The sequence below is a fragment of the Podarcis raffonei genome, chromosome 8, assembly GCF_027172205.1.
Source record: "Podarcis raffonei isolate rPodRaf1 chromosome 8, rPodRaf1.pri, whole genome shotgun sequence".
In the NCBI taxonomy this organism is placed as follows: domain Eukaryota; kingdom Metazoa; phylum Chordata; class Lepidosauria; order Squamata; family Lacertidae; genus Podarcis; species Podarcis raffonei.
This window is the reverse complement of record NC_070609.1, coordinates 70,926,578-71,041,563: the sequence shown is the minus strand read 5'-3', so window position 1 is coordinate 71,041,563 and position 114,986 is coordinate 70,926,578. Positions and strand designations below refer to the sequence as shown.

The 114,986-nt window shown below is 46.4% G+C and overlaps 3 protein-coding genes across 9 annotated transcripts; 1 reads left to right on the top strand and 2 right to left on the bottom strand.

The window, feature by feature from the left end:
* Positions 1-2,706: 2,706 nt before the first annotated feature.
* Positions 2,707-28,290, bottom strand: SLC35E2B (solute carrier family 35 member E2B). Of its 3 annotated transcripts, none has more exons than XM_053400717.1 (9): positions 28,192-28,290; positions 16,674-17,192; positions 14,969-15,104; positions 13,960-14,087; positions 13,201-13,321; positions 11,827-11,880; positions 9,732-9,804; positions 8,712-8,857; positions 2,707-4,969 (listed from the first exon to the last, which is right to left on the bottom strand). In XM_053400717.1, exons 2-9 carry the CDS (start codon positions 17,011-17,013, stop codon positions 4,723-4,725), a joined length of 1,245 nt encoding a protein of 414 aa, XP_053256692.1. In that variant the 5' UTR covers positions 17,014-17,192; positions 28,192-28,290; the 3' UTR covers positions 2,707-4,722. The 3 variants fall into 3 exon arrangements, with proteins under 3 accessions (XP_053256692.1, XP_053256691.1, XP_053256693.1); XM_053400716.1 differs by lacking the exon at positions 28,192-28,290 and adding an exon at positions 25,979-26,081; XM_053400718.1 differs by lacking the exon at positions 28,192-28,290 and adding an exon at positions 19,236-19,258.
* On the top strand, positions 28,196-50,498 carry LOC128419707 (uncharacterized). The gene is made up of 9 exons (XM_053400719.1): positions 28,196-28,297; positions 29,390-29,510; positions 31,041-31,194; positions 37,295-37,440; positions 38,561-38,737; positions 39,369-39,485; positions 41,162-41,248; positions 45,859-46,006; positions 47,883-50,498. The coding sequence occupies exons 1-9, from the start codon at positions 28,278-28,280 to the stop codon at positions 47,912-47,914; spliced, it is 1,002 nt and encodes a 333-aa protein (XP_053256694.1). The 5' UTR covers positions 28,196-28,277; the 3' UTR covers positions 47,915-50,498.
* Positions 50,499-56,992: 6,494 nt separating this feature from the next.
* NADK (NAD kinase) lies at positions 56,993-105,323 on the bottom strand. Of its 5 annotated transcripts, none has more exons than XM_053400712.1 (12): positions 105,024-105,323; positions 96,536-96,735; positions 82,759-82,842; positions 71,549-71,678; positions 69,825-69,933; positions 68,637-68,722; positions 63,777-63,879; positions 62,422-62,576; positions 60,373-60,472; positions 59,571-59,728; positions 58,841-58,923; positions 56,993-57,529 (listed from the first exon to the last, which is right to left on the bottom strand). In XM_053400712.1, exons 2-12 carry the CDS (start codon positions 96,715-96,717, stop codon positions 57,379-57,381), a joined length of 1,341 nt encoding a protein of 446 aa, XP_053256687.1. In that variant the 5' UTR covers positions 96,718-96,735; positions 105,024-105,323; the 3' UTR covers positions 56,993-57,378. The 5 variants fall into 5 exon arrangements, with proteins under 5 accessions (XP_053256687.1, XP_053256686.1, XP_053256685.1 ...); XM_053400711.1 differs by lacking the exon at positions 105,024-105,323 and adding an exon at positions 104,891-104,935; XM_053400710.1 differs by lacking the exon at positions 105,024-105,323 and adding an exon at positions 104,775-104,826.
* Between the last annotated feature and the right edge of the window lie 9,663 nt (positions 105,324-114,986).

Here is a 114,986-nt window from a genome sequence, read left to right as displayed (position 1 = left end):
AATTATGGCTGGGAAGAAAAAAGGCCTGCAGGTATTTCAAATTCAGGTTCTCTCTGTGCGTACATGTGGCTTGTTCCTATTTTTAAGTTGGATGCCATCCTATGCTTATTGGCAGCTCAACAGTTTGTTTTGCCCTCTCGTTCAATTCTCCCAGAGACGGATTTCACAAAAGAATGCTTCAGAGGGAGGTTCCTTTCTGAATTGTAGGGAGATAATTTTACTTGCTAATGGATAGGGATAACTATACTACCTTAATATGGTTTCATAGGAACATACAAAGCTGCCTTATATGGAGACCATTGATCCATATAGCTCAGCATTGTCTACACTGACAGGCAGCAGCTCGCCAGGATTTCAGACATGTCTCTCTCCCAGCCTTACCTGAAGATGCTGGGGGAACTGAACCTGGGCTAAGGTTGACACCTTTGGTTTGGGCAAATTTGAGACATATCAGGGGGGTGAGGATTGAGTGGCGCCCACCAAATCCTCCCACCCCCTTTGTGGAGGGAGGGTTCCCCACATTTGGCCTCCCGCCTCCCTCACCACCCCAGCCCTGCTCTTTCCCTCAACTCACATAGACGGGATAATTAAACAGAGAGCAAAACATGGTTTTGTTTTTATTTACCAAAGGAGAATTCTTAGAAGATACAGTGAACAAAAACAGGATTATGTACAGTTACAGGTTTCTTTCCTTTAAAAACAACAACATTGCAGCTTGTATTTTTGCCTCTTACGCAGGTAGCAAAAGCTCATCCACAGGATCGGTCCATTTGGAGACTTTAAGCGGATGTCACAGTTACATTAAATTGGTTGTGCTTGAAAGCAGGTTTATAAAGCGGGTGGACGTTCCACATTAAGTCAATACTGGAAAGAGTGAACATACTCAATTATGTATTGCATACACTTTTATTTTCATATTGGTATCCCAATATACTTAAAGTTTGGCCCCGTCGCAACAAAAAAAAAAGCACCCGTGAGAGATTGTGTGTTCAAGTTTCCGCAGGAAAAAAAAACATCTTGTCATTTTCTGGATAACAAATGTGAACTGTTTATCTAAATTGCAGGCATTTCCCAGAAACATCATCTTTGATTAAAACACCGTCAAACACTGACTACCTTAGGGGTCCCCAGATCCTGCTGGACTACAACTCCCATCATTCCTGGCCAACTGTGGCAGCAGTCAGGGACAGTGGGAATTGCAGTCCACCATCAACTAGGAGCTTAGTGGAAAAGCACTGTTCCACACCACAGACGTAAATTGGATTGATGGCCATGAGGGGCTTAACTGTCACTGTTTCCCTGGTAGACTTGGAAATTGTAGCTTGACAAGAGGGCCGAGAATTATGTCGATTCTCTTAGAAATTTGTTTCTTGGAACTACCTTTCCCATGATTGCTACGGGAGGTATCTGTGGCTAAACCAGTTTTGTCTATAGCTAGGCTGTGCCTCTTTCTGGGCAGCCCAGAGGCTGAGGCAGGGCTCGTGGGATGAGGTATAGATTAGTACAACCATCATGAACCTGACCATTTGAGGCCATTCTTATTGCAAAGCCCATGCAATGCTGAAACACAGACATGCTGTTTATAAGGATTCGTGCTGGAATGCTTAGTGATTAAACTGCCAGTTGCTAACGTGACACCCGCAGGGATCATGGGGCTCTTGAGGTCTTCTGGCGCCCCAAAAGCCTCTGAGCCCCTTGCCCTATCCACTCACTGTCCCCTCTGTCACAAGCTGGTGAGGTTTGTTACGTTCCCTCCCCCCAGTTTGAAATATACATAGAGCTGAAGGAGGATGCTGATAGAGAGGCACTCTTTCCCACTTCCTCTTTCAACTCTTTTCAAGGCTTTACTACTGGATCTGACTTTTACATAGAGCCCTCAGGAAAAAAAACAAAGTATGCAAATACACACATTTCTGACCCTTGAGGGCAGGGCTGAACTGGGGAGTGGGGAGAAGTGGCACAAACAGGCCTGGAAACGTTGGCAACTCCTCCACCAAACATTCAGTTGTTAAATGTTTAGTATCAGTTAATTGATTTCCTTACCGACGAAAAGCTTTCTGATAAGTTTTTTTTAAAAAAGTTCTCCCGTTCATCACGTGGCTAATTAAAAACACCCACAACTACAGCATGAAATACTGATAACACACAAAAATATGTCAGCTTGAAAGAGGTACTCCTATTTCTCTTACACATGGGAGTGAGCACCCCCTAAAGTGACACCTACTGTGATACGCAGGTCTAACATCTGTAACGGACAAAATGCTTATCTTCACGGCTATGGTTGCGTTTCACTTTGGCAGCAATCCTATACACACATACCTGGGAGTAAGCCCTGAATAACTCAGCGAGGCTTATTTCTTAGTATGCGTGCATAGGATGGCGATGTTAAACTAGCTGGTGTTTGGCAGACTTGGGTAAAAATTTACCAGCCGGCAGTCCTACCAGTAGTGTCTGATAGGGCGGAAAGCAGGGAGCCCAACAGTAGGTGGCGCCGGAGCTAATGGCAGCCAGAGCCAGCCAATTCTAATTTTGTCTCCAGAGGAAACACTGAGAATGACAACCACTACCACCTCCTGGTCTTGCTGTAAGTAAGAAGGCAGGCAGGAGGCAGCCAGCTGAGGTTGGTGGGGCAACACTCCCAGACAGACCAGCCTCCGTTGAGCTGTAGCAACGTGGCTGGTGTTCTTGTGGCTCATGACACACAGCTTTTCTTTTTGCTTTTTTTGCAAAAGGGCAGGTGTCCCTGCTGAAATGTAACACAATACTAAACAGTATTGGGCAGCGCAACCCTAAAGTTAAGCCTGTTTACCATTTGCAACCACATCTCTGTGGGCCAGGGAGGTCCTAGCTTATGGGCTCTCTCCCTCTTTCCCGTTCTATCCAGCACAAAACATAGATAGCAAAGACCTATTTTAATTCATTCTTACAGGCTGCTGTCCTATACCGTGCCTACCTGGGAAGAAGCCCCACTGAATTAAGGAAGGCTTACTTCTGAGTAGACATCATTAGGATGGCACCATATATAACTTATAAAATGCCTTTTAGGGTGCAATTGTCCTTGCAAGGCGGTGTACAAAATTTCATGCAAACCTACTCAAAATCATGCCAAATCTTAGACCACTGTCTATGCTGGCTTGCTGCTGTCTACTTGTGAGTTCGCAGGCAGAGAGTCTGTCCTGTCACCTTCTACCTGGAAGGATGCAGCTCAGGTGTTACAGCATCTGTTTTGCATGCCGAAGGTTCAACCCCTGGAATCTCCAGGTAAGGCTGGGAACAGTCCTGTCTGAAACACTGGAATTGCTGCCGGTCAGTGCAGACAACACTGAGCCGACACAGTATGAATCAGCTTCCTTTGCTCCTATGGGCTGCATCCAACTTTAGCTCTACTCAGAGAAGACTCAGTGAAATAAGCGAGTCCTGCTTATTAACTTTGGTGGGTCTCCTCTAAGTAGGGCAAGCAGGGGCTACAACCCACCAGCCTCTGCTTCCTTCTCAATGCTAATTTCTGGCTGTGCTAGTTGTGGACTACAGCCATTGACCCAGAACAGAACTGGAAAACCCCAGTGTCCCACCCCCCCACCCCGCTGTTACAACCTTGTGAACTAACCTGAAACCTCATGAGAAGGTAGGAACACCTCTGCCATTTTCCCCTTATTTTTCTTTCTTCCGTTTAAAACAAAAGGGACCCTGCTTCTCCTTCCTTTGGTTCCCAGTTCATAATTCTCAGAAGCAAGCTTTGCTATGTGTATCAAGCTGGTATCCCCACATTTTCCAAGAGTCTGTTATTTATTGCCTACCTACACAGTCTCAAAACTGAAGGTGGGGTGAGATAAGACGTTCAAAGCTGCCCACTTACCTGACCTCTAGTGCAAAATATTTCCCAGCCATGCTTTTAATAACGTACATTTCACTTCGGAAGGCACCTAGAAATTAAACTTGGGGTGTGTGTGTGTGTGTGTGTAAAAGAAGATGGCTACCAAAATTGTGTGTGTGTGTGTGTGTGTGTGTGGGTGTGGGTGTGGAGGATTGCTATCAGAACTGATGATATCATCTCTTTGATGGCTGAAAGGTCTCTGGAGGGTTTTGCCAATAAGAGAAAGTGAGATAGTGGTATCCCCCCTTTTCAGTCCATTGTGTGTTTGGGGCTCGGGGATGATGGGGTGCACATCTGTCACGCAACATGCTAGTGGTTAAGAATCCCCACAGCCCCAAACCGGTCCACCTTTTGCTGGTTTTGAATCTCCAGAAAACAACGCTCTTGACCGTCCTGGGCTTTTGGGCTGAAGTGGTGGCTGACCTTCCCCTATCCCAACTGACCGTTGCTTCATAGTCTTTTCGAAACACAGATATTTCAGCTCAAGTCTCTGCAGCGGATGAGATGGGTCGGCGGCGCTGTGCCGACGATGGGGAAACTTGCTGTATTTCACATTGCTTTGGTGGAGGCTGGGCCCCGAGCAACCGCCTGACATTTGCACGCTCTTTAGACAGAGTCCAAAGTCCATACGTTTCCATTCTATACATCCACTTCCCAAAGAGCTCTCTCTCTCTCTGTGTATGTTGACGTGCAATTCATTTTTCTCAACCGCAGAAAAAGGGCCTTGCCCCCAGCAAGTGCCCACAGCCCCGTTAATCGCTGGGATTGTATACTTGACACCCCACCCCCAATAAAAACACCCCATGCTTCTCTGCAGCAAAGTTGTGGCAGAGGGACAGAGGGTGGCCTCATTCGTAGGGCTTCAAGTCCTTGGGAATCAGTGGTTCGGTGTCTTCGTTCAAGCTCTGGGAAGCCTGGGGAGAAGCTGCTGCCAGGCTCTGAATGGTCTCTTGCTGGTGCTGCTTGGCCTTGTTATAGAGCAGAACCCCAATCGTCACCAGGACAGTCCCGATGGCTGAGAGGCTGGTGATCTTGTTGCCAAACACAATGATGCTCAGCCAGATGGACAGGGCGTGCTTCACTGTGCTGGCAACGCTGGAAACGGAGAGGAAGATGGAGTGAGAAACAAGGTCAGAAAAACAGAGCTAGGCTCCCAGAGCACGTCAACGGACTGGGTGAGACAGAGAACTGTAGGGCTGCATCCATCACATTGCTTTCAACAGTCAGGCCTTTCCCCACCAAATAATCCCGGGAACTGTAGCTTGTTAAGGGTGCCAAGAGCTGTTAATAGATCCCCCCTTCCCCTTGAGGGGAGACCCCAGGGGCCCCAAAAATTCATAGCCTATCGCTTGAAGAAAATGATGATGTAATGGGAAATGTATGACTGGAAGAATTTGGAATCCTTTGTGTAAGAAACTTATAAATGGCCCCCCAGGACAGCATTCAGATTTCTGTGGGTTACCTGCTGAACCTATTGCTTGTAAAGTAATAAATCATGGGACTCTTATCTCCTCCTGGCTCCTGAGTTTTATCGGCCAGACCCAGCAGTTTACAGCCGTTTATGGCTTTCTTCGCCCTCACAAAGGTGCACGACCCAAAGTGGTTTATCAATCAATCAATCAATCAATCCTCCTTCCCAGGATACTCTGCGAAGTGTAGCTCTGTGAGGAGAATAGGGCTCTCCTAACAACTTGCAGAATAAGGGACGCGGGTGGCGCTGTGGGTTAAACTACAGAGCCTAGGACTTGCCGATCAGAAGGTCGGTGGTTCAAATCCCCATGATGGCGTGAGCTCCCGTTGCTCAGTCCCTGCTGCTCCCAACCTAGCAGTTCGAAAGCACGTCAAAGTGCAAGTAGATAAATAGGTACCGCTCTGGCGGGAAGGTAAACGGCATTTCCGTGCTCTGCTCTGGTTCACCAGAAGCGGCTTAGTCATGCTGGCCACATGACCCAGAAGCTGTACGCCGGCTCCCTTGGCCAGTAAAGCGAGATGAGCACCGCAAACCCAGAGTTGGCCACAACTGGACCTAATGGTCGGGGTCCCTTTACCTTTTAACAACTTGCAGCACCCTTTGCAAACTACAGCTCCCAGGATCCCTTGGGGGAAGCCGTGACCATTTAAAGTGGTATAGCGGTGCTTGAAACGTATGGGGCCTACATTATGCTCCGGGGAGACTCATGGGGTTGTATGAAATGCTAGACCTACCTGGAGATGCAATGGTGAATTGAACAGACGACCTTCTGCTTCCAAAGCAGATGCTCTACCACTGAGCTATGCCCCCTCCAGTCCCCCACAAGTGCCAAATTAAATGTTTGCATTCAGGAGTTTTAGCCCTGGCTCTTCTGCTCCATGACCATTGTTAAGCTTCAGCTTCCAATATAGGGAAGGGCTAATCAGGTTGATTGTGCCCACTATGCTGTCTTTCTCACTCGTTAAAACAGCAAGTAAATAAGGAGACCTTTGCCCATGTACTGCAAATTATCCAGCAACCTATTATTATTCGCTGTTGGTATTAACAACATTCACCAGTCACTTTATGCTGAAGACAAAACGCCAGAGAAACTTGACAAGATAAACTACAACAAAATTAAAGCAAATTAGAACCAGAAAACTTTTAAAACTTTCAAAACCCATAAAACACTCATCCAGTTGCAAAGTCCTACCCACTTTATGAAAATACGAACACCACCATGGGAGACCATGTTAATTAACCAAAGGCCTTAGTCTGGCATCTGCAGATGGACAAGGATGGCTCCAGGCGGGTCTCCCTGGGGCAAGCATTCCACAGATGGGGAGCCACCACTGAAAAGGCCACCCTCCACACCCTTAGGGTTGACCTACCAGGCAGTAATCGCAACCTACTGCCAGTGGTCACCTGGTGTAAGTCTCCATAAGAGACCAATCTCTGGTCAAAAAGGCAAGGAAATCCATTGTTTAAATATATGCACACAAAGAGTGTGAAAGAGGCAATAAAAAGAATGGAAGAGTTTGGGAAGGTATCAGGGTTTAAACTCAACAAAAACAAGACGAAAATGCTAGCAAAAATTTTGAAGAAAGAAGAGATGGAAGAATTACAAGCAGACTCAGGGATCGTGATAGCTAAAAAAATAAAATATTTAGGAATTTGGATGACAACAAAAAATATAAACCTGTACAAGGACAACTATGAGGTGGTATGGAAAGAAATTAAGAAAGATATGGATATATGGAGCAGACTAAAATTGTCATTATTAGGCAGAATCTCTGTGATAAAAATGAATATACTACCTAGATTGTTATTTCTATTTCAAGCAATACCAGTGGTAAAAGGGATAGGACAATTTAAGGATTGGCAAAAAAAATCAGCGAAATTTGTCTGGCCAAGGATAAAAATGAAGATACTAGTAGATAAGAAAGAGAGAGGAGGTTTTGATTTACCGGACTTGACTTTATATTATGAAGCTTCGTGCTTGGTATGGTTAAAAGATTGGCTGACTTTAGAAAACACTGACCTATTAGATCTAGAGGGCCACAACAATAGATATGGTTGGCATTCGTACCTATGGTATAACAAAGTAAAGGTACATAAAGGTTTTTTAAACCATGTGATTAGGAAATCTTTATATGAATTATGGGATCGGAATAAAAACCTCCTGGAAAGAAAGACACCATGGTGGATATCACCAATTGAGGTGCTGACAACAAAAAAAGCAAACATGGAAGGGGAAAGAGTAACATATGAGGATATTACTAGGAGAACAGACCAAGGGATAAAACTTAAACCATATGACCAAATCGAAAAGATGTTAACAGGGTGGCTGCAATACCACCAGATTAGTGACTTATTAAAGGAAGATAAAAAGAGAAATGGGTTCGAAGATAAAAAATCGAAATTCCAAATCGAGTTAATAGACTGTAAAGATAAAATTTTATCAAGAATGTATAGTTTATTGCTAGAATGGTATACAAAGGACGAAGAAGTAAAGGAATCAATGATAAAATGGGCAATCGATATTGGGCATAACATTGAATTGGATGCGTGGAAAAGATTATGGAAGGAGGGTTCGAGATTTACAGGATGCATGGTTTTAAAGGAAAACTTGCTAAAAATGATGTATAGATGGCATTTGACGCCAGTAAAATTAGCCAAAGTGTATAGGAAAAAAGAAAGAAAATGTTGGAAATGTAAAAAGGCAGATGGAGACTATTTTCATATGTGGTGGACCTGTGATAAGGTAAAAAAAAAAAAAGGGAATCAATTTATAATGAACTCAAAAATATATTTAGATATACTTTCCCCAAAAGACTGGAAGCGTGTCTATTAGGCTTAATAGGAACAGAAATTAAAATGGGAGATCAAAATTTGTTCATGTATGCTACAGCTGCCGTGAGAACCCTTCTGGCCCAAAGATGGAAAGTACAAGATATACCAACTATCCAGGAGTGGCAGGTGAAGTTGACAGAATATGCAGAATTTGCCAAACTGTCAGGGAGGATCTGGGACCAGGGAGATCAAAGATACCAAAATAACTGGAGTAAATGTATTGAATATTTAAAGAAGAACTGTAAAGAGGTTAAGACACTAGCAGGATTGACATAATACCTCCAATGTATAATAGTACTAATATGAGAACGATGTGCGCGATGGAAAGGGGTTAAATATACCAGTTGTGGGGAGGGAGGGGGGTCGCGACTCGGCAGAGTCAAAGGGAGTGTATGGTGTTATTACAATTTGTTGGAAAAGAATATGTAAGGAAAACAATAAAAACTTACTTGAAAAACACACACACACACACACACACACACACAAATCTTTTTTTCAAAAAACCCAAGACAAAACGCAAGGGGGATTCTTAACCTGAAAGTCACAGGGGAAATCTTCCCCATCAAGGCATAGGCCGTAACACTTTGGAGATGAAACAGCACTCCGTCTATCAGAAGCAGCACGACGACGTCCTGGTTGTACTGGAAGCTCTTCCCGCTTCTCCCAATTACTGGCACGTCCTAAGAAGAAAGGAAAGAAAAAGAAAGAGGAAGATAGATGAGAGGCAGTGAAGGCTTCATTAAAATGCACAGAAAAGGGATCGCTGAAAAGTAAGGAAACACAGGAAGCTGCTTGTACTGAGTAAGACCATTGATCACCTAAGCTCAGTATTATTGACTCTGGTTGGCAGCAGCTCTCCAGGTTTTCAGATTCTGGACACTCACGTGCGTTTTTCTTACATTATTCAGATTTAGATGTTTTCCATTATGTGAAGTTGCTTCCTGTATAATTCTCCTAGGGACAGATTTCTCAAAGGGATGTTTCAAAGACAGTTTCCTTTTTGAACGGCAGGGAGAAAAATTGTGGCCTGCTGATGGATGCAGACAAAATACACCGCCTATAAGGTTTCATATGAACACACAAAGCTGCCTTGTATGGAGTCAGACCATTGGTCCATCTAGCTCAGTGCTGTCTACACTGACTGGCAGCAGCTCTCCAGGATTTCAGACATGGATCTCACCCAGCCCTACCTGGAGAGGCCTGGGATTGAACCTGGCACCTTCTGAATGCCAAGCCAATGCTCTGTCACTAACCTCTGGCCCTTCATTGCTAGAAGTCAGAGTCCACAGGTTCCCTCCCCATCCTTGCTTTATGGCGATCAGAGCCCTTCATGTACAGCATGTCAGTATAATCCCCACAACAGCCTGATACAAGCTGGCATTCTTCTTCCCATACTGCTGATTTGGAGGAGGAAAGTAGAGGCCGAGGGACCCTAGCTTGTTTACGGCTGCTTAGCAACAGAGGCAAGATTTGAATTTGGGTGCTTTGAAAATGGAGCAGGACTCTTAAGTTTATAGCGGGGTTGGAGGGGGAAGAATGCACAAAAAAACTCACCATGAAAAAGATCCAAGCTGGAATCAGCATGATCACTGCGGCTGCACTGGTGTAGAACTGAAGCTCAGGAGCGCTATGGAAGTGGTGTTGGTTGGGGAGAATTAATCAAGTGAAATTAGCATTTTGCATGGGCTGCAATGGAAATAACAGTCAGAAGGATGAAATGGGAGACACCCAAATTCAATACACTGCTGAAACTGGATATGATCTTTAAAAGCACAACAAAACCAGCTGTGACAGAGCGATGAAGGGTTACCCACAGCCGTGGTCCATACGTACGGTTTCTTACCCATCATACTTTTAAAGCGTGAAGTGTGGTTAGTTAAAGGTGCTGGGAATTGTAGTTCCGTATGAATAAACTACAGTTCCCAGGATACTTTTTGAGGGGGTGGGGAATGTGCTTTAAATGCATGGAAGGTGCATGGCTTATGCTGGGCGTCAACACATACAAAACGCTCCAGCTGCACTATACATTTACAGTAGCATCATGCCAATTTAACAGTCATGGCTTTCCCCAAAGAATCCAGGGAGCTGTAATTTTTTATGGGAGCAGAGAGTTGTTAGGAGACTCCTATTCCCCCCATTTCCAGAGTGGCAATACCCAGGGAATTCTGGGAACTGTAGCTCTGGGAGGGATACAGGGTCCTCCTAACAACTTTCAGCACCCCTTAACAAACCACAGTTCCCAGGATTCTTCAGGGAAAGCCATCACTGTTAAAAGTGGTACAGTTCCCAGAGTTCCCTGGAGACACTCTGGGAATTTCAGCTCTATGAGAGGAAATAGATTATTGATCACTCTGAAAACGGGATGCCTTTGGAGCCTGCTTTCAGAGGGGATTGAATGAGTGACCAAGCTCCCCACATGGAAAGCAGTTGTGCAGCCAATCCAGATTTATCTCTCCCTGCCCCATATATGATGTCAGGTGGACACGCTTAGGGGAAATAGCCTTGGGTGCCAAACTTGGACCCTTACTAGGCCCCGTTTAGGTCATGGGCTAGAAATTCCACACCCCGGGCTTAGAGACCTGCTTAATTCTTTTAGATACAAATCCTGCTAAATGAAACAAAATTCAACACAGGAACAAGCAAGCTTCTTTCAGAGGACAGCTAAAGCCTGCTTTGCATGCTTATCTGATCCCGTCCAGTAAATCAGAGGTCAGGGGAAGCTTGAATGGCCCTGGGCGGAGAACCAAAAGGCCCTTTGTCCTGTAACAGCTAGCTCAGTCCAGAGAAAACATGGGTGTTGGTCAAAAGCATGAGAGATAAAGAGGGGGGAAGAAGCTGCTGTGTCAGGCCAAGTGGCCCATCTGGTCCAGCATTCTGTTATCACAGTGGCCAACCAGATGCCTCTGAGGAAACCCAATGGCAGAAACTGAGCACAAGAGCAACTCTCGCCACTACTGATTCCCAGCCAATTCAGAGGCATTCAAAAGTGAAAGTAGAACAGAGTCATTGTTGATCTGGTGGAACGCTCTGCCACAAGAGACTAGGGCCCTGCGGGATTTGACATCTTTCCGCAGGGCCTGCAAGACAGAGCTGTTCCACCAGGCCTTTGGCCAAGGCACAGCCTGACCCCCTCCTTTGGCAATCCTCACAGAACTCTAGCCCAATGGTTGCCATTAATCTGATTTGAATTGATTTTAGAATGAATTGATTTTAGAATGCTGTGTTACTTTTATTGTTGTTAGCAGCTCTGAGCCCAGCTTCGGCTGGGGAGGGCGGGATATAAATAAAATTTTATTTTTATTATTGTTATTAGCAGCCACGGATAGCCTTCTCCTCCCTGATTTTGTCTAATCCTCAATAATCCGTGCTGTCTTGGGCTGATGCGAGTTGGAGTCCAACGACACTTGCAGGGCATCACATGGAAAACCCTCGCAGTAACCCAAACAATGAGAAGAGTCCCAGCCCTCTCACATGCTAGGAGCCAAGGAACTCGCCAAGACCTCTGTGAAGAAAGAGATGGATTTAGGACGGCTCTGAGAGCCCTCCTAAACTGGCTGCTGTCCTCTGAGGGAGCTGGCAAAACAAGGACTCGCCAATGGTTCATCAACGCGGAGGGGTTTTGGGTTTCTGAAATACAACAGGTACTTACGAGAAGCGATACTTGTCTCCGCTGAGCAGTTTTTTGGAGAAAACGTTCTGCAAGCTGCAAGGGGGGAGGAAACCACACGTTTGTTTATGAGAAGGAACATGGTTTGTGTGTGCGTGCAGACGTATATGTGTGTGTGCGTGGAATGATTATTATCATTTATTAGACTTGCTGCTACACAAAGGTCTCCGACCAAGTTGCACAACTCAGGGTGGCCTGAGGCCTGCCGCTAATTCTCAGCCTAACCTACCTCATAGGGCTGTTGCAAGGAAAACTATGTAAGCCACATTGAGCCCCTTTTGTGGGAAGGTAGGATATAAATGCAGTAAGCAGATAAATAAATTTAGGAACAGAAACAGAAATACATTACAGGTGCACTCCCCTCCACTTATGCATACCCCACTCACGCATGACTATTTCACGTGCCGTGAAATAAATAACTAAATGAATAAATGGGCCTTCCCTCGCTCAGGGCTGCTGCCCGGAAGTCACTCGGGGCTGCTGCTGGAGGGAGGGAGGGCAGCCTTTGATCAACCAGCGGCACTGGCGGGGGGCACCTTTTCTCTGCCTCTGCCATGCAGGTGCATCCTGGCACCAGTTTTGCTGGGCACCTTTCCTGGCCCTCCCCCTCCGTGGCCAGCCACAGCTGCTGTATGCGCTGGCTGCCTTCAGGGAGGCAGGCAGGTTCGCTACAGGCCGGGCAGCAGCCACAAGCAATTTCCAGGGTGGGTCTCTCTCTTTCCTCCCCACGTACCCTCCCTATTCAAGTGGGGTGCTCCCCACTTTACACGATTCCACTTTCCAGGCACGCAGGGGCCTGGAACGTAACCCCGTTGTGTAAGCGGGGGGGATGCCTGCATACCATGAAGAGAATTAATGGAATTATAGAACTGTTGAGAGTTGAAAGGGACCTAAAAGGTCCTATGGTGCAGCCCCTATAACTCATAGAAAACACCTGTGATTCATATCTATATCTACTACACGCACATGGACATATGCACATTAACAGCCACAGGAAACACTGTTTCTCTGTCTGTCTGTCTGTCTGTCTGTCTGTCTGTCTGTCTGTCTGCCTGTCTCTCTCTCTCTCTCTCTCTTTCTTGTATACACACACACTCATCCCACACACTTCTGTCTGCAGTCTCCAATATACCATATTTTCTCATGTATAAGACTCTATTTTTTCCTTAGAAATAATAGGCCAAAATTATGAGTAGTCTTCTACACGAATAGCAGAGGGGGGACGGGCGATTGGTGACAGCAGCCAGCAGAATTTGGGCAATCCCCCCCCCAATTTATTTATTTATTGCGGTCCTAAAAAATAGGGGTCGTCTTATACACGGGGGCGTGTTATATACGGAAAAATACAGTACTTACCAGTCCATGATGTTTGTAGACAAAGCTGCCGAGAAGCCTAGGACGTTGAAGCTCAGCTCCGTCGCAGTGCACAAAGCGAGCCCTCCCATGACGGGGAGAAGAGACAGGTTTACGAGCAATCCTTTGTAGGGGGAAGGGGTTGATCGGAGAGGGAGAGGGAAGGAGGCAAAGAGGGGAAAAACAGATCCAAACAAAAACAGGTTAAAAAAAATACACACTGCATTTTTAAAGGCAATAAATCGGGAAATGGCCATATTTCCAAAGCTGCTTAGCATTTGGTTATGTAAGCTCAGGGACCAGAGATTGGGCTGACCTGTTGAGGTTTAGGATGGACAGATCAGGACAAAGAGAAGGGAGCCCTTCTTCACACATAGGATTTGCTGCCCCAACAGCCTGGCTTGCAAGTGGATTTGGCTGGTGGCCTGGAGCCTTATCTCCCCTTGTCCCCTTCTGGTTCCAGCTGGGCAAAGTTTGACAGGTGGGCATATCCCAAAGACAGCAGGTGAGCCTTTCTCACCTAGCACCATGCAAGGGGCATCACAAGAGATACCATTTCCAGAGTGGTTTTACAGACAACTCCTTGCTCCCAGGGAACTCCGGGAGCTGTAGCTGTATGAGGGGAATGGGGGCTCTTAACACCTCTCAGCACCCTTAACAGAGTTCCCAGGATGCTTTGGAGGAAGCCATTACTGTTTAAAGTGACGTGATACAGCTTTAAATGGATAGTGTAGATGTGGCCTAAGTTTCAGCAAGACTTACCTGTGTACTCTCCTAAAATCATGCGGGACATGATGACGGTAAAAATGGGGGCGGAGCTTTTCACTGTCTCAGCAAAGGAGACAGCTACGTTTTTCAGACTGACTAGGCCCAAGACCACAGTTGCAAACCTGAAAAGAGAAGAGGGGTAACAAAGTTTTAAATAACACAGTTTTGTTTTGTTTTTTGTGTGTATAAAAGCAAAACACCCATTCTCAGCTGCTTACAACATGTTTAGATATGCACACTTTCAGGGGGAAATGTATCTTTAGAAAGGCATATTTTTGAGAAAATATATTCAGAATGACATATTTAAATAGGGACTGAAGTATGGATTCTCATGCAATTTTTAAAAGAAATTCACAGACTGACAAATGAACACATGCAAAAGTGAAGCAGACTCGAATCTGTTCATCCCAATGCGAGAGATAAAGTAGCCACATTATTGCATATATATATATATATATATTTATGAAAAAATAAATAAATGACAAGCACACCTCTCCTTAGGGGTCAGCAACCTCAGTCTTGCAGGCCAAATGTGGCCCTCCAGTGCTCGCTATCTGGCCCTCAGAACTCTCTTCAAGCATTTTTGCCCGGCCAGATTATGTCTTTGAATTCATAGTGTGTGTGTGTGTGTGTGTGTGTGTGTGTGTAAGCTAGCTTAGCGGGGAAAGGTAAAAATTTACATGTGTTGCCCTGGCCACTTTATTTTTTTAAAACTTCTGGCCGCATCCACCCCTAGCATGGGGCCCTCAGAATGTTGCCCATAAGTGAATATGGCCTTTAGGATTAAAAATCCCCATTCTTGCTGCTCAGGTGGACATTCTCCTTTGCGTTGAAACAGAGGTCCAGAGACAAGATCCGAGGTGAAAGAGTGTGTGTGACCTTTAGATTACTTTACTGCATTTTTTTATTACTGATGAAAGATACCACCTCCTTTTTAGACATTGGGAAAAGGAACGGTGTTTTCCCCATCCTTGCCATAGAAAGATTTCTAGCCGCTTCTTACCTCATCAGCCCGACAAACAACATAATCATGAGGAAGTTGGGAGGGTATGAGACGCGGGTCTTGTGTTGGTAGAGGCAGCAAGGGACAAACATTTTGACACAGCCGATGAAAGTGGTAGACAGCATCTGAACGGCGCCTGGGAGGATCAGAGCCAGAATGAGACAGATCCTTACCTCCCCTGTTGCTCTCCCTCCCACTCAAAAAACCTGCATGGAAGGCTTGGTTATGCTCTATGGTAAATTTGGGGCTTGAACATTCAAACACCCCATAGACCCTGTGTTATGTACTGAGTTGAATAGGATCCAAACTGCAGCAGTCTGATTGGTCCTAGAACAATAGGATTCAGAATGGAGCAGTCTGATTGGTCCTAGAACAATGCAGCAGTATGATTGGTTGGCAGGAACCACCCAATCATGCTCCATAAGTGAATCCACAACCTGATTGGCTTACAGTAGAATTCCAGAATGAGCCAATCATGTGCAGCCCATTGTGTAAATAATGTATATAAAGCAGATACTTTGAGGGGACATTCATTCATTCCTCCTCACCACTATGAGCTGAATAAAGAGCATGAAATCACTTTGCGACTCTGAGTATATTTCACCCTGGGTCTCATCTTACCATATTGGTGGGGAGGGCTCAGTGGCATGGCATCTACTTCTCATGCAAAAGGCCCAGGCATCTCCATGTAGGGCTGGGGGAGACTTACATAGCTTCAGTTCCTAGAGCGGTTTAATCATCAAGGCTTCTTCCCAGGGAATTCTGGGAACTCTAGCCCTGTGAGGGGAACTGGGGCCTCTTCAACATCTCTCAGCACCCTTAACAAACTACTGCTCCCAGGATTCTCTGGGGGAGGCCTGGAATGTTTAAATGCTGCTTTAAATATATAGTGCAGATGGGCTGTTGTCTGGATACAACACAAGATATATATCCCACTGTTACTCAAACACACACAAATAAACCATGTATACTGGTTGCAACCATCAGCTTGCCACTTAAAAGAACAACAACACACACAAATACATGTATAAAGGTTTGCTCCAAACTATGTTAGTCAGGTTGTAGTAGTACCATGGACATCAAGTGAGCAGGCCTGCTCTAACTCCAGCCCTGTTAGTTTCAAAGGGACTAAAAACTTAGTCTAGATCCAAACCATTTTGTACACCAGGGATGGGGAACTGGTGTCCCCACAGATGCTGAAGGAGTCCCCTCAGCCCCATTCTGCATGGCCAACAGTCAGGGATGATGGGAGTTGTAGTGTGGCAAGATTTGGAGCCTCCCCACCCTGACCAAAACAAGGTGTGGGGAATCTTTTGCCTTCCAGATGCTGCTGAACTGCAACCCTCAGGATGATGGGAGCTGTAGCTTGTCAACATCTGGAAGGCCAAAGGTTCCCCAGATCATTTTCACAGAGCCATAGGATCGTAGAAGAGGTAGCTCACAACTTACGTGCATTTAATTTGGGTGCATTCAGCTGGACAAATATTAAAATAAAAAGGGGGGGAGACAGGGTGGGCATCTGAGAAAAAAAGAGTTTAGCAATCCCGCCTGCCATGGGACCTAAAGTGTTTTGACTATATGTGGTTGTGGCTTCGTGCCCTATCCCTGGAATGTAACCCCTGAGTAAGTTGAGAGACGCCTGCATTGTAGATCAGGAAGGAACCCAAAAGGTTCTCTGGTTTGACCCCCTGAAAGAAGTATTTACCCAGCATGCTCGGCTCCCCTTCCAGCAGTGAAAGGATGTACTTGTTAAGAAAAAGTGTGCAAAAGCTGAAGAAAAACCACAAGGTGAGGTAGATGAGTGCATGGGAGTTCCAGATGCCCAGGTCCGACTCAATGACAGTGGTTTCGGTGATGGTGATCTTCAAAACGTTCTCCTCCGGGACGCTTTCGCTCCTGGTGATGACGTACTTCTCGTTCCGGGAATGGAAGAAGGAGCCGAGCTTGAAAAACCCTTTGCTTTTGGGCTTCTCCTCCAGGAGAGAAGCAGAAGCGGCGACACCGTCAGCATTCTCCAAATTCTGGACACTTGCGAGGGAGGCCATCTTGAGGCCCCAAAACAACAGCTGGTTGTCTGGGCCCAGAGAACATCGGCCAAATGCGAAGCTCTGCTTAAGTGGGGAGAAAGGTTCAGCGCCTCCAGCAGTCCACACAGGCTATCCTCCAAAGTTGTTCTTGCTCACAGGGAACTTCAAGTGCTCTTTCCAGAGTACACTTCCATTCCCTGCATTAAAGAAATAAATATATATTTTTAAAAATCAATTTTCCAAAAATGAAGGGGAAATCTGTGTGCGTCCTATGGGGCGAATACAGGCTTTCACTGAAGCTTTGGAGAGTGAGAGGGGTCGGTGCGCACCGACCCCTCTCGCTCTCCAGGCTTCAGGAAGCTATCAGCAAGCCTGGGGAGCCCGCGGGAGTTCCTGCAGGGCTCCCTAGGCTGCGGATAGCAGCCTGCTGCCCGGCGCTAGGCGCGCTGAAGCAGAGTGCCCCACGCTTCGGGCAGACATCGGCCAGCCCCACAAGCTCGGGGGACAGCGGGGAGGCGCAGCGCCACCATCCCGCTGTTCCCTGACCTGGTTTGGAGGCTGGCGCTGGGGAAATTTTCCTTTATTCCCCCCCCCAAAAAAACTAGGTGCGTCCTATGGGATGGAGCATCCTATGGGACGAAAAATACGGTAATATGCAATTCACATAAGTGACCTATTGTTAATATCACATTTTTAGCAGAAACTGTTAATACATGTATATTTTGGTCTTTACGGTAAAAATACTGGTACCATACTTCAGTTTTCAAAACACTCTACTCTTTTTTGTTAAATTCCTTAACATATTCAAGATTCAGATAGGTAGCCGTGGTGGTCTGACGCAGTTGAAATTAAAAAAAAATTTTTGAATTGTCTAGTAGCACCTTATAGACCAGCTAAGTTTTTTCTGGTATAAGCTTTCGTGTGCATGCACACTTCTTCAGATACAAACTTAGTTGGTCTATAAGGTGCTACTAGATATTTTTTTTTTTTTATTCCTTAACATATTGTCTATCTTTAACATATACTTCGAGGCTTCAAAGCACATCTGTTTCAGTAATCCTTGAGTGTCAGCCGGGCGCAAAAAAATGCCACCCAGACTTTTTGAGGAGAATCTTTAGGTGCAAAATGCGCCTGGCGCCCTGCTATTTTCGAACACTGCTCACTGGGTGCCCTTGGGCCAGTCAGGGCCTTTTGGCTTAACCTACCTCAAAAGTTTGTTGTGAGGATTAAACACAGAGGAAAGAGAACCATGTATGCCACCATGTAAGGTGAGATATAAATGCATTAAATAATATAGATTCTCTTAAAATTCTCTGCTAAATCTGTGTTGATTTTCAGTCCCCCCCCCTAAAAAACACACACATTAAAATGCACACAATGGAAGTATTTGCTGCTGAGTTGTCATTCTTAGAAATGTTTACAAAAATTCCAAGTAACGCTTCACAGCTGTTTGAACAGACTGGGCTAAAGCTCTATAAGTTTTACTCAAGAGTAGACCCACTGAAATTAATGGTCCTAAGGTGATCATACTCAAATTGGGCAGTGTGTTTAAATCACAGTATCACCATGACACTGTGCAAATATACTTTAAAAGGACAATGGGGCTTCAGTTAAACATGTATAGAATTACAGCCTAAGATTTATTTCTTCAGCTGCTTAAGGTAAAGGTAAAGGTACCCCTGCCCGTACGGGCCAGTCGTGTCCGACTCTGAGGTTGCACGCCCATCTCGCTTAAGAGGCTGGGGGCCAGCGCTGTCCGAAGACCCTTCCGGGTCACGTGGCCAGCGTGACAAGCTGCATCTGGCGAGCCAGCGCAGCACACGGAAACGCCGTTTACCTTCCCGCTAGTAAGCGGTCCCTATTTATCTACTTGCACCCGGGGGTGCTTTCGAACTGCTAGGTTGGCAGGCGCTGGGACCGAGCAGCGGGAGCGCACCCCGCCGCGGGGATTCGAACCGCCGACCTGACGATCGGCAAGTCCTAGGTGCTGAGGTTTTACCCACAGCGCTTACACACACCCAAATAAAATATTTCGGTTCAAATCCTGAAGGTAGTTGGCAGGGGAGCGTATTTTTGGGATGCAGGGCCCCTTGGGGATTCAAAGCCTCTTGGAGAAACCTACAACAACATTTTAAAGCCGTTGCACAGATCTCGTTCCAAGCACCAGCTCAACAAAACCACGGCGGGTTGACTAAAACTGGCTTCCAGACAAATAAATCAAGAGGTAATGAAATATTTACCCTCTAACCTCCTCAGCAATTTTCCAAGAAGCTGGAAAATGGAACAGGGAAGACGGCTGCCATAAGAACTTTAACCAGTTGGCTGAGCTATTAAGTTGGCATCGAGACAGATGCGGGGGAAGGAAAGAACACAGAACAAGCCAGTGATTATATGCCACGTATTTTGGAAATTCTTTCTCAGCCCCCAATCTCACTCTCTGCCAGAATGTATGTCTGCATTTTCAAAAACAACGAGGTCGAAAACAATACTTTGTGGTCACTACAGCGGCAAAAAGACACTCATAACATTTCGAACTATTTGCCCTGGAATAGAGATGGAGGAGGGTCAGAGAGAACCACACACACAGAAAAATATTTGAAAGTTCTGTTAAAGGGCTCTCCACCCCACAAAGTGAGTGTGATGTGATCCTGCTGTGCATTGGGCAGTGTGGCACAGTGGTTAGGGCGGTGGACTGGGAAGACCTGAGTTCAAATCCACCCCCACCCCTGCTGGGCTGTGATGTTAATGGCGTGACCTCAGGTGACAAGCCACCAAATCTGAGCCAAACCTACCTCACAAGGTCGTTGTGAGTATAAAAGGGGGGAGAGGACCATGCTTGCCTCTTTGAGCTCCTTGGAGAAATGGTGGAGTATAAAATGTAATAAAGTAGTAAGAAATAAATGAAATGTGGGGGATAGCAATTGATTAAATTGTAAATTGCTTCAGGGTGTCCCATGGGAAGCAATTCATACATTAAATGCGCAATAGCATATTTTTGGAAGCTTATATTGTTGGAAGCAGTGTTTAAGGGGGCTTGACCCTAAAAAGGAACCAAGTAATAGTAGACTGGCCATATCTGTACAGTGGTACCTCGGGTTAAGTACTTAATTCGTTCCGGAGGTCTGTACTTAACCTGAAACTGCTCTTAACCTGAAGCACCACTTTAGCTAATGGGGCCTCCTGCTGCCGCCGCGCCGCCAGAGCACGATTTCTGTTCTCATCCTGAAGCAAAGTTCTCAACCTGAGGTAATATTTCTGGGTTAGCAGAGGCTGTAACCTGAAGCGTATGTAACCCGAGGTTCCACTGTATATACTTTCCATACACCCACCTGCATTAGCCATTTAAAACAGTACAATATCACTTTAACAGTCATGGCTTCCCCCTGGGAACTGTAGTTCATAAAGGGTGCTGAGAGTTGTTAGGAGACTCCCGTTCCCTCACAGAGCTACGATTCTCGGAGTTGTTCTGGGAAGAGGGATTAACCCACTTCTGGCGAGCATAGTACAGTGGTACCTCCGGTTACGAACTTAATCCGTTCCGGAGGTCCGTGTGTAACCCCAAACCGCTCATAACATTAAGTGCGCTTTCACTAATGGCGCTTTCGCTGCTGGCGCGTGACTTCGGTTTACATCCCGGGGCAAAGTTCGCAAGAAGGGGCATCTACTTCCGGGTTAGCGGAGCTTGTAAGCCGCAGCGTTCACAAGGAGGACGGTACGTAACGCGAGATTCCACTATGGGAAATAGATGTCCTGCCAACCGAGCAGTTCGAAAGCACATCAAAGCGCAAGTAGATAAATAGGTACCACTTTGGCGGGAAGGTAAACGGCGTTTCCGTGCACTGCTCTGGTTTGCCAGAAGTGGCTTAGTCATGCTGGCCACATGACCCGGAAGCTGTACGCCGGCTCCCTCGGCCAATAAAGCGAGATGAGCGCCACAACCCCAGAGTCGGCCACGACTGGACCTAATGGTCAGGGGTCCCTTTACCTTTTTAACAACTCTCAGAACCAGAAAAGATACAAAGTATTTTTGCCAAGAAGCAGCATAGCTGTTCAGAATAGGTGCATTTGCTATGTACTTGCGAGGCTTTCCCGTTTTGGGTGCAACAGAATCCAGCTTTTTATATGGCTCAGGTGAATGGAAAAGGGTCGGCTGGTGGCAAGGTCCTTCAGAGGGCAGTCTATCCCAAACCATCGCTCAGACCATCCTATCCCAAACCATCGTTTCAGATCAATGAGGACTCAGGATTCTAGTTATAGGCCCGTGAGGGTTCAGAATTCCAGGGAGAAACTTGTGATTGGTCAGAGGGTTCTGGCTGGAGTATACTGTATATAAATCCTGGCAGAGAACTGTCTGTGGAGTCAGTCATTTGACAGGGGGCGAAGAGCATGCAAAACCTAGGGGGAAGCCAAGGGAATCTCCAGAGGGACTACTCCAAGATAGCTGCTGTTGGTCTAGCCAGAAGCTGACCATTAGCCTCAGGAAGCTGGGAGACTTCAGGTGAAGCAACCATGACATCTTTGATTGTGGCCAATTTTAACCAGACGGAAGACTTCACCAAAAAGCTGAAGCAAATCTATGTGTAGTAGGCATGACAGCTGAAAAGACTCTGCTTTACTACTACTACTACTACTACTACTACTACTACTACTACTACTAATAATAATAATAATAATAATAATAATAATAATTTATTATTTATACTCCCGCCCATCTGGCTGGGTTTCCCCAGCCACTCTGGGCAGCTCCCAGCCGAATATTAAAAACACAAAACAGCATTAAACATTAAAAACTTCCCTAAACAGGGCTGCCTTCAGATGTCTTTTATCCTTTCTGTAGTCCCGTGACCAGAGGTAACTAGGGCAGGAGACCAGCAAAACTAGCTAGTAGCTTTGCTTGGCCTTCAAAGAACGGGGGCAACTCTATAGCCACCTCTTTTGAAGCAGCAATGATAAAATTTAAAATATCAATGTTCAAGCAACTGTATACTTTGAGCGACAGTGACCTATTTAAGCAAGAATCAAAGCCAAGAGCTGTTTACTTTGAAAGTAAATCTTACATTTAATTTTTTTTCTAAAGCATTTGGTACAATTCTGTGGGTCTGTTCATCTCCTCTATCCCACTACTGTATGTAGTAGAAGGTTAGAGGAACAAGCTGTGACGGTATCCACAGTAAAGTTATAGGTTAGGCAAAGCAGGTATATTTTCTTTAAACTGTATGAGGCAGGGAGCCTACGGGAGTTCATAAGAAATTGGTAGGATAGTGAACCCTGGCTGGGCCCAGCAGGTAAGATCCTGCACAAGCTCCTATTGTTGCTGTTTTCTCTTTTTCTTTTATAAGACACCTCATTGCTTTCCAGATTTATATTTAACTGTAAGTGATCCCGAGAGCTAGATGAAAAGTGTTCTTAATAAAATAAAAAGTATTTCTTTTGGTGCTCTGCTCTTAACTTTTTGTGCTGGTAGCTCTTGCTGGTTTGCGTGATTTCTCGGGGGGGGGGGGAGTGTGCTTTCTACTTCACCTAATTTTGCGGGATATGTTTTATCGTCTACCATTTCAATGTGCAAGGAGCCTCCTCGAGTTTAACAAAGAATAGGGTTGGGTCCAGAGTGACTAAGGTAGTTGAACTTAGTGTTTAGTGAAATCAGTTGAAGTAAGTCATGAATCATTTGTCCCACTGATTTCAATGGTGCCCCTAGTTCAAATAACTTAGAAGATTTGACAAATTTGCAGAGGCTAGGTCTATCCTAGTTCTGAATGAAGAACTGTGAGGCAGGTGCTGGGGTTTTGTGGATGAGGCGGGAAGAAGAAGAAGAGTGCTTCAGAGAAGAGTTTTCTTTTTATCAAGAACAAGACGGCCAGAATTGCCACTGATATCAACTGTAATGCTAAGATATGTAACTTTTAAGATGTTCCATTTCCCACTCATTTCCCCCTTGTGCTTCAAATCTCTTTATATTGTAACCTGGGGGCAGAGACAGTCATTTTTGAAAGCCACTTTGAGAGACCCTTTGGATACAGGATGGGACACACATGCTATAAATCAATAAATAGCATTTAGCAACGGTTAGCTAAGTAGAACCTCCATGTACATGCATAGAACTACAAGGGAGCTACGTAGCTCTCATGCCCTGTTTCAACAGGCCTCTGTTGGAAACGGGACACTTGGCTAGATGGGACTTTAACCTAATCCAACAGGGTACTTACTAAGTAATGAGGAAGATTAGATAAAGTCATGATGGTAAAGGTAAGTCTATCAACATTCAGTTAGTCACGATTTCTAAACAGACCTGCCATATGCAAAGGCTATTTTGCCTTTTTTTTCTTTCCTAATGGGACAGTTTCAACTTACACAATTCTCAGAGTCAGGGCATAGCTCCAGACACACAATTTTTGAGGGGGCATGAACCAGGCACCCCCGTGCAGGTGACCCCAGCATAGCCCGGCATGCTGCTCCTTTCTACCCGCCAAGGGCCACGTTGGCCAGCCGGGCTCCCCACCCCACCCCGTGTAGGCAGGCAGGAGGCACAGAGTGGCCCTGCTTTCCTCTGTCCAGTTCTCACCGTGGCATCACTGGCGAGGACTGGGCCAGTGTCCTCCCCCCCCCTGCCCTGTGCCCCTGCACACACACACACAGCCCGGACACTGCCAACCAATAATAATAATAATATATAATAATTTATTATTTATACCCCGCCCATCTGGCTGAGTTTCCCTAGCCACTCTGGGCGACTCCCAATCAAGTGTTAAAAACAGTATAGCATTAAATATTAAAAACTTCCCTGAACAGGGCTGCCTTCAGATGTCTTTTAAAGATAGGATAGCTGCTTATTTCCTTCACATCTGAAGGGAAGGTGTTCCACAGGGTGGGTGCCACTACCGAGAAGGCCCTCTGTCTGGTTCCCTGTAACCTCACTTCTTGCAATGAGGGAACCGCCAGAAGGCTCTCGGCGCTGGATCTCAGTGTCTGGGCTGAACGATGGGGGTGGAGACACTCCTTCAGGTATACAGGACCGAGGCCGTTTAGGGCTTTAAAGGTCAGCACCAAGACTTTGAATTGTGCTTGGAAACGTACTGGGAGCCAATGCAGATCTCTCAGAACCGGTATTATGTGGTCCCGGCGATAGCAGTAATTTAAATACCCCTAAGTACAGAGAATGATTATTGTAAAGCTGCGATAGGGAAACTTTCTTAGCCTGAGGGCCACCTTCTCTACTGGGCAATCTTCCAAGGGCCACATGCCAGTGCTGGGCAGGGCCAGAGACAAAATAGGTGGAGCAGCAAAAAAAATTATACCTTTTGTAGAAGACTAGTTTGTGCACGCACACACGCACACCTCCCGCTCCAGCCTCCAATCAGAAAAGCAAGAGGCACGGTCAGAGTTCCAGCCAGGCTGAAACACTTGGGTCACTGATGGTTGTGGCTGGAGCGTCCCATTTGAGCTCAAGGCCTGAGTCCCCCCCAATCAATGGAGTCAAATTAAAACAGTGGAGCCAAATGAGCATGGGACAAAAGAGGCCAAGCACCTGATAATTCTTTGCCAAGCTTAACTGACCGGTTGGCAGTTGCAGTTTCTGATGTTCCTGGATTTCTCTTTATCAATCTGATATGTCTACTGTTAACAATGCCTGCCTCCCCAGGACAAACGGGTCTGTCTCTATGCAAAAGAATAAGCAGCCACAGCTCTGACACCAGAAGCCTATTTGACAACACAGGAACTGCAAAAGGAGACTCCAGGGTGAAATGACAATGGATCAAGATGTTTGATTCTATTAGCTGAGGCTTGAATGGAGACACTGGTTTCCTGTCCCACTCGAAAGGCAAAGCTAGGGTGGCAGTCACAAATTATTGCTGTCCTGGAATGGTCACTGTGCTTTCTCCTCATCCATTTCAGCTTCAGCTGAATGGTCAGGGGCTTGTTGTTTGTGCTTCTTTCCTGCTGAAACCCGCCATTCACATTTTTCTACACATCCATCTGTGCATCTATATTACTGCATTTATATCCCACCTTTGCCCCCAATGAACTCAAGGTGGAGTCCATGGTTTCCCCCTCCTCACTTAATGCCCACAATAACCCTGTGAGGCAGGTCAGGCTAGGAGGCAGCAGCTGGCCCAAGCTCACCCAGTGATCCTCATGGCTAAGTGGGGGAGATTTGAACCCTGGTTACCTAGATCCTAGTCTGACACACTAACCACTACACCACATCAGTGTGCTATTACATACACACAAACACACAGTGTGGATACAGGTACAGAGACACCTCTACATGATCTGGTGAAGTGCCAAAGAGTTCACGGCACAATTAATATTTTAGGCTGCATACCCACCTAACTTTTTAAAGCACACTCTGCAAGATTCCTGGGGAGTGTAGTTTACCCCTCACAGAGCTCTTAACAACTTATAGTTCCCGGGATTCTTTGGGAGAGGAAAAATTGTGTGTTAACCCTATTCTGTGTGCATGCAGCCTTACTTTAAGGTGCTAATTTCTGATTCAGTTCCAGGGTTAATTCAAAGACCACCACTACAATACCACCACTGCCAGCCTTTATTTCAACTGTATCTACCCCCCCCTTTACCCTTGGAAGGGGGTGCGTGAGCGGGTTGGTGATCCCTGGTTCAGCCGATGAGAAATACACCCACCCGTACCCACTTCGATAGTTTGACGACTACATTCAGAGCTCCTGAGCCCTGGCAATAATTCAAAAACCATCCAGGCATCTCCCCGCCCCAAAATTAACAATTGCAAGACGCCGCGGCAGAACTAACCATTCAAAGAGAGACACACAAACACACACCGCGTTGCTGTGCTGAACGCACAAAACAAAATATTGCAATCCCTGCAGCGCAGCCCTTGCGGGGGGGGATGTGGCGGCGCTAAGCTTTGCAAATGTCTCCAGCAACTTCCCAAATTTTGGGGGGTGGGGAGGGAATTACCCCCGCCATTGCAATGCAATCGCACAATGCTTGCCCCCGACACACCCACCTGCCTGGGGTCCCGGACAAGTCTTGCCTTCCCCTTCCGCAGCCATGATCACGGCCGCCTCCGCGGATGGAGAAGCCCCGCCTGGTCTGCAAAGGGCTCCTCCTCTGATCGGGCGGAGCAAGGTGTTGTGGGGAGTGAGAAAGAGATCTCAAGGTCCGGGTTCGAGCCCCACGTCGGGCAAAAGATTTCTGGATTGCAGTGGGTTGGACTGGATGACCCTCGCGATCCCTTAACAACTCTGCGAGTCTATGAATGCGATGAATACTTTAATTCTCAAGGTGACGGAGAGCGACTGGCACTTAGGACCAGGCTCCTTTGCCCGGCCCCAAACCTGACATCGCAAGGTGACTGTGCCTCAAGACACGTGCAGAGCGCGACGAATTTCCCGGCATCTCTTTTCCGGGTTGCTGTCGTGAGAGATTTTGCAGCCAAAGATAACTAGCAAGCGTTAGTTAATACAAGAAGGGGCTAGCGATATAACAGAGTTGTAAGTTTCTAGAGACGACTCAGGTCAAACACCCTCACCTTCGGGGAGGGAGGAAATAATGTTTTTTTCTCCTTCTTTCTTTCTTTCGCCGCCATGAAGCTGAAATATTTCCAATAAGCAAGCAAACAAAATATGAGAAAATCCAAGTTTCTAGTCCACTTGAGGAAATCCCCCACTTTCTTTACTCCAACCCAGGAATCAGGAATGAGGGGGAAGATGTGTGAATGTTGTGGCATACACAATATATTTAAAGGACCCCCATCCATAGCCGTCAACTTCCCTTTTTTTGTGGGAAATCCCCTTATTTCAGCGCCGTTTCCCGCTGCTTCCCACTGCTATCCTGGATTGTTAGATATCCCGTAGACTGTCCCCAGGACAGGTGAGGCTGCTGATCCCTTATTTTTGAGGCTGCTGATCCCTTATTTTCAAATCTGAAAGTTAACAGCCATGCCCCCATCCCACAAGAATGCTAGGAATTGTAGTTCATCCCTCACAGAGCAGCCTAAACAAATTACAGTTTCCGGGAGGAAGGTGTAATTTAAATGCATGAGTGTCTGCACAGACAACCCCCCCGCCCCTACCGCTCAGTTCCTATGGGCACTTCAAGCCTAAAGTTGTTGTTTTTTCTGCAAACCAGCGCTGAGGAAACTGGCTCGCCTCTCAGAATGGTTCAGCTCTAGACAACATGGTCAATGGTCAGGATAGGAGTTGTGGAACAATGACATTTGGAGGGCTACAGGCAAAGGAAGTAAGGGTTGAACGGGGCTGATGTCCATTTATTCCAATGGGTCTGGAATAAAACAAAATGAGCCTTCTATTATTCTACTCTGAGTAGGGTTAACACTGGCTGTAACCCAGCGTACATCACTGTAAACTTTCTATCTCTGTAAATCCACTTTTTGTTAAAGCTATGGTTTTCCCAGTAGTGATGTATGGAAGTGAGAGCTGGACCATAAAGAAGGCTGATCGCCGAAGAACTGATGCTTTTGAATTATGGTGCTGGAGGAGACTCTTGAGAGTCCCACGGACTGCAAGAAGATCAAACCTATCCATTCTGAAGGAAATCAGCCCTGAATGCTCACTGGAAGGACAGATCGTGAAGCTGAGGCTCCAATACTTTGGCCACCTCATGAGAAGAGAAGACTCCCTGGAAAAGACCCTGATGTTGGGAAAGATGGAGGGCACAAGGAGAAGGGGACGGCAGAGGACGAGATGGTTGGATAGTGTTTTCGAGGTTACCAGCATGAGTTTGACCAAACTGCGGGAGGCAGTGGAAGACAGAAGTGCCTGGCATGCTCTGGTCCATGTGGTCACGAAGAGTCGGACACGACTAAACGACTAAACAACAACAAATCCACTTTCCAGTCAAAAGTGGAGGGTTTGCATCACACCAGGCACCTCTTCATCCATACGAAGCGATGACCAAAACGGCAACTTTTTTTTTTTTTAATCCCACCACAATAAAACTTTTAAAACGTGAAAAGGGGCTTTTAATTTTTTTAAAAAAACCAAGTCTCTGCTTTTTTTTTCATAAGTCCAAGTTGTACTTTCGTTATGCGTCACTCTAAAATTTTATATCTCTACGGGCTCTACTCCTTTGAACTCCCAACACGAAGTCTCTACATAAGAAGTGACAGCGAAGAGCGACGGAAGGGGAGCATACACCTCCTGTTTTTGCCGGAAGTTTCGCCGGTCTAGGACTTCGGCCCGTGTCTCTATGGCTTACCCGCTCCCGAAAAGGCGCCTGAGGCCTGGAAGCGGAGCTGGCGCCCGCTCGCTTCCCCGTCGGGCCATGTAACTGACTCTGTCGCCATGGAGCCTCCCGACACGAGGTACTTGCCGCCGCCTGCGCCTCGCGGGGACCCGTAGCGAGCGCGAGGGGGGCGGGGGAGGCTGGGCGGCGGTTGGGTGCGAGGGTGGAGTTACCAGTCTGGACCTGAGAGTTCTCCTTCTGGTCCGCATTAAAGTGGTTGAAGTGTTGCAAGCACTGTGACGTCGGGGCCGCATCACGTCGCGACCTCACCGCGACTGTTGACGTCACATTTCACCACCACCACCAAACTTTGAATTCTGAGGTGCTTTTTCTAAGAAAAAAAGAAAATAAAAAAGCCCTTCAAATATTCTGAATTTGTTTTGAAAACGTATTTATTTTTTATTAAATTTATACCGATGCATTTAGTTACTTTAGTGTTTTTTTTTAAAAGTGACCAATTGTATAAATAAATAAATAAATGCAATAAAAGTAATAATTATATTTATTATTAGAAGGCGCTCATGGAGGCATGCATGCTTCCCTCCATTTTATCTTCACAACAACCCAGTGAGATAGTTTAGGCAAGAGAGATTGTCAACGGTCCAAAGTCATATATTGTGGCTTCGCTTTCAACCCTGCTATCCCAGGTCCTAATCCAATACTAACCATTACACCACACTACAACATTTGGAAGGTTCCACCCTGGTTGCTTCTACTTGAGCAGCAAAAGAAGCTTAGCTTTCAGTTGAAATTTAGAAGTGCGGACAGGATGGGGGAAGAGATTGTGACATCCTTGAGCATGTCACTGTGGTCCAGATTTCCATGCAGCGGAAAAGCATGCGTGTTCTTGCAGTCCTGACTCACGAAAGGGGCTGCCTCTGTTCTCGCACAACAGCCTGTGGCGTCCACAAGTATGCTTGTTATGCTAGCTAACAACAGCAAGGGCATATTGGTGGGCATTCCCCCGCCCCCCATGCCCAGGAGGTCTCCAATTCAAAAAGTTGGATCAGGAAATTCAAACTGAAATCAGCTCAGTAAAAGACTGGCTGGGCAGGAGCCATGGTTTTTCAGAGGCTACCCAGTGAACCCAAAAACCTTCTCACATCTATATGCAACACTTCCACTTAGCTTCACCTCCAGACATCCTTTCGTTGTTGTTCTCTCCCTCCAGGGTCCTCCTTTTCCCTTCGGAGGAGACGCAAGATCCTCCCCTGCCAAATGAAGTTTTAACCTCTGTGGTGCCAAATCTAACCCCAAGACATCAAGACCTCATCCCTACCCCATGTGGCCCTGTAAGTATCTGAACCAATTGATTTCCTGTTAGTTTCAGTTGCATTTATCATGCTTAGAGCTACACTTGGTCTTCTGCGTTTGTTGCAGTAATGACATATCCCTCTTTGGTTTTATCTCCTGCTTCTACCCCACCTCCTTTCTCTGTTTTCCATGTGGCTATTTTTTAAAAAGTCACTGGGTGGTGGGGACCTCTCAAACCTCTTCTCTAAAAAAAGCTTAATTTAGATAATAAATGCATAGGTGGGAAACCTGACATACCTAAATGTACCGTATTTTTCGCTCTATAAGACGCACCAGACCACAAGACGCACCTAGGTTTTGCAGGAGGAAAACAAGGGAAAAAAATATTCTGAATCTCAGAAGCCAGAACAGCAAGAGGGATCGCTGCTTACTTTTTAGGAGGGAAAAAGTGAGTCTTGTAGAGCAAAAAATACGGTACACCATTCAGGAAACGTTGATTATTTTGAAAGCCTGAAAACAGAGCCTACTGGTGAAAAGCACTATGAAGTTTGCTTGATGGGTTTGCTGCCCTGAGCTCCTTCAGAAGGAAGGGCATGATATAGATCAGGGGTCGGCAAGGCTTACCTTGCCTAGGCCAGTTCACTGCTGCTGAGCCCCTTCCGTGAGCCAGATTGCGGGTGCGTATGAGCGCCTGCACCCATGATTTCTGGTGTCTGTGTCTGTGCAGACGCGATTTCCGGTGTCTGCACATGCGCAGATGCAATTTCCGGCACCACGGAAGCGACTCCCCATGCCGCGCTGCGCCAGTTTAGCGCAGCGCATGGGGACTCGCTGAACGGGCGGCTTGTGGACCGGTAAAACGATCCCCGGGGGCTGCTTGTGGCCCATGGGCCTTAGGTTGCCGACTCCTGATATAGATAGATAGATTGAATGAATGAATGAATGAATGAATAAAAAGGGGTGGACCACTTTGTTATTAACTACCATCTCTCAGTCTCACCTATTCCCCAACTCCAACTTTTATTTATTTAACAAAAATTATATACCACATACAGTCATACCTCGGGTTACAGACGCTTCAGGTCGCGCGTTTTCAGGTTGCACACTGCACCGAACCCGGAAGTACCAGAACGGGTTACTTCCGGGTTTCAGCGCTCGCGCATGCACAAAAGCACTAAATGGCGCATGGATCACATTCACAACCCGAGCGCCCACTGGAATTGGCAGTTGACACAATAGATTCATTTAAAAATATTGCTAAAAGCAACCCTTAAAAACCAGTTGACATAACGTTTAACAAGTTTTAAAGAAAACAGTTTGAAAATAGATATACGTGTTAAAATTACCTGCCTGAGTAGCCTTGCCTAAACAAATAAGTTTTACTCAGGCACAGGAAACAATACAGGGAAGGTCCCTGCCTGCTATGTATGAGCAGGGAGTTAGTTCCAAAGAACACACCCTGCCAAAACAACACTGGATTATTTTGCAGAGCTGCTATGAAACCATGTGGTTTTGTTACCTAGTTGCAAAGCTGCTTAGAGAACATTTGCATGCTTTTTTGATTGCAGATCAAACCTTGGTCGGAGCTGTCCTCTCCGGTCAAGATCTATTTCTGCGTCACCATCCTCTCCCTGTTGAGCGTCATCGGATTAACCATAGAGAACCTCGTTCAGCAGAAGGACGAAGACTTCACTGTCTCTCTCATTCAGCTGATCGGTGTCGGTAAGGAAGAGGGGACTCTGCAGCAAAATGCCCGTTTTATGTTTTTGATGGGTGGGAAGAAGGGCTATATTTTGCAGAGGCCTCAGGTGAGGGGTAGGGGAGGAAATGTGTCTGTACATGGAAGCACACAAGCACATACACAAACATGATTCTTCTTAATGGAGGTTGTGCCGGCCTGACATTTTGCAGCCTCTGCAATCTAACCATACAACAAATGGCAGCATGTTTATAAGTCAAGAGTAGTGGAGGTCTGGTCCATTGGGCTGAGTGGAGCTGCCTTCAGCCAGTCCCCATTTGCCTGTCTTCTTAGAACCACTCCAGCTGGTGGCATGGGCTGTCAGCTTCCTCCTCCTAAGTCTTGGTATTAACCTTGTAGAACTGGGCAGGGAGGTGGATTCAGGCCAATTAGAATTAACCAGCTCTGCCTGTCATTGGCTTTGGCGCCATCTACTGTTGGCCTCCCTGCCTTTCACCCTACCAGTCCCAACAAGCACAAGCCACCATTGGTCAAGAGGTGCATTCGGCAGAATCTTAGTGTGGGGGGGGCTAAGCCCACTCAGTTCTGACCCCTAGACAAGTGGGAGGGAGGGAGGCTTTGCCCCACTCACAACAAATGGAGGCTGGTTGCTTTGTCCTATATAAGGCATGGGAACCAATAACTTATATAGGAATATATACAAAAAATATAATCTATTAAAAAAGAGAGCTGCTGGATCAGAGCAAAGACCCCTCTAGAGGAAAATCCAATAGCTAACCAGATACATACCGGAAGCTGGCAAACAAGGCAGAAGGGAAGTAGCTCCCTCCTGCTGTTGCCTGAGCCACCAACTGAGAGTGTTGGAATGTGACCTGGGAGAACAGGGTTCGACTCCCTGCTCAATGCCTCTCAGCCTAACCTACCTCACAGGGTTGTTGTGAGGATAAAATGGGGAGAACCATGTGCACCACCTTGAGCTCCTTGGAGGGTAAGGTGGCATCTAAATCTAATAAATAAATAACTTCCTGACTCCTTCAGCTGTGGAGATAATTTCTTCAACAAATGGCATTATAGAGCAAAGCAGACTTCAGGTGTGCATGGAGCTGAATGGGACAAGTTACTTTATTCTCTCCCAGACACTATTAATCCTTCTTATTTACGGTTAATCCCACAGGTAAGAGCTGTAGAACACCTGCTTTGCATGCAGAAGGTCCCAGGTTCAATCTCTGGTAACTCCCTGCCAGAAACCCTGGAGAGTTGCTGCCAGTCAGTGTAGACAATACTGAGCTAAATGCACCAAGGGTCTGATTCAGCATAAGACAGCTCTCTATGCTCCTTTTGCATTCCTGCAATTGTTATATCGTTTCCTGTTCACATCAGTGCCATGGGAGAGATCATTCCCTTTCTGCAGGTGAAAAACTAAGGCCTAAGAAAATAACCATTGGTGCCCTTTGAGTCTCCACCCAAGCCCAATCTCCCAGGACTTTGGACCTTTTCTGTTTTCTGACCTCCTGGAACTGTGGGCAATACTACACATGGACTGTAGGTGGCGCCTCTAGCCCAACCATTTCCCTGATAGGAATCTGGTTAGGATTCCCCCCTCCCGCTTGCTACCTCCAAATCCAGCTGTCGAACTTCAAAACCCTAGTAGATAACCATTCCATTTTGAGTTTGGACATGGTTGTGCATGCTTGCACGTAGAAAGCCAAAACCACACAAACCATACATATCAGCAGGCTCAGGATAACTTGGTGGTATGCAGGACTACTTTAAAAAAAAATTTTTTAAATGCCCCAAGGCACAGAAACCCCCCCAGAATTGTCCAGTGAGTACTGAACGGCTACAGAATGCTGACCGACAGAGAAGAGAAAAACCGACAACCAAGCGGGATGGGGCACAGAATGGAGCGGCTGCAAAAGGAGACGCATAGACATAAAAAGGCTAGAGAGAACCAGCTCGGCACCTGAAAAGGTTGTTTCCTGGTTCACACCGTGAAGCTCTTTTAAATGCCCCCCACCCACCCCAGACAGAGGTGAAACCTGCCCATAGAAATCAAAAGGTGACATTCAGAACCCTAAACAACCCACTGTGGATTTTGCATGCTCAGTGGGCAGAGGGAAAAAGAAAACTGGGAGGGGGAATGGAACCCTGGGGCAGAAGCACAGCACACTGCAACATTTTATCGCAGGCCCCCAGTTGGTGGAACCCATGGGAGGTATTACAGTGGTACCTCGGGTTAAGTACTGAATTCGTTTCGAAGGTCCGTTCTTAACCTGAAACTGTTCTTAACCTGAAGCACCACTTTAGCTAATGGGGGCCTCCTGCTGCTGCTGCGCCGCCGGAGCACGATTTCTGTTCTCATCCTGAAGCAAAGTTCTTAACCTGAAGCACTATTTCTGGGTTAGCGGCGTCTGTAACCTGAAGCGTATGTAACCTGAGGTACCACTGTATAGGGGACTTCATACTCTTACTAATTTTGTGTTATGCCACCTCCCCACCCCTCATGGCAGCCATTTTATGACTGGCATCCCTCTCTCAAAATCCAAAATGTGCCCCTTATTCCAAAAAGTTTGGCAACCGCTGATCTAGGGCCCTTTCCTGTCTCTGTACCAGATGTGAGGAACCTTTGGCCCTCCAGATGTTTCTGAACAACAACTCCCACCATCTCTGCTTGTTGGCCACGCTAGTTGGGGGCTGAAGGGAGCTGTTGCTCAGCAACATGAGGAGAGCCCAAAGCTGCCCACCCTTGCTTTGTACCACTGCGCCGCATGGGCCCCTTTGAGCCAAGAACCACCTTGTGATGCAAGCAGGGAGCTGCGCAACACTACTGACACTCCCCCGACACTCCCCCTTTCCCCTGCCAACAGGTCTGCCACCTCCCTTTCCCCTCTCCTCCCTCGTGAACATCATGCTACCTGCCTCATGTTCTCTAATCAAACCATGAATCTGCCACGGGGCCCTTGACAAGGTTCATATTTCACAGGTGCTGCCCTCCTGAGATGTTGGAATATGAATGCCGACAGGTTCTGAGGTTCTGATTGGTCAAAAACATCAGGTGCTGTTGAGTATTGGCAGAGATTTTAGCAGGGCAGATAAGAACGAGCCTGGCAGGGCCCATTAATAATAATAATTATTATTATTACAAATTTAGATGGTTATATTTGTATCCTCCAATAGCTCATGGTGGAATTCCCCATTTCCCCATATAAACATGTCCGTTAGATATAATATTGAGCGCCCAGCCTAGGACCCTGCTCCCCCTGTTTTGTTTTGTTTTTTAAAGAGACAGTGGCACAGGGTTAGAACACTTCTTCCAGCCCAAGGTCCACATTCCCTTATGGGGAGCCTCCCGGGGGCCAGATGCCAGTGGCAGGTGGGGCCAGAGCAAAAAGTGGGCAGAGCATTGGGCATGACTTGGGGCAGTGGGCTACACACACATCTCCAGGCATGCAGGGTACCTTATCACAGTTCACTTTCCAGTGGGGCAAAAGCACACAGGCAGGGTGCATAGCAGGTTGGTTAGGGGGGTGGCCTGGGGACAGTTCTAAGGGTCAGGCAGAGAGTCCTCGGGGGCCACATTTGGCTGCCAGGCCCTGAGGTTCCTCACACCTCTGTTGCAACACGAAAGTGGAATACCTTCTTTGAATGCAAAAGGTGTTGGGTTCAGTCCAGTTGCAACCATCGGGCAGTAGGTAATGAAGAGGACCCTGAGAACTTGGAGAAAGGAAGATACAAACATAAGGCACGACCGGCGGCTGAGGCCATTTGTGCTCCAACAACAAATCTCCATGTTCTCTGCTAAGAAAGGCTGGCTTCCCGAACCGAGAACAGTGAAGCCAGCAAAGAAACATCTGCACAGTTTCCCACCCATTTTGTACAGTTTCCATGGCATGTTACCTTGCACAGTGTATTTTTGACTGACAAAAATAAGGATAAAATTTAATTTCTGGTTTAGCTGATCCTGAGGATCAGGAAAGCAACGTGGTTCAGTAGCAGTTTTGGAGCACACCTCTGCAATCATGAGAATCAGAAATGTACTCCTAAAGAGAGAGAAAACCTATTAAAAACCCAAGACATTGAAATTCTCAGTAAACTTAAGTTCAGTGATGACCTTTTTGAGCTTTTTCTAAGACCCCGTGTATTTGCTGTGCGTCTAGAAGTCTGACTGGGACAGTAGATAGCGTAGATCACCTAAAAAAATAAAATACTAACAATATGGGCGGAGTATAGCTGCACCCTAAGAGCAGGCAATTGCCGTCATGGGTACTGTAAAATCATAAATAACCATAATGTTGGCTCTTGATGCTACCCAGGCTGAATATTAATTACATTTCAAGAGATTTGTTATAAGCAATAATTAGATTAGGACTGATTTAATTTTGGCTGTGGCCATAGAAGGTAAACATTGCTTGTTCTTATCAACCGACAAGGTCTCATTCTCCACCCCCCCTTATTGAGCAATTATCTCCAAACATGAAGAGATAAGAGCTTGATATATAGAGAGGGTATCTCCAGTTATAAAGAACAAGAAATCTTTCATTAGTGCTCTTCTCATTTTCCCGAATGGGCCTCAAAAATCTCTTGCAGGTTTTCTGCACATACTGTAAACAGAATAAGACCAAGATGATGATTTTTTGCAAACACAGTCCTAGGTATAAATGATGTTTAGATCACCAAGCTATAGAACAAACCCTCTTATTTAGATACCTAGATTTACTCTTTAGTGAAACCCTCTCTTGGAAGTGTCATATGGAGGCATTGAAAGTCAAAGCACAAGAAACCGCTAGGGCATTGATGAAGTTCTGTTACAATAAGGGAGGGCTGCCGATATTTGGATATTTAGTTACTCAAATGCTCTATGAGTCTAGGGCTCTGATTCAAACTTCATTAAAGTTATGGAAACTGCAAAATATTCACCCCCTCCGAAAGCTATGCTCTCTACCATCAGAAATATCAGCAACTCTTCTTCGCACAGAATCCGGGTGGCCAACAATTAAAGCGAGAGAGGACTGCACTCAGTTAATGTATATTAAAAGAATTGCTACTAAGCCAATCAAGCATTTCCCTGCGCTGTGCTATATGGAATTGGGTGATAACCAACTTGGTCCATCTATCTCAGTATTGCCCACACTGGCTGGCAGTGGATCTTCAGGGTCTCAGGCAGGGAGTCTACCCATCCCTACAGAACCTGGGCTCTGAACCTAAGGTCCCCCACTGAGCTGGTCCTTTCCCAGTTTGCCAAATCAGATATGTTTGTCTCCTACTCTGCCACCCTCAAAATCCCTTGCCTCCTAGCAAGCTCGACTGCTTCTTACTCATTGTGGAAAAGAAAAAAAGAGACCGATAAGTCAGCCAATCCCCCTCCCTCCACCTTTAGCATTTGGAGAGCCCAGGGCTAGCCTTGCTCAGAAATATTCCTGCACAAAAAAATCTCGCTTTCCTCCCTCTGTGTTTGCAACTGCCGGACAGATGCGTCTCGACAGAATCCCAATTGATAGGATCCCATTTGTCATCAGATTTGGACACAGAAATGTCTCGACTTGAATGGCACGATCCAGAACCATTACTGTTGTCTCCTGTTCGTTCCTGCCCACTCCCCACCTAGAAAAACCACACCTTTAATTTTTCTAGGGTTCTCCAGAGATATTTGGGGTTGCAGCAGCCAATGGCTCCTAAGGAAACTTCTACCCTGGAAAGAGGAAGACAGAGAGGGTCTGCTGCCAGTATAACTTAGTTGAATACAACCCAGTGCCTCTTTCAAGATAGTGCTAGCTTTTAAAAACGCATTAAAAAGTTGTAAATCACTCATGAGGACTGCAGGGTTTTGAAATGACCTCCCTGTTGCTCAGCCTCCACTCCCTGCCTTCAGAGCCAGGGAACAGCTCCCTGCTTCACAAGATGGTTGTTGGGAGGACAGGTGAGCCAATTAATGGATGTTTCCTCTACGCTGGAGATAAAAAAGCCTCATCAATCTAACCTAACTCTAAATATATATATTTTTTAAAAATGAAGAAATGCCTTCTAGGTTGATGTCAACCTTCAGCTTCCCATTTCATCTTGGAAGGCACCTTTTTCTCCCCTGCGCAGACGGCTGATGGCGGGATTTGTCTCTTTCCCCAACAGTCTTCTGCATCTACTACGTGAGCCGGGGCATCTTGCAAGAGAACCGCCAGGAGCTCATCGTCTTCGTCCTCTCCGTCGCGCTGGTCATGCTGCGCTCAGTCGTCAACTTCAGCGTCCTGCCTGCCGAGCAGAAGCCCAAACTGCTCGTGAGTGGTCAGCGGTTGGGTCTTTGCCTTGAACCAAGGGCTTGGCGGCAGCTTCCTAGATCGTGCAAGATCACTCTGGGGCCTGTTGTCAGCGTAGTTCAGCCCAGGGTTGTGTGTGTTGTGATGTTCCTGCATCACCTTCTAACAAATCTCTCTCTTTGCTGCACCCTGGTTTTCAGAAGATGGCTGCCCCCCTTTTAGAAAGATGCATAACTGATTTGGAACCGAGAAGGGAGAAAGCAGAAATGTAAGCTGCCCGAAACCGATACACTTTAGGCCCTTGCAGGTCACCTTGGATGGAGGGATAAACTTGCTCCCAAAGGGCTTGGGCATGGTGCATGCTAGGAGAGGCAGCAGAGTACTTTATGATTCGGGAGAGGGGCAGGTCTGGACTTCCCCTCTGTTCAGAGCAGGCTCCAATCTTTCGTCCACATGGAATTTGAATTCCTGCGTCTGTGCTGCTCACATTGCATTGCTTACGCCCCATCTGCACGGTACCTTTAAAGCAGCATCACAGCCCTTTGAACAGCTGTGGCTTCCGTCAAAAGACTCCTGGGAGCTGTTTGGAGAGACCCTGGTCCCCTCGCAGAACTACAGTTCCCGGGTGGGGGGGCGTTTAACAGCCAGTCCCTCTTCCCAGAGAACTCTGGGAATTGTAGGTCTTTGAGGGGGAACAGAGAGATCTCCTAATAATGCACAGCGCCCATAACAAATGACACTTCCCGTAAGTCTTTGGGGGAAGCCACGACTGTTTAAAGAGGCATGGTGTTGCTTTTTAGTGTATCTTTCATCTTTGTTGGAAGCCGCCCAGAGTGGCTGGGGAAACCCAGCCAGATGGGCGGGGTACAAATAATAAATTATTATTATTATTATTATTATTATTATTATTATTATTATTATTATTTATATGTGCGGTGCATGTGAGACCTTACATGTGGAGCACCCTAGTGAATTCTGCCAGCTTGCCTCCTTCCTCTTCAACCTCTTGCCAAGCCATCAGCAGTATTCACACTTCTCTCCGTTTTCTTAGTCAAACACGTTGAATCTGGTGGAGGTTCTTCTGCTGCCGCAGGGGCGTGTGGTCCATTCTGACGGTCTTGCTTCCATTTTCCCTCTTAAGGCCCGCTTTGTCCTGATCCTTTTAGTCGGTGCCTTCGATGTGATCTGCGCCGTTGTCCTAATTCAGACCGAAAGCATGATGGCCTTCCGGGTGGGCGGGGCCTTGGAGAGCCTCCAGGCCCAATACTTCATGCTCAACCTCTGCTTTTCCATGCTGACCTTTGACCTCCAGGCTCAGGTAGGCCCAGGCCTCAGTCCAAACCACAGCCTGAATCCCTTGGCCCATCTGTTTCCCAACTATGCCTCCTGCGTTTCTCTCAACTGCTTTTCTGCAAGGTACACGCAAGGCAACTCATATAAAATTAAAAAGCCGAGGAAATTGAGAGTTTTGTTAAACGTGTTTTTACAAAAAAGCATGTAGCATGGGTGTTGCATCTTGCATTTAACTCTGAGTAGGCCCACTGAAATCAGTGGACCTCAGGCACCAGTTTTCTTAAAATTGCAGAGCAGTTCTGAATGGTCGTTTGGAGGGGCTGAACCCTGAATAGCTGCATTTTTGTTAAGTGTTCCTTCTAGCCTGGATAGCTCTGTTGGCTAGAGCGTGGTGCTGATAAGGCCAAGGTTGCAGGTTCGATCCCCTTATGGGACAACTGCATATTCCTGCACTGCGGAGGATTGGGCTAGATGAAACTCAGGGTCCCTTGCAATTCTATGAAAGACCCCAGTGCAGGTCATGAAATGGCCTGCCTTTCTGGAAAGTGAGCAAGTTAACCAGCACAACAGACCACGAGCTGCAAATGGTTAAGGGGCACAGGAAAGGGATGTCTGCAGCTGCTGCAACCTCTTAGACTTCTCTTTTTGCCTTCCAGCTTTGCTTGTGCGTTCTGCTGCTCACCTCGATTCGGGAGATCTCAGTTCTGCACAGCATCTTCCTGGCGGTTGGGATTCTCTGGGCTGGGCTGAAAGTTGTCTGTGGCATCATTGCTGTGAGTGCGCCTCCCCTCCCCACCCCCTTGATCAAATGGGCATTTCCTGGGGGTAAACCAGAGACATTTCCTCTAAGAAATGCTGGGCCCTGATTTATTTATTTTTTAGAAAGAGCAGCATTCTGTGCCAAAGCACTAACATAAATTGCAAAGTTCTGCAACTTGGCGTGAGCTATATGAATTATGCGTCTGGCCCTTCAGATTCTAGCACATTCTTCGCAACCACGAGGGCTAGAAAGAAAAGATAGTGACAGTTCTGTGACGCTGGACTCTGCATCCTGAATCGGGTCCTGTTCTGTTTCTGAGGGAGCCACAGAGCCCTGGATACTGTCTTGCCAGATGCCAAAATCTGTTGTTACAGCTATATGGGGAAAGGGGCTGTCTGTCCCATCCCCTTTTGTGCTAGTTGGGCTCCAAGCAGGCTACGCTTGTGGTGCCTCTTCAAGTAGACACAGATGTGGCTCGTCTGCATTTAGGCAAGGCCAAGGCCAGGTGGACGCGGGTGGCACTGTGGGTAAAACCTCAGCGCCTAGGACTTGCCGATCGCATGGTCGGCGGTTCGAATCCCCACAGCGGGGTGAGCTCCCGTCGTTCGGTCCCAGCTCCTGCCCACCTAGCAGTTCAAAAGCACCCTTAAGTGCAAGTAGATAAATAGGTACCGCTTTATAGCGGGAAGGTAAACGGCGTTTCCGTGAGCTGCTCTGGTGCCGGTTCTCCAGAGCAGCTTCGTCACGCTGGCCACGTGACCCGGAAGTGTCTGCGGACAGCGCTGGCTCCCGGCCTCTAGAGTGAGATGAGCGCACAACCCTGGAGTCTGTCAAGACTGGCCCGTACGGGCAGGGGTACCTTTACCTTTACTTTTTTTTAAGGCCAGGTGAAATTCCCTGAACTAAGCACTGGCTGAAAGGGAGCTTTTGCTTCAGTGACCTGCAAAAGCTTTCTGCATGGTGGCCAGCCTAGTCTTGCAGCTTCTCCCTCCTGCTCCGAGGAGCCACCTTTCCCCTTTTGAAGCAGGGACGGGGAACATTTTTCAGCCCGAGGGCCGCAATCCCTTCTGGGCAGCCTTCCGGGGGCCTCATGCCAATGGTGGGCAGGACCAGAGGCAAAAGGGGGGGGGGCAACAGAGTTAAACTACCTTTGTGGAGTAGCTCAGGTCCCAAAAAGCCCGTACCCCCTTTCTCTGCTCCATATAGACAAGAAAGAGGCATGATCAGAGTTCAGGGACACATTTCAGGCAGGCAACACCACTCGGGGTCAGGGGAGAGTTGTGAGGGCCAGGTTGAGAGGGCTGGGGGCCACATTTGACTCCTAGACCGGAGGTCTCGTCCCCACTGCCTGAAAGTGCCATTGCCTTGTTCAGCTGCTGGGGGTTTCTCCAGCATGGGGGTGAGGGTTGGCTGGCTCTGAAGTGTCTGGGAAAGCCCACCTCTTGGCCTGGGGAGGAGGAGAAAGGCTCCTTGCTCAGACTGCCTCCTAGTTTTGCCACTGTTTTACCAGTAGGGGGAAGCAGGGTGGGGGGCTGCCCTAGCTCTGCCCCACAGCTTTCGATGGGATGCTTATGATAACTCTTGAGACTACTTTGAGAGAAAGCTAGATGTACGTATAGCTAAAGCAGACCCAACCAATGAATGTGCAGCTAACTCAGTTCATTCCCCCCTCCCCAACCTGTTTCCCAGATCTTAAAAGAGTTAAAACCTCTAGCCTGGATTTTTCTGAGTCAGAATTTGCCCGAGGTTGCTTATCTCGCCTACCTGATCTACACGGTAAGTCGGTGCCAAGGGTTTTGTTGATTTAATGAGAAGGAAGGGCAGGGGGAATTCTTCCAGTCCTCAAGATGCTGATTGCTAGTGCAAGCAAGTTAAGCCCCTGGTTGGCTGCCTTCGTGTGGGCCCTTTTTCTGTAGGGGCTGCTCTGAAGGAAGGGCTGCATGTTCCCAGAGTGCAGGCAACTGGCCGTCTCACCATGGAAAGTTGGGTTGTTTTAATTCTTTATTTTTAAGAAGAAAGGTTGCTAGCCCCTATGGTTTCAGGTCTAGGCTGTGTGGACAAATGGGCAAAATTGAAGCAGCCGGTACCGACTATCAACGTGATCCTAACTACTCTGGGACAAACCTGACATTTCAGATCCTGTATCCAGCCAAGTCCTCCTCAGAGGAGACCCATTGAACTGAATAGGCCTAGGTTAGGCATGATCGTTAAGTGCAGACGGCCTACCCTGAGTAAGGCGGGCATTGGACCCAACTCCTGGTTTCTTCGTTAACATTTCCTATGTACCAGGAAACTGTGTTTTGTCCCTTATCTTTATGAGAAAGGGAGAGGAGAGTGTACTAGCCATTGGCTAATTCCCAGGCATTTAAGCCACAGTAGGTCCCACAGGGTGGGGAGAAGTTGTGGGCTGCATCTGACCCTTACAGGGCCCCCACTCTGGGTTGCCTGGTGACTGCTGCTTGGAGCACGATTTACCTGAGGGAAGTAAACCCACAATAATGGCTCTCCCTATGTACCTTCCTTCTCCTCAGCCTCTGGGGGCGGGCAATGTAGTCAACAGCACCAATCACAGCTGGGGGATGGGACGGGGAGAAGCGGGAGAGGCAGAGCTGACTAGTACACCAATCCTGTTGCTTCTTGGCTGTGCCCAGAGCCAATCAGCTGGCAGGGGGCACAGGGAGGATGCTGAGAGCTCAATGTACCATCAGGGCAAGTTTAGACCTCACAACTCTTTGTACAGAAGTTGCAGTGGGGCTGGGAGAAGAGTGAATGTGTGGCTCTTATTCCACCACAACATGCATACTTTAGGACTCAAAAAGGCCACCCACTACAGGTTTAACATGATCATCTGTCTTGGTCCAATAGACCCAACAAGATAAACACCCAAAACTGTGGGGCTAATAAATTATTGTGCCCCCACTAACTGGGGTGTATGTGTGGCTTATTTAATCCAAAAGCCGTTGAGAAAAATGCACTACAGATGCCCATCCAATCCTGCTCCCACATTTCAAATGACTTTTGCTCGCCCTTGGAAGCAGTTAACTCAAGCCGGGCTCAGAACATTCCAGGATTGCGGCCAAACGCTCCCACGTCCCGCCATCGCCAGGCATCCGAGGGTTAGCGTCAGGGTGCTCAAAAGGTTTCTGAAATCCTTCTGTGTCAGAGTGCCCTGGGATTTTGCTTCCAGTCAAGGCAAAGCAGGGAAAATTCAGACACAGCAACAACCCTCTCTCTTTTTAAAAAATGGATCACAGATATAGTCCTCAGGCAGCCAGCTCTGAACATGTATCAGCAGGAATAAACAAGGGATTAGAGGGGAAGAGCCCCAGAAGTTTCACCCACAGATAATTTCTCCGAAAGGCACAGAAGCCAGGAGGTCCGGGAGATTGTGTATTTAAAGTGTTACCCCGCTTTTCAGCCGAAGGGACGGTCCCTGCCTTTGGCACGGTAGCATTAAGGTTTTGTGCTTGAGCTTGCTTTTCTCTCTTCCCTCCCCTTCCCTTTTTCCTTGCATGCTTTATGAGATTGTGAACTGGGGTGGGGGGCAAGGCAGGGCCATCTTTGAGCTCGTTTTGGAAGCTGCTCAGAGAATCTTTTTGGCTGAAGCGGGGCAGGTTGGGCCGGGTGACCCCTCCCCTCCTTGCTACACCATCTTTACCTCTAGCCAAGGAGAGGTGCAGTTGCAGTGCTAGATTAACCAATAGTCTGTTTCATAAGGCAGATTCTTCTTTGGGTAACCCAGTGCTAGGGCATCTGTCTTGCAAGTGGAAGGTCCCAGGTTCAGTCCCTGGCACCTCCAGGTATGGCTGGGGGAGGTCTCCTGTCTAAAACCAGGGTTTCCGAAACTTGGGTCGCCAGTTATTATTGGACTACAATTCCCACCATCCCTGACTACTGGTCCTGCTACCTAGGGATGATGGGAGTTGTAGTCCAAAAACAGCTGAAGACCCAAGTTTGGGAAACCCTGATGTAGACAATACTGAGCTAGGCAGACCAGTTATTTGACTCTGAGTTCGGCAGCTCCCTTTGTTCTTGTGCCAGCCAACAGAAACTTAGCCCAGTCATGAGACTCCCGTGATCCTTTGGGAACAGAGTTGGCATCTCATCCCTCCCCTAGGGAGCCATCATCTTGGCATTTAACACAACGGAAATGAAACCTGCTGTTTCAGAATGAATTGTTCACACACCAGCGGCTCGGATTGGTTGCTGCACTGAAACTGGAAAGCTTTTCGCTTTCTTCGGAGACAGAGGGGTGGCTGGTTTCTTGATGTTATTGCAGCAGCACAGGCATCTCAAGGACTGCAATGCTTTTCAAAAACCTGCCGCCTGACAGCTTCTTCTCTCGCCACAGCTGTGTGGAAAGCAGCAGGGCTTTATGGGAAAGGTCAAGCTGGCCTGGCTGGTTGGGAGGAAGGAGTGGGTGTGGGAGACAAGAAGGTCAGCAGAGGTGAAGGGATTGGGATTGCAAGTCCAAGGTGGAAGTGAGAGAGACAACACAAGAGATTTTAGGGCATGGTGCTCTTCTTAGACTGCTGTCCCACATTGCGCTTTTCACTGCCATTCAAAACAAACAAAAAACTAGAACAATTTTTTCTGGGGGGGGGGTGTGTCATTAGTTTTCATAAATATGGTGAGCCTGCTGGTCAAGCCAACGGCCCATCTAGTCCAGCATCCTGTTCTCACAGTGGCTAACCAGATGCCCATTCTGGGAAACCTTCAATCAGGATCCGAGCCCAAGAGCCCTCTCCCTCTTCTGTGGCTTCCAGCAACTGTTCAGAAGCATTACAAGCACAGCCATCATGGCTAGTATCTTGCGATAGCCCTTTCCTCCGTGAATTTATCTAATCCTCTTTTAAAGCCATCCAACTTGGTGGACGTCTCCTGGGGGAGTGAGCTCCATAGTTTAACACTGTGTTGCATGAAGATGGACTTTCTTTAATTTATCCTGAATCTTTCATTATTCAGCTTCATGGATGTTTTGAGAGAGGGAGAAAAACTTTCCACTTTCCCCACGACATGCATAATGTTATAAACTTCTATTTCGTCGCTTCTTACTTGCATTTTCTCTAAGCTAAAAAGTATGAAATGCTGCAGTCTTTCCTTGTAGGAGAGTTGCCCCATCCTTTTCTGAATCTTTCTCTGACTCAACAATATCTTTTTCTGAATTGAGGCAACCAGAGCTATACACACTTTCCTCTCCTTTCCCTGTCTGCTCTCAGTTACTGTCAGTAACACGATTTAAATTCTTCCCAGGAATTTCCATGTTTTCCCCTGAGCCTTACTTACTTGCTTGCTTGTTTATTTACTTATGACATTCAGACTCCGCCCTTTAGCCTGAAAACCCTCCGAGTGGCTTACAAAGTCCTGAAACTGCACTCAGGCTCGCAATATTTTTTTAAAAAGACAAAAGACATGGCACATGAGGAAAAAGGAAGAGGAGGAAGGAGGAGATATCAAGCTCAAGCCTGAGTTCTTAGAAGTTACAGCCAATTTCAGTGGCAGTTCTGGCTGTCTGGCTGCCTGCCCCCTCGAAACATGCTTCCATCTCAGATCAGGTCCAGGAGCAGAGTCAGTGACAATGTCCAGGCTAGGAAGAGGGGACAGCTCCTGCCATTCCTGCTGTATCCATACATGCTGGCTGTAGCTCTGGAAGGGGCCAGAGCTCAGTGGTGGAGCAGCTGCTTATCCCCTGCATTTCTGGGCAGGGCTGCAAAGGATCCCTGTCTCAAAACCATGGAGATCTGCCACTAGTCGCTGAGCCACCTGGACCCAGTAGTCCGACTTGGTGGAAGGCAGCTTCCTATGTTAAGGAAAAGCCCTAGCTCAGTCATAGAGCATCCACTTTGCATGCAGAAGGTCCAGTTCTCAGTGGTATCTCCAGCTAAGGCTGGGGGCAGGGGAAGACCCCTGCCTGAAAGCCACTGCCAGTCACTGCAGACAGTCCTGAGCTAGGCAGCCCAATGGCCTGACTGAGGACCAGCTGGCTTCCATGTTATTCATTACATACGTATTCTGTCCCTCTTCCAAGGAGAAATCTATTTTGTCCTCATGACAATCCTGTGAGATAGGTTAGACCGAGGAAGAGTGCTGAGTGGAGATTTGAACCTCTCTCTCCTGAGCAACACTCTTAACCACAGTGCCCCACTAGCAAAATGTTTCTGTCTCCTCTGGCATTGCAAATTGCCCCAGAGCCTGTCTTCTAGATTGTTTTATACTCACTTGTTGTGGGGCCTCCATTGCCTCTCCTCTTCCTTCCCAAGCATCACTTCTCCTGCAGGTGCATCATTTCACCCCCGGCTGCAACATTGGGTAGATGGGACAATTGTCCATCCTGCCCATTTCACTCCTTTTGTTATTTCTTTACGTGGAATGTGCTTTCTTTCCAGGTGATCGAAGAGTGGGGACAAGGGAGTTCCTATGCGCTGGAAGCGGCTGTCATCACCTGTTCCTGCATCTCTGTGATGATCAAAAGTGTCCTGTTCTGGGCGTTGTTCCATGTCTACCACAGCTTTGGGCAAGGGCTGAGAGAAAGGAGTGAGTATTGGAGGAGATTAATCCAGGGGGAGGAAAAACAAACGGACACGTACATAGAAAAGCCCAGAGAATTCAGGGATTGAAGGCAATGGGAGCAGGATGGACCAATCATGTCCAGCTCATGGGTTTCACTGGAGCATCTGGCTGGGCAGAGTGAAAAGAACTTTATCTCCCCCTGTCCAAATTCATATTAAGCAGCTGGCATGTATTTATTTGAAGCATTTTACCCTGCTCTGCAGCTAGGGTGGATGGGTGGGAGGAGAAGGCTCCCAGAGCAGTTTCCAAAACTCAGTAGTAAGATAAGTCTTGCCCTCAGGCTTACAATCTAAAAGGCACGACAGAAAAGGAAAAGGGATTGGGATTGGAAGGCAAATTCAGGCTGGAGGTCTTACAGAGGTTTTAGTAGTGATTAGCTGGAATGGACATGGGTGGCGCTGTGGTTAAACCAGAGAGCCTAGGGTTTGCCGATCAGAAGGTCGGTGGTTCGAATCCCCGTGACGGGGTGAGCTCCCGTTGCTCGGTCCCTGCTCCTGCCAACCTAGCAGTTCGAAAGCACGTCAAAGTGCAAGTAGATAAATAGGTACCGCTCTGGTGGGAAGGTAAACGGCATTTTCGTGTGCTGCTCTGGTTCGCCAGAAGCGGCTTAGTCATGCTGGCCACATGACCCGGAAGTTGTACGCCGGCTCCCTCGGCCAATAAAGCAAGATGAGCGCCGCAACCCCAGAGTCGTCCGCGACTAGACCTAATGGTCAGGGGCCCTTTACCCTTTTTAGCTGGAATGGAAGAGAGTTCAAGGAGAAGTGGAGGAGTGAAACTTACTACTATTTATTAAATTTCTATACCACCCTTCATCTGAAGATCACAGGACAGTTTACAAAAGCGATACCTTAATAACAGAAACAATAACCCCCTGTACAAAGGTTAAAAGGCCACAGATTGTTTAATTTGCCAACGCCTGGGAGAAGAGGAATGTTTTTGCCTGGCGCCTAAAGATATGCAATGAAGGTGCCAGGCAAGCCTCCTTGGGGAATGCATTCCACAAGTGGGGAGCCACCACAGAAGAGGCTCGTTCTCGTGTTTCTGCCCTCCAGACCTCTCGTGGCGGAGGCACATTAAGAAAGGCCTCAGATGATGAGTGCAGGGTCTGAGTTGGCCCATATGGAGAGAGGCGATCCTTGAGGTATTGCAGTCCTGTGCCGTTTTAAGACTTTGTAGGTCAAAACCAGCACTTTAGAGTTGGGCCCAGAAACCAAATGGCAGCCAGTGCAGTCGGTTGCTCATCTCTCCAATGAAGTTGATGCAGCAGCCCTGCTTCCCATCTCTCTCCCTCTGATGCAGCCTCCTGGAATGGCTGGCAACAGAGAGGAACCTGATGGAGCCAGCAGAGCTGATGGAGAGATTCTGCAGTGCTCTCTTCCTCACCCTCTGCTATAGCCTGATGGAATGCTAGCTGCTCCTGGACACTTGAGGAAGGAGCCTCATTTAGCCCATCCAAATGGCAGAGACTGCATGCTGATTGATAGAGAGGGCCACCAATCAGCACAAAACTCCTGCTGCATTCGGTGCGCCTTCCCTGCAGCATCAGCGTAGTGTGTATTTCCAAGGTGGCTACAGAAGGAGCTGCCTAGCATACTAAGAAATGGCCAGCTAGCCAGGATGGCTTTGTGATGCCTCTGAATCCCAGTTGCCTGGGAATTGCAAGTAGGGAGAGTCGCTGTTACACTCTTGCTGGTGGGCTTCCCATTGAGCCACTGTGAGAACAGGATGCCGAAGCAGATGAGCCACTGGCCTGATCCAGCAGGCTCTTTTAACGTTCTTTTAAAAATGGTGAGATTCTTCCTATCATTTACCGCGACTCCTTTCCCCACCTCTGCAGTGTTTTCTTCCTATGGAAGGATTGACTCGTGAAGCACGATGTCTTCTCTGGGTATGAGGCGGCACTCTTACAAAGTGAAGGTGCGCTGCGGGAGATCAGTTCCCTGCTCCGACCCAAGAAAGTGGGGTCCCAAAAGGCAGGTCGTAGCAGGAGCAGCTTGACCACAGTTCAACAGAAGACGTTTGCAGAACCCTCCACCTCCTGGGGCTTGCTGCGGGAACTCTGCTCCGTCAAGTTTGAGTCCTTTTGCCAAACAGCTCCTGCATGCAGCAACCCCGTCAAGATTCCTCCGGTGTGTTTGTTTGTTTATGCTAGATACCACTTCACCCATTACCCTGCCTTCGAAACAGCTGCCACGACAACCCCCTCCTGCCGTGGCTTGCCTCCCAAGGGTGAGTGTTGCCGACGGACCATTCATTTGGTGCTTTCTTCCGCAAGCGCAATCCTGCACCTAGATTAGCTTTGGGCATTGCAAACCTGGCGTGGAGGGCCTAGGCGGCAGGCCCAGCACTGTGCGCCCTCATTTGCCGTATTTCACTGCCGAGAGCCTCATCCTGGCAAACGAGGAGCTGACAATCCTCCAAAGTTTTATCTGTTTTAAGATGACAGCCCCATCCAGTGAAATTTATGCCTCCCACATAAGAACCAAAGATTAGAAATCTAGTGGAAGGAAAACACAGGCAGCTTGATGCTTTCGTGGGCTGCTTAAAAAGTTGTGCGAGGACCACATGCAGCCTTCAGGACGCACCACCACTAAATGTTCTGGACTGCACTTCCCATCAGTACCAGGCACCGCTGGCTGGGGCTGATGGGAGTTGTAGTCCAAAACATCTCGTGGGCACAAGCTTAGCAAAGGCCGCTTGAAACTCAGCGCCTCTGCGGTTGCAAAGTCATCTTGCCTGCCATTAACCCAAATCCAAATGGGTGTGTTTGGTTTGAACCTGGAAATGTGGCTCAAACTGCATAACCACCGTGACCCCTCTGGCCAGCCACAGCCATTTCCCCATCTAGCCGATCACCTATAGCCCTGGCAGAACAACACTCAAGTACTGATGTTAGTGTGTGCTGAAGTTACCTGGTGGCTTCCGTGCTGCTGAAGACCTTCACGGTGGCAAGACACACTGTTTTCACTTGTCTTGGCACTCTTGCCTCTGGTCCCATCCATTTGGTGGAGGGCCGAGGGCCCAAGAAACAGGAGAGCCTCAAGTTCCAGTTTTGCCCCAGGAAGAGTGGCTGATTCAGCACCCTCAGAATGGTTGATGATTTGGGGCAAAGGGAAGGCACCCTCCCCAAAGGTTACATGGAAAAGGGCTGCCCCCACCCCAGCCAACTCCAGAATCTGACTCCAAGGAGTATGTCTGTGCCTTAAAACAGGAGAGAAATTCACAGGCATGAGGAATCTGTGGCTTCCCAGATGTTGCTGCCCAGTGCCCACCATCCCTGACCAACAGCATCTGGAAGGTGGCACTAAAGCCGCTGTGTGGGGAAGCTCTGGCCCACCAGCTGTGCCGAACTCCCGGCTCCCATCAGCACCAGCTTGCATGTCCAGTGGGAGTTGTAGCTCAGCAAACAACCAGAGGCTTCTTCACACACCTGCACCAAAGCAAGGGGTGAGCAGCTTGTGGCAATTCCCCATATGTTCAACTACAGCTCCCAACATCCCCGACTATTGTCTGGGGCTATTGAGTGTTGCAAGAACATTGGGGGTCCCATAGGTTCCTCCATGTCTTTGCTAATCCTACCCCACCCTGGAAATGTTTGGCCTACAGCACTTTGGGGAGAGCTCTCCTTCCACACGGGGCTCTCAAGAGAACTGGAGCAGCATGGCCAGCTTAACGCTGGCCCCAGTCTTCCTGTTGGCTTAATAGGCCCCCTAGAGGCCCTTGTGGGCTTGTCTACCCCACTTTCCTCGAAAACAGCCGATCACACATCAACCCTCAGCGATGGGAGTCTGCCGCTTCGTTCCACGGAACAAAATCTGCAGTGCTACAAGGGGAAGGCAGACCCTCCCCGAGCCCCACGGAGGCACAGGCTGTGTTTTTGCCCGTTTAGGTAAACCATGCACCCGGAGCTGGGTGTCTTGGTGCTTGCGAGATGCTCTCCCTTGGAGGCCTTTGTTTCAAGGACAGCCTTTGCCAACCTGGTTCCCTCCAGATGTTCTGGCCTACAACCCCCAGCTGTGCTGGCTGGGGCTGATAGGAGTTGTAGCCCAGAATATTTGGAGGGCACCAAGTTGTGTGTGTGTCTGTGGGACACTTTCCTTGAAGCTGCCCACAAGCTGCTTGGACAGTTCTTCCACCTCCCACTTGCTAAAGCTTCAGCAGTTTGCTTCTGTCGGTATTCATGTGGCTGACTTCTTGCTAAATCCCAAATAATTTCTCTGCCTCCTAACCTGATTTCTTCCCCTCACACCCTAAATTATTATTTTGGTCCTAATTTTTCAAACTAACCAAGCCTATGTGAGTGTCTTAACTGATGCGCTTTTCAACAGCAGTGAGGGTGGTTTTTTTTAATTAAGGAAAAAGAATGTTTAATACAGTAATTCAAAGCTTTGTTAATTTATTAAGAGGTTTGTTACTGGCCTTGTATTTTTCAATAAAGTGTCAATGCCACCAATTGGAGGGTTTGTTGGTTTTTCAGCGATGCCTATCCAAAAAGGAAGCAATTAAAAAAAGGAGAAAATATTAAATTTGCACATAGTGAGATTACATACTGCCCATTACTTTCATTGTTAGTTGCCAGGCAGTGGGGTTTACTCAATCCTTGTTTGCCTCCATCGACTTGGTTCTTGTTGAAAGCCAACAAGCTGCGTAGAAAAAATCTCCTCCCCTCCCATTCCACAAAAAAGATTGCCGTTTATTTATTTTTAAGAGTTCTTTCCACATCTCTCCTTTCTATTTACTTTGCTCCCGCCTGTTATATCTCAACCACCAACAACTCTGCACAAACATCGCCCTTTAGAAGGAACACCATGGCATACTTGTGACAAAACGAACAATTATCCATCTTTTGGAAGGATAACTTTTCCTCAATGGACAGCGGGAAGAGAAGTACTGTAGTGCTCTCATTCCCAACCCATGTCCCTTGTAATGTTTCCACTTCCCCTTAACCTTTCAAAATGGTGGCAGTCCTGCCAACTGTTAACCCTCATGAGAGCTTCCACTTACAAGAAAAATGGCCGCCAACTGGATTGGCTTTGAGTGGGCAAATTCATGAAGGGTAGGGCTTTCATTGGCTATTAGCCATGATGGTTATGTTCTGGTCAGAGGCAGTTTCTGAATACCAGTTGGTGGAAAACGCAGGAAAGGAGAGCACTCTTCTACTACACAGGCATCTGACTGGCCACTGTGAGAACAGGATGCTGGAATAGGTGGCTCGTTGGCTTAATCCAGCAGATTCCTCTTACACTCTCTAGTTTCCATGGTGCTTCTCAACCCAGAGATAGCCCGTGTGGTTGGTCTTCCCTGATGACTGGCCATGGTGGCAAGGGATGATGGGAAGTTGGGAGCCCAGCACATTTGAAGGACAGATTGGTTCACCGTTGCTGAAAACATGAAAGCAGATGGGACATTAAGAGGACTGATGCAGTAGGCCCAGTCTTGAGCTCTCTCTCCCCTTCCACAAACCTCTGAGATTAACCAAGATATAACTTATTTCCTTTACTTGTGGGTCCCCTGCAACAAGGCGCTGTGTTTTAATGCCTTGCAAAGAGCAAAGAATTTTTATTTTAAAAAATGCTATGTCACAAACACCAACTTTGGAAAAAAAATGGTTTATTGAAAAGGTCTGGAAAATAGTTTTGCTCTCAGCAATATTTAACAAGTCTTTTTCAAAGCAGTAACAATATGAAACGTTAGGCTTTTTTATTTTTTCCTTTATAAAGTTCGGAACTCTGGGCGGTGTGCCATGTCATCAACACTTTTAAAGTTTTGAGTAAAACAAGGCTTGCCTCTTTGGAGGGGCAGCGGACCTCTGACACACAATGAATGAACCACATCAGGCCTACTCCAGGGCTAAGGAACCTGTAGACCTCCTGGTGTTACTAGACTCCCAGACTTGTACCCAACAAGATTAATGACCTTGACAAACTTGGGTTCAAGGGGTCTGCTCTTGAGTAGGTATACAACCTCCCCCCCCCCCGCCAAATCCCCCCAGCCTCAGCCAGCAAGGCCAATAGTCGGGGACGATGGGAGGTTGGATTCTAGCAGCATCTGTGGGACTGTGTATTCCCTTCTCTGTCCCTTCTCTGCTACACCCAACAAGGCTGCCATGTTTTAGGAGGCCTGGAATGGGCACCTATGCAAAGCATTGTAAAGGAAAAGGAGCAGGCTTAGGCCAGGGATGTCAGCAGGTCTTCCAAGCAGAAGTCACACAAGACAAGTGGGGAGCCTATTGGATTGGTGGATGATCAGACCTGTTCACACCCCCCCCCGACATTTTAACTAATGCTGAATTAAAGCAAAAGCCAAGGACCTCTTTGGAGATCCAACCGACATGCCATATTCTCAGTACACCTACTTATTTCTGCAATGCAGAAGGGACCCAAGGTCCCTTCCAACTCGGCAATGATTCTACGGTGACTCCCTGTGAACAGTCCCCTCGCCTGACTGTACTTCCACCTTCCGGTCAGGACTCCCATCCTGCAACTTTCCCGGCAAGCTGATGTATCAGTTCACCATTCTGCTAGCTGCTTGTTTTTACTCATCCAACCTGCCCATGAAGGGGTGGTGGGCAGGGAGAGAATGAGATCTAAACACCTAGCAAATCAAAAACAAGTCAAAAAAACCCACCAGCTACTTAGCTGAAACAAGAACTCAGAATACAGGAAGGCGGTGTTTATTGACCTCAGCTTCGGTGCTTCCTTGAGAGGACAGTGTTGAGGAGGGGTTGCAATAAGGAGAACCTAGCTTTTAACTTCTCCTGCTCCCTCTTTGCCTAGGCCTTCCGCTTACTCATTTTCTCAGCATAGAAAATGGGGCTTTAATATTCCCCACGGCAGGTAGCATGTAGAATGAAGCTCTGCGCAACCGCCAACCATCGGCAGATTGTCTGTTCGCCAGGAGAAGCGATGGCTGTAGTGTTAATGTTAAATGGGGTTGCACTCTGGGAGCCCTTCGCTTGAACAGAAACCGGCTTGGGAACCAGTTTCCTTTCCAATCAGCGGCTAAAGAGAAAGACCTGCAAGAACTGCAGAAAATCAAACAGGCCTTGTTGCTCAGTGCCCAACCACATAATGGGATGGCGCCCAGCCGAACTCTCAACCTTGCAGAGGACAGAGAGCGGTTCCCAACAGCAGATGCAAGGACCAGATGAGGCCTCCATGAACTGCCTTAAGGCAATGGCGCATTGCAAGGGTGGCGAGAGCTTTGGCCCTCCAGATGTTGCTAACTACAGTTCTTGACATCCCTGGCCACTGACCATGCCTGCTGGGGCTGATGAGAGCTGTAGTCCAGCAATACCCAGAGGGCTAAAGGTCCCCCACCCCTTGGTATTGAAAGCGAGGGAGCAAAAATGCACCCCTAGCCACAACCACGATGCCACCTTAAATTGCAACAGTATGGCCAGAAGGTCCAGGTACAATTTTTTTAGGCTGCTTGCCTTTCTGTGAGGTTCTGTTGCCTGCTCCCCTGTCTGCCTGCCCGCAGCAATTAGGTTAGGAGACAGTTAACCAATTAAATCAGGAAAACAGGGGAGGGGGATATTTGCTCAGGATCCCAGCACAGCAAGTTAAAGATCTCATTAGTAAACTGAATCAAGTTTGGAGGCAGTAATGAAAGACTTTTTAGGGAGACCTTATATAAAATCTTTACTTAAAACAAAAGAATCCAGGGTTGCTTTTTTAAATATCCTGAGAAACATTACTACTTTAAATAATAAGAAGCACTAAAGATGCCAAATTATTTTATTTTGGGGTGGGGGGAGTTTACCAAAAAAATAAACTCCCATATTTTCTAAATAAGGTCTGTTTTATTTTGTCATCTCATCTGCAAATGAGCCTTTCCTCAGCATATTAATCCTTCAACATACTTCATATCAAAAGGTTTTATTCAATATCAGCCCTACTTTGAGTTAGATCCATTGGTGTTAATGGACACAACTACCTTAGGTCTATTAATTCCAGTGGGTCTACTCTGAGCAGGAGGGCTTTGCTGGCTACAACCTGAAGTCCTTTATTCTGTTCCATTTCTTAATTCTTGCATCTAAGGGTGTCGGGGGGGGGGGAAGGTCATTGCCTTTTTAAAGCAAAGCTCTATTTTCACAGATAAGAAAGCAAGACTGTGATTCAAAAACAGTGCACTCTCTGCCATCTAGGAAACCCGTGGCTTAAAAAACCCAGTGGTAACATAATCATACTATAAAATATAAGCGAAACCAAGGCATCTAAAAAGCTGGTTGAAACGTCTCTACCAAATGTTGCCAACAACATTTTGCCTGATTCATACCCAATTTCAGAACCGGCCAACAAACCCAGATCCAATATTCTAGTACACAAAACATTTACAACAGTCGCCTTTTCACAAATATATAACATACACATAACACAATTTAGTGCAGTTGACGCTACCGTCAAAAGCTGAAGATCTGCTTTGGGAGGAAAGAACCATTCAGGGTTCTCTCCTACTCAGAAGCAGACCCATTGAAATTAGCAGATGTAACTAAAGGCTGTTCATTTCAACAGGTTTACTCTCAGCAAAACTTGGTTGGATGAAACTTGCAGGTGTATATTGTAAAACCCGTTTGTAGAACCTGAGACCCTCAGTGGCTGATGGTCAGAGAGTTGTAGTCCAACAGGATCTACAGGCCCTCAGGCGCCTTATCCCTGTTGTGAAAGGTGAAACACACACTTTCCCTAATGCTAAGACAGCCACGAAACCCCAACAGAAGACCGTTCATTTAGGGAGCACGCGATCTCTCTCCCCCCTTCCATCAAGCTTTTGTGCCACAGACAAGGACTTGCTGAGTGCATCCGATTGCTCTCAAGACCTCTGCAGAAGCGCTTGGATAAGGCAGGAGGCATGGGATGGCGAAACTGCTAAAGAACATGCATGTAAACCTCAGCAGCTTAGTCTACACACATGCAGAGGCACGAGGTGGTATAGTCTTGATGTGGCAGAGATCTGGCTGTTCCACTTCAAAGCGGAGGACGCACCATTTCTGAATGAGCAATCCTTTTTTTTAAAAAAACAACAACTTGACACCAGATCATGAGACCATCAGGCAGAAAAGTAACATGTGTGACAGGTCAACCCTACAACACTGGCAGGTCAGATTCCCATTCACATGATTGTATCCCCCCCCCCTTTTATCTGAAGGGCTGTTAGAATGGGCAACCCTTTAGCAGTAACCTTTAGTTATCGAGCTATCATTCCACCACCTTGTACCACTGCAAGGGGTAGACCCAAGCCCAAGTCCAAAAATAGAAAATAAATAGATTTTACCATCCTCTTTGAACTATCTTCATAAAAGCCAGGAATATATATTTAGAAGTGTACATCCATGAGAAAGCTTCAAATGAACAAACAACACCAGAATGTGCTGAAGCCACACAAGAAGAGGAAATGTGCTAGGAACATCTCCTGGTCTTCTGATTGGAAACTCCTGTAATACAACTCCCTTAATACCCTGCCTGGACACTTCTCACATGACGGCCGCCCACTCCAGCATCATTCTAGCCTAGAGGCACTCAGGGCCCCATCCCAAGCAGCTGCAAGCAAGGCTTAGTGGCCCAAAGCATGAGTAAGCAAATGTCATGACCTCCAAATGCTGAGGACACAAACTCCCTTCATCCCTGGCTACTGATCAGGCTGGCTGGGGCTGATGGGAGATGGGAGTCCTTCATGTCTGGAAGACACTCCGTTGGCTACCCTGGTCCAAAAAGGCAATAGCCAAGCCAGCCTGCATTCCCTGAGGGCAGCTGTGACTCTTGGCCTATCTCTGCCGACTGGGTCATTTAATAGGTGCTTGGTGACTGCTCCTTGTTGGGTTTTTAAAGACACAGAAAACACACACATTGCTGGGCCTGCAGACTTGCTTATATACCATAGCAGTGTTTGCGAAGCTCACCACTCAGGCGATGCCTCCGTGTGTGGCTGAGCAAACTGGAAACCCCATGGAAATGGAAGCCCCAGCAAACTATGGCCTACAGCTTCTAGTTCTTGGCAGAAATCCACAGACCAGGACCCAAAAGAGCAGCAAAGGGGGAAGTTGCCACCCACCAGCACATTCGCATAAGACTTTCCAAATCCCTCACTGCCACATAAAAAAGATACACCCGAAGTTTGGGTGGCTTTTCTGAGAGTCAACCATCCAGGCAAAAATGGCTGCTTGTCTGGAAACTGTAGAAACCCCAAAATGTACTGGTTTTGTTTTGCCTTTTTAAAGAATCCCAATACATTTCTCATGTGACAGTGAAGTTTTAACCTTCAGATTTTGTACAGCTCAGAGGAAACATCTGTGCAAGCCCAGCTGAAACCAAAAGGTATGTACACATAAGTACACAAGTGCTTTTGGCACACAGGCCTTGTGATTTCACCAGCAATGGTTTAAGGAGGCATTTGATGTTCCCAGTTATTCACCCAACAGGTGACAACTGCCTGCATGTCCCAGTCCAACCAATTCCCAACTTCGTCTTTCATACAGAGGCCGCCTTTGTCTTAATGTTGCTGATCACATCTAGAGTTGATCTATGAACGCTCATCTTGACAAATTTCTGCAATTCAAAACCTGTCTCCCTCCTTCCACCCCCCCAACAAGACCTACTTATTTTTGATCACCATCAGGGAGGTGTAATAAAGTTCCTACAAACACATTTAAACAAAGATGGTGGAAAAATATCCTGGGGCGGGGGTAGGAATCCCTGCTCTAAGCAGCCATGAAACCACATTTCTTGTGAGCCAGAAAAGAAAAGAAAAAAGTGGGGGGCGGGGGGGGGAGAGTGGCAACCAAGAACGGATTGATCCTCTTCACTTTGCCAGAAATAAGTGCACAGAACTGAAGATTTGAAAAACGTAAGAGAAAACGTTTTAGCGCCCCTTTAACCAACATTTGCCCGACCCACACAGTGGCCAATAAAGAGAATCTGGGGATTTGCCGATAACCGGGAACAAAAGTCCAAGGAAACATCATTCGTTTTTAATAAGGCTTTTGAAAAAACAAAAACAAAAAACCTTCTTTCTAGGAAACACGTTGTGCGGAAAACACATTGCACATTGACGAACAAACATCGGACATTTCTAATGTGCCCCGACGAAAAGTATCTCCACTCATTTCTCTCTCACCTCAAGCTCTCCCGACAGACAGAAAAACAACGACATGATATCTGGTCATCAGCAGAACAGACTGATATGAGGTACATCGCTGTATTTAAAGAAGTTATTATATATATATTTATATAATATTATATTATATTGGTCTACTCCCCAGAGCTACAGGCTTAAAAACATGTTTTTGTACAGAAGGGATTCGGCCTCCCATGATCCTCTGCTAGTGCCAACACTCAAAACTCCTCTTCTTCGTCTATAGCAAAGTGGTTCTGCTTTTTCCGGACGTTCCAGTGCAAACATTCGGCCAGGCTATCGAACCAGTCACTTACGGGGTCTTGGAAACAGATTGAAGGGAGGGGGTAACAGGAGGTAGTAATGCTGATGCTGTAAGAGACAGAATTGTTATTAGGATTGGCCTTCAGGACAGGTTCAATGGAGGATAAAAGCTTATTTATTCCACTTGTGAATCACTTCCTTGATGGGGCTGAATGAAGGCCACCAACCCTAAAGCCGCACAGGGTTGTATCCAACACGAGCCCTGCTCAAAGTAGACCCACTGAAGTGAGTGGACACAAGTCAGAGTCACCCTAGTCAGAGAATGCCTTTCTAATTCTGCCAGGCATCCATGGCCTTTGTAGGTACAGTAGCACCTTGTCTTATGTTACCCTTGGGTAACGTAAACTTCGGGTTGCGAAAGCGGCAAACCCGGAAGTGTTTCGCCATGTGCGCATGCACAGAAGCCGTCCCTCCGGTTGCGGAAACCTTGGGATCTGACTGGAGCTCCGGAACGGATCCCGGCCGCAACCAGAGGTACCACTGTATTAAGAAGAAAGCCTGCTCTCAAGGCAATTTGACTGCACTAAAGCAGGTGGAAGTTGTGCCTACCCCAGACATTGCTCAACTACAGATCCCATCATCCCTGACCACTGGCTGGGATTGTTGGGAGTCCAACATCGGGAGGGACCACAGTTTCCCCCCACCTCTGCAATAAAGCAGGATTGGCTGTTGGGTACTAGCTTTTCTCGATAAAGCAGATGTTGTCTTTCTTTAAGAATGTTTTCTTTTGAAATGTTTAAGGCTTGTTGTTGTTGTTAACTTTGGGGTGTTAAAATGTGCATTTTGTAGCTGAGCTCCTTTTGTAAAGTTTTCTTTGAGAAATATAAAGCATATATTCAAAGAAACATCATTAACAGGAATCTAAAATATTGTCTTAGTTTCCCAGTAATGATGTTGCTTTGAATGTGTACTTTATATATGACTTTCTTCAGTAATGTTCCATAGTGGACTGCTCTATTGGATGCTTGAATGAGTTGTAAGCTGCTCTGAGATTCCCCCCCCCCCCTTAAAAATATGAAGTACTATAGAAATGAAATGAAGAATGAGAATGTTTGCTGAAGTCACATCCACACTGTTTAAGGCATTCTCACAGCACTTTAACAGTCAGGGCTTCCCCCATACGCCAAAGAATCCTGAGAACTTTAGTTTATTAAGGGTGAAGATTTCACAGAGCTACAGTTCCCAGCACCATAGCAAACTCCAGTTCCAAGGATTCTCCACGACTGCTAAAGTGGTATAAGAGTACTTTAAATGCCTGGTGTGGACGTGACTCAAGTCGGGCGTTCCTGCTCTTCCTCATATATTTAGTGACAGCAGAGAGCACCAAGTGGCACAGAGAACTCAGAAGGGCATCCTCACCTGTCCCCGTGGCAGATTTCCTGCCTCTTCCGCCCATCGAAGGAAACCCACGCTGTATTCCTGGCTTCGGGAGACAGCATGATCTGAGGAGAAGGGAAAGCACATTGATTTCCAGGATCTAAATTTTTTAGATTTCTGTCTGCTGGATCAGGCCAATAGGCCTGTTCTCACAGGGGCCAGCCAGATTGCCCATGAGAAGCCGGCCAGCACGATCTGGGTAGAACAGCAACTCTCCCCACTTGAAATTGCCAGCAAGTAGCCCCTCCAACAGCAGAGGCAGAAGGCTGAGCCCAGGGGAAGGCAACCTTCCCCCCCCCCCCATGCCTCCTTTCAAACAAAGCAGCAAACCGCTTCAGCAGAATCTGACCTTTCAGTAGGGTTTAAACATGTTTTGGCACATTGCTTAAGAAAGCAATAACCTCTTTGGCTGCCAGGAGGGAAGGCGGGTGTGAGAGAGAGCTGGATTTTATACCGATGTTTTGTTTGGTTACATAACAGGCAGCTTAAAGCTTGTTTGTTTGGTGGGCGGGAAAGCTTTCTAATTCATTAATCGTTAGGCATTTTTATCCCTCCCGCTTTTCAGTCTAAGAGACACGACACAAAAGGAACAAAGGACTGGGAGGGAGAAGGAAGGAAAAAAAGGCAAGCTCAGGCGACAATTCTCAGGGGCAGAGATCTCGCAGCGGCTAGCAGAATTTGGAGAGGGAAAGGAAACTGATTAAGGACCCACCTTCAGCTCCACCCCAGCAGGAACGACGATGGGCCGGAAAGAGAGCGAGTGTGGGCAGATTGGGGTGATCATGATGGCAGGGACATTCGGGTGGATCATTGAAGCGCCTGCAGCAGCTGCGTACGCCGTGCTGCCCGTGGGTGTGGAGACGATGACACCTGAGTGGAAAGAGCAAGCGCAAGTCACAATTATAGCCTCGCCTGTTCTTTATAGGCTTAGGACTGGGAACATCCCTTTCAACAGGACTGTGCAACCAACTCTTTAAAATATTGTTAGGACACTCACCCATTTGAAGCAGTTAAAAACAACAATCTATTAAGAGCTGGGGAGTGGGCAGAGGCAGTTCAACCACCCAGCTAATGGACGACGTGCCTGCAAGGCCATGGGGCCTTCTGAGAAGCCTCCCATGTAGGAATTTGATGCAGGTGCAATGGAAGGGAAGGGAAGGGAAGTGGAACTTGCCAACCAACCTTACCTACCTAGGGGCAGGCAGATCTTAAAAGTGCAGGCAGGATAATCGTAAGTGTGCAGCCGCTCCAGTAAACTGCTTGGGGGCAAACCATTTAAGGACCTAAACAGAGCTCAGCTATGAATGCTCTTAAGGGGTACAGGAAGTGCCCTAATCCTGAGACAGACTCCATCTAGCTCCGGACTGCCAACACTGACTGGCAGCAGCTCCTGAGGGGTTTCAGTCCCATCTCGAGATGCCAGGCATGCAAAGAAAATGCTCTCCAGCCCCCAAAGGAGGCAAGGGGCAGGGGGGGGGGCGCTCTGCTTTCTAGCAAACAGAAAACGTGCTTACCATCTCCTTGGACTGTGGTGATAAGGTGCCCATCTAGAAAGACGTCCACGTTGGAAAGATATGAGGAAGGGCCCCGATCCACCACAACTTCATTCAGGACCTGCCGACAGGAAATGCAGATGATGGAACGGAACAGTTACGAAAGAGGTTAAGTTGCAGGTAGGTAGCCGTGTTGGGGGGCGGGGGGATTCCTTCCAGTAGCACCTTAGAGACCAACTAAGTTTGTTATTGGTATGAGCTTTTGTGTGCATGCACACTTCTTCAGATACACCATTTTTGTTTGTTTGTTTCGAAAGAGGTTAAATATTTGATGACGCTGACTAGAACTCTGAACCAGAGTCATTCTGTTTTAAGATCTACTTAAGTCGTAAAATCTGTTGTGTTTCTACAGGGTTTATAAGGCTCTGGCTTTAACCATAGACACATAATTTTTTTAAGCAAACAATAAAACATATATTGGTCTTAACACTAAAGACTGGTTATTCCTGTGTGTAATTTGGTATTTGTGTTTTTTTCTTTCTTCTTGCTGTATCAATAAAAATCTTTTTTTTTAAAAAAAGACTCTGGCTTTATGATTTTATGACCGACTTTTAGCATGCAGAAAGAAAGCCTTAAATGTTTTTTAATGGGCCAGCCAGTGTCATTTGGAGTTGTAATCCAAAAAGTCTGGTGGACTATCCCCCGCCCCCATTTCACTTTCCAAAAGTGCTGGGTTTTTTAAAAAAAATAACCACAAATATAAAAATAAATAATAGCAACCAGCCCTATACTGCTCTTTAACTCTCTGAAAACTGGTAGTTCTAAGATCAGTGTGGGACTGTTTGCAAAAGGGCTTTCAAACAGCCCCACACTGCTCTACACATTTCCAGTTTTCCAATGTTCAAAGAGCAATGCTAGAAGAGAGAAGCAGTTCCCATGGAAACCACTGCTAAAATGCAACTCCTCCCCTTCACTTTAACAATGGTTTCAATGGCAACCCTCCCCCCAAAAGGTGCTCTCACAGCCCATCAGCTGATGGAAGATGGAAACACATCTTGTTTCAATGAAAGAACCATCAACAGCTCACTTTAAGCTCCTGATTATTCATTTGAAGCTCTGCCCTTACCTGCCACACACCCGACATCAGGTGTACGGTGGGCATGGCTTGCCCAAAGTGGCCTTGTGGGACAAACAAGGAAGTCTGGTGGGCCTGAGGGCCAGAAGCCCCTGACCCATTTGTAAAAAAAAAATACATTTATATCCCACTTTTCCGTCAAAGAGCTCAAGTTGCCCTTCTCCCCATTTTATCCTTACTACAATCCTCTGAGGTAGGTTAGATGCTGAGACCAAGTGAACTGGCCCTGAGGTCACACCCAGTTAGCTTCATGGCTGAGTAGGGATTTGAACACTGATCTCCCAGGTCAAAGTCCAACACTGACCACTACGTTATTCTGGCTTTCTATATCTACAAAGACACTTCAGTATATTTCTCGGGAAGCGATTCGTAAATTTAATATATTAAATGTATTATTACATTGTCATTATTAATATCATCATCAATATTATATTGTCATAATCATGATTATATTACCAACACCATCATTGTGGTGAGGACTTGGCGGTCCCCTTAGGGGCTTCCTGGTTGGCAGTGAACCATCGCAGGGCCTTTTCGGTGATGGCTCCTGGCTGTGGAATGAGCTCCGCAGTGAGCTGTGCCTGTCTCCATCATTATTAACTTTCAGGAGGAAAACTTCCCTCTCCAGTGAGGCATTGGGTGGCTGAAGCATACCATTACTGGATCCAGAACACCGAATGGAAGAATGCTTCTGACTTTAACTGTTTTTGGAATGTTTTTCACCATCGTTGCCTTTATAACGCTTAACGGTTTTAGAATGCTACTGCTTTTGCTTTGTTTTTTTAAACAGTGGATCTGTTTGACACCCTGGGCTCCTTCGGGAGGAAGGGATGGGATATAAATCCAGTAACTCACTAAGATTAACCTCATCGTTGTTGTTGTTGTTGCTGCTGCTACTGGAAGAAAAGCAAACCTTCCCTGCCGAATGCACGAACCTGATATTGAGTGGCTTGCTTGAACAGTTCCTTCTCTAGGCTCGGAGAAATCAGCCCATTCTCTTCGATCCCATTTTGAATCATTGCCTTCTTCTCCTTGTGCTCCTTGAGCACTTTCACTTTGAGCCTGCTCCGGAGAACAAGTGCTGCATTGCCTGTGGTGGGTGGAGGGTGAAAAACCACACCTTTCTAAGTAAAAGGACATAAAAAGACCTACCAACATGGGATCAATTTAGGAGATACAGTAATCATTGTCCCTACCAACCCCAGAGACTTATCTGTATAATAAAAATATATTTGCTACAATAAACATATAAAGGCCAAAGGGCTGTGAAGCCCAGAAAATCCAGGGGAAAGTTGCAGATGGCCCCAGGTTCAAGCCCTGACATCAAGCTCAGTATTGTCTACACCAGGGGTGGGGAACCTCAGGCTTGGGAGCCAAATATGGCCCTCCATGCCTCTCTATCGGGGCCTTGGGACTCTCCCCAGGCCAGGAAAGGAGGCTAGAGGGAAGTGAGATTGTATGTCAAAACAAGCCTATCATGCAAAGGTCTTTTGCATCTGTTGCTCCACCCACTTTTGCCTCTGGCTCCGCCCACCATTGTCATCAGACTCCCCCCCCCCCCCGAAGGGAATGCAGCTCTCAGGCTGAAAAAAGGCTCCTCACCTCTTGTCTATACCAATACTAGAATTATCACACTGGAATTTCAGGTGAGGGTCTTTCTTAGCCATACCTGGAGATGCCAGGGATCAAACCTGGGATCTTCTGCATGCAAAGCTGCTAACTCCCTCCCACATCCCTAGTCTTAAAGAGTTTGCAGCAGGGATTGGCTGCATTTGGGAGCACTAGCCTGGAGCTGTCAAGTGTGCCCAATCTCATCAGGGAGGTACTGACTGATTGCAACAACCCTAAAAAAATTTGTTGGCACCCGTCTGCTCAAAAGACAATACAGTGCACCTGTAAGGGTGAAGAAACTGCTGCATTGACGTGACCTCCCTGGGGGCGCAAGCCTAGGCAGTGTGTATAGAGGTCCTGGGCTGTGCAGATGACAATAACCCCCTCTCAGCCTCGCTGATGTGGCCCAAAGGAAAGCAGAGCAATACGTTTGGCACCAGCTGGGCTGCAGGAGTTGCCAGAAGGAGGCCTACAAGGCGCCACCCAACTGCCTTAGGACTCAACTGCTGATCTGTATAGTGTTTACTTCTGAGCCTTTTCTTCTCCCGAAGATATCCCACAAAGCAGCAGAGGTTTCTAACAAATGATAGATTTGTTTCTGGTTTTTTAAAAATAAAAATGCTGCCAGCATTACTTCTGCATAAGCAGCGCAAGTGACCAGCTCAGCACAAACCCTTACCTTCAATAACCTGAGTCACTTGGGACTGAAAGTTCTCGAAATTGAACGGGGTAAGGAATCCCAGGGAACCCAGGTGGAAAGCCATCACGGGAGGTACGCTGCCCTGGAGGGGAAAAGGGGGGGGGGAGAGGAGAGCATTCAGAAGCGGCACCAACTGCCCTTGGTCTTGGCGTTCAGGAGCCAAAGCTTTTAACAGTTTCAACACATTCCGCTTTTAACAGTTCTGTGCCAAAAAATGTGGATGCCCAAAATAGATCGGCATCTCCAACAATTTGGGGCCCAACAATATATATTTTATTTTTACCAACCACCAAAACACAAACAGTGAAACCACCCCCAGGCGGCTGATACATTGGGTATACAATATTCAATAATATACATATTCAATAATATTCAGTAATAACATATTCAAATTAACCATATGTACACTTCTATATACCTTAACACTCCTCCTTCCACCATGTTTATTTAACTTTTAACATTTTAATTGCCCTAAATTGTTCAAACCTACTCAAATAATTCAATATCTTCTCAAACCAATCCTCCTCTTTCTCACTGACCTTAAACCCTTTCATTCTATGTATCTTCACAGTTAGGTATTCCAAGTTTATAATATTACTCAGTTTTTTCCTCCATCGGTTCACCCCTAGCTCTTCTGCATTTTGCCAATTACTCGCTATAACCTGTCTGGCTGCAATTACCATCAATTTTACCCATTTGCATTCCTCTTTTGTTTTTAACTCGATACTACTCAGGGTAATAAGAGCCATTAATTCAGTTATTTCCACGTTCCTTACCACAATTCCCGATATTTCTATACCAATCTGTTTCCAAAATTCATTAACTAACGGACAATCCCACCACATATGACTGTATGTTCCCATCACTCCACATTTCCTCCAGCAATTCTTACTTCCAGATTTTGTAATATGATATAACCTTACTGGTGTATAATACCATTTTTGTACCAGCTTCAACCCGTTCCAGGATTATCCTAGAGGTTGCAACAAAGGGTGGTTGTCGAAAGATTCTTTCCCAATCTTCATCTAAAATCTGTTCCTGAGTATCTAACCTCCAATAATCTTTCAAACTTTCCTTTGGTGATTTCCCCTTTCTACCCTCTTGGTCATGCGGCAGCAAAGGCGGCTACCTTCTTCTCCCTCGGAAAGTACATAGTGCTGAAGGAGGAAGTTTGAGAAGTGGCACTTTCTGGTTTCCTCTTCCAGCTCTTTGGGCTTCATCGAGGCTCAGATTAATTCTACCGGATCAGAGTTTTGCACAGATGCCTTGGAGAAGCAAACTCTGCCTTTTATCTCTCTCTTTCTGCCTCTCCCTTGGTGGGGTAGGAGGAGAAGTGATCAGCGAGGGGACAGCTCCCACTCAAAAATCCTAATGGACCTACAAATGTTGGGTGACTTGGACTAAAAGGAGAATAGAATAGACTTTATTTGCATAGCCAACAGGCCATTGCATCGAAGGACAGACAGAAACAAAAATACATTACGGAAATAGTTATCATAAAATAATCTCAGTACTTAAAACTTGGCAGAGGTAATGATAATAATAATAAGATCCTAGGCGACGACACTGATGTCATTCAGATAGCAGCTCTCAGTCTCATTGCTCTCTCGACAAACCTGGCAACCTTCTCTGTTGTCGAGCTGCTCTGGTCAGCTAGGAGTGAGAACAACTTGGCTTCACAAGAGCGGCCCGGGATGGCAGATAGTAGCGGCGTGATGGTCTCGTTCCTGAGATCTTTATACAGGGAGCAGGACAAGAGAACGTGTGACACAGTCTCCACGTAACCAGCTCCACAGGGGCAGAGCCGGTTCTCGAATGAAATTTTTTGATATCTACCTTCAAGAACAGCTGATGGTAACATATTTAGTCTGGCCAGTGTAAAGGCCCGCCTAAGTTTTGGAGTGGTTAGGGTAGACAAATAAGGTGCCCGAAAATCAAAGTGGGAGGGGGGCAGATAAGCGTACCAAGCACTAAATTTCTTAATATAGGCCAGATTATTCTGTTGCTCAATGTCCTTCATGCGCTGGTCAATAACGGTTTTTGCCTTGGGTAGACCCATTTTCAGGAGATGCTGTGCTTGGAGGCCACATGTAAGTAGTTTTTGATGCACTACTTTGGACCACCGACTTCTATGAGCATCTCGTGCTACTAGAGGTAGTAGTCCAGATGGGTTTAAGTTTAAGCGAAGCCAATAGTTGAATGTTCTTAACCAGGTCCGGGTTTTGACGGAGAGGAGGCCAGTCTCCAGCCGTAGGGCCGCATTTGGTACGCATGGTGGAACGGCTAGAATCTGTCTTAAAAATGTAGGCTGGACCGTTTCAAGTGTGCGGCAATGGTTTCCTGTCCAGATTTGGGCCCCGTAGAGAAATTGCGCCAAGGGTTTTGCTTGAAAGACCTCAAGGGCTGCTGGGATATGTCTGCCCCCCTTCGTAAAGTAAAAGCGAGACAGTATTTTGGCGCTTTGAGATGCTTTTTCCCTAGCATATTTATGATGGGCCTCCCAGGCCCGTGTTGACTGGAAGACTACTCCGAGGTATTTGAAAATTTTGACCTGTTCTATTGGCTGATTGTCCATCTCCCATCTGTGATATCTGTGTCTCCTAGCGAAGACCATGACTTTGGTTTTTTGGTGATTAACCACCAGTTGATCTCTCCTGCAGTAGGCTGAGAATTCCCTTAGTAGCCTTTTGAGGCCTACTTTAGTTCGTGATAAGAGAACCGTGTCATCCGCATAGAGGAGCGCTGAAATTGATTTTTCGGCCAATTTGGGGGCATGAAACTCCGGGGATGTTAGGTATTTGACCATGTCATTTATATATAAGTTGAATAGGGCCGGGGCTAAAATACAGCCCTGCTTGACTCCTTTGGTGGCTGGTACAGGGCCAATTAGTTGCCCATTTACTGAGGTTCTTACATGTAACTTGGAGTCTTTATATCAAGAATAGTAATCTTTTGTCAATGTTGGTAGCATTGAGTTTAGCCCAAAGTTTGACTTGTGAGATCGAGTCAAAGGCCGCCTTCAGGTCAATAAATGCTGCGTATAGAATCCCACGTGTTTTATTGACGTATTTGTCAATGAGGTGTGCTAATACGAAGCAATGGTCTATTGTTGTTCTGCCCTGTCTGAAGCCGGCTTGCTCCTCTGCCAGAACTGCCTCAGTTTCCATCCAGTCAATTAGTTTGATGTGGAGGTGTTTGGCATACAGTTTGCTGGGGATAGTAAGGAGGCTAATGGGTCTGTAGCTCGCTGGATCTGCCATAGGGCCCTTTTTATAGATTGGAATAATTACTGCCTCTGTCCAGCAACCAGGTATTATGCCTGTTGAATCGATGAATGTAAATATTGACGCCATTATAGGAGCCCACCAACTGATATTGTTCTTCATGAGCTCTGCTGGAATGTGGTCTATGCCCGGGGCTTTGTTGTTTTTCAGTTGGGCAATTAGTTTCCCCACTTCCTCTATGGAGACAGGAGGCCAATATGGTAAATTCTCGGGGTAGGCACTTGGATCATTGTGCTGGGCTTTGTCGTCATAGAAGAGGGTTTGAAAATATTTCATCCACTCCTGTGGTTCTACAGTACATGTGGGACCAATCCGCTCCTGGCCCAGGAGGCCCATAATGGTACGCCAGAAGGAGGTTGAGTCTTTCAGGACTAAAAGGAGAACCAAAGTTGGTGGAGCTTCACTGTATAGCTGTGGGAGCCTTTTTCTCAGTCCTGCCACCCTTGCAGGCACGTTTGGGTGGGACGCAGGAGCTGCCCCATGGCTGCCCCAGACTCTAGAACTCCCTAGAGAGGCTGTAGTGGCTCCCTCTTTGTCCTTCCACTGACAGGTGGAGGCTGTTTTATTCCAGGAGGCTTTGGGGAAGTGGCAGCTTTTAAGGAAAGTGGTTGTAATAGTGCCATGCTTTTTAAAAAACAATCTGCATTTTAATAGATTTATTTTCACCTCGTTTTAATTCTATTCCGAGTTTAATCACTTTAAAATTACTATTTTTATATGCTCTTAGCTCTCTGTGTTTTATCTGTGCTGGTTTTAATATTTGTGAGCTGCCTTGAGTCCAAGTTCTGGGGGAAAGGAGGGAAACAAAGGCGGGGGGGGGATCTTGGGCAGTCTATACTCAACACCAGGCTGTCAACAAGCCTGTGTGTATTAAATTCTGCATAGGGCTCTCCCTAGGGCTGGGTGATATGTCAATATATCATCCAAAAACCAGTTTGAAGTCCATATCGTGATAGCAGTTTCATAATTTTTGGCCTGACAACATATCACAAATCATGATATGTGTGTACGTGTGCTATGCAAAAAAACACAATGCAATAAAAACCGTGAAGCCAGCCAGTGCATCTACATAGCTCCGACCTTATTTCAGACATCATGATGTATTGGTATATCACAGTGTTTAGCTGGTGATATATCCCAATGTTGAAAGCCAGATATTGCCCAGCCCTACTGTTCGCCTCTACATAGTTCCATCCTTATTTCAGACATTGTGATATATCAATATATCGTGATGTTCAGCTGGTGATATATTGCGATGTTGACAACCAGATATGGCCCAGCTCTAGTCCTCCCACCCTCTTTTTAACAACAACAACAACAACAACAATAATAGGACACGTTTAAAAGCAGCAACTTATATTTAACTACAGCCACACCAAGCCCTTATAAACAGGCAGGGCAGAAAGGGAGGCACATAAGTGAATACTGAGTGGGGAAGAGCCAAATGTTAGCGTTAAGGGCCTGTGGAAGAACCCGCAACCATCACGAAGCATCCCATGTGGACTTCATAAGAGAGAGATTGCAGGCAAGGGAAGGATGGTGAAGATAAACTCACCGGGAAGAGTGAAGAGGCATAAAGCAAGGTCCCGTCTCCTCCCAGGCAGATGATAAAGTCTATCTGATTGGAGATATCATCGTAGTCTAAAAAAGAAAAAGAGTTTGAAAACACAGAATACGATTTTTAAAAATTCCAATCCTATCTGTTTAAAAGGGCAGAAATACAGCAGTATAAACAGATTGTGGCTTTTCGCTTGACCCTCCTTTAGTCCATTTACCTGCTCATTCTGGCTCTTATCTGACTGCTCTTGCTTTCCTTCTTTAAGGAAACAGACACAGCGCCTGAATTTGCATGTTGCAGTAAGTCAAAGTTACAAGCTTCATAAACCATACTGCGCACCCAGCTCAACTGCTATAGGTCATGGAAGGGTGATAGCTCAGAGGCATAGCTTTGCATGCAAAAGGTCCCAGGTTCAAACTATGGCAACTCCAGGCTGGGCTGGGAATGTATTCTGTCTGAAATCCTGGAGAGCTGCCACCAGCCAGTGTTGATAACACTGAGCTAGATGGACCAATGGCTGGACTTGGTATAATGAAGCTTTCTGTGCTCCTGTGCTCTTGCTTCGCTCTTCCCCTGGTACAAGCAGGTAAAGAATCAAAGAAGGCAATAGCCTAGCATTGCAGCCAAATGCAGGATTCTGGGTTGTTCTGCCCTAACAAACCACGATCTCTAGTGGAGCTTAAACCATGGCTTGTTGCTGATGCACTGACTGTGCCTTGTTAGGAGGAAACGAACCATGACCCCTGGCTTGAAGGCAGTGCTATGCTAGCCCTTTCTTGGCAACTCAAGAAAGCTTACTCAAGGAAAGGGGCAAAATGGGAGAGGCTGAGCTGTGCATGCTCTGGCATGTGGTTTGTGTGCAGTGTGGTTTATTAAGCAAAAAAAACCAAACCCCTTTTCACTAATATATACAGTTTATGCACACCTTTGCCTGATACAGGCATCCTTGTTCTACATCATTTGACTGGAGAACTGATCACAAAATTCGGAGAAGAGTGGATTTTGACACAGTTAGCTGTGTTTCAGTTCATAGATTTTTCCAGGAACTGCACACTAAGTAGTTTGTATATTAAAATGCAAACCAAACCAAATTTCTGCTGCATCTCTAGCTCCTGTTACATGCAAAACGCAACCGCTCTCTCTCTCTCTCTCTCTCTCTCTCTCTCTATATATATATATATTTACCTTCACTGAAAGTGCAAAATTTCTTCTTCACTGGTCCAAAACTATCATCGTTCATGATGGCTGGATCTTCCAACACTTTCTTTTCTACGTAGACAATCATGTTGTTCACCTGAAGGGTGGGGAGGAAAAGATACCAATGTAATTAAAACTATCTTAACACTGAGTGAAAAATAGAAGCATGACCTACTGAAACAAGTGGCATTAATATGTATTTATTTTAAAAAAACATACCCCACTTTTTGAGGAAATTCTCCCACTGTCAAGTACGGGAGTTCCCCTCTCCCTTCTGCTGGCTCACTGATTAGAATTAATGAGCATTTGGTAGATTTATAGTCCTTTTATTTCAGCATTATGCTACAAGCACAAACAGGAAACCATCCGCAAGGATATCAGTTGCCTACTCCGACTCCTCCTCACTTCCGCAGCAAGAAGCGCACCAAAGAGAAGTCCCTCTTCCTCTGCGTCTCCTTTGTTCTCTGACATGCTTGGACCTCCAAGTTTGGGGAGAGGGAGGGGTCCCCCTCCACTCTCAATTGATGTATCGCCCAGCCGCTCCCTCCCTTCTGGTTGCTTAGCTACTATCTCATAGCTGTGTCTGCCTGTCTCTCTGCTTCTAGAAGCGCTGGAAGGGGGGGGGCGAATATTCCCCCTCCTCTTCTGTTAGGAGCTGCTCTTCCTGCAATTGCATTCCCCAGTCTTCCAATCCAGACCAGCCCCTGACACCTACAAAGCACCTTATAATCTCAGATAAAAACTACTCTACCTACACTTTGGAACTCCTTGCCTATTGACACCAGGCAGACACCTTCATTGTATTCTTTTCAGAGCCTGCTTAAAACATTTTTGTTTAGGCAAGCCTATCCAGACACAGAGTTTACCCCAACCCTTCCTAGACTGCACATGGACCTTGTGCAACATGCAAAACCATGTGCTGCTCTACCACTGAGCTATGGCTGTTCCTCTTTAACGCAGAGAGCTGCCTTATATTATTTTATCTGTGAGTAATAAAATAGGTGCAGTAACTTTCAAAAGGCAAGGAGGAATCACATCAACAGAGTGACTATTTGAATACAAGAGAGAGGAGATCAGGGTTGCCTGGCTCTCCTACAACATTGAAAGCAGATGAAAGACATGAATGGGCAAAAGCACAAGGGCAAAACCAGTTTAACCACTCCGAGATTCCTCCTGAAGGGACAATAGGAACTGCGGTTTCATGAAGGAGCGAAGTGATCCCTGCCAAGGAGATCACAGCAATACAATTTTTCAGCTGGACTTAGTTTGAAACTCTGAAAAAGCTCCTATGTGTGAGGCAGTGTTTTGACAACCCCAAACCCAAGCAAACAGTTCACGCCATGCCAAAGTGAAATCCTCTTGGATAGATAGAAATGGCATATGCCGGCCACCTCAAACTCTTCTTGGCATTTATTTGCAGCCAAGGTTGGTCTGTTATGGGTTTTGGAAATGGTTTAAGCTTCCCCAGATCACTGGCCAAGCCAGCCAAGGCTGATGGGAGCTGGGGTTCAACAACATGAGCCACAGGTTCCTCATCCCTGAGATATAGGTCGTGGAAGCCCTGACTCTGGATGAACTTTCCTGAGCACTGTCAACATGCTTTAAGACACATCTCTGTAGCCCGTAAGAACACCCCACTTTAAAAAGCCCACCCCACTAAAATTCTTCGGCCGTCCTGGTTGAGCTCACTAAGGTAGAGAAGTCCAGCCTACCTCTGTGAGATAGATGCAGAGGTCTTTGAAGGGCTGCAGGAGACTGGCGTCCCGGATTTTTTTTATAACAAGGACACTCTTCGGAGGTTTGTTCCATGTCAACCGCTGGCTTGCTGGGTCCTGAATGTGCCTGCAAAAACACAAAGCCAGGAAAGAAACAGGTTGAAGTTCCTGAGACAAATCACGTTAGCACTCCTCACGAGAAAACGACCGGCCAACTTGGCTCTGCATTTGGCACGACTGAGAGACAGCAAGCTTTTCCTAGAGTGTGCTGCTTTGGTTGCAGGTGGAGGACGGTAAGAACATAAGAGCCTTTGTGAGTCTCAGGAACTGGTATTCATCCTGTCGATTCCTGGTTGCATGTGATAAAACACTGCCACAACTCCTCCTCAACATCTACAAAAAGAAAACAAGACCCTCGCCCATGCAGCCCTAGCATGATGCTAAAGAAGTGTTTGGCATAGCCTTCTCCCTGACAGGCTGCTTTCTCTATGTGCAGAGGACTTAAGGGAAGCATTTAAACACCTTCAGCCCAGGGAGCTGCGTTCTGGGAAGGGAAGAAGGCTTCATACCTCAATTCTGTGCTCAAGATTCAGAGGCAGAAGCAGAGAAAGAAACTTTTTGGACCAATGACCTTGTAGTGGCACAGGCAATTCAAAACTATTAGGGCATATTTAAGTATTATTTGAAATTCAGGTAGGTAGCCGTATTGGTCTGACGCAGTCAAGATATATATAAAAAAATTGCCCAGTAGCACCTTAGAGACCAACTAATTTTGTTCTTGGTATAAGCTTTCGTGTGCATGCAACTTAGGTGGTCTCTAAGGTGCTACTGGACAATTATTATTATTTTTAAAGTATTATTTGAAATGTTAGGGAACAGCCATAGCTAAATGGTAGAGCATCTTCCTTGTATGCAGAAAGTCCTGGGTTCAATCTCTGGAACTTCCCACTAGGGTTTTGAGAGGCTCCCTGCCTGAACCCCTGCAGAGCCACTGCCAGTCAGGGTAGACCAGTGTGCTAGTCTCCAGCTGTTTTGGGACTACAATTCCTATCATCCCTGACCACTGCTCCTGCTAGCTAGGGATGATGGGAGTTGGAGTCCAAAAACAGCTGGAGACCCACATTTGGGAAACACTGGTGTAGACAATGGATGGACAAATGGTCTGACTCGGTACAAGGCAGCTTCTATGTTCCTATGTCTTAAGGAAAGTACTGTAGGTCAGTAATAGTGCATCTGCTTTGCATCAGAAGGTATGTTCAGCTCCTGGCTTATCCAGGTAGGTCTCCCAGAGAAAGTGCAAGTATGTGAAAGCAGTACCGAGCTAGATGGATTAATGGTCCAATTGAGCAGCTTCTTTTGTAAGTACTGAAGAACACAATGTGTATTTTCTCTCCTGGCCCCACCCTTTTGGCTGAAGTTCCCCGGGTACAACCCACCTTTCATTTCTTATTCTTGGACACTAAAAGAAAGCTGTCCGAAAATCATTAAGCTATGGTTACTCAGATGCAAACATTAAAACTTGTGGTCCAAAATATTATTTGCTTAGGTACTACCATGGGTTAACATACTTCTGATGCTCAAAAGCCTGTTCATACATTCCTCTGCACAACGCAGAGGATTCAAGCTGCTCCTCACCCACCCCACCTGGGTGCTGGTTGAGATGAGAACATCGCCTCCCAAGGCCTGCTTCACAGATGTGTTTTTAAGATGCTTTTGCTTTTAATTGCATTGCTTTGCTTCTTTGGGGAGAACTCGCAGAACAGAAATTTAATAAGATATAATAATAATAATAATAATAATAATAATAATAATAATAATAATAATAATAATTACAGGGAATTGGCAGGCACTACACTTAGTTGGGACGCGGGTGGCGCTGTGGGTTAAACCACAGAGCCTAGGACTTGCTGATCAGAAGGTTGGTGGTTCGAATCCCTGTGATGGGGTGAGCTCCCGTTGTTCGGTCCTTGCTCCTGCCAACCTAGCAGTTCGAAAGCACATCAAAGTGCAAGTAGAAAAATAGGTACCGCTCTGGCGAGAAGGTAAACAGCATTTCCGTGCACTGCTCTGGTTCGCCAGAAGCGGCTTAGTCATGCTGGCCACATGAACCGGAAGCTGTACGCCGGCTCCCTCAGCCAATAAAGCGAGATGAACGCAGCGAACCCCAGAGTCGGCCACGACTGGACCTAATGGTCAGGGGTCCCTTTACCTTTACCTTACACTTAGTCTTGGTACCCTTATGTCTTGCAGACACCACTGCAGGCCCCCTCTGCACAAATGCCAACGTGTCACTTGATAACCTGAACTGCCTGGTGTGCAGCAAGCTGTAGAAAAGGGGGGGGGCATTACTTGTCCCAGGCAAAATGCTGACCTGCTTGGTTGGATCAGAGCAAGCACTCCTTCAACAAGCAGAATTAAGGAGTTAAGCTCAGCCAAACTCTCTGAACTACCTTCAGATCAACCGATATCCCAATGCTGTCCTGGACTTTGTGTTCCCTAATCTCCTCCTCACACCCATCTTTCCCCATCTTTAATGAGCTGGGCTTTTATTAGGGCAGCAAAGCTTGCCACCCCAGGTAGGTGCATCATGCAATTCCAGAGGTGCTGCCAAGGTATCTCAGTCATGCTTGGTGGGAAGGGAGTCAATTCTTAGGATTTCAAGGTGCGTCACCAGCAGCCAGAAGGATATGACAGCTCTTAAACAGCTGCTTGGGTTTCTCCTGCACCACTCTAGCACCGTATGCAATTTGCAAGAGTGCCATAATAATATAATAATATTCTTTTAATTCATATCCTGCCCATCTTGCTGGGTTTCCCCAGCCACTCAGGGTGGCTTATAGCATATATAAAAAACACAAGAGAGCATCAAACATTTAAAAACCCAAAATATCCTACATGAGCAAAAAACAACCCAATAAATCAATAGAAATCAATAACAACAACAATAATAAACAGCTTACAGTTATACCCAAATTAAAATAACTGCCAACCTCAATTAAACATTTAACCAACATCAACCCAACAAAAACAAAACAGAGGAACCAAAATTAGAACCGTTTAAAACATTTTAGCCAGTTGCCTTGCCCCAACCCAAGAGTGCATGCATGAGAAAGTAACGTGGGGGATTTCTAGATCTGAATAATGAATGACCTGACTTCTAGCTTTAATGGTGTTATGTCCTGATGGCACATGCTTAGGTGATCCTCTGATACTTACTTGGTGTGTATATCTTCCCCCCACTATAATATGCACCTCCAATGTTATTTCCTTATTCAAGCAAATAAGGTCTTTCTCCAGTCCTGCTGTTCTGAAGATCATGCAATTTTTGATTGCATTTTATCCACAACACCTTCCAAAGAAACTGGAGGAAGGCGGAACTTGCCTCCACACACAGTATCCCAAGAATGCGGAAAGCTGTGACCCTCCGGACGTTGCTCGATTATGATTTCCATCATCCCACGATGGACAGAGCTCATGGAGGTTGGAGTCCAGTAACATCCAGGGGTGACAGGTTCCTTATCTCTGCTTTAAAAGAAGGCAGAGCTGTGACGGCAATAGCTGGGGGCAGGGAAGGCAAGTGATGGCCTAGTTCAAGGATGGAGCCCTTTGGCCTTTCAGACATTGCTAGACTACAGCTCCCATCATCCTTGAGTGCTGGACACTCCAGCTGGGGCTGATGGGAGTTGGAGTCCCTGCACTATCCCATTTCTAGTTCTCAAAGACCCTAATGTTCTCCTCACCAGCTTTCAGAGGGTGAGAATTCCAAGACCATACAGTGGTGGGGAAATGTGTTGACCACAAAAGTTTGCAATGGAGGCACTGGGGAAAGCCATCCAATCCATTACGTCGAGAGCAGGGGCAGCCAATATGGTTCTCTCCAGAAGTTCCATTGTCCCTATCCATTGGCCATGCTAACTGGGGCTGGTGGGAGTTGGAGTCCAACACATCTAGAGAGCACCAGATTAGTGTAGGGTTTAAGCCAAGGAGTCTTGATTTTATGTCTTTCTGGAGAGCCACCTCCTTAATCCAGAATACATCAGGAGAGGGGGGCTCTCTACAGTTGACAGGGGTGCCCTCCAATCAGTTGGCATTTCTCTTGAGTATTAGCGAGCTAGAGACACGGGTTCAAAATCCCCAGCCATTCTCAAAGCCTACTAGATGATCGTGGGCCAGTCACTATCTCTCCCCTTAACCAACCTCACTAGATGCTGTGAAAATAAAAACAGGGGAGCTCCTCGGAGGAAGGGTGGGAAGATTTTATAATCAATAATAAGTAGTATTTTATCACAAACTTGGGTGGAAGGACATATATTTAAAGCTCTGGTCAGCATACGCATACATCTTTACCCAAGAACCTCAAGAACTGACTTGAACGTCATAATTTATACATACAAGTCCACTCACGTATCCCTGTACTGGTTGTATATTGGTCCCTGAACATGGTCTTTATTACTTAATTTCCAGCTTCATTTCCTTTAAAAAAATAAAAACAAAACCCAAAACTGCCAACTGACCCTGCTGTTGCAAGAGGAAAGCCTCCGGGAAATAGTGGTTCAGTGAATCATGTAGATTTCTAGAGACATTACTGAACATTGGTGAAATGTATAGGAACTTGCTTCGATTCCGGTATTGTTCCTTTCAAAAACCACTGTTACACTACTTTGATTTTGCAGAAGTATCTAAATTTGTGGTTAATAGTTAATTATAAGAAACTCTTATTTGTTCTGATAAGAGCAACGCTGTTAAAAAAATAATAGGAACATAATGTAAGAATATCCTGCTGGCTCATGCCAATGGCCCATGCATCCTATTCTGACAGTGGCTAACCAGATGCCCATTGTTGGAAACCCGCAAGTAGCACCCGAGCACAAGACTTCTCTCCCCTCTTGTGGTTTCCAGCAACTGATATTCAGAAACAACTCCTGTCTCCGACCTCGGAGACCGAGCACAGCGGGAGTCAACCTAGGCAACCCTGCACCGTCACAGAAGCCAGACGTCCTTGGCCTTCTGTGCAGAAAAACTGGGTGGATTCCTATCCGCCACCAGCTCTCGCCCTGCAAAAACCCTTACCTTAGGTGGCCTTAGGCAGACTGTTTTAACCTCACCGTGACACAAGGTTTGCTGTGAGACTGCCGCTCTTAAGCTCCGAGCTCAGGGGATGGGAAACCTGTAGGCTTCTAGATAACATTGGACTCCCAGCCTCCACATCAGACCCAGCCAGTATGCCTTACGGTCAGGAATGATGGGTGCTGCAGTCCAATATTGTGTTTCGATATTGATGTTGTAATTGTTGTGATCTGCCCTGAGACCTCAGCATGAAGAGTCGATAATAAATGGTTATCACCATCTTCTTAGAATCATAGAAATGTAGAGCTAGAAGGGTCCCTGAGGATCATCAAGTCCAACTCCCTGCAGTGCAGGAATATTCAGCTGTTCCATACAGGGATTGACCCTGCAACCTTGGTGTAATCAGCACGAAGCTCTAACCAACTGAGCTACCCAGTGCTGCTCTTCATCATCATCATCATCATCATCATCATCTGGAGGGACATCTGTTAGCCCACCCTTCCCCAGAGGAAGAGCTAAGGATACAAAAGGGGCAAATTCCCACCACTACCACAACCCCAGCCAACTCTGTCTTGAATCCAGAATGTGGAGAGAGTTGATGTTATTCTTTTATTCTCTACACAGTTTCTTCCCCACGTTGCTGGATACCCCACTCTTGCACAAAATGCAGAATGCCAGGCAGACCGCAGAATAGCCCTGATGAAGGGTTGGGTGGGTGGAGGGAATGCACATGAAGACATCTAAAAATAAAACTATTGTGTACAAAAAAGAGGAAGAAACTGAAGGAAGGAGTCCTTTGGCGACTGATTTTTTTATTGGCCGGGGTGAGAACAAGAATGCCCTAAGGAAAGGGAGATTCCCACGGCAGAGTTCAGTTTGCCATGCCAGGAACTTGCATTGCTGCCATAAAGCGGGTTTCAGACGAGAAAACCACCCCTTCCTCATACCTGGGGGACCAGGAAAAGCATAAAGGATTTCAACACAATCTGCTCAACCTATCTGGATCAGTTTGTAGAGCTACGTATCAGCTCAGCGGCGACTATGGGTTGCATCCAATGAAACCTTACTTAAGTTAACTGAAATGAATGGACCCAAGTCTACTCTGAATAGCACTGGACATAGCTCCATGCCCCACTGAAAGAAATCCAAGCCACCATTGAAACTAACCGAAGGTTTGGCTCATAACATGAAAGGTGGATAAAACCTCTTTCCCCCTGGTCTACTCACCACTTCCAAGCGGAGCTTCCAAAGGAGCGATCGTTAATACGCTGAAATATCTTCATTGCTTTTCTTTGCACGAGTCAGAGAGAAACACACAGCAAGACTCAACAGTAGAAAAAGAAGCCTTGAAATAATCTTTTGGAGCCGAACTACTACCTTGCAAAAAACATCACGCCCGCAAAGTTCAGATAGCCTCTCTTTTCAGATTGCTTTGGTCAAAAAGAAACGAAACCAAACCAAACCAGCCTTGCCATTTCATAAAGAAGCAGTTCCCCATAAAAAGGAGGCTAAAAGTTGCTTAAACAAAAGGATCCCAAAAACTACCAGGTTAGAAAAAGGAGGAGCAAAAACTTAGCGTATTTGTTAAATGTTCAATTTTTTTCCGCCAGGTCAGTCTGCATAACAACAGATTACCCCCCCCAAAAAAGTGTGTGGGGGGAAACCCCACGAAAGAGGTTTAATCAACACCAGACGGCTTAGTGTGCCTTCATGCAACACTTGGGAAGCCACTGCAAGTTTAATCTTGGATTTTGTTAAATTCCTCTTATTAAAAGGTAACAGGAGAGAGAGAGAGAGCACAGCTTTCAAATTGTGTGTGTGTGTGTGTGTGTGTGTGCGCGCGCGCAGGGGGTGAGGAATAAAAAAATTTTTTTGGAGCTACATGTATTAAAAAAAAAGTCAAGTTTTGAAGAAAGATGAAGATCTCCCGGTAGAATTTTAAAAGCTTAGCTGCCTTCTCCCTTCTTGCCTGGCAAAGCGGCTCCCTAGCTTGAAGGCTATTCTAGACTGCTGGGGTTACGATCTGCTGTCTGTCTGGGCAATTAAAGAGCTCTAAGTGCCTCCTGGAAAGCCTCTGGGCTGGACTAATCTCAACACATGCTGTCATTATATCCCTGCTCGCCCCAGAGGGAGGAGCAGCAGCAGCAGCGGCTGCTCAGCTGCCAGAATCTGGTGATAAAAATGCATGATGTAAGTCCAAAGTTGAGTAAGTGGCAATCATCCCTTAACCCTTCGGCTCCCAAGCCGTAGGAGGCAGACTGAATCCTCACGGGGTGCAACAGAAGAGGAGTGTGCTTGCAAGATACTCTCTGCAGGGACGTGATAAACAGGGAGCAGGTGATTTGTTAGGTCTCATCTGCACGAGACAGGTTCTTTGTCCACTCACCTGCCAGTCAGCAAAGCTCTTCCCCTCACTCCCTTGTGTGCTAAAATTGGCAGGTGGGCAAGAGAGGAATGGAGGGAGCAAGAGAGAGAAGCCACAGGAAGCTGCCTTATACAAAGTCAGGCTATTGGAACGTCTGTCTCAGTATTGCCTACACTGGCTGGCAGCAGCTCTTCGGGGTTCCTGGTATTCCCCCCAGCCCTACCTGGGGATGCTGGGGATTGAAACTGGGACCTTCTAGCAGTGTTAGAATCTCAGATATCTAATTTAATCGCCAAATGGCAAATTAAACCTAGGTTACGGTCGCCACAGTGGAATGTCTGGGTGCTCTTTTTTGCAATTAATTATTATTATTAATAATAATTTCATTTCTACAGCTTTTCATTTTAAAGAAAAAATCTCAAAGTAGTTTACAACACATTAAAAAAGTAAATAAAACAATCCAAAATAAAACAAATTCAAGCTTTGAGGGAAAATATTTCACATCCTTCTCTAAGTGGCATTTTGCTTTCCCAAGTCGTCAACCTGGTCTCCAGAGATCTTCACGTGGTCGCAATTGGACCATGGCTAATTTCTAGCACTGCCTCTTACATGCTACAGTAAATGGATGCTCTACCACTGGGATATCCTTTTCCCTAAGGATAAACTAAGTTTCTAGTCCTCACACTTCTGAATAAAGGGTTGATTTAAATAAGAAGCTGCCTTATGCAGTCAGATCATTGCTTTGTCTAGTTTAGTATAGTCACTGAATGTGGCTCTCCGGGGTTTCAGACTTGGGGGATTTTCCCAGCCCCACCTGGAGATACTAGGTTTTGAACTTGGGACCTTCTGTGTGCAAAGCAGATGCTCTAACCACTGAGCTACGGGACTTCCCTGAATGGTCAGCTTGCCTTTGGCTATTACAGCAGTGGCTGAGCTGGGGGTGTGCTAAGCAGAAGATAATGCGATTTAGAAAAAAAGGACCAACATCTGTAAAAATCTGACGGTCAGCCACACCTTGAAGCAACTGGAAGAGGAAGTGGACTCACCCACACCCTGCCTCTTTTGGTTTGGGAAAGTACAGACCAAGGAGGAAGAGGGGTGGGACACAAAAGAGAGAGAAAATTAAGAGCACAGGCCGCTCCGTTCAATAAGCGTTGTGCTAGTGCTAGACAAATATTAACAGTGTCTCCTGGCAGGTGATGTTTGAGGTGGCATTGACTAAGCTAGTTCATCCAATTGCATGGTGTTTGCTCCCATCCATCCCTCTGGACCAGAATTAAACGAAGTGAGGGGTGGGGAAGACTGGTCTGCGAAAAGCAAACGGGAATAATGTTTCAAACACCCGTATCAGGACTGAACCCAAGTTGATCTAAAACAACCTTCGCCAACCTGGTGCCCTCAAGATATTTTGGACTACAACTCCCATCAGTCCCAGCTAGCATGATTAGTCTTAAAAGCAACCATGAGCTGACTGACATGTAGGAAGCTGCCTTATATTCAGCTAGCTCAGTTGCTGTCTACACTGATCAGCAGCAACCCTTTGCTTAAGACAGAGGAATAGAGGAAGCTGGCTTATACAAACTATTGGTCCACCTGGTTCAGTCTACACTGACTGGCATTAGGGACGCAGGTGGTGCTGTGGGGTCTAAACCACTGAGCCTCTTGGGATTGCTGATCGGAAGGTCGGTAGTATAAATCCTTATGTCAGAGTGAGCTTCTGTTGCTCTGTCCCAGCTCCTGCCACCTAGCAGTTCGAAAGCACACCAGTGCAAGTAGATAAATAGGTACCATTGCGGGGGAAAGGTAAACAGTGATTCCGTGCACTCTGGCTTCCGTCACGGTGTTCCATTGCGCCAGAAGCGGTTTAGTCATGCTGGCCACATGACCTAGAAAGCTGTCTGTGGACAAATGCCGGCTTCCTTGGCCTGAAGCAAGATGAGTGCCGCAATCCCACAGTCGCCTTTGACTGGACTTAACCGTCCAGGGGTCCTTTAAAAGGTAAAGGGACCCCTGACCATTAGGTCCAGTCGTGGACAACGATGGGGTTGCGGCACTCATCTTGCTTTATTGGCCGAGGGAGCCAGCGTACAGCTTCCGGGTCATGTGGCTAGCATGACTAAGCCGCTTCTGGCGAACCAGAGCAGCGCACGGAAACGCCGTTTACCTTCCCGCCGGAGCGGTACCTATTTATCTACTTGCACTTTGACGTGCTTTCAAACTGCAAGGTTGGCAGGAGCAGGGACAGAGCAACGGGAGATCACCCCGTCGCAGGGATTCGAACCGCTGACCTTATGATTGGTAAGTCCTAGGCTCTGTGGTTTAACCCACAGTGCCACCCATGTCCCATAGGGGTCCTTTACCTTTACCTTTTTTACACTGACTGGCAGCAGTTCTCTGGGGTTTCTGGAAGGGGACATTCCCAGCCCTACCTGGAGATGCTGGGAATTGAACCTTCTGTATGCAAAGCAGACGCTCTGCTACTGAGTCATGGCCCTTCCCCTGTCACATGTTATGCGATTCCTTGACATCCTGGTCACAAAGGTGTCACCCATTCTATAAAACCCGCACACACACTTTAGAAAGGGATGTGGTAAAACAAACAAGTACGATAAATCTTTACTTGTTTCCCACTGCATGCAAAAGATGAAATTTGGGTGTGAAATGTAATAAGTAAGAACATGGGCTCCATGTTTTACACTACTGAAGACACCCACAAACCAAAGGAAAACTTTAAAAGAGGCCTGGATAACTGTATGAAGAACTTTGCCATACAGTTTTGATCAGCTCTTCTGTGCAATCCATGTTTCATTCACTGGACAATGACTGAAAGTGACATGCGTGGCTTAGACCGATGCAGATGTTAATTGTGCATAATACTTGCAGACATGGCCCAAATAAGTAGCACTGTTAATTATTTCCGATTGAAATTTTTCAATAAAAATTATTTAAAAACAACAACAACACCTGATTATACAAGCATTAGAATATAAATACCGGTAATTATAAAACACCATAAAACAAATCCAATTAAAACACTATAATATAAGTATCCATAACTAAGATGCAGTAAAACAACAGAACAATTAACACACCCCAAATTTTAAACTGACACAGTTTGGTAGGCTACGGCCTGGATTTAAGAACCCAAAAGCAGATTGCAAGGTAAGACCACAGTTGGACTGACATCTCTAGAAAGCTTTCTGAACCAGCTTTGCAGCAGAGCATCACCTGTTTACCACTGATGGCCGACACCTATTCCCAAGGAAACACCTGCTACCTTTTGAGAGATTGCCTCCTCCTCTATTGGATCAGAACCTGGGAGCCCTCAAAAGCCTTTGCACCTCAGCAGTCCATTTATGAAGATGCTACATCAAAACAGGATAATCCTACTCATGCTTTACAAAGCAATAAAGCTCCTGTAAACAGAACACCTCATGGTAAGTTCAGGCAATAATAGCTTTTTTTAAATAATAATAATAAATAATAATAATAATAATAATAATAATAATAATAATAATAATAATAATAGTAATAATAATAATGGCCGAAGCAAACAAGCAATTCAATGGTAACTGCAAACACGCAAGCACATCAGTATAACTCCATTTCAGCACAGCACCCTGTATTGCCATAAATGGGCAGCCAAATCTATGAATGAATGCAGCTGAAGAAGACACAAGTATGTATGGGAATGAATGAATATGTTTAATTATTTAACAGCAGAGAATCAGATGAATGGGATCAGGACCTTTTCCCTGAAGGCGGAGGCACTTACATGATAGTTTTGGGATTCTGCAGCATGCAGGCTTTTGGTCCAAATGTGGTCACTGGGCATGGTCCGTGCAAGGAGCGCGTCCTCCTGAAAGATGAAGGAGACAGTTTAGTTAAGTTGCTGGATTATCTAAGTTTTTTGGAGAGACTTTTCAAAACACGTTTTTTTTTAAGGTAGCCCCAACTTCATGCACAAAAGCATCATGATAATAAAACAGGATTCATATTCAGCTATGGCCCTTGTTTCCTAAAAAGCATTTCTAAGATTCCTCAAATGGAGCTGAATTGAGTTCCCTGGTGCAGGATATGAGCTAGAAGCCCTGAAGCAGTAACAAGGGGGCAGTGTTATTGTATCATGTCCCTTTACGAACTATGACAGCCTCCAGAGTGATTTGTGCAAGGGAAGGAAGCTTACAAATTGCATAATATGCAAACTGCATCTTGAATGACTAACAGACGCACTTCACCTTAGCTATCCTACGTTTCCCTAGCACAAGTAAATCATTAACACACTCACACAGTCCGCCTGAATGGCATTATATCATTAGAGCTGGAGAGGGAAATTTCGTACATTCGCAGGGGGGAATCTTCCATGCTTAAGGGCATGAAGTTAATGGGCATGACTCACTTAGGTTCTTTGTTTCAATGGGCCTACTCTGAGTAGAACTTAGTTGGCTTGGTTTTTTAAACACAACATGATTGTGTTTTAAAATTATGCATCCACGACAATCCAAGTTCTGTGACAATCCCACTCCCCCCTAAAAAAATGCACTGCGTTTTGCACCCTGAATAAATCGAACCAATTTGCCCAGTTATGCTTATTTTGCATAATCTATTCTCCCTAACTATATAAGGGATCATAGGGCTTGAAGCCTCTGCAAACTCTGGAAACTTTGTTCAGCAACTCCCCTTCTGAGATTCTGAGATTTCTGCTTCTGAGATTTCTGCTGGCCTGCACTCTTTCAAGTAAATCTTATGTGTTACCTAAACGCTTGCCTGGTCACCACAGGCAACAAGAAACTGCTGGCTGGTGAATGAGCTGGCTGGTGGAGCAGGGGCAGAACAAAAAATGCAATGGTCTGCTGCAGCATGGAAAGAGCTCTCTGCCCCTCCTCTGCCAGCCTCTCTCCCCATCAGGTAAAAATTATTGTGGGCTAGCAACTTTGGTGGGGCTCTTTTACAAGGCCCCCAATTGGGCTAGAAACTTCCTTCTTCACTTTTTAAACCAAAAGCTCAAAAAGTGAGCTTCTAAAGTGCCATGAAACTGTGCCACACATACAGGCTAGGAAGCAAAGCCAAATGCATAAGCTACTACATGCCTATGATAAAAAAGAGGTAGTGTGGCAATACGGGTTTCTTTTATATATACAATTTTCTGCTACAGTCATAAACAGTAGCAACTTTTAAAACACAATGGAGGTACTAGGTTTCTGGTCACATTACCCATTTTCCTCTTTGAAATTGGAGGTAAGCCTATACCAAGGCAGCAGGGTGCTGCACTTATGCTGCAGTCCCCAGTAGAGCGGCATGATCTGAAGGTGGAAGAGCAGTTTGGTACAGGAGTCCTGCCACGGACAGCAAAATCTCCCAGATTTCTTCTTCCTCTAACCCCCACCCCTGCACTGAGCAGTAAAACGGAACACGGCATGAGATGGCGCCACAGCACTGTGGAACTTCCCGGCTGTTGCAAGCCAAGCAAAGCACAACACAGTCAGGAAATTCCAAAACACAGGGGAAGCCAGAGAGTTTTCCCTCTAGCAGTTCTGGAGGGTGGTTTCGCACCCCTGGTTCTCCCAAGCAGCCCTGGTTGGGATGCTAATTAGTGAAAGGCAACTGCCGAGGGGTCAGGGGGAGCTCGTTGCGGTCTCCCACATTTACGATGCAAACAGTGCTTTCGAGAGAGGTGGTGTGGACGGTGACAACCCCTTCCTCTGTGAGGAGGCTTGGTGCCAGCAGTTGTCCAGCTCAGGAACTGGCCTTGGGAGAGCCCCCCATGCCAGCCAGACTCAGCCGTGTTGCCATTCTCCACTTTCCCTGCAGTGCGGGCCCCTGGATGCTTCTCAGCAGTGACGCTTTCGAACCGGGGCCAAGCCCCGCTCCCATCAACGGCAGGCGTTATCCATTTTTAAGCAACACAAAATGTAATGCTTAGGCCCACAGATCTGTATATTTTACTGGTTCCATGGATCTGGGGGTGGGTAGATTTCACAGGACTAATGCTACACCTGCCCTGGTTGGCGGATCATCAGCACCATGTGAACGGCCCCCTAAAGTCTGGAACCAGCTCTGTCCAGAAGTATCTGCGCCAGCCTGCATTTTTGGTGTGTCCTTTTTGATGTGTTCAGCAATGTGACCCAGTGTGCTGAGTTTCTGGAGATTAAAATACCACCAAGAACGCCCTGTTGGAATGGTCCGACGCATCACTGCAAGAAATGCTCTTAGTTTTAACATGATTCAACCTAAGTTCTCTTAGGTACAACATTATTATACGCCACAAGCTCAGCCTTCAGAAATGCATGACTAACGCACTGTCGCAAATCGGCCATCACAAGTTACTAGTCCTCCTGCCCACAACACACCTACGTGGCACAATGCAACAAGCTAAATAAGAGGGCTGGTCTTCTTTGGTTTCTCAACCAGGCAGCCTGGAGGCAAATTCACTTTGGCAGGTGACCAGGGAAGTCTCAGAAATAAAAACACACCTTCCTGATCACGTGGGGCAAACAAACATTGCCTCCAGAAAAGTGAGAAATGAATGCATGAATATAGACACCGCAGGACACAGACACACACACACACACAATCTTCAAATATCTAAAGGGCTATGATATGGAGGATGGCGCAAGCTTGCTTTCTCCTGCTCCTGAGACTAGGACCCGAACCAATGGGTTCATGTTACAAGACAGGAGATTCTGACTAAACATCGGAAGACCTTTCCAATGGCAAGAGCTGTTCAACAATGGGAAAGACTCCCAAGAAAGGTGGTGGACTCTCCTTCCTTTGAGGTTTTGAAGCAGAAGTTGGAAGGCCATCTGCCATGTATAATCTAGTTGAGATTCCTGCATTGCGGGGGTTGGACGTAGATGACCCTCACAGGCCCTTACAACTCTATGATTCTATGAAAGTTTAAGACCACTCTCTACAAGGTCTCCTCCAGAAGTTGAGATTCCAACTCCCATCATTCCCTACCACACTAATCATGCTAGCTGGGGCTGATGGGAGATGAAGTCCAACAACATTTAGAAGGCCCAAAGTCACACCCAGTGAGTTCCTTGGCCAAGTGGGGAATTGAACCACCATGGGCTTAGCCACCTCAGCTAGGCCAACAGTTTCCACTGCCATCCTCCAGGGCAAGGAAACTGGGCTGAGGAGAGCTGGAACTTGCTGAGCTCATGAAAGAGGCAAGTCTTCCCTTGCTAATGATTGGTAATGTAGGATACCACCTCTTAGAAAGACAGAAAGCCGAAACCACATAACATCGGTCTTGAAAGACCTACATTGGTTCCCAGTACGTTTCCAGTAACAATTCAAAGTGTTGGTGCTGACCTTTAAAGCCCTAAACGGCCTCGGTCCAGTATACCTGAAGGAGTGTCTCCACCCCCATTGTTCTGCCCGGACACTGAGGTCCAGCACCGAGGGCCTTCTGGCGATTCTCTCACTGCGAGAAGCGAAGTTACAGAGAACCAGGCAGAGGGCCTTCTCAGTAGTGGCGCCCACCCTGTGGAACGCCTTCCCATCAGATGTCAAAGAAATAAACAACTATCTGATGCTTAGAAGACAGCTGCAGGCAGCCCTGTTTAGGGAAGTTTTTAATGACTAATGTTTTAATGTATTTTTAATCTTTTGTTGGAAGCTGCCCAGAGTGACTGGGGAAACCCAGCCAGATGGGCGGGGTACAAACAAACAAACAAATATAGTAAAAATAAAAGTAACATAAAATCACAGATTAGGTAACTTTTGCAAGCCCATCTACAAGACTGCCTTAAAGCCCATGGTTCCTCTTCTAAAACACAACTTTCCCCCCTGAACAAAAATACAGATTCTCAGAGTATTGCATGCTTCGTAATTGTTTCTAAATCAAAGCACAGATTCTCAAGAGTTCTGCATCCTTTAAAACTATCTTTTCCCCACTGAACAAAAGCATAGATTCTCAGAATGCTTTGTCCAGTAACAATATCTGCCCTTTGAAAATGTGAGCATGCCAACAAGCAGTGCCAACACCCACACTGCGGAACTCCCTGCCTATTGACATCAGGCAGGTGCCTTCTTATGAAAACATTTTTGTTTAGGCAAGGCTATTCAAACCTGTAGAATATTGACAAGCTTTTAATCTCTTTTTAGCTCATCATTGATTTTAACCATTTTAAAAATGTTTTAAATAGTTGTTTTTAATCTGTTTCCCCCCCCCCCCCGCCCATCATTGCGTTGCTTTATTCTTTCTGTAAACTGCTTTGAGGTTTTATTACGATCAAGTGGTATATAAATCTTGTTCAATAAATAAAACCTGGTCATAAGGTAAAATCGTGTTACTTCCATTACAGGATGTAAAAACATTTTTTCTTAATCACTGATGAAAGCAGTAGCATCATTATTTCTAATCACCACCCAAGGAAGATCATCAGAGATTACTCCTTAGGTAACAGTGGCATGGTTATGGCTTCTGAGTATTTATAGCAATAACCATGTCATCATTACTTAAGCAGTAATCCCCATCATCACGGGTACCTAGAACAGTGACTAAACAGTCCCATGAACTTTAGCAACTTCAAATCGACTCTGCCTGCACCCTCATCCTGACATTCGTGTATTGCCACAGCCCAAATGACCTCCAGATTCAAAGCCAGTGTAGTGGTTAGAGTGTGAGACTAAGACGTAGGAGAACCAGGGTTGCAATACCCACTTGGCTGTGAAGCCCACTGGCTGGCTTTGGCCCGGCCACTGCCTCTTAGCTTAACCGACCTCACAGAATTATTAGTGGATGCAGCACTCTAAGAATCTATGCTTTCCTATGGGGGGGGGAAGAGTTTTAAACAGGGACAATGGGCTTTAAGGCAGCTGTGTAAATAAGCTCACAAACGTGAACTAGTCTGTGATTTTATCTTATTTTTATTTTTACTAGCTTTGTAAGAGCTGAACAAGTTCTAGCTCTCCTCAGCCCAATTTGTTCACCCTGAAGGATGGCAGTGGGAGCTATTGGCCTAACAGGGGTGGCTAAGCCAGCGGTGTAGTGGCTAGCGTTTCACTAGGACCTGGGTTCAAAACCCCACTTGGCCATGAATCTCCCTGGGTGATACTTTGGGCCAATTGCCAACTCTCTACCTAACCTACCTGCTGTTTTTGATAGGGTTGCTTCTTTTTTCTCATATGTGTGTGTGTATGTGCGCGCGCGCATTGTATGTTTTTAGTTGTTGCTGTAAGCCACCGTTGGAGAAAGGAGAACTTAACAATACATAAATAACTTTGGCCCATTAATTTCAATGGTTTATTCTGGGTAGGATTTAGCTGCATACAAAGTGTTTACTGCTTTAAAGTCTGTTTTTATTGCTATGTTTAAATGAACATTTTATACTGTTTTATGCTGAAAACCATCAAGTGACAAAGTACATCGTCACACACATCCATAAAAGGGAACAGTGCTAAAGTAACAGGCCCTCACGTCTCTCCTCAACAGCTAAACTGAAGTGCATCTATATGTACCCTAACTCTGTACAGAAGCAACTGCTCCAAGATGCGGTTTAAGACCTGCAGGGTTTTGTCCTGGGCCCGTTGTTGTTCAATGTCTTTATAGACGATTTGGATGAAGTAACAGAGCGGGTGCTCATCAGATTTTCAAATGACACCAAACTGGAAGAGATAGCTAATGCCACAGAAGACACAATAGGGATTCAAAATTACCGGTACTTTAACAGATTGGAGAACTCACAAAATGAATTTCAATAGGGACAAATGCAAAATTCTGCACCTAGATTGGAAGAACCAGCTGCACAAATATAAGATGGGGAACACCTGGATTCAGCAGCGGAACTAGCTGCTCAGGCACCTGGAGCGGTGCACATGCCATGCACCTGGGGGTCAGGGCAAGCCACCCAGGGGGGCAATCGGCATGGCAATTGGCGCCTATTGGGGGCAATCGGCGCGGTGATCAGCACCCAGGGGGGCAACTGGTGCAGCGATTGGTGCCCAGTGGGGCGGCATGGTGATCCGCCCAGGGGGGATTTTGTCCCCCCCAATGGATGACACCCAGGGCGGCCCGCCCCCACCGTCCCCCCTTCCTACACCCCTGCCTGAATTGTCAATAGTACATGTGAAAAGTATCTAGGGGTCGTAGTAGACCACAAGTTGAGCATGTGTCAACAGTGTGATGCAGCAGCAAAAAAAAGCTAATGCACTTCCAGGCTGCAGCAGCAGCAGCAGCAGTATAGTGTCTGGATCAAGGGAAGTAATTGTACCGCTCTATTCTGCCTTGGTCAGACCACACCTGGAGTAGTGTGTTGAGTGACAAGCTGGAACCTGTGCACAGGAGGGCGACCAAGATGACCAAGGGTCTGGAAAACGAAGCTCAATTATAATTATAATTATAATTATAATTATAATTATAAATTTATTTATATCCTGCCCTCCCCAACTGAAGCCGGGCTCAGGGTGGCTAACAACAATAAAATAATACAACATTCTAAAATCATTTCATTATAAAATTAATTCAAATCAAATTGATGGCAACCATTGGGCTAGAGTTCTATGAAGATTGCCAAAGGAGGGAGTCAGGCGGTGCCCTGGCCAAACGCCTGGTGGAACAGCTCTGTCTTGCAGGCCCTGTGGAAAGATGTCAAGTCCCGCAGGGCCCTAGTCTCTTGTGGCAGAGCGTTCTACCAGATCGGAGCCACAGCTGAAAAAGCCCTGGCTCTGGTTGAGGCCAGCCTAACCTCTCTGTGGCCTGGGACCTCCAAGATGTTTTTGTTTGAAGACCGTAAGTTCCTCTGTGGGACATACCAGGAGAGGCGGTCCCGTAGGTACGAGGGTCCTAGGCCGTATAGGGCTTTAAAGGTTAAAACCAGCACCTTAAACCTGATCCTGTACTCCACCGGGAGCCAATGCAGCTGGTATAGCACCGGGTGAATGTGATCTCGTAGCGAGGACCCTGTAAGGAGTCTCACCGCGGCATTCTGCACCCGCTGGAGTTTCTGGGTCAGTCTCAAGGGCAGCCCCACGTAGAGCGAGTTACAATAATCCAGTCTGGAGGTGACCGTCGTGTGGATCACAGTGGCTAGGTCAGGACGAGAGAGGTAAGGAGCCAACTGCTTAGCTTAGAGGTATGGCTGAAGGAGCTGGGGATGTTTAGCCTGGAAAAGAGGAGACTGGCTGGAGATACAATAGCCATCTTCAAATATCTTAAGAGCTGTCACATGGAGGATGGAGCAAGATTGTTTTCTCCTACTCTGGAGTGTAGGACTCGAAGCAATGTCTTCAAGTTACAAGAAAGGAGATTCTATCTAAACATCAGGAAGAACTTTCTGACAGTAAGAGCTGTTTTGACACTGGAGCTGACTTCCTCAGGAGGTGGTGGACTACCTCTCTTTGGAGGTTTTAAAGCAGAAGTTGGATGGCCATATGTCTTGGATGCTTTGGTTAAGATTCCTGCATTGCAGAGAGAAGACCCTCAGTGTCCCTTTCCAACTCTACAATTCTATCAAACGTGGGTTCACTCATGCCAGGATGAAGGCTCAGTCTGGCAACCTGCAATTCAGGTACTAAAGGAGAAGACACAAGTCATGTCACCTCAAGGCAAAAAGGAAAACAGATTCTTTTGCAAGGTGCCAGCTAGCAGGATTCACCTAGATTTAATGTACTGGGTGTTGCAAAGGTGGCTAAGCTGGTTTGATTAGGACAAATCAAATCATTTTTTTAAAAAAACTGTCCTGCTACTCCCTTCCACCCCAACAAGACAGCAGGAGCACCTTTCTATTACACTTTTACAAGAGAGACCAGAAGCTAAGGGGCAAATAACTAAATAATTAACCCAAGAGTGAAGGCAGGCCACAATCTCTTTCCTGATCCCTCTCCAAGTATAAAGTTATATTCAAGTTAGGCAACTAAAGCTGCAATTGTAAAACACTCTTACTAGGGAGTAGTGTCATTATATACAATGAGTGAGACTTACTTTCAAGGTAAACAAGACACTCCCTTATCTAGCCACCTCCTACACCCTCAGCTGCAACCACAAATTTCAGTACTGCCTTTCACCCACTTGCAGTTTCTCCTATCTACTTTTCTGTTTCTTTTTCCCCACGTAAAGAAAGACATTTGGAGCAAGCCAGCCAGATGCCAATTTCTACCTTAAAGAGCATCAACCTGGTTACATTGGTTGGGGAAAAAATACCTTCTACAACCAGCACTGCAGAACCCTGGAGAGTATATGCACACATGTGCACACAAACCCTTCTTCCCCTAGATTAGTGGTTTTCAGCAAGTGGGATTCAGCTGATGACCAGATTGCACCTAAAATGGGTTGCACCAACAGTATTGTCCTCCCCTTTTCCTTCTCTAAAGTATGATAAGTGGGGAGACAGAGGAAGAAGAAAGGAGAACCAAAGACAAGAGGAAAACAAAGAGGGTAGCACAAAGGTGGATGTGCTAAAAAGTTAAGAGTTGATATGTTGCAAGGCTATGGCCCACAAACAATTAAGATTTCCACCCTAAGAGATCCAAGCTTCAACTTGCCTTCATTTAAGCTCTAAGCTCCACATTGCAGCCATCGTCTATCACTCTAAAGAGAGAATTCTACCTGCTAAGCAACTCCATGGTCTCAAGCTGTACAGAGGTGACAGGCAGGCAGGCAGGCAGGCACTCTGGCGATCAAGCAAGCAGCACCTTCCTTTCTTGTGATGACAACCCGGGCAATGATCCCTGCACAGATTACCAGCAGTCCCAGTTGTCCACGTGACAAGCTTTCACAGCCATTAAGTCTGGCAAATCAGATAGAAAATGGGCAGCACTTGCATACTGTGGAGCAACAAGCAATCTCTGATGTGTTACCTTTGCACCATCATTAGTCACCATACAGCTGAAACCACAAAAAGCTACTTCAAGAGACCACACAACTGTTGGTTCTGTTTAACGGGGAAACAAAACTGCCTGCTATTTAAAAACTTTCCAGCTGTCATTTTAAGAAATATAGAATTCCTGATGCCTCATTGAATGCAGTGAGACAGACTTTATCTTTAAGCTCATTATTATTGTTGTTATGAGTGTGTGGGTGTGCCAGACCCCTCTAATCCCCGGATCCAGCAAATGTTAAAATCTAATTGTTATAAGAAAAAAACCTGCTCCTTTTCTGTTATGGGGCACCCAAGAGTCCTTCTGTAGGTTTTCTATCGGTAGAAGGAAATAACAGAGGCCAACCAGAGAATACTGAGAAGCAAAGCAGCTAGCAAGCCTGATCTTTATTAACTGCTGCAACAGGGTGCTCACTCACCACATGCAGGAGGGAGGAGGAACCCGGAACAATGGTGTGCAAGCCCGTTATAAAGACTTTTGAAATTGCCCACCCTGGAGCCCAAGACCACCCCCCAATACACCATACATACATCACAAAAGGGGCCATCTACAGCAGAATCCTGACTGGAAGAAACCTGTTGATGAGTTTACTTTGAGAGCCTGGCCATTCTTTTGTGATGATAAATACTTAATTCCTGAGTCCAGGTCACAGGCTCACCCTATTCATACCCAAATGTGCCCTTAAGGCAGGATTTGTGAGCACAGAGACAATGGGGAGGCTTTTCCCATTTCCATCCAAACAGCAGAGGAATATTTGAGGTCAAGGGGAGAGTCGAAATGACTTCAGGATTATTTTCCTGTACTGTTTCAGACATGTGGTTTATATATTTATGTATGTGTTTGCCTGGTACATTTATTTTATATCTTAGACCTATAATTCTCAAAACACGAATCAATCCTTCTGGATCCAGCACAGATTCAACTGCTGGAATAGCTAGGCCAGCCAGGTAAAGGTAAAGGTACCTCTGACCACTAGGTCCAGTTGCGGACACTGGGGTTGCAGAGCTCATCTTGCTCTATTGGCCAAGGGAGCTGGCGTTTGTCTGCAGACAGCTTCCGGATCATGTGGCCAGCATGACTAAGCCACTTCTGGTGAACCGGAGCAGTGCACGGAAACGCCGTTTACCTTCCTGCCGGAGCGGTACCTATTTATCTACTTGCACTTTGACGTGCTTTCTAACTGCTAGGTGGGCAGGAGCTGGGACCGAACAATGGGAGCTCACTCCGTCACGGGGATTCGAACCGCCGACCTTCCAATCAGCAAGCCCTAGGTTCAGTGGTTTAGACCACAGCGCCACCCGCGTCCTGGTAATGGCCCACTAAAGGTAACTGCTTAAGGGAACAAAGGGAGTGGCTCTGTACCAGAGGGCGAATGGGTGGGCCTCCCTCCCTGGTTAATTAGAAAGACAAAAAGCCACAGCTGAAGCTGGATGCAAAAGTGGCAGGCTGGAGAAGCAGAGAGAGACAGGTCTGATTTCTGCTGGAATCCAGGGCTGTGGCTATGGGAGAAGCAAGACCATCTTGGGGAGTTAATGCTGTGAACCTCTCCATTGCAGATTCAGGTTGTACATGTGTTTAAATAAACCATATATCACTAATGCACCACTGCCTCTGCTGTGCCTCTTTCCAAAGCAAACACGAACCCTGGGTAAGCATCTGGAATCCCTGAAATTTCACACTGCTCAGAGACTGGGGTAGCATGCAACACTATCATTATCATCATCATCAACAACAAAAACATCACCATTAATTTTATAGGAAGCTGTCTTATACTGAGTCAAGCCATTGGTCCATCTAGCTCAGTGCTGCACTGACTAGAAATGTCTCTGCAGATTTCAGATAGGTGAAATTCTCAACCCTTCCCAGAGATTAGATAGATCGGGGTGTCCAAACTTTTTTCAAAGAGGGCCAGATTTAATGAAGTGAACTTGCATGAGGGCAGACCAAAGTTGTTGAAGTTGTTGAGCTTTTGTTACAATGCTGAGCTTTTTTTAGGATTTTAGTAAAGGTAAAGGGACCCCTGACCATTAGGTCCAGTCGTGGACAACTCTGGGGTTGCAGCACTCATCTCGCTTTATTGGCCGAGGGAGCCGGCGTACAGCTTCCGGGTCGTGGCCAGCATGACTAAGCCACTTCTGGCGAACCAGAGCAGCGCACGGAAACGCCGTTTACCTTCCCCCCAGAGCGGTACCTATTTATCTACTTGCACTTTGATGTTCTTTCGAACTGCTAGGTTGGCAGGAGCAGGGACCGAGCAATGGGAACTCACCCCGTCACAGGGATTCGAACCACCAACCTTCTGATTGGCAAGTCCTAGGCTCTGTGGTTTAACCCACAGCGCCACCCGCGTCCCTTTTAGGATTTTACCCCAGGACATATACTGCCACGGGGGGCGGATTAAATCAGCTGACGGGCCAGATTAGGCCCCCGAAATGGACTTTGGACATGCCTGCCATAGATTGAACATGGGACTTTCTGCATACAAAGCAGATGCTCTACCACTGAGCTACAGTGGATTTTTACAACCTTCTTTTCCTGGTTGTGTGTCTTGGTGAAAAGCTGTTTTCCATCCCGGCTGTCTGAGAACAAGTTGGTAGGCTTCCATCATGTATATGTATGTGTGTGTGTGTGTGTGTGTGTGTGTATAGGTCATCGCAAAACTATAAAGCTGTATAAAAAAAATCAAGAGGGAGATGCCACAGGTACTTAACCCTTTGGTGTCTCCCCTCCTGGGTTACCATTAGGGGGCAAGAACTGCACTCCCATGAAAGTGGGAGAGAGATGGTGGGACTATACACTTTAGAAGGACGTTATACAGTTTAGATAGCCTGCTACTGATTTGCCTGCTCACTTACTTTTCAGAAGGCTGTTGTTAGATATACTGCTTTATAGTTGCACCCAAAAAAAAGAGGTAATAACTGATGTTATTGCACTCCAGATTGACAGGACGATACTGTGTAAAAGTTGACACTGCTGCTTAGTAAGTATGCATTACGTGACCAGTGTACTACATTCACTGCTTATTACTATTAACTTTCAATTGTTTTGCTATATAAGGCTATTATGTTGTGCACTGACACACACTGTTCGTTATGTTCTAGGTTCTGGGTCACCTTGTGGTCTTTTGACAAAGGGTGCTGCAGGGGGAACCAACTTTTCTCCAATGCTATTTAACATCTATTGGACCAACCACTCAGAGCAGTCATTAGGAGATTTATTTATTTTTTTGGCGAGGTGCCAGAAATATGCTGATGACATCCAGTTCTATTTCTGGGCAACATCTGAATCAGGAGAGGCTGTGCATGACCTGAACCGGGGCTTGTCTGCAGTGAAGAGCTGGGTGGTGGAGGCTCTGTGGGTAACTGGTTTCCCAGATTTGGAAGTTGGGAAGTTTGCGTATCCTGAATGGGTATGTAGTTTGGGTGGGGGCGTCCTCCTAGATTCAGCGTTGTCACTTGGGACACACATTGTCTCAAACAGCAAGGAGCACATATTGCCACCTATGGTTAGTATGCCTATCCTGGATGGGGACAGCCTGACCACTATGATACATACATTTGCACCTTCCAATTAGATTCTCATAATGAGCTCTATATGGGGCTACCATTGAGGCTTGGAAACTTCAGCTGGTGCAAACTGCAGCAGCTAGGATACTGACCTGGAGCCTCTTGTCATGCATATGTGTTGAAAGAACCAGTGTTGAAAGAACTGCACAGACTGCTTGTTAGCCTATTGAGCAATCCAATATTTTGTTATGAACAAATAAAGCTTTGAACAACTTGGGACCAGATTACCTAAAGGACAGGCTTCCCTGATACCGGCTGAGTAGATCACAAAGATAATCAGAGGCCTTGCGAAGCCATGACCTACAGAGACATCTGGCAGAAGCATGTAAGCAGGGCCTCCTTTGTGGTGGTCCCTTACTTCTGGAATGCCTTCCTCTCCATTATTCAAGAGGCACGAACTAATGGATGCCTTCATTGTTTAGTAAGAACATAAGAACTTTCTGCACCAGGCTATTGGCCCATCTAATCCTGCATCCTGCTCTCACCAGATGCCTCTAGGAAACCTACAAGCAGGATTCAAGCACAAGAAGCAATCTAGCCATAGAGCCAGAACATAACCATCATAGCTGGTAATCGTTGATAGTCCTAACCTCCATGAATTTGCCCAATTCTTTTAAAAAGCTATCCAAGTTAGTGGGCATCCATAGCTGAACTATGTACTGTGTGAAGAAGCCCTTTCTTTTATCTGTTCTGTATCTCCCAACATTCAGCTTCACTGGATGTCTGTGAGGTCTAGTGTTATAAGAGAAGAAAACCCGATTTAATTGCTTGACATTTCCCTGTAACTTTTCTGCCATAGGACTCTGCAATTTGGTTTCTCTATTTTAAATTGTTTTAAATATGCTTTCTTTTTTTTACAAAACATTTACAAACCGCTCTGAGAGATCTTTTAATATAAATGGTACAGAAATATTAAAAATAAAATAAAATACCACCTCTCTCAGTGTTTGGACAGGATCTTGTTGCACAGACATCCCTGTTAACAAAGGGCAAAGATCTTCAGATGTTCAGGAGATGATTGCCAGGGTTCCTTTCCTACCGTCAGAAAGTTATGGGAGTTCTGACAATGGGCAACCTCTGGCACATATGCACAAATGTAGCTTAGCAGCCAGCAGGTGGCATAGATTTACGTGAGTCAATTCAGTGCCCCTGGCTTCATACCTGAATTCTTTGGTGCTGCCTAGGGCCGGAGATGCAGACAAGCTGCGCGTCTTGGCCCGCCCACGCATGGAGTTGGCGCAGCTCCGCTCCTCGTCGGCCCGACATGAGGAGCATTGGTAGCAGGTAGAGTCTGAGCTGGCATCGTCCCCCCCAGGGCTGAAGGCTTCCGGCTCCATCTCCATCCTCAGAAAATAACTTTCCTGGGAAGAAAGAAAGCAGGGTTCAGGTGAATGTTAGGTTTCAAAACCAATGACAGGTCAAGACCCACAGAATAGCTACTTTGCTGGATGGGAGCTCAAGGACCAGCTAATCCAGCATTCTGTTTCGTACCCATAAAGGCAAGTGTCTTTCTCAAACACATGGATCCAACCCTTGATACCCAGAGATATGCTGCCTCCAGGATGCGTCCAACGTTAGTGCCACACTGAAATTTGCGACAAGGACTAACTTAGGTCCAGTGATTTCAGATGGGTCTGCTCTGAGCACAGCCACCTGTACTAATCATGCCACAAACACATCATATTAGAAGAATACAGTGGTACCTTGGGTTAAGAACTTAATTCATTCCAGAGGTCCGTTCTTAACCTGAAACGGTTCTTAACCCAAGGTGCGCTTTCGCTAATGGGGCCTCCTGTTGCCGCTGCACCACTGGCGCGTGATTTCCGTTCTTATCATGGGGCAAAGTTCTTAACCTGGAGCAACCACTTCCTGGTTAGTGGAGTTTGTAACCCGAAGCATCTGTCACCTGGAGTGTCTGTGACCCGAGGTACCACTGTATAGTTTTGTATCTTCCATGAGGCCTTAAGGCACTGCTGGGTAAACCTTCAGTCTAGGGGTTGAATGTGGCCCCCCAGGCATCTCCATCTGGCCCTCAGGACTCTCCCCAGGCCACACCCCTCACTGGCTCAGCTCAAGTGCTTTTGCTTGGCTGTGTCACTGAACTCTGATAATGCCTCTTCTTGCTCGCCTGGGTGGATAGAGCTCTGCCTGCTGTCAAATCATCTCCCTCCCTTCACGGCATCCCTTCTCACCCCAATGCAACTTGAGCGCAACTGCATTCATATCAATTACATTTTTTATTACAGCTTTGTATACATTTCAGCCCTTGCTTCACCAAACACAGGCCTGAGTTTCCTAAAACAGTTTATGAGAAAAGTACAAGGTGTTCCTGATGCCTTCTGAGCTGGTTGTCCAATTTACTTTTTTTGTGTGAAAGCAAGCCTCCCTCTGGTTTTCTGGGTCTCTCTCTCATTATAGGGATGCCTGGCTGGATGTTACACAAGGAGGGCAACGATTCATACCTTCACTAGGTCACCTGCATATATATATATATATATATATATATATATATATATATATATATACACACACACACACACACACACACACACACACACACACACGAGGCCTACTGGATCAGGCCAAAGGCCCATCCAGTGCAGCATCCTGTTCTCAAAGAAGTGGCCAGCGCAATGCTTCTGGGAAACCCGTAAGCAGGACTTGAGCACAACAGCCACGGTCTCCAGTTGAGATTCCCAGCAACTGGTATGCAAAGGGATAGTGCCTCTGACCATGGAGGCAGAACATGTCCCTCTTCTCCTTAAGGAGATGCCAATGTGGTGCAATGGTTAGTGTGCTGGACTATGACTTGGTAGGCCAGGGTTCAAATCCCCATTCAGCCATGAGGCTCACTGTGTGACCTTGAACCAGTCACTGCCTCTCAGCCTACCCTACCTCACAGGGTTGTTGCGGGGATAAAATGGGGAGAGGGAGCACCATGTATGTTAAGCTCTTTGGAGGAAAAAGTGGGTTATAAATAAAGTAATAACTGAGTGTTGCTGGGAGTGTTGGCGCTTGGATGGCTTAAGATATATTTTTCTTCTTTAATCTCTATGGGGCACTAGTGCACTACAGTTAAAATGCAGAGAATTCATTTCCTCCTAGCCTGTATCCTCTCGTTTCCAAGCTTAAACTCTCCTTTGAGTATTCGCGTTAAAAGGCATTACTTGGGTCAAGCTCTTGAAATGGGGAAGTGGGTGCTGTCAACGTTTCAATAAGCAGGATACAAAAATCTACAATGTATAATAAAAAAGGGGTGGAGGCAGTGGAAATTCTATTAAAAGAGCACATGGATTTCGGTCTCAGCTATAAGCATTCTGAAACTGTCAGACCACACACACAGGTGCTAGCCTCATTGAGATTGGTGCATTTCAAGCTTTTAAAGCATTTCTGCCATTTTATTTCACCAGCTGACCTCCTTCTGATTGGTCCCTCTCCAATACAGACTGAGAAGTACTGTACAGCCTTATGAATACTTTGAAAAAGGAAAATGCAGCAGCAGCCAAGGTATGTTTAAATGCAAGCAAAACCGTGCTACGCCTGAGTAGAATATATTGCATTATGTTAGCAGGGGAGGCAAAAGTATTATTATTTCAATGTTCGCTCCTCCTCTTCTTCTGCTTCTTCATCATCACACAGCTTAACCATGAAGTGATTCTAGCTCATGTCAGCAGTTCTGTAATGGCTTGTTTCAGCCTCATAATTTGTGAAATAACTATCGTGGGCTTCTTAAAAACAACAAATAGGCGTTCTGTGCTACTTGCGCAAAATATATTGAGCCAGTGGCCTTTTGAAGCTACAAATTATGGTAAGAACACACACACACACACACCGTATATAAATCACAATAAAATGAAGCTGCTCCAGTGGGTTAAAGCTTTTCTTTAGTGTCAACTTTGCAACAAAAGTACATATTCTGCGTTACCAGGAGTGAGAATGTTTGTGGCTCTCCAGATGTTCTTGTGGCCCTCCAGATACTAGGGTTTTTTTGGGGGGCGGGGAAGTGTTGACTATAGTTCCATAGCTTAAAAAAACCCCAAAAACCAATACAATAAAAATGTATTGGCACAGTGACATTTTTATCCAATGATAGTAGATCTATTGACATTAATAGACATGGCTAACTTGGGTCCATTAATTTCAATGGGTCTACTGCTGCAAGTAGATGTTAGTTGGCTACAGCTCAAAGAAATCAAAGGAGAAAGGAAGGTGGTACATGTCCAAAAATTAAACCAGGGAAAGCTAATGAGAGTAAGTGAAGTGTGGCCACCTTGTATATTTATCCTGGTACTGAGAAACACTTCCTGTTGTTCCTAGATTGCTTTTTAATCCTTGATATTTAGTTTTTATGTTGGAAGCCACCCAGAGTGCCTGGGGCAACCTAGTCAGGCGGGTGGAGTATAAAAAAATATTATTATTATTATTATTATTATTATTACTATTATTATTATAAGCAACAGCCTGTGTGTGTGTCTGCAAGTAAAATCAACAGTGTGTGACCCTCACAATCAAGACTAGCAGGACATAGCTGACTTCCCATGGTAAACAAAAGGCTATTGGGAATGGCTATCTCTCTAATGTTTATGTTTTGCCACCTGCTACAGCAGCCATGTTGTGACTGGGGCTCCCAGCACATGCTCAAACTTCAAAATGTGCCCACTGGTCCCAAAAGGTTGGTGAGCCCTGCCTTATGGGTTAATCTGTTACTTCACAGGGTCATCAAAATAAAGCAAACCCCAAACCAAGAAAAAGGGCTCCAAGTCCACTTGTAGGGCAAGAAAGAGAGGCCCCGCTGGTCCTCTCTTAACCAGACCCTCCAAGTGTCCCTATTTTCCACGGATGTCCCTGATTTAGAGAAGCCGTCCCAGTTTTTTATTTGATCCCAGAATGTCCCACTTTTCCTTAGTATGTCCCTATTCTCGTTGGAGGATATGGAGTTATCCAACCCCTGAGCTGTCCGAAGGCAATCCTGCATAGGGAAGGTTTTCAAAAATGTTTTATTATGTTTTTATGTATGTTGGAAGCTGCCCAGAGTTGCTGGGGCAACCCAGTAAGATATAAATAGTAAAATTATCATTATAGAATGGGACATCCCTATATTCATTGGAGAAACATTGGAAGGTATGGTGTTAACTCAGAGAGCACCTGCTGGGGGTTCTGCTGAGGACAGCCATCCCTGCTACAAAGTCAATAAAGGCTTCTTTTTCATTTGTCCCTTAAAGAGGCGTATCATGTTAATTTTTCTGAGACTGCCAAAAAACAAACTCTGGTGTACCAGGCACCGATCAGATGTGACTGAACCATGACTCCCATAATTCCTGACTGCTGGGCATGCTGGCAGGAGTTGATGGGTGCTGGGAGTCAAGCAACATCTGGAGGGCCACAGATGTTCCTCATCCCTGTCTGGTAAAGAGCCTAATGAAATAGTCCTCTGATGGCTATATACTGGAAATGACTTTATGCTTAAGTGAAGAGGTGATCATCTCCAAATTCTGCTTTTCATACTTCTGCAATCTATTTTGGAAAGTTGTTGCTCACTACGCATTTGGACATTTCTGTGGATACCATAATGAAATTTTGCATGATGGTTCCCAAGTTCAAGGAGCAGGCAACATCTGAAGGGAAAGCCTTGAAAAGTTTCAAGTCAGGTAGGACATCATACAAATGTGGCCAGAATTATACGTATAACTATATGAAGCCTGGCCAACTTTCAGAGTAGCCTTCAACCCAATATTGCATTATGCAGGAGGACTGCAGAAGCACTGGGGCGATGCTGCACCCAAGTAGACTAGCTCCCTGATGCTACAAGGGGGTCAGACCACTTTGTAAACGAAGGACAAGAATGCAGGCATTGACAGTTCTTTGCCAAGTGCAATTTGCACAGCAGTTTGTAGGACCAACAACCTAAAGAGGGCTTATTTTACTGTTCTGCAGGATTTTGTAGAAGAAAGAGGGCTTCCTACCCTACTAAAAGAAACTTTATGCAGAAGCTTCACTCTACAGAATGCTTTATAGAATAGCAAATAAAAACCCAGGGGGGAGAAAACAAACAGGTGCTGCCTGGAAGAACAACAAAGTGAAGCATTAAGGAAACCCGTATGTTGATGAACTACAAGTACCGTGCATGGTGGGGCTGATGGAAGCAATGTCTAGAGGGCCAAATGTTCCCAACATCTGGGATAGAGTATAAGACTATACTCAGAAAGTCTTGTGTTCAAATCCCCACTGAGTCTCAAAGCTCACTGAAGTGACCTAAGGTCAGTCATTGTGTCTTCCTTAGCCTAACTTAACTCACAGAGTTCCTGTGAGGGTAAAAGGGAGAGGGAGAGAAGAATTATTTGGGCCACCCTGAGTTCCTTGAAGGTAGGGTGTGATAAAAATACAATAAATATAGAAGCGTTGAGAAATAGGTCATTTTTCTCCCTCAGTAATTTCACTTGATGAGCGAAGATGTTCAGGTTGTGCCTGCAGAGTGGAGGCCACATAATATACTATAGCACCACATAGAGGGCTCAAAATATTTCTGACAGCCATTTGCTCATGCCATCATTAATTGGCCAGAAGAACTAGATTACCCTGTACAACGTCGGCCTGTACATTACACAATTAAGAACTCACCATAACTCATATAACACAAGAGGACAGTGGGGCATTCAGAAAGCAGAACAAGAAAGCGCTTTATCTCGCTCTTAGTCTCCCTTTTTGCAAATAAAATGCTTTATTCAGTAGTTAACACACTACTTCTCAGGAACCCAAACATTTTCCCTTTTCAGCACACAGAATATGAGAATGCTAGCTAAAATACACTTGTTTATTTTATTCTTTCCATGTCTCTCTCTCTATCACAGTTATTTAGCTTAAACCACACTTTCAAGACTTCACTACATTTGACCTTACACTGAGAGCGAGCTGAAATAAACACAACATTGAGGTCACCCTGTAACATTTCAGCAAAGGCAGAACTTGATCTCAGGTCCTCAGGGGAGGCTGCTCCATGAGGGCAAATGGGGCACTGTCTTACCAACCTCAATCTGCCCTCAGCCAGTCCTCACCTGCCTGTCTTCTTACAATCAGCCAGGGGGTGGTTCTGCCTGCCATTAACTCTGGCGCCACCTACTGTTGGTCTCCCTGCCTACTGCCCTACCAGACCCAATGGGCACCAGACACCACTGCTGGTCTTGAAGAACTAAAGTAAAGTTTTGGATTTGCTGGACCATGCTATTTGTATATTCCAAATGCACAACAGAAACAATTTTTCTGAATGCATTGCAGACTCAAAATTTCCTGTTCCTGCTGCCAGTTTACTGAACTCTTACATAAGAGATAAGAAACAGGAAACATTGCTGTCAATAGTCCAGAAAACACAAGACCAAGGTTTCAGGCTGCCCTTCCTCAAATTAAGTAACTTCCCAAACTGTATTCCAGTGTTGTCGTCTTAGAGCATCAGGGCTTCTAAAGTCATGTAACCACTGATGTTTTGCAAACTTTAGAAGCCAGAATGGTGCAAAGGGAAAAAGGGTTGGTTCTCCTATTTCAAGATGAAGTGTGACTCCCAAAGTTGACTTAGTGATCTCAAAAGCAAGTCAGTGGCTCTGTTTGAACATCTTATCACATCTTGGTTTGAGATGGATATAATTTATAGAGTTAGAATAGTTTTCCTAACAATGGTTTGATGTAATGTCTGAATTGGCAAACCAGTTATAGTCAAAGTACTATGTCTGGAGTTAGTTGTACAATAGAAGGAGTGCTGAGAGGATGAAAATCAAATGAGCCAGTATGCAGGCAAAACCGTGGTTTGGGCTGCCCAACAGGCAAGCCACCCTTAAAATAAATTCAGTTTGCTCCACAGGCAGAGCTATGGCTGTAAATATGTTTATCAAAGGAGTAACCGCACAAACCATAGTTTTCAATTCTGGTTTACTATCTGATCACAAACAATGTTTGCCTGTTCAGACATCATGCCGAACCATCACTAAGTTTCTTTAACCATGGTTTGGCTTAATGTCTGAAAAGAACCCCAACCCAGTTTGCTTGTAACGCAAAATCAAACCATGGCTTACCATGTATGAGCAAGCGTACTAGTGCACAGGGAGAAAATCACGACCATACTGCCGGAAGCTAAACCATGGTTTGATTTAACCATGTTTTGTCCACACCTAGGCTCATGGTGTGTTTTCTCCAAACAAACCATGAGCAATATGCCAAGAATGAATTTTGGATACATCTGTGGGTTTGTTTAGACATTTAATACAACCAACCAACCAACCAACCAACCAACCAACCATTATTATGCCATTACCAAGCAGGACAGGTCTGAACACTTGTGAAATGCTGATAATTTGTCACCATTTTCACTATGCCTTTCTGTAAAACTTGCACCCTTGTCAAAATGAAAAAAAATCTGACAAATTTCCATCTTTGAAGTGACATTTACCAACAAAAACTGATGTTTTTTGTCACAAGACCCTACTGCTTTTACAGACAACAAGAAAGCAGTTCTTCAACTTTTCAGGCCCTCTATGGGCACAGCCAACAGATGTCAGGAACGGAAAAAAATCAAGAGCCAAAAAGTTGGGGAAAGAAACTGAGCTGACTAGAAAACATAGTTAAATACAGTTGTGTGGCTCTTTTCCGCTTCTCTTGATTTATGTAACAATGAAAAATCCACTCAATAGTGCCAAAAGTTAAATTTAGATAAAACTCAAGTTTCTTCAACATCCAAGCTCATCCCTTAGCTCCACTCCATCTTCAAATCCCCATCCCAAACTCTCTGGAAGTTCCCACCTGCACCCACATACCCTGCGGTGTAAGATCTCTCCCCATTCTCTTTTTCTCCCTATTCTGTCATACTCCCTGCCTGTGTTCATCATTTGTTGCTTATCTCGTTTCCCCCTCCTAACCCCTCATGGTCCTCCAGCCCCATACCCCCATTTTCTCTCTCACCAACCCCATGACTTTTCTTCATTCCTGCCCCCTCTTGCCCTATACACCCACTTCTCTCGCACCCTGCCCCTCTTCCTCTCATCCCCTCCTAATTCACACCCCCCACTCTCCTGCCCCATACTTCCATTTTCCTTTCTCTCGCTCACTAGCCCCTCACTCCTCCAGCCCTATACCCCTGCTACACTCACCAACCCCTCCTGCCCCATATCCCACTACATTCACCAGCCCCTCCTGTCCCACATCCGACCCCCTCCTACCCCATAACCCCAACACTCATCCTGCCCCATACTCCCACACTCACCACCCGCTCCTACCCCATACCCCCACTCCACCCCTCATGCCCCATATCCTCCCAGACTAACCAGCCTCTCCTGCCCCACGGCCCCCACATCCCACCCCTCCTGCCCCATACCCCCCCACATCCCACCCACTCCTGCCCCATATCCCGCACACTCACCAGCCCCTCCTGCCCCATACCGCTTTCCTTTCTCACTCTCCAGCCCCTCCTGCCCCACAGCCCCATTTCTGCCTGCGCCGGCCCCTCCCCTTCTCCTCCTGCCTTTCTTGCCTCACCTCCATGCCCCCTTCCCCTCCTCTTGCACCTTCCTCACAGAGCTCCCCCCCCCGCTCCCCTCTCGAGTGGGGCGCCCCCTCCTCCTCCGAACCCTGCCCTCCGGCCCCGCCCCCTCCGCCTCGCGTCACTCACTTTCTCACTCGCGCGCCAAGCGGCCCCGCCTCCGCCTCCTCCTCAGGTGCGCGAGGCCAACCCCCGCTCCCCGGCCTCAGAGGCCTGCCGCCGGCCGGCAACTCCTCCAGCCCAGCGAGCGCGTCCAAGAGCGGCAACGACGGCGGCAGCGGCAACCCCCGCCAGGCACCTCCTCCATCCTCCTCGGCCCGTCCCTCCTTCCTTCCCCTCAGGGAGGTAAAACCTGGTAAAGAGGGAGGAGCGGGACTGGGAGCGAGGAGAGCGCTATTACGCATGCGCTCCTTCGGCGAAGAGGCCAAGGCCAAGCGAGCCCGGAGGGGGCTTGAGGGAAGGGATTCGGTCCGTGAGGAGAGCATGCGCGGCTTGTATTTGTGGCGGGCGCTTCTGTGGACTTGGGCCCGCAGACTTAGGAAAAGTGTAGAACGGCGCGCAGTGTTAGTTTCCGGGTTCTGTAGACTCCCATATAAATTACGGAAGAATCCCAGAATTTTAACGTAGGCGTTGTGATGATTATCATTATTGTTATCGTTACAATTTATTACTCGCTCTTCACCCTAAGGTCCCAGGACGGACTGCAACAATGTAAAACACAACGCTGATATTAAAACGCAATAATTACACAATACTAAAAAAAAAAGTTTAAAACAAGGTTAAGATTACGGAAATAAGCTGGGCCCCAGGCCATGAGGCAGGGTCACTCTACTCTTTTCTTTCTCTATCCCTCAGAAGAGAAAGCAGCTCAAGTAAGAGCTTCTGCGCACGCGCAAAAAGAGGCCGGCTCGAAAATAGAGCGAGGCCGAGCGGCTTCAGCGCGCGTGCGCAGTGCGTGCTAGTGGCCCCGCTGCGCGCAGCTGTGACAAGGAGGCGCTCTGCATAAGTTCAGATACAACCTGGCTTTCCTTGGGTTCTGCAGAAGTCTCACGGCCCACATCTCTCTTTCAAAACCTGAGGTGGGCTGTCGAACAAACAAAAGACGAGCAAAGGGTCTTGTGTCACCTTTTAAGCGATTAGACAGTTTAATTTGGAACAAAGATTTTGTGCACTTGGCGCAATTCAGGATTCGGGCGTCTGACGAAGTGTAACATGGAAGAATGGAGACAAGAGCGCTCCCGAGCTTATGCAGAGTAAATCTCTTCCATCCCACTAAAGCAGCCCAGGATCATACCTTTGAAGTTTATGAGGAGGAGGATACCAGCGAGTAGGCATGACTTGCACACAGAATCAGGGCCCAGGGAGCTTCCTCAACACTTCCTCATTCATAACAGCTGCATTGTCACACAGTAGCTAAGGGTCATCTTGCTACTGTGATTGCTTACTTTTTGTTTTTACTGTATTTATTGGATACTGGATGGACTGCTTTATTGTTATGTGTTGCAAACCACCCTGGAGCTTGTTTCTCCCCTCCCTTTTAAATGAAGGACACTATAAAAATGTTTCAAATAAATGCACATTTAGATAAGCACAATATGGTAGTGCATATGGAACTTGGAAATGTTTATTAGAATGAGATCAAGACTGGGAAACAGCGTGGAGGAAGGGATTCTTTTTTTAAAAAACAAGGCAAGGTAGAAAAAGTGTCTGTGCTGTGAAAGGATTCAAACTAACTAGAGCCTCTGTGTGTGTTTGTTAAAGAGTACTGGACTAGAACTGGGAAGACTCCGGTTCAAACTCGCATCAGAAGCTCACTGAGTGGCAATGGACCAGTCATTATATTTTCAGCCTCAGCTACCTACCTTTAAGCCCATGATGGATAGCTCAGTCGGCAAACCATGAGAACTCTTAATAATAATAATAATAATAATAATAATAATAATAATAATAATTTATTATTTATACCCCGCCCATCTGGCTGAGTTTCCCCAGCCACTCTGGGCGGCTCCCAATCAGTGTTAAAAACAGTACAGCGTTACATATTAAAAACTTCCCTGAACAGGGCTGCCTTAAGATAATCCCACGTTGGGCAAGAAAATTCATGCATTGCACAGGAGTGGACTAGATGGTCCTTGTGGTCCCTTCCAACTCTACAATTCTATGATTCTATGTCTGTTTTAACATGGGGAAGGGGAGGTGCATAGTGTTTTTTAAAAAACAAAGTTTAAAGCAGATGTAGAGGGCTCTTCATTTCTCTTAGAGGAATGTGGTGCTGAGGAAGGGGGTGACTGAGCCTTTGCACTGTTCTCCCAGTCAAATACCTCCCACCCCACATACTCTGTGGCTAATAACAGGTGTCTGGGAAGGTAAAAATCCAGAAAATGGCACAGAAGGAGGGGTGTTCGATTTAAACTAGCCCACTCTTCCAAAAACCTAACCTTTAGGAAGATTTATTTAGGGTTAGGGTGAGATTTGACATTTAAGGAATCCAGCTCAGAGTACTCTTTGAGCAAGGTGCCTGAGGGAGGAGAGGTGAACATGTATTTGTGTTCCATCAAGAGTTTCCTCATGCTCCTATTGCACCAGCTTGGGGGAATCTGAATGAGGAAGTTGGGTGTGGGGGATAACACTAACCCAGAAATGCAGATAGCCCGTTTGCAAGAGAGAGCTTTTTAAAGGGGAAATCCCAACTGAAAGCAAAGCATTTTTATATTAACAGTACTTCTGATGGGGGCTTGAGACCTAGGGAGGCCATCTTGCCTAAAGCCACTTGCAGCCTCAACTGATGGGGTTGTAGTCAAAGCACCTAGAGGGCACCCGGTTGCTGAAGGCTGCATTAGTGTAACATCCGGTGCTGTTTCGCTGTCGCAAGAGTTGGCTGGAATTTCAAAAAGTCGACTGAAAACAGGTCAACAAAGCTAGAGGTGGGCCCTGTCATGAGGTAGCTGCTTTAGATTTTGGGAAGCGTGATGAGCTACTGACTGTCCTGACTTTTGCATTATAATCCAGCAGGAGACTCCTGTTGTTCTGTGCAAGCCTGGTTGGAACAAACATAGAAAAGAAACCCCATTCATTTCAAGTAGGCTTGTACACAGGATAACATCCTGGTCAATTTTGCCTTGTGTCAATGAGCATGAAGGAGGTGGGGGTGGGGACCCATTTGAATTGAAGAAGGCCTGTAACTTGCATGCAGAATGTCCCAATTTCAGTCCCCAGCATCTCAGTCCCCTGCCTGAAATTCTGGAGAGCTGCTGCCAGTTAGTGTCGACAGTACTGAGTTAGATGAGCCAATGGTTTGACTCAGTAAAAGGCAGCTGCCTGTGATTTTTTTCTGCATCAAGACATTTGTACTAGCTCTTCATGAAGCATCTTTCATTTTATTTAAATAGGCCTAATGCAAATTTAAATATAGAAAAATAATTGTGATTCACGCTCCTGCCCTTCTCTTTCCAGCAAGCAACAAGGTCAATGTCACAGCTGCTAAGAGGAAACATTTTTACATAGCCCATTTCTTTAGGACATCTTCTGCTTTTACGGGAAGGATGCCTCCCCCCCTTCCCCCAGCCAAGGAGAGATGCAGTTCTAGTGCAATGCACTTATTACCTGTAGAAGGACCACCAGATGACCCGCTGCGTTGATGACCTGCGTTTGATGAACACTTATCCTAATTGATGGCGATTAGGCACAGTGGCTCAACGGACAAGCACACTCCTATTTTTAGAGAGCTCAATGGTTCTGTAGCCATCTCCAAAGGATATGACCTTGGTAATGAACTTTGGGACGCTTGCTTACTTTCTGGAGCATGAGTGGTTAAGTGCTAGTCCTGAACCTCGAGGCAATAATAATTAAGTGGTACTGGTTGTGCCCCAGAGAAGGGCTGGCACATGGCATCCCTTGGCATTTGCTGGAGCCCAGAAGAACCCACTGGTGATGCCTGCCTTGGTCCACTCATCAAAAATATGTATGTCCCAGATTCTGAGCTGCCACATTTATTTCCCACAATGCTCAGACATCACTCTGAGGCATTGTGGGGAATTCCAGTGCAGCTATACTCAACTACCCAGTGTGGAGCTGCAGTTGATACCAGGTCAGTGGCTGGTAGGAAACCCACAAGTAGGACCTGAGCACAGGAGCTCTCTTGCCTCCAGTGGGTTCCAGCAACTGGTACCCAGAAGCATTGCCATTGCACAGCCATCCTGCTTTTTGCTGGATCCTAGAAAACTGGGTTGAATTCTATTTCCTTTGTATTTATGCTAAATGATGCTGTTTTCATCTGCCATCTGCAGATGGACCACTGGCTTGATCAAGGAAGGCAATTATTATGTGCTTATTTATCTCATCTTCCGATGGGTGCTGGTGATGCAGTGCTGATAATGTCTCTTTGAGGCATATGTTGTGGATGTGTCCTGTGACATCTTTTTGGTCAGCTGCAGTTGTTCATATTAACTTGGTTTTGGGGGGGAAATCCTTGAGGTTTGTGGATGTTCACACATCCCCGTGATGCGTGGGGACAAGCAGACAGGCAACAAAAGAGGACCTTGCAATTGCTTTATGGTTGCAAAGAGCCTTGTGCTTCTACGTTGGAAGGTTAAACTCCAACCACCATTACACAGCAGTCTTACTGCCCTTCCTGCAATTTTGTTTGGATATCTAATTGGGGAAAATGGACTGCTTTGATTAATAGATAGGTTTAAATTAGGATTGATGGATTATTTTTACTGTTAATGGTAGCCGACATTTCTTTTCATTCTGTGATATTTGCACATTATTATTATTTTTAAAAGGATTAAATGCAGTTATGGCAGACAGGTTTAGTGCAACCTTTCTGAAAACAGAAACAACGCTTCATTCCATACCAGTTGCACGTATTTCATAAGACTGGCAAGAACATCGGAGCTAAGTTAAGAAGGGATTTAATCCGAAATAAACATTCTTAGGGGCAGTTTAAGCCAAGATTTGGTGGTCGGACAAATCTCATAGGAAGCTGTAAGAGGGGAAAAGGTCACGGTGTCTCCCGTAATGGTCCTATCGGAAAGCCACTTTTCATAGACTTTCACTGTTAAACCTTGTTCATAATACAGGGTGGGGAGACCAAATTAGGCCAATAAAAAAGTTCGGGACTCTAAAAAAAGGAAGCACTTCTCACACAACGCATAATGAAAATGATACTCACTTTTCACAAGACACGCTGACAGCTTTCAAGGGGGATTAACCTTTATTTAGTGTGTGTATCTATATACTGCCTTTAGGAACATAGGAAGCTGTTGTGTACCGATTCAAACCATTGGTTCATCTAGCTCAGTATTGTCTACATTAACTCACAGCGGCTTACCAGGGGTTTAGGCAGGGGGACATTCCCAGCCCAACCTGGAAATGCCAGGGATTGAACCTGGGACCTTTTGCATGCAAAGCAGATGCTTGGCCACTGTTACACTCCTTCCCTGCTCCCATTTCCACAAGTACCTGGAGAATATTCACTCTAGCAATTTATAAAGGAAATTCCACCCATTCTCCAAAGGGGCTCATTCCTTGAAATGAGGGTTGAAACTGGAAGAGAGAGAGTCCTGCTTTTTGCTGGATCCTAGAAAACTGGGTTGAATTCTATTTCCCTTGTATTTATGCTAAATGACGCTGTTTTCATCTGCCATCTATCAGAAACAGATATTTGAGAGCCTGCAAATGTACTGAACATCAATAGCTTCGCTTTCATTGTCTCTCCCCTTTCATCGCCTCTCTCCTCGCAGATTAATATTCTTTTCATTTATACCTATTTTTATACCTGCCAGGTCCAGGTGGCCCGAGATCACAGATGCGTTAGAAATCCTACCCAAATAAGAAAAAAGCTGCTTCTCCCCGGTTTGGAGGGTGACCAAAAAACAAAAGGGGTGGGGGAAGCGTCCAAAAGAAAGAAAAATATAATCAAACCTCTTACCTTTCCTTTACTGCCTCCTGGTTTCTAAAAGAAGCAGGAAAGGCTTTGCTCAAAATCCTTGCTGCTAAGTAGAGTCAAGAAAAAAGGATTAGGTGCTTTGACTTAGCCCTGCCCATGAGTTTAGATAAAATACCCCAGATAAAATGACTAATCAGGGTGCCTAGTCCTCCCTCCTCAATAGTTTTTTAAAAAGCTTTTTCATGATACAATACAATTAAAAACAAACTAGAAGTAAAGAAGGAAGGGAAAAGGGAAGGGAAAAATGCAAAGCCCTCTCGCAAACATAGATCTTAACCCTTGTCTCACACAGAAAGGGGTGAACCCTCCAAGCTCTCACCTGGGAGTTTCCCTTCCTTCTTTCCAATCTCCCAACCTTGGAGATCTTCCCTTTCCTTCCTCTCACTCAGGGTCTTTCACCAACCATCTATCACCTTCATGTGTGTAATCCCCTCAGTGACCCAGAGTAGAGATTGTTCTGTTCTGGAGGTGGGGGTAACGTTGGAAGAAAAATACAGAATTGTTTCACAAGTGCCACCCTTGAAGATCCCAAATACTGGCATACTGTTAAGAAATACTGTGCAGTGGCACCCCCTAGTGGGATAAGGGAGCAATCGTAACCTCACCTGTCTTTTGTAGTAAAAGCAAGCCGGAATCTTGTGGCAGCTTATGCCATAAAGCACATCCAACACACATCTAAAGCACCTTTCTTCCCTCCCCCCAAAATCCTTGGAACTTCAGTCCTGTCCCTTGTCCCACAGAGCTACAATTCCCTGCACCCTTAGTACACTATAGTTCCCCATACTCTTTGGGGGAAAGTCACGCACTTTAAATGTGCACTGAATGTGCTTTAAATGTGTGGTGCAGACTGTCGCCACAACCCTAACCAGAAGTAAATACTATCTGAGTTTCCCTGAGGCATACTCCCCAGGAAAGGGGGTTAGGATTGCAGCGTAAACAATGTTTTGGAGAATCTTATGTTCTTATTTAAAACATAAGAGCCCTGCTGGATCCATCTAGTCCAGCACTGTTTTTTCTACAGTCGCCAACCAGATTCCTCTGGGAAGCCAACAGAGAGTCATACGACAACATCAAATTCATTTTTATCTGAGCAGCTAGTAAAGGTAAAGGTAAAGGTACCCCTGCCCATACGGGCCAGCCTTGCCAGACTCTGGGGTTGTGCGCCCATCTCACTCAAGAGGCCGGGGGCCAGCGCTGTCCGGAGACACTTCCGGGTCACGTGGCCAGCGTGACATCGCTGCTCTGGCGAGCCAGAGCCGCACACGGAAACGCCGTTTACCTTCCCGCTGGTAAGCGGTCCCTATTTATCTACTTGCACCCGGGGGTGCTTTCGAACTGCTAGGTTGGCAGGCGCTGGGACCGAGCAACGGGAGCGCACCCCGCCGCGGGGATTCGAACCGCCGACCTTTCGATCGGCAAGCCCTAGGCGCTGAGGCTTTTACCCACAGCGCCACCCACGTCCCTATCTGAGCAGCTATCCTTTCTTTAAAAAAAAAGAGAGAAAAGACAACTGCTATACTCCAACTGGGCAGCAGGTGGCAGAAGCAGCTGCTGTTTTGCCTTTGATCCCCACTCACAACAGGGAGCCCAGTGGCACAAGTTCCACATCATTGCTATTTACAGCCGGAGGCAGCCCCTCCCTGCCCCCCACCCTCCCATGCTGCTCATGCAGGATCTCTGCAGTATGAATAAGAGCGTATCAGCAGTGCAGACTGCAGGGGTAGCAAAGCAGCCCTTGCCTTGTCACATGCGAGCGTCATAGAGCAGGTGGGGGGCGGGACCTTTGTCCCGCCAGATGAGCACACATTCAACTCATTGCTCCACCTACTTTTGCCTCTAGCCTCCCCGGACACTGGCAAGTGGCCCTCAGAAGGTTGCCAAGAAGGGAATGTGGCCCTTGGGCTAAAAAGCTTCCCCCACCGCTGCTTAAGAACCTCTGCAACAATAATACAGTAATGAGCTAGGTGGACCAGTGGTCAGATTCTGTATAAGGCGCCTTTCTATTTCTTCCCTAGAGGTGAAGAGTAGGGTGGAGCTTTAAAGGGCAGGTGAAGAATCATGTAATCTCCTTTGAACCCGTGCATAGTAAAATAGATAAATGCCTGTGTGTGTGTGTGGTACCTGGGGTGTTAGGGGATGGCTAACACCTTCTGGTGGGAGACATGTTATGCTGTTTCTGGGGTTGTTTGTCCACCTTTGGTCCCCACCCTGCACTCGGCTCATACCTGTGGCTCCAAAAAGCTGTCGGCATGTGACAGCAGCCACACCCTGAGACTGGCTTCAACTGGCTGGCTAAACCAGCTGTGGGTAGCTGATGGGTCTCAAACCTTTGGTGAGTTAGGGACTTCCCCTGCGTGCAAAAACAGACTCTGGCATATTGAACAGATGAGACCAATACAGAGGTACCTCTAGTTGCGGACACAAACCGTTCCAGGGTGCCGTTCGCACCCCGAAAGGCTGCAACTAGAGCGGCGCTTCTGCGCATGTGTGAAGCGCACAGAACACTTCTGCGTGTGTGGCGAAACCTGGAAGTATACACTTTCAGGTTTACCGCATTCGCAACCCGAAAACGTGAAGCAAACGCAACAAGAGGTATAACTGTAGTGGGTCTAACAGTCAAGAAGGTGGTTTCTGTAGAAGGGGTTCATCAGAGTCTCTCTCTTTTTTTTAATCTGTGTCTGTGTAAAATGCTCAAAGCAGTTTCCATTTTCTTAAGGTGCAAAATAGCACCAATGCAGAAATTCAATGCACAAGCATTTAGTGGAAGCCACAAATCACAATTCAAAAACTACTCAAAACAAGCTTGTAAGACCAAGTAATACTAAATAATCAGTTTCAGTATTAAACAATTCAGCAGACCAATGCATTATAAATATTTAATCAATATAATCAGCACCATCAAAATGGCAAATGGGGGGGTATTGAATTACGATAGTTATGTCACCAAAATGGAACTAGTAAAAAATGAGGGGGGGTTCACTGCTTGAGGGAACCCCAAGGTTTGCAAAAGTAGGGAAGGAGAAAATAAGGAAAGGACCAAAGAGGGGAGGAAACAACTTTATAACCCAAAACAGTCAGCTGAGAATGCTTAGTGACCATGACATGCTGAACATCTGTTTAGGGTGTGTCAATGATGGGAAACTAGGGAGAGGAAAATGTAATGGAGTGTCCTGGAAGAGGGCCATGGCTACCTGGCTGGCATGCTGAACAGGAATACTCCACACTGCAGGCAGGCCCTGCTTGTACATCTATGACCTATCTCAGCATACAGAAAATGTGCAGGATTGTGCCATGTATCTAGCTCAGTGCCAGCAACCTGTGGGCAGAGACTTCCCTGCTTCTGCTTTGTAAAGTGCTGTGGAAGCATCATACCCCCAAAGTGTGGGGCAAAAACCAGGCCAACACTATTCTTCCCCGTCCCCCAGGAGAAATGACCTGACCTTTTAACTCCTGTTTAGGAGTCGGGGCTGCCTAGCCATTCAAGCACAAGAGAGACCCTAAATAATGTATCGAGAGCAGCTGCCAGCAATGCTTTTGATGCCCATTGGTTCTGACAGAGCTGGAAACCTCAGCTTGCGCCCAAGCAGTGGCTGGTAGCTGCTCCTGGGAGAATCCTCTCCATCCCACTCAAAAGGAGCGAAGTCTGGCTCCGTCTTGCCTTCTCAGGTTTAATTAAGCATCTTTGCAGCGGAGTCCAGCCTCTATATGGTTTGTGCCATCTCCAAACCCGCTTACCGAGATGCCAGCCCCTCCTTCCTTTTTCAGCTCTCTAGGATTACAGACATTAAGCCTTTGCCAGCCCTACCTGGAGATGCCAGGGATTGAACCCGCGACCTTCTGTGTACAAAGCAAATGTTCTGCCTCCGAGCTACAGCCATGCACTATTTAAACAAACCTGCAACGCACATAAAGCTATTATAGTTGCAGGGACTGTGTTGTCTGCTTAAGCTCAACTACTGGAATCAGGCTCCCCACTGGGTAACTAACAGGCTTATTAACGGAGCTTTTACAGAGTGTTTAAAAAAAAAAAAAGAGTTTTCTTTCCTCAACTTTCAGGAAACAAACCAGAAGAAATAAAAACAGTTAAGCAGCGAGGGTTGTTTCTAATGCTAGTTGTACTCAAAACAGGCACATTGAAATTA

Excerpts from the sequence above, each read along its gene's own strand:
- SLC35E2B (XM_053400717.1), bottom strand. The coding sequence starts at position 17,013 with ATGGCCTCCCTCGCAAGTGTCCAGAATTTGGAGAATGCTGACGGTGTC. Across the intron at positions 13,322-13,959 it reads GATTTTAGGAGAGTACACAG|GATTGCTCGTAAACCTGTCT; the intron begins GTAAGTCTTGCT and ends CCCCCTACAAAG. Across the intron at positions 8,858-9,731 it reads CAGCTTGGATCTTTTTCATG|GACGTGCCAGTAATTGGGAG; the intron begins GTGAGTTTTTTT and ends CTTTCTTCTTAG.
- LOC128419707 (XM_053400719.1), top strand. The coding sequence starts at position 28,278 with ATGGAGCCTCCCGACACGAG. Across the intron at positions 28,298-29,389 it reads ATGGAGCCTCCCGACACGAG|GGTCCTCCTTTTCCCTTCGG; the intron begins GTACTTGCCGCC and ends CTCTCCCTCCAG. Across the intron at positions 46,007-47,882 it reads GCAAGGGCTGAGAGAAAGGA|TGTTTTCTTCCTATGGAAGG; the intron begins GTGAGTATTGGA and ends CCACCTCTGCAG.
- NADK (XM_053400710.1), bottom strand. Across the intron at positions 82,843-96,535 it reads GGCAGCACCAAAGAATTCAG|GAGGACGCGCTCCTTGCACG; the intron begins GTATGAAGCCAG and ends TTCATCTTTCAG. Across the intron at positions 68,723-69,824 it reads ATTTTGCACTTTCAGTGAAG|ACTACGATGATATCTCCAAT; the intron begins GTAAATATATAT and ends TTTCTTTTTTAG.